At 38.5% G+C, this 125975-nt stretch overlaps 6 protein-coding genes across 7 annotated transcripts in view; 3 read left to right on the forward strand and 3 right to left on the reverse strand.

Moving 5' to 3' along the window:
* Positions 1–557: 557 nt before the first annotated feature.
* On the forward strand, positions 558–3021 carry LOC117295420. Its single transcript, XM_033778073.1, has 2 exons — positions 558–887; positions 2269–3021. Exons 1-2 carry the CDS (start codon positions 558–560, stop codon positions 2398–2400), a joined length of 462 nt encoding a protein of 153 aa, XP_033633964.1. The 3' UTR covers positions 2401–3021.
* Positions 3022–7972: 4951 nt separating this feature from the next.
* LOC117291549 (echinoderm microtubule-associated protein-like 6) lies at positions 7973–67262 on the reverse strand. The gene is made up of 35 exons (XM_033773346.1): positions 67043–67262; positions 58512–58671; positions 57696–57794; positions 55842–56096; positions 55344–55479; positions 53944–54145; positions 52851–52988; positions 51241–51497; positions 50168–50380; positions 49470–49643; positions 48712–48925; positions 48389–48575; positions 47838–47943; positions 46862–47056; positions 45646–45848; positions 44751–44990; positions 44193–44394; positions 43919–44011; positions 43235–43366; positions 42573–42838; positions 41851–42049; positions 41358–41478; positions 40683–40773; positions 39672–39801; positions 38919–39191; positions 37796–38016; positions 37042–37199; positions 35332–35452; positions 34677–34865; positions 33549–33721; positions 32628–32790; positions 30401–30504; positions 10750–10903; positions 10372–10472; positions 7973–9693 (listed from the first exon to the last, which is right to left on the reverse strand). Exons 1-35 carry the CDS (start codon positions 67237–67239, stop codon positions 9669–9671), a joined length of 5892 nt encoding a protein of 1963 aa, XP_033629237.1. The 5' UTR covers positions 67240–67262; the 3' UTR covers positions 7973–9668.
* Positions 67263–67285: 23 nt separating this feature from the next.
* LOC117291555 lies at positions 67286–76736 on the forward strand. Of its 2 annotated transcripts, XM_033773365.1 has the most exons (3): positions 67409–67430; positions 68671–68773; positions 69522–76736. In XM_033773365.1, exon 3 carries the CDS (start codon positions 69584–69586, stop codon positions 71126–71128), a length of 1545 nt encoding a protein of 514 aa, XP_033629256.1. In that variant the 5' UTR covers positions 67409–67430; positions 68671–68773; positions 69522–69583; the 3' UTR covers positions 71129–76736. The 2 variants fall into 2 exon arrangements, with proteins under 2 accessions (XP_033629249.1, XP_033629256.1); XM_033773358.1 differs by lacking the exon at positions 68671–68773 and having other exon boundaries at positions 67286–67430.
* A 587-nt stretch (positions 76737–77323) lies between these two features.
* Positions 77324–86518, reverse strand: LOC117301443 (ribosomal RNA processing protein 36 homolog). The gene is made up of 10 exons (XM_033785437.1): positions 86434–86518; positions 84452–84566; positions 83927–83942; positions 83272–83332; positions 82561–82659; positions 81573–81639; positions 80947–81051; positions 79623–79697; positions 79252–79369; positions 77324–78467 (listed from the first exon to the last, which is right to left on the reverse strand). The coding sequence occupies exons 2-10, from the start codon at positions 84539–84541 to the stop codon at positions 78322–78324; spliced, it is 777 nt and encodes a 258-aa protein (XP_033641328.1). The 5' UTR covers positions 84542–84566; positions 86434–86518; the 3' UTR covers positions 77324–78321.
* Positions 86519–94231: 7713 nt separating this feature from the next.
* Positions 94232–125649, forward strand: LOC117295453 (sushi, von Willebrand factor type A, EGF and pentraxin domain-containing protein 1-like). The gene is made up of 39 exons (XM_033778123.1): positions 94232–94262; positions 95033–95215; positions 96352–96600; positions 97130–97321; positions 97575–97775; positions 98217–98411; positions 99125–99325; positions 99883–100101; positions 100307–100407; positions 100879–101047; positions 101730–101960; positions 102376–102567; positions 102981–103175; positions 103492–103627; positions 104043–104161; positions 105370–105561; positions 106596–106790; positions 107934–108134; positions 108378–108620; positions 108991–109188; positions 109727–109942; positions 110303–110554; positions 111025–111110; positions 111528–111684; positions 112348–112533; positions 113552–114298; positions 114957–115118; positions 115806–115967; positions 116108–116269; positions 116904–117113; positions 117752–118444; positions 118813–119043; positions 119415–120283; positions 120799–120946; positions 121864–121984; positions 122668–122801; positions 123657–123897; positions 124368–124558; positions 125453–125649. Exons 1-39 carry the CDS (start codon positions 94232–94234, stop codon positions 125647–125649), a joined length of 8808 nt encoding a protein of 2935 aa, XP_033634014.1.
* Positions 125650–125857: 208 nt separating this feature from the next.
* LOC117295485 (fibropellin-1-like) overlaps positions 125858–125975 on the reverse strand; it is a 4573-nt gene continuing 4455 nt past the window's right edge. The window contains exon 7 of the mRNA XM_033778168.1: positions 125858–125877. Within this exon, the coding sequence (XP_033634059.1) occupies positions 125858–125877 (20 nt within the window). The remainder of the gene's footprint in view (positions 125878–125975) is intronic.

The raw sequence follows: 125975 nt of genomic DNA on the forward strand, positions 1-125975 counted from the left end.
TTGGTAAAAAAGAGTGAGGGACTAATAAGCGGCCAGTAATTATATATGCCGTGGTGCGCACATAGGCCGCATCTTAGTGGGGCCCCCTAAGCGCCCCCCCCCCCCCCCCCCCCAACCGTCGTTATGCTGCTGTAGTTCCAACAACGTCACCTATTGAGTAGTTTGCATTCCCAAAATCAACGCATACGCATTTTGAAGGCAGGTGCTCCTCTTCATTAATTACCGTGATTAAAGGCCTTTTATGTCTTCCCCCTCCCTTGCGCCCCACCCACCCCCTCACACACAGTTGCTATGCCAATTAATTTTAGCCCAAGTCGGCGTTTGAAAAAGAGCCCAACTAAAAATGGGGAACGTCGTTTCACAACCTCGTTCTATATGTAGCCCCAAACCATTGATCTCCATTATATTGTCCTATCCAGTCAGTATAATGGAGATCAATGCCCCAAACTTTCAAACACAAGCAAGGACTTTGGATACAAGGTTGATAATATACTGAAGAGAGGCGCCCTTTTGGGCTATATGTTTGAGATTGTAACAACGATTCTTCATCAATCAACATGGCATCCACCACGGACATCACACTCACAGAGCCGGAAACAAAATTATCAAATTCCGACGATTTACAGCCGTCGCAACCCGTTCTACTTACGGAAGGAAGTTTTGCGGTAGACGATGTTCCCACAGAACAGAAGAAAACTAGTGAAACAATACCAGTAGCGTCGGAGAATGACTTAAAAGATGAAACGTTGAGTCAGAAAATTGACAGATTGGAAGAGTTGAACGAGGAAGAACCGCAGGACGAACTGAAATACGTTCCACCGCTACAGGACCCGTACTCTCGCAGTGTCAAGTACATGGAGAAACACAATGTCATGCAGATTTTTCAGGTAATGCTTAAAAAATGTCTGTAATGTCATTCGATATTGATTAACAAAATGATCAGCCCTGGCGGATAACTTTCCGTATGGCGCCACCACTTTTTCACTAATTTTTTTATATTCATGTCAATGTCATTCCCCTGTGAGCCTTATAGGGGTCTAGTATTTTGGACCTCTTTAACGCTCGCTATACGTTTTTCAAATTAGCGTTGATTGGTGAAAGTTTTACGACCGTTAGCCAGCAATAACTGAAGTTTCTTTTAAGCTTGGGCGATGTAGATTTATTTTATTCACGATATATCGCCGACAATATATCGCGATATTCGATATAATCGCGATTAATTGAATTTGACATCATCAGTCTTCAAACTCCAAGTGAAAGTTGTAGAAGAGACAGTCATAGCATAAGAGAGGTGTTCTAATGACCTATTCTTCTGGTTTTACTCCAAACCTATGGGGTGCAAGATGTCTCAGCTAGAAAATACATCGCGATATTGCGATATCACGATATATCGATATTTCGATTAAAACCAAATCGATCCAATATCGGAATCATTCCAAATTAGTATCGCGATATTCGATAATATTGTGGTATCGCCCAAGCTTAGTTTCTTTTGTACTACACTACTACCAAAACTTTCCACACATACTCAATAAATACATCCATAATGCTTGTATTTCCTTTTAGTTGAGTGAAATTAAAAAACATCGTCAAAAAATGCAATTTTCTGCTCGGTACTCACTGTTGTTTTTTTGCCGCATCGCACGTTTTTTGACTTCTCAATATGCTCAACGCTTTATCTTTTGGTCACTCGACCACCAAGCGCTGTTCACCAGCCTACTCGCCGAACTGCCAAACCACAACCGAGTTGGAATAAACCATTCTGTGAAAGGGGTGTTACAAACCCGTGTAGCTGTGCGTGCGCTGTATGTTTACAATAATACCCGCCGTTCCGTTCACGCATAAAGCGCCCACGCACTGCCGCACGGGTTTGTAACACCCCTCTCACAGAATGGTTTAGTTTGACTCGGCCGACTCGGTGACTCAATTCCATCAGTCACCTTGGTCAGTGAGGCTGAAGAAGCCAAGAAGGCGCTGTCTGTGTCTGTCTGTACTCCTGCTTGAGCCTGAAGCACAAATTAAACATACTTCTGGGGGCGACTTTGCTAAAATGCTAGCTAGGGGCAACATTGTCTTGGGGTGACATTTTCAGGTTGTGACTTCGCTAGGGGCGACATTGTTTGGGGGGGGGGTAACATTGCCAGGGGGCGACTTTGTTGGAATGTTTAACACTTGTAAATTTGACCCTACCCCAAAGTTCTGTGAAGTTTTTATATTACTTTGTCAACTAAAAATAACTTTCCTCTCATTGTTACTTTATGTTCGCAGCATTTAACAGCAGAGATCGTTTACCACAAACCCACCGACCCTCTGCAGCATATGCTGGATGAACTGAATAGAATGGTTTCAGAGAGAGAACTTAAGCGAGAGGAAACACTCAAAAGTGCGGGTATAGTGTGATGACCTTTGACCCATCAATGACACTGATCACGAAGAGACTGTCTACATTTATTGACTCTCCATATTGGATACCGATACCCAGCATGCAGCAGTCATCTCCGTTCATTGACCTCATTGGATCAAAAGGATACTGTTTGAGCTCTGATCATACAAAGCAATATCTACAAAGCAATCAACGATATTGTAAGAGATATTGTTCTTCAGTATCATGTGATTCCAGTCATCTTCATGGCAGAATCTTGTTCTACGATTTTGTGGCGACTTCTTAAGCACAGGGGTGAACAGTTTGGATTGGGTCGATGAGCTATATTGACATGCATGAGAGTGGATAACAGTGGAGGATTGAGGACACCTGTGGGCATGTGGGCTTAGTTTGGAGTAAAAGACCCTTTCATCACATTGACAGACAGAGTCGGAAGTTGTGGAACTGGGTCTAATTTCATAAAGCCGTTAAGCAGAAAATACTGCTTAGCAAATTTCTACAATCAGCCAAAAATAGGTGGGGCACCAGTCACAACAATGTAAAAGTTTATGGACTTTTGGCTAGCAACCAGTTTCTGCACAGTATATTTTTGTCTTACTTTAAAGGAACACGTTGCCGTGGATCGGTCGAGTTGGTCTTTGAAAAGCGTTTGTAACCGTTTCTTTTAAAATGCATATGGTTAGAAAGATGTCTTAAAAGTAGAATACAATGATCCATACAAATTTGCCTCAAAATTGCGTGGTTTTCCTTTTACTAACACAGTCGGCCATTTATGGGAGTCAAAAATTTGACTCCCATAAATGTTAGTCGACGAGGTAAAAGGAAACCACGCAATTTCGAGTGATACTTGTGTTGATCATTATATTCTACTTTTAAAATATCTTTCTAATCATATGCATTTTATAACAAACGGTTACAAACGCTTTTCAAAGACCAACTCGTCCGATCCAAGGCAACGTGTTCCTTTAAGCAAGTTTTTGTGCTAACACGCTTTTATAAATTGGGTCCTAGTCATTTCTGTGCAGAGGATGGCTAGCAAGGATTCAGGAGGGTCAGTTCAAAGGTCAGTTCGAGCCTCCATGAGACTCAAACCCTGTATCGCGATGAGATTCTACGCTGCAATGCAGACGCAAACTTAACAATTGAATTAAAAATGTCAGTTTCTACTATAACTTTTGATGATCAAGAATATCTAAATGCTTGTAGAGTGGTGCACCATGCCTTGCATGATTTAATTGGAAAGATTTTATTTTTCTACACTGTACATAGAGAGCAGACAATGTTTTTATACAGTATTATACAGTCACATAGTGTGTTGCGCACTAAACAGTTAACTATGATAAAGCTCGTTTCATTCTGAATTTTTTTTTTTCAACATTCTTTTTTTTTTGCATTCAAACTGTAAGGAACAACACAGAATACCAAGGAGATTGAAAAGACCACTATTTTGCACAAAATCAATGTTTCAGTTCCAGATTTGTTTGTGTATGTTTTATTTGCGGTTTTTTCCCCATTTTTTTTCTACAATTCTGGTAAACCTGCTGCTGTCAGGGGTTAAACTTCCTAGGATGTGCCAAATAGTATTTTTTTGTCATCTGTTTATTTAAAGAAAAAAAGCATGAATTTGGTCAAATACTGGTAAGTGAAACAATTTTTAGCATCGAATTTTCCTGACCATCATAATTTCAGTGAAAGTTAAAGCAGAAACTTGTTATACTCTATTCTAAGAGGGTTGATATCGGCATTAAACAGGATTGTTCGAGCTGACAAAGTAGTTGCAGACAACATTTATGTTTTATGTGATCGACCATATACATGAAATAACAAACCTGTGTGTAAAGAGTTTGACAAGGTGTAAAACAAATTAGGAACGTAACTTGCATGATAATATGGTCATGGTGGAAAACATCCATTGAAATATTTTTGATTGAAAAATGAAATGTGGTTTCTGAGAAATTGTTAAAACATTTAGTGTTGATCTCACAATTTAAAAACATGAAGTATTAAAAATATATTCCCCCCCCCCACTATTTTCTTGTGATTCTGAATTAGCATTGAGCTTTAACTAATACACAGGTTTCTTATTTCATTACAAATTTATAAATGTTTCCACCCTTAAGTTTGATAAGAATCAAGCGACTAACTTCAAGCTTTTCTTTCATCATTAAAAAGCTGCATCAAAATAAACTTGTTTAATTGGTCTTTATGAAGAGTGTTATTAACTATTAATCACTTAACCTGAAAGGTATTAAGTCATTATTTCATTGTGTGGTTTGATGTGATGCAATGTATTGTTTTCATTTTATTTGCAAAAAAGTATGCGTAATCAGTGCTTTAGTTGCTTCTTAAAAAAAATGCTTTCATATAATCTACATATTTATGGCAATATTATTTTTGAATCGCCCAGTTTGGCTTGGATGCAAACCCGAGTCTTCAAATGGACAAATGGAGAAGTTTAACTTGACGACTGATCTTTAACTACCAACTTTTTGTTGTAACTTCCAATTTTCATTATGTACAGATATTTTAATAAAAAAGTAGAATACACTGCAATATGTAACTTCGTTTGTCATTGCTTATTTAAAGACACTGGACACCTTAGGTGATTGCCTTTTCACTGTGTGTATCTCAACTATGCACAGAATAACAAACCCTTGAAAATTTGAACTCAATTGGTCTTCGAAGATGAGAGAAAAAACACCCTTGTCACACGAAGTTGTGTGGTTTCAGATGCTTGATTTTGGGACCTCAAAACCTAATTCCGAGGTCTCAAAATCAAATTCAAATATTTTAGTGGAAAATTACTTCTTTCTTAAATACCGGTACTACTTTTATTCAGAGGGAGCCAGTTCTCACAATGTTTTTCACTATAAACAGCTCTCCATTGCTTGCGAGCAAGTAAGTTTATATGCTAACAAATATTTTGAGTAATTACCAATAGTGTCCAGTGCCAATCTATATTATATAACACCCAAGCAGATCCTTGCCATTTGATTGGAGGATTGTCCGTCACGTGATAGCAAATAAAAGTACCATTGCACGCTGAGTCACTCGCCGTGCTTTTTCGTTCCATCCGAAAAGTACCATTGCACGCTGGCACGCTGCCAGCGTGCAATGGTACTTTTCGGATGGAACGAAAAAGCTGAGTAAAAACATCACTGCGTGCGCGTGTCTTTGGTAACGCAGCAGGTGTTACTGCAAGAAGGCATAGTAAAATTACTAGCATTCGGCTTCTACAGTTGAAATTGTTTCTTTTGAAAGTTGTTTCTTTCAATCAAAATGACAAAGTTCTACTTGGATGTTATATAAAACAAATAATGAATGTTTTTCATTCGTGCAATGGTGCGAATATGTTCATTCGTTGAAAGCTGGAATGTTCCATTCAACTCGGCTCCGCCTCGTTGAATATAACATTCCATCTTTCAACTCATGAACATATTCGCACCATTGCACTCATAAACATTCATTATGTGTATACTATACTATACTATACTACAAAGGCATTTATAAAGCGCTCTTATACAAATGTATCACAGTGCTTTACACAGAAAGAAAAGCAAAAACAAGATAAACATACATCAAGAATAAGAGTCATATAAATAGGTTTTGAGAGCTTTTCTAAAGGTTGCTGATGAAGATGAATGGCGTATATTGTAGGGTAATCGGTTCTACATAGGCCCTGCAGCAAAGAAACCCCGGTCACCAGATGAAGTGCGAGTATGGGGGACGATCAAAACTCTGTTATCTTTGGCAGATCGCAGTCCTTTTCTAGTCTAAGGCTACTGTGTGGCCATGGTCTGCCAAATGTGGGATACAAATAACTTGTAAATATAGTTGTCAGGCAATCAAATAAATAACACTGTATGCATCAGGAACACTTTTGCAGTAAAAGGGACGGTCTTCTGGCTGTAACTCGCTATCCCAAAGAAAATGGGAACACTGAAATGTGAATAAATTTTCTTATTGGGGATTGCCTGTAAACTGCCTCGTGTGACATGGCTTTTCCATTTCCACACAACCTCTGACTAAAATACACACAACACTTGAAATTAAGCCTTATGACGGGTGACTGCCAGGTGAATTGGTCCAATAGATCTTCTAAACAGAAGTCCTGCCGCCATTTTACAAGGTAAAACAGCCAGATGAAACGATGGAACTGTACATGTATGTGCACCACAAATGATGAGCCAACGAGCACTTGCGTTTATCAACAATAGAACGGTTTATGCACAAGCGCCATCTTAAAACATACAACAATGCATCCTGGGAACCTATAACAAGAATGAGACCGAGATGTAGTTTACATAACTGTGCCAGAGTGTTGTGTACAGGCTGTCTTTAAAATCATGGCACCATGCTTGGATTCGGATTTCAGACATTTCCCTTTGAACACAGATCTTGCCCATTTGGACATGCATTGTGGGGTATTGTATGATTTGTGGGGTGGAAGGGGGGAGGGGGATTAAGAAAAATATAATTGCACGACAACATCTTGATCTTTACCACAACATTTATCAAGGAAGTTTGAAATTACATCAAATATGTACATCACATAGAAAAGATACAAAAAATCACAACTCAGTGAAATTGTTAAATGTGCCACATAGGCACAAAGTTATCAGATATGATTGTTTTCTTAACCATGAAACTAAAAGGAGATAATAAACACAATTACTGTAAGATAAACGTATAACAAAATACATTTGTTTGCAACATTATGTACAAGTACATACTGTGAAATGTTTCACTCACGTTACAATCTTTATAACAAAGCAGTGTGACTTATAAAGTTCACACTTCGCATCAAACTTTATTTCAATGTAAGAAAACAGAAAGACCAAAACAATTCTAATATGTCACTCAGTAAAACACAATTATTATAAGTCATCCTAGAACTACGATCACAAAAAACTGAACCGACAGCAAAGGTCCCACAGTTCTCTTTTAACTTGATAATATATGTCATACTCCAAGTCAAACTGGGTTTATTTGCTTGTCCATTAGATAACAGTATGGTTCAAAAAACACAAAAATAGGCCTATTAAAGGCAGTGGACACTACTGGTAATTACTCAAAATAATTATTAGCATAAAACCTTATTGGTAAACGAGTAATGGGGAGAGGTTGAGAGTATAAAACATTGTGAGATATGGCTCCCTCTGAAGTAATGTAGTTTCTGAGAAAGAAGTAATTTTCCACGAGTTTGATTTCAAGACCTCAGATTTAGATATTGATGTCTCAAAATCAAGCATCTGAAAGCACACAACTTCGTGTGACAAGGGTGTTTTTTTCTTTCATTATTATCTCGCAACTTTGACGACCGATTGAGCTAAAATTTTCATAGGTTTGTTATTTTATGCATATGTTGAGATACACCAACTGTGAAGACTGGTCTTTGACAATTACCAATAGTGTCCAGTGTCTTTTAATACCCATGTACAATTCTCAACATATGGAATGTTTTTGGCTGATGCAGTTACCAACATTTGCATCTTGCAATCAGGGAGATTTTGTACAACAATCAGGAAGATATTAAGAATTACATTCAACATTATAGGGAAAAATTTCCATTATCTGTGCGACTTCTGAATGTGTTCATCAGAACGATTTGTTTATTTTCAAGGAACTCTGCAGAATTAGCGAGAGTTGGAAGTCTTCACTCTTAATATCACTATCATACTATTTCCAAGAATTGCTTGATTTTGGCATGGGACGTCACATATGATGAGAGAAAAAGTGAGGAGATGGCAACCTGAACAACACATATAAAAAGGGATTTCAGAATGCTCAAAAAAATTCTGGGTCTATTTCACAAAGAGTAAGTACTGGACCTAAACTTAGGCCTAGTTCTAGGAGATATTAAAAACGTACATGTATGGCTAGTCCTAAGTTAGGACGAGTACATGTAACTCGTCCTGACTGGAGATAAGACTAGTCTAAAGAAATCCAGCCCAGTATTCTCAATGGAAGAAAATAAGCTTTTGTGATGATTGTATTTAGGTTATAAAAAAAAAGACATTCTTTCATCATGATGAGAATATGTTTCACCGACCAAAATGTGAAACCCCAACCTCGCTTCAAAAAGGCTAAACATTTACACACGCAGAACAATACTAGGCTAGTTGACAGGACTACAGGACTGATAAGATTGAAGACTGAGATCAAATTGGCTGATATTCTTGACTATAATGAGAGACTTTCAGACGCTAGGTAGAAGCAAATTTAACAGGTAATTCTTTATTTACAGAATCAACACCAGATACCACCTTAGTGTCCCAGAACGTCTACCATCAGAATGCAAGCCATGATTTGAATTGTAAACCATACACACGATATTATTATAGAGAACAATTGTATGGAACCAAGTGTCCACAATGCTAACCACCTTATTGAAAGTTCACTTCTAAAAGGGCCTTACTTCAATTTGTAGAAATTTCATCAAATTGATTTTGAATATCTATGGCGTGTCAAGGCCAAGCGTGATGTCGCATTTATGACAAACTGCTTAGGGTAGTTTTTTTTCTTCAAATGGATGAAATGAAGATCGATTTCATAGAAAAATATAGTCTGCCTTTGGATCGTTTTCCATATGCGGGAGAATTCTGATTGGATTTTGTTTATATTAGCTTCTTTGGACTATTATAACGTAGAAATATGTTGTTACAAACTGGTAGTGTTTGAACAAATTTGGAGGTGGTCAGTGCCAGTCACTTGTGGATTAGAAAAAATGTATGGTAGAATCTTAAACACATAGTTTCATAAAATTAAAGGAAAAAAATAAAAAATCTATACTTTCACAAACTGTATCCCTACCCAATAAAAAAACAAAAACCCAACCCCAGGCCTAACCCAGATATTTTTCATTTGAAAGACAATTGTGCCAAAGGAAACCCCCAAAACACTGACAGAGGCACATCTTTGAAAGTTTCAGCTTACAAAATGCTACAATTCTTTAGAAAATCTAGTCAAAACTTGTGATTTTACTTACTTTAAATATTCTGATTGAAAAACATGACGAAATGATCACAGATTGATTCAGTGGTACACAAGTTAAAAAGTAAAGATTGGTTGCAGGATCTCTTCAACGACCCAAAGAAGTCTTTTACATTTTACGTCTGTCGTCCCTTTCAATAAATATTGCCAAAATCTAAGTCTTTTGAGAATAGAAAATGAAATACAGACAGAATCAATTCAAATTCCTTAATTCTTCACCGTTCTGAAGCTGACGTTCATCACACATTAATAAAGTACTGAATGGTTCAATGTAGCTTTGGGAGAAACGTCATCATGAACTCTTCCACACAAATAAGCTGTGGAAAAAGAGAAGGGAAATAAAGTCAGGGGAGAGAAATGAATTCATCCTATACGACAGATAAGTAGGATTTGAAACTTTGCATGGTGGATTTATGAGCTAGTAAGGTTTGCTGTAACACCATGTAATGATAATCTGGGGTTAGGGGAGGTTCGGAAACCTACGGTTCTTTTCAGATTGTACAAGATCTTACTACATAATACACACATCAGCGCAATATTGTGTCTTGCGTATCAACCCAAGTATTTGTAACACTTTTACATGCCACTCAAGTACGCACCTCGCACTTTGATTCCCTTGATCTAAAATAAAAGGCTCGCTCGTCACAGAGAATTATTTAATTTCTCTTGCAATGGATTCCTGGTGCCAATTTCCTGGCTCTGCTAACCACTGCATTCTGCGCTTACAATCACCACTCTCCGCTTGCACGACAAGCGTCAAATTTCTGGGCTATCCTTGTAAGCCTAGTAGAATACCTAGTAACATGGAGTACGCACGCGCACAACCCAAAATTTCCCGCTTACCCATGAAATACCCTCAACATTAGCGCAGAATTCACTGCTTCCGTAAGCGCCAATTCTTTGCTGACAGTAAGCAGAGCCATGAAAGTTGACCCGGATTGATTCTGATCTGAGAAATCGACAGATCTTGAGATGAATGGGATTGGTTCACTTACCAGCAATCGTCTCCTCCTGCACTAATAAGATGTCTATCGTCATATGTGAATCTCACATTAGTGACGTGGGCAGAATGTCCTACATACTTCTTGTGTGGTGCCTGTTAAAAGAAAACAAAAACTGTTCAATATGAGCTGACTTTGTGACTTTTCTTAAAGCACTATTGATTTCTTACAGGGTTGATAGCACAAAGGTTGTACAAAATGTGGACCGTTTTAGTTCATAAAGAAAAGAGAAAACCACACAATTCAAGGGGATTTGTATGATCCAATATATTGCTTTTAAAACATCATTAAAAGCGGAAAAAAAACCTTAAACATCAGCCATGATGGTGCATGGAGCGCCATTCACAAGTAACGCTTGCTACATTGACTTACATATTTATCTGGACAGGGAAATTTGAACAGCTTCACAAAACCGAAATCATCACCGGTCGCAATTGAATTTGTCATTCCTGTTACCGCTGCACAGTTGACATCAGCTTTCTGTGAGCTCCTCGGCCAGATGCCAACTACTTCAGAACCTAAAACACTACACAGGAACACAAAAACAAAAAACTGTAATAATCATTTGGTATAATTCGATTAAATCTAATTTGCAAGGGTGGGAGCCACTGAGCACCGACACAAAATTCTAAAACTGGAATCCAGTTCTTAGGAGGTAAATTTAAATGATGTCATTTCTACCTTTTGTGGAGTGCTAAGGGCCAGTCACACTGCAGCGATAAAGAAAACGATAACAATCAGGTTTATTAATGCATGCCCTCGATTGGTTGAATAAGCGTGCGCGAACTCTGTGCGGAGCAATTCAACCAATAGAATGCGCTCTCTTTGCGTCGTGACCGCTATCGTTTTCGTTATTGCTGCAGTGTGACTGGCCCTTTACAGTTTTAGGGAACTTTTGAGAATAGTATCTTCAGTGCTAGAGAAGTAGATCAAGAGCATAACTTATTTAATTTGGAGAAACAAAATAGCATTGTAATTTTTTAGTACACACACTTTCACAAGTGTGAATTCAGATAAAAGTCTGAAATTTCTCCCCCCTGTATTTGAAATGTCAAACCCCTTGTGGATATATATGAGAGTTTTCCTTGCCTCGGTTTTGGCAGAATTATTATGCTTGGCCTCATCATCTGCATTGTCTAAAAATTAAGTGTAAATTATAATTCCCAAATGACCAAAACAGGAAACCACATCAAATTTTATTTCCCATTTATTGAAACTATACATTCACACATTGATTTCTTTTTTAGCCGGGTGGTTCCCTCAGAATCGTAGGTCCCAGCATTAAAACCAAAATATAATAGAACAAATGCTGCACTTTCTCTGATGGTAAAAAATGTACATACATTAACAGCTGAAAAGAAGGTTATGTCTTTATTCACAAAAAAATATATATAACAACAACAAAAATAAAGAAAGAGAAAATTAAAAGAACATTTCTATTCTCTCCCAGAAATCTCTCCCACAAGATGAAAAACAACCCACCTGAAAAACATCAGGAGGCAAACAAACCCCAAACCCAGGTATAAAGAAACATTGTTGACAACAAACGTAACAACAAGACTGTCTAGCCTGACTCAGAAATAGACAGTAGAAATTACCAATAAATACGTCAAAACACTAATCTGCCAAAAATGATTACTTTGGCACTTTAATACTTGACTCAATATCTAATGAAACCAAAGATGCCTAATATGATGCCTCCTCATGACAGAGCAAAGTGGCTTGATGGCCAATTTGTCAATTATTTTTTCCATTATCGCGACTCTTCTCAGTGCCATTGAGTCAACAAGAAAGCTTATTATAAAGCCAGAGTCCCCAGGACCTTATTACAATGAGCAGTGATGTTAAGAGCGGTGATTCGACGATTAAAAATGATGAACACACTCTCAAACAACACAGACGCTGAAACACCAACTGCAGATTGCGGACTGAATCTTTCTTGTGAATCCTGAGCTGAAAAGCCTCAAACAACACAGACGCTGAAACACCAACTGCAGATTGCGGACTGAATCTTTCTTGTGAATCCTGAGCTGAAAAGCCTCAAACAACACGGATGCTGAAACACCAACTGCAGATTGCGGACTGGATCTTTCTTGTGAATCCTGAGCTGAAAAGCCTCAAACAACACGGATGCTGAAACACCAACTGCAGATTGCGGACTGGATCTTTCTTGTGAATCCTGAGCTGAAAAGCCTCAAACAACACGGATGCTGAAACACCAACTGCAGATTGCGGACTGAATCTTTCTTGTGAATCCTGAGCTGAAAAGCCTCAAACAACACGGATGCTGAAACACCAACTGCAGATTGCAGACTGAATCTTTCTTGTGAATCCTGAGCTGAAAAGCCTCAAACAACACAGACGCTGAAACACCAACTGCAGATTGCGGACTGAATCTTTCTTGTGAATCCTGAGCTGAAAAGCCTCAAACAACACGGATGCTGAAACACCAACTGCAGATTGCGGACTGAATCTTTCTTGTGAATCCTGAGCTGAAAAGCCTCAAACAACACGGATGCTGAAACACCAACTGCAGTTTGCGGACTGAATCTTTCTTGTGAATCCTGAGCTGAAAAGCCTCAAACAACACGGATGCTGAAACACCAACTGCAGATTGCGGACTGAATCTTTCTTGTGAATCCTGAGCTTAAAAGCCTCAAACAACACAGACGCTGAAACACCAACTGCAGATTGCGGACTGAATCTTTCTTGTGAATCCTGAGCTGAAAAGCCTCAAACAACACAGACGCTGAAACACCAACTGCAGATTGCGGACTGAATCTTTCTTGTGAATCCTGAGCTGAAAAGCCTCAAACAACACAGACGCTGAAACACCAACTGCAGATTGCGGACTGAATCTTTCTTGTGAATCCTGAGCTGAAAAGCCTCAAACAACACAGACGCTGAAACACCAACTGCAGATTGTGGACTGAATCTTTCTTGTGAATCCTGAGCTGAAAAGCCTCAAACAACACAGACGCTGAAACACCAACTGCAGATTGCGGACTGAATCTTTCTTGTGAATCATTGAAGAGATTAAAAAGAGCTGAAAGGTCTCAGAGCTCCAGGAAGACCCTTGGACTAACTTTGTTTTTCCTCACGTCATTTGTTTATGACAAGTACAAGATTCGTGAGGTCTTGATAAATATTCTGCTTTAAGATTTCTCCTGCAAAGAAATCGGCCCTAACAGGATCTTTTAAATGATGGCAAACATTTCAGCAGCAAATGACAGTACTTATAATTTTTACGACATTGACGATTTCAAAGAAGATGGTGAAGTGAATGAAATCTTAAGCAAGTTTGGGATTACTGAAGGTATCATTGGAATGGTTAGCAACACGCTCGCTTGGCTGGTCATCCTTTGCACCAAAAACCTCCACAATATGACAAACTACTTGCTGGCTTATCTTGCGACCATCGATAGTTTATTCAGCTTTTTGGTGTTCTTTAGTTATGCCACATACGAGACTTTAGTGGCACCAACTTTCATGGCAAGGGAACTTTACTGTCGACTTATCTACGATAAGTTTTCACAATCAACGATTGCTTCTGTGTCAAGTTATACTCTGTGTGTGGTGACATATGAACGATATATAGGAATTGTGCATCCACTGCATTATCAACAGATGATATCTAAGAAGAAAGTCACAGTGATTGTTTTAATTACATGGTTGATATCACTTCTGACATCAAGTCCACACCTTTTTGCAGCATCAGCCAGTAAGAAAGCAAACACTAGACAATGCTATTGGAACCCTCATGGACTAAAATTCGATTACACAGGTAGAATCCTCTTTTTTCTCTTCAGCTACCTCTTACCTATCCTTTTTATGAGTTGGGCTTACTACAAAATCCAGGCCACTCTCAAGAGAAATGCTCATCAACTCAAACAACAAAATGTACAAGCAGCAGGAAATGAGCTTTTGAGGGCAAGACAGAAAGTGGTCAACATGCTGATGATTGTCATGTGTGCAATGATTGTTTTATGGTCACCATTAAGTATCGTTTCACTCTGCATTTTAAATCTGTGCAGTTCAAAAACTGCCTCCATATTAAACAGATCTTTCATCCTTCTGTACTACATGAACTCTGTGATAAATCCCATCATTTATGTCTTTAAGTACAAAAAGTTTCGCAAAGGACTTCAAGACATGATATGTTGCTGCATTTGTCGAGCTCCGAGGCCAAACCGGACTGGGGTTGAGATTGCTATGGATGAACATAATGCTTAGAGGAGTCTCACAAACCAACAACAAGAACTCAAACAAGGGATGGTAATTTTGTACCAGATTTGCTTGAATAAAATCCTGGACCAGAAGGTGGTATCCAGGAAAGCAGTGATAAGTCTGGAAGTTGAAAATGATAGAAGCCCGTTTGATAAACTATTAACTTTTAGAGGATATGAACAAAGATAGACAGTTAGTTTTAGAGCAATACAAAGTTCAGTGGCGATATTTTGAAGTTCTGAAAAGACCCGACCACCGAGACAAGAATGAATGAGGCTGCAGTTCTATCTGTAACATCTCGCAAGGGAGTAATCTACCCTCAGACATAAATAAACAATTTTAGGAACAACGTCAAAAGAGGAAGTAATAAGAAGGAAGCTAAACAGAGTTGACAGCACAATAAACAAACTGTCAAAAGAATTGGACTGCAGTACGGATGGGCGCTATGTAAATTTCCATTATTAGTATTATTATTATTAATAATAATAAATGGTTAAAATTCATCCCATCTAATGAAAAAGCTTGAAAGCATTAATTGACCGCTATTAGTTTATGAATGTTTTTTTACTGACATTACTCTCACTGCAATTCAGTTAACAAAGAGTCCTCTTGTATAGCGCTTTTCAAGCTATTATTCGTAGAATCTAATTTCAAGGCAGTGATGTGAAGAGCAGAGATGCAAAATATGAAGACTCTCAAACAACACCCTGCAGCAGATAACAGACTGTATCCTTTCGAGTAACATCCTCGGACTCTTAGTTTTTCTCCAAGTCATTTATTCCTGACTGATTATTATCCTGCTCTCAGATTCTAATGCTTAGCAACTGGACAGTAACAGCACTTTAGAATAAAGGCAAAAGAAGAATACTCTCAAACAACACTCTGCAGCAGATTACAGACTGTATCCTTCCAGCTCAAGAAACACCCTTGGACTCTTAGTCTTTCTACAAGTCATTTATTTCTGACCGATTATAATCCTGCTTTTAGATTCTGTTGCATAGCAACTGAGCAGCAAAGGCACTTTAGAATGATGGCAGACATTTTCTGCAGCAAACGGCAGTTCTGATGGTTCTTACGACAAGAGCGATTTCAAAGAATTGTTTGGCAAGTTTGGGATGGTTGAAGGTATCATCGGAATGGTTTGCAACACTCTCGCTTGGCTGGTCATCCTTTGCACCAAAAACCTCCACAATATGACAACCTACTTGCTGGCATATCTTGCTGTCATCGATAGTCTATCCTGCTTTTTGTTGTTCTTTTATAATGCCACACTCAAAATCTTCCACCAATCAACTTTAACTTGGCGGGAATTTTACTGTCGACTGATCTACAATGCATTTTCACAAACAGTGACTGCTTCTGTGTCAAGTTATACTCTGTGTGTGGTGACATATGAACGGTATATAGGAATTGTGCATCCACTGCATTATCAACAGATGATATCTAAGAGGAAAGTCACAGTGATTGTTTTAATTACATGGTTGATATCACTTCTCACATCAAGTCCTCGCCTTTTTGCATTTTCAGCCAGTGAGGAAACAAACAATAGTCCATGTTATTTGAACCCTCATGGACTAAAATTCGATTACACAGGTAGAATTCTCTTTTTTCTCTCCAGCTACCTCTTACCTATCCTTTTTATGAGTTGGGCTTACTACAAAATCCAGGCCACTCTCAAGAGAAATGCTCATCAACTCAAACAACAAAATGTACAAGCAGCAGGAAATGAGCTTTTGAGGGCAAGACAGAAAGTGGTCAACATGCTGATGATTGTCATGGGAGCAATTATTGTTCTATGGTCCCCAACCATGATCTGGCAAATACCCTGTAGATTTAGTTATTGCCATTCTCAAACTAAAGATATATTATCTGAATTTTTCATTCTTCTGTACTACATGAACTCTTTGATAAATCCCATCAATTATGTCTTTAGATACAAAAAGTTTCGCAAAGGGCTTCAAGACATGATGTGTTGCTGCATTGTTCGAGCTCCGAGGCCAAATCGGATTGGGGTTGAGATTGCTATGGATGAACATAATGCATAGAGGAGTATCACCAACCAACACCCACAAGAACAAACAAAAATGAACTCTTGTTTTGTATCCTGTGTGTATTTCTCACAGCTGATTGAAGCGAAATGTATCACTGTTCTACTAGCCAACAACCCAAATGGAGAAAGACAAGGAAGTAAGTTTCAGTTTTAAAAGAGGAAAGAAAACCCAAGAGACTGTAGTATGAGGAAAAACCCAAGCAGTCAGGTAAGAACTGAAAACCCAATACACATTGTGTCCCATGTGTGATTCGAACCGAGGTCCTAGAAGTGGAAGGTAAGGAAAGATACCACTACGTCAACACGACCACCTGTAACTGTAACATCCACTCTTTGAAATAAACTACCCTCAGACTAAAAAAAAGCAATATCTGAAAACAACGTCAAAAGAGGAAGCGGCAAAAGGAGGAAGATAAACAGAGTTGTCAACATGATTATCAAACTGTCAAAATAATTGGACTGCAGTAACAATAACATTTTACAATGGTAGGATTTGAAACTTTGCATGGTGGAAATACGATATAGAAAGGTTTGCGATAACACCATGTAATGACTCTCTCAAAGACGATCAGAGCACACTGATCGAAACGTCGAGTTGAAACCAACGGTTCTTTTCAGAACCACCCCAACTCATTAGAGATAGTCATTACATGGTGTTACCGCAAACCTTTCTATATTTTACAATTGGTTAAAATTTATCCCATATCTAATGAAAAAGCTTATTAAGATTGAGTGACAGCGAGTAGTTCATTAATCTTTCTTTACTGATGCCATACTGACGCTACTCTCACTGCCATTCAGTCAACAAAGAGTCCTCTTATATAGCTCTTTTCAAGCCATTATCGCCAGAGCTTAATTTCAGTGTAATGATGTAAAGAGCGGTGATGCAAAATATAAAGACCCTCAAACAACACTCTGCATCAGATTACAGACTGTCATTCTTGTGTTTTCATCTACATGTTTATACACCAAGCTCTAAGTAAATGGTAGTTATTAAAGGATTTTGGGTACTTTTTTGTAACACAAAATACAATGTCCACAGATTTAAATTAAACTGACACCGTTTGAAGATAATGATAGTAGAAAGCTTATCTTACAATTTTACTTGCTGAGGTGCTATAGGTTTTGAAAAACGAGTAAAACAATGTCACAAAAATACATTTTACATGCTAAAATAATTTTTGTCTCACTGAGACAAAATTATTTTGGTGACTTTTTTTACTCATTTCTCAAAAACTACAGCACCACAACAAGTATTATATTAAGGGAAGCTTTCTACCATCATTATCTTCAAACTGTAAGTTTAGTGTAAATCTGTGGACATTGTTTTTCTTGTCCTACAAAAAGTAACCCGACCCTTTAAGTCTTGATCCTTTTACTTCATGAGATATAATGCTTTTTTAAAATTTTAAATATAAACATTTAACTTACGGCTCGACCAGAAGTAATTGTCAAATGGGGTCGCAGCCTATTGACCCCTTGCACGCACGTCCCACGCAGCGACTGTGCCATGCTCACTATTTTGGTGGTCAATAGGCTTACGTGTAGACGCCGCATGGCCTAAAATGCGCACTTCACTGAATAATGTACAGAGACATTGACCACCAAATTGACGCATCCAAGATTATTCTGATGATGACGACAGGTGAATTGGGTCAATTAAGGGTAACCTCTAAATTCAATAGGAAGTGAAGGTCAAATGGGGTCGCAGCCTATGGAAGATTCGTAGGATGTTAGGGGGATTTTACATGATGTAAGAATAATTAATGTTCCATGATTTGTTAATAAGATAGATTGTTGTAACAAATTCAAATTCAATGCCATAACCTTCTCACATGGAGTCAAATGTTATGTAAGATTTGTAAAATGCATCAAGACCTTTCATAGAGTGAAACAATCTTTTATAAATCACTGATGGCTCTCTATGTATGAATTTGTAGTACATTTATTGTTGTTTTTCTTCATTATAATGTTATGACATCCATCATTCTGAAATAAACTGCAGTTTCATCAACTACTATGGAATCTAGGTTCAAGTAAAGTTTTAAGTCAGCATGAGCTTAAGTTTTTTGCAAAATCTAGAGAAGGCTCAGGGAGAAGAAGACGTGGGGAACCACTGACCACCCCCACCCCAACGGTACAAAAACAATAGTTTTCAATCTCCTAGAGAAGGCTCAGGGAGAAGAAGACGTGGGGAACCACTGACCACCCCCCACCCCCATCGGTACAAAAACAGTAGTTGTTAATCTTCTAGAGAAGGCTCAGGGAGAAGAAGCTGTGGGGAACCACTGACCACCCCCCACCCCAACAGTACAAAAACCATAGTTTTCAATCTCCTATAGAAGGCTCAGGGAGAAGAAGCTGTGGGGAACCACTGACCACCCCCCACCCCAACAGTACAAAAACAATAGTTTTCAATCTCCTAGAGAAGGCTCAGGGAGAAGAAGACGTGGGGAACCACTGACCACCCCCACCCCCAACGGTACAAAAACAATAGTTTTCAATCTCCTAGAGAAGGCTCAGGTAGAAGAAGACATGGGGGACCACTGACCACCCCCACCCCCAACGGTACAAAAACAATAGTTTTCAATCTCCTAGAGAAGGCTCAGGTAGAAGAAGACGTGGGGAACCACTAACCACCCCCCACGGTACAAAAACAATAGTTTTCAATCTCCTAGAGAAGGCTCAGGGAGAAGAAGACATGGGGGACCACTGACCACCCCCACCCCCAACGGTACAAAAACAATAGTTTTCAATCTCCTAGAGAAGGCTCAGGGAGAAGAAGACGTGGGGGAACCACTGACCACCCCCCACCCCCAACGGTACAAAAAAAATAGTTTTCAATCTCCTAGAGAAGGCTCAGGGAGAAGAAGCTGTGGGGAACCACTGACCACCCCCACCCCCAACAGTACAAAAACAATAGTTTTTCAGCTGTTGGCTGAACACCTAAAAACTAAATGTTAAAATTCGCTTCTTGAAATCAAAATTTCAAACTTCCAATATACCCATTGGCAACTTTATCTGGTAATATTTTCGTAAAGGTGGTGATCACATGGAGTTATGGAAAAGATAGTGTCGCCATAGTGATATAACTATGGAGCAATCAACAGGGCGACTGGTGACCAGAAAACATTCATTTCTCAATATTTGTATTAATTGTAACTAAGAAAAATCGTCACTGCTTTCTAAGTTCATGAATTTTACTACCTGAAAAATTAATAAATGAATTAATGAATAAATGAATGAAAGAATGAGTGTGCATTTTAACTGCATCAACCACCCCATTGAATTTCCAAACATCAAAAACGGCAAAATCTGGAAAGAGGTCTACAAAGAAAGCAAACAGAGGCTGAGTTTTACCAATACGACATGTCAACAGAAATGGACTGAATTAATTTACTCACGCAGCGACTGTGCCATGCTCACTATTTTGGTGGTCAATAGGCTAACGTGTAGACGCCGCGTGGCCTAAAATGCGCACTTCACTAAATAATGCAAAGAGACATTGACCACCAAATTGACGCATCCAAGATTATTCTGATGATGACGACAGGTGAATTGGGTCAATTAAGGGTAACCTCTAAATTCAATAGGAAGTGAAGGTCAAATGGGTTCGCAGCCTATGGAAGATTCGTAGGATGTTAGGGGGATTTTACATGATGTAAGAATAATTAATGTTCCATGATTTGTTAATAAGATAGATTGTTGTAACAAATTCAAATTCAATGCCATAACCTTCTCACATGGAGTCACATGTTATGTAAGATTTGTAAAATGCATTAAGACCTTTCATAGAGTGAAACAATCTTTTATAAATCACTGATGGCTCTCTATGTATGAATTTGTAGTACATTTATTGTTATTTTTCTTCATTATAATGTTATGACATCCATCATTCGGAAATAAACTGCAGTTTCATCAACTACTATGGAATCTAGGTTCAAGTAAAGTTTTAAGTCAGCATGAGCTTAATTTTTTTGCAAAATCTAGAGAAGGCTCAGGGAGAAGAAGACGTGGGGAACCACTGACCACCCCCACCCCCAACAGTACAAAAACAATAGTTTTCAATCTCCTAGAGAAGGCTCAGGGAGAAGAAGACGTGGGGAACCACTGACCACCCCCACCCCCATCGGTACAAAAACAGTAGTTGTTAATCTCCTAGAGAAGGCTCAGGGAGAAGAAGCTGTGGGGAACCACTGACCACCCCCACCCCAACAGTACAAAAACAATAGTTTTCAATCTCCTAGAGAAGGCTCAGGGAGAAGAAGCTGTGGGGAACCACTGACCACCCCCCACCCCAACAGTACAAAAACAATAGTTTTCAATCTCCTAGAGAAGGCTCAGGGAGAAGAAGACGTGGGGAACCAGTGACCACCCCCACCCCCAACAATACAAAAACAATAGTTTTCAATCTCCTAGAGAAGGCTCAGGGAGAAGAAGACGTGGGGAACCACTGACCACCCCCACCACCAACAGTACAAAAACAATAGTTTTCAATCTCCTAGAGAAGGCTCAGGGAGAAGAAGACATGGGGGACCACTGACCACCCCCACCCCCAACGGTACAAAAACAATAGTTTTCAATCTCCTAGAGAAGGCTCAGGGAGAAGAAGACGTGGGGGAACCACTGACCACCCCCCACCCCCAACGGTACAAAAACATAGTTTTCAATCTCCTAGAGAAGGCTCAGGGAGAAGAAGCTGTGGGGAACCACTGACCACCCCCACCCCCAACAGTACAAAAACAATAGTTTTTCAGCTGTTGGCTGAACACCTAAAAACTAAATGTTAAAATTCGCTTCTTGAAATCAAAATTTCAAACTTCCAATATACCCATTGGCAACTTTATCTGGTAATATTTTCGTAAAGGTGGTGATCACATGGAGTTATGGAAAAGATAGTGTCGCCATAGTGATATAACTATGGAGCAATCAACAGGGCGACTGGTGACCAGAAAACATTCATTTCTCAATATTTGTATTAATTGTAACTAAGAAAAATCATCACTGCTTTCTAAGCTCATGAATTTTACTACCCGAAAAATTAATAAATGAATTAATGAATAAATGAATGAAAGAATGAGTGTGCATTTTTAACTGCATCCACCACCCCAAACATCAAAACATCAAAAAAGTCAAAATCTGGAAAGAGGTCTACAAAGAAAGCAAACAGAGGCTGAGTTTTACCAATACGACATGTCAACAGAAATGGACTGAATTAATTTACTTAAAACATCACCATGGTTTCTAGGTAATTTTTATTGATTTTGACTCTTATCATTTAAAAAGCACAAAATGAAATGGATTGACATAGTGGCGTGACTTCCAATCCCATAAATAAATTGATGTTACTAATATACTCTCACTAATTTAACCTTTAGAAAAGAGTCCTCTGAAAAAACCCAATTCATTTGCTGAACAAACAATCACAGAGAACCAGTCAGAGACAATTGTATACAGTACATGGTATTTTGGCTGGTAACCTGTTCTTGCTTAGTGACCAGTAAAAAAAGAACTTGATGTCAACGGAAAAATTTGACTCAATCAAAATAATGATGTTAAGTGCAGAGATGCAAAGTGATGAACACTCTAAAACAACACAGACGCTGAAACACGAACTGCAGATTTCGAACTGAATCTTTCTTGTGAATCCTCAGCTGAAAGGCCTTACCCAACACAGACGCTGAAACACCAACTGTAGATGGCGGACTGAATCTTTCTTGTGAATCCTGAGCTAAAAGGCCTTACCCAACACAGACGCTGAAACACCAACTGCAGATTTCGAACTAAATCTTTCTTGTGAATCCTGAGCTGAAAGGCCTCAAACAACACAGACGCTGAAACACAAACTGTAGATTGCGGACTGAATTTTTCTTGTGAATCCTGAGCTAAAAGGCCTTACCCAACACAGACGCTGAAACACAAACTGTAGATTGCGGACTGAATCTTTCTTGTGAATCCTGAGCTAAGAGGCCTTACCCAACACAGACGCTGAAACACCAACTGCAGATGGCGGCTGAATCTTTCTTGTGAATCCTTAGCTAAAAGGCCTTACCCAACACAGACGTTGAAACACCAACTGCAGATTTCGAACTGAATCTTTCTTGTGAATCCTAAGCTGAAAGGCCTCAAACAACACAGACACTGAAACTCCAACTGTAGATTGCGGACTGAATCTTTCTTGTGATTCCTGAGCTGAAAAGCCTCAAACAACACAGACGCTGAAACACCAACTGCAGATTGCGGACTGAATCTTTCTTGTGAATCCTGAGCTAAAAGGCCTCAAACAACACGGATGCTGAAACACCAACTGCAGATTGTGGACTAAATCTTTCTTGTGAATCCTGAGCTGGAAGGCCTCAAACAACACGGATGCTGAAACACCAATTGCAGATTGCGGACTGAATCTTTCTTGTGAATCCTGAGCCGAAAGGCCTCTAACGAAACAGACGCTGAAACACCAACTGTAGATTGCGGATTGAATTTTTCTTGTGAATCACTGAAGAGAGTAAGGTGAGCTGAAAGGCATCTGAGCTACAGGAAGATCATTGAACTAACTTTGCATTTTTCCTCGAGTCATTTATTTATGACAAATAGCAACTCACAATCAAAGGCACTTTGAAATGATGGCAAACAATTCAGCAGCCAACAGTATTTATTATTATTACGGATTTGACGATTTCAAAAGAAGTGATGAAGTGACAGAACTATTTGAAAAGTTTTCCATGGTTGAAGGTATCGTTGGGATTGCATTCAACACTCTCGCCTGGCTGGTCATCCTTTGCACCAAAAACCTCCACAATATGACAAACTACTTGCTGGCATATCTTGCTGTCATCGATAGTTTATCCTGCTTTTCTTTATTCTTTAATATTGCTTCACGTGAAATCTTTATGGACTCAACTTTAACTTGGCGGGAGTTTTACTGTCGACTTATCTACAATTTATTTCCACAAACAGTGACTGCTTCTGTGTCAAGTTATACTGTGTGTGTGGTGACATATGAACGATATATAGGAATTGTGCATCCACTGCATTATCAACAGATGATAACAAGGAAGAAAGTCACAGTGATTGTTTTAATTACATGGTTGATATCACTTCTGACATCAAGTCCTCGCCTTTTTGCATTTTCAGCCAGTAAGGAAGCAAACACTAGTCTATGTTATTGGAACAATCATGAACAAATATTAGAGACCACAAGTAGTATTCTGTTTTTCCTCTTCAGTTACGTTATACCTATCATTTTTATGAGTTGGGCTTACTACAAAATCCAAGCCACTCTCAAGAGAAATGCTCATCAACTCAAACAACAAAATGTACAAGCAGCAGGAAATGAGCTTTTGAGGGCAAGACAGAAAGTGGTCAACATGCTGATGATTGTCATGTGTGCAATGATTGTTTTATGGTCTCCACTTGTTCTGTGGGAAATGCTGTGCTTTTCAGATTCTGAAACTGCCTACAAACTATCTGGATCTTTCGTTTTGCTTTACTACATGAACTCTGTGATAAATCCCATCATTTATGTCTTTAAGTACAAAAAGTTTCGCAAAGGACTTCAAGACATGATATGTTGCTGCATTGGACGAGCTCCGAGGCCAAACCGGATTGGGGTTGAGATTGCTATGGATGAACATAATGCATAGAGAAGTATATCACCAGCCAACCACCACACGAAAAAACCCAAAATGGACTCTGGTTATTTTGTACAAGATTTTCCTGCACCAGAAAATGGTATCCAGGAAAGCAGTGAAAAGTCTGGAAGTTGAAAATGATAGAAGCCAGTTTGATAAATTGTTAACTATTACAGGATATGAACAAAGATAAACAGTAAGTTTTAAAGCGACACAAAAATCTGAAAAGACCAGATCGTTTAAAATATTGACCTTTCCCTTATTAGGCTCCAATTGTTACCCTTCAGCTAACACAACTGATTTCCGATGCCACAGAGAAACTATTTAATGAGCGTAAACAAACTTTCTTTCTACATTCATTTTCCTCATGGAAATAATTATTTTGTGCCACTCTAGAAAGAAGGTACCACACTGGGTTTACTCCAATGCAAAAAGTCGGGTAAACGTTCAATCATCTCTGTATCAGTTTAAATTTGATTGAACTTTAAACCAAACAAATTAAAGCATTTTTCTCAAGGATGAACATGCTATACGACCTGGCAGAATGATATCTTCTTAAACAAATGGCACAAAATATTTCTGTGGGACAAATGAAAAGAGGTCACTGGTTAGTTTGAGCTTTTTGTTGTGTGTACAATTTTTCAAATGTGAACACACACTTGCTCTGCGTGACAAAGACAGATCACACACTCAGGTTTTCTGTTTATGAACAATTGGCGCATCTCAAAACTCCTTATTAGTCTGAACAAATACAAAGTGCATGTACAGATTCTTATTTCATGTCATTTATTCTGATTGTGAAGCCAATGATTCTCAGAGACGTTGACTAAGAACCCAATAAGCCTTTTTGAGGTATGGCGGACGTGATACGCGCGCGTCACATGTCGCGACTGATGCCACGCTCACCATGTTGGTGGTCATTAGGTTTACGTGTAAACGCTGCGTCGCCTTAAATGCGCACTTCACTGAATAACATACATTCTATTTCTATTGTCATACGCACAATTTTACCACAACTTCACAGTGTTGTAGCATTGTGTCCGCCATACCTCAAAAAGGCTTATGGAGAAAAGACAAGGAAGGAAATTTCAGTTTTAGATGTGGGAGGAAAACCCCCATAAAGTGTTTCCAGGGAAAGAACACTAGTCATGTAAGGACTATTAAAACCCCCCTACACGCAGTACCCCGGCATGATTCAAGCCGGGTTCCTCTAGAGGTGGAAGGCAAGGAAAGATACCAAGTGGCGTTCAGGTTGACATAGTACTATATCAACCCATCTGCCGAGATAAAAAGGATGAATGACGGTGCATAATGGAATAATCTACCCTCAGACAAAAAAAAAAGAAGCAATATCGGCAACATAGTCAAAAGTAAAAGTGGTAATAAGAAGGAAGATAAACAGAGTTGTCAGCATGATTAACAAACTGTTAAATTAATTGGACTGCAGTAACAATAAGATTTTACAATTGGTTAAAATTTATCCAATGTCTAAAACAAAGCTTATTAAAGATTGAGTGACAGCGAGTAGTTTATTAATTGTTCATTACTGACACTACTCTCACTGCCATTCAGTCAACAAAGAGTCCTCTTATATAGCTCTTTTTCAAGTCATTATCCAAAGAAACAAATTTTTGTGATTTATAGAGTGGTGATGAAAAATATGAACACTCTGAAACGACACTCTGCAGCAGATTACAGACTTTACTCTTCAAGCTCAAGAAACATCCTCCGACTCTCAGTCTTTCTTCAAGACATTTATTTCTGACCGATTATAATCCTGCTCTCAAATTCTGATACATAGCGACTGAGCAGCAAAGGCACTTCAGAATAATGGCAGACATTTTCTCAGCAAACGGCAGTTCTGATGGTTCTTACGACAAGAGCGATTTCAAAGAATTGTTTGGCAAGTTTGGGATGGTTGAAGGTATCATCGGAATGGTTTGCAACACTCTCGCTTGGCTGGTCATCCTTCGCACCAAAAACCTCCACAATACCACAAACTACTTGCTGGCATATCTTGCTGTCACCGATAGTCTATCCTGCTTTTTTATGTTCTTTTATAATGCCACACATAAAATCTTCCACCAATCAACTTTAACTTGGCGGGAATTTTACTGTCGACTGATCTACAATGCATTTTCACAAACAGTGACTACTTCTGTGTCAAGTTATACTCTGTGTGTGGTGACATATGAACGGTATATAGGAATCGTGCATCCACTGCATTATCAACAGATGATATCTAACAAGAAAGTCACAGTAATTGTTTTAATTACATGGTTGATATCACTTCTCATATCAATTCTTCGCCTTTTCGCATTATCAGCCAGTGACGAAACAAACAATACTCCATGTTATCAAAACCCTCACGGACAAGAGTTAGAGTACACAGCAACTGTTCTCTTTATTTTCTTCAGTAACATCTTACCTATCATTTTTATGAGTTGGGCTTACTACAAAATCCAGGCCACTCTCAAGAGAAATGCTCATCAGCTCAAACAACAAAATGTACAAGCAGCAGGAAATGAGCTTTTGAGGGCAAGACAGAAAGTGGTCAACATGCTGATGATTGTCATGGGTGCAATGATTGTTTTATGGTCACCATTTAGTATCCATCAAACACTCTGTAGTTTTAGTTTGTGTAGTTCCGAAACTGCCTTTATATTATCCAGATCTTTCATTCTTCTTTACTACATGAACTCTGTGATAAATCCCATCATTTATGTCTTTAAATACAAAAAGTTTCGCAAAGGACTTCAAGACATGATGTGTTGCTGCATTGGTCGAGCTCCGAGGCCAAACTGGATTGGGGTTGAGATTGCTATGGATGAACATAATGCGTAGAGGAGTATCACAAACCAACAACAAGAACAACAAAATAAAGGCTTGTTATTTTGTATCCTGTGTGTATTTCTCACAGCTGATAATCATCAAACCCTATCACTGTACAACAAGCCAATAGCTCAATAAAAGAAAGACAAAGAAGTAAGTTTTAGTTTTTGAAGAGGAAAGAAAACCCCAGAGACTGTAGTTTGAGGAAAAACCCAAGCAGTCAGATAAGAACTGAAAACCCAATACACGTTGTGTCCCATGCGTGATTCGGACAGGGGTAAAAGACACAACTACTTCAACATGACCACCGAGGGATGAATGAACAAATGAGTAAGAGTGAATTTATAACTGTAACATCCACTCTTTGCAAAAAACTACCCTTTGACTAAAAAAAACCAATATCTGACACAACGTCAAAAGAGGAAGCCGCGAAAGAAGGGAGATAAACAGAGTTGTCAACATTTTACAATTGGTTAAAATTGATCCAATGTCTAATGAAAAAGCTTATTAAAATTGAGTGACAGCGAGTATTTTATTAATTGTTCATTACTGACGCTACTCTTACTGCCATTCAGTCAACAAAGAGTCCTCTTATATAGCTCTTTTCGAGCCATTATCCCAAGAATCTAATTTCGCGATTTAAAGAGCGGTGATGAAAAAACACGAACACTCTCAACCAACACTCTGCAGCAGATTACAGACTTTACTCTTCAAGCAAAAGAAACATCCTCCGACTCACTCTTTCTTCAAGTTATTTATTGCTGACTGATAATAATCCTGCTCTCAGATTCTGATGTATAACAACTGAGCAGCAAAGTCACTTCAGAATAATGGCAGACATTTTCTCAGCAAACGGCAGTTCTGATGGTTCTTACGACAAGAGTGATTTCAAAGAATTGTTTCTCAAGTTTGGGATGGCTGAAGGTATCATCGGAATGGTTTGCAACACTCTCGCTTGGCTGGTCATCCTTCGCACCAAAAACCTCCACAATATGACAAACTACTTGCTGGCATATCTTGCTGTCATCGATAGTCTATCCTGCTTTTTTTTGTTCTTTTATTATGCCACGCATGAAATCTTCCACCAATCAACTTTAACTTGGCGGGAATTTTACTGTCGACTTATCTACAATGCATTTCAACAAACAGTGACTACTTCTGTGTCAAGTTATACTCTGTGTGTGGTGACATATGAACGATATATAGGAATTGTGCATCCACTGCATTATCAACAGATGATATCTAACAAGAAAGTCACAGTAATTGTTTTAATTTCATGGTTGATATCACTTCTCATGTCAAGTCCTCGTCTTTTCGCCTTATCAGCCAATGATGAAGCAAACAATAGTCCATGTTATCGGAACCCTCATGGACGTAAATTGGAGTACACAGCTAGTGTTATCTTTCTTCTCTTCAGTTACATCTTACCTGTCCTTTTTATGAGTTGGGCTTACTACAAAATCCAAGCCACTCTTAAAAGAAATGCTCATCAACTCAAACAACAAAATGTACAAGCAGCAGGAAATGAGCTTTTGAGGGCAAGACAGAAAGTGGTCAACATGCTGATGATTGTCATGGGTGCAATTATTGTTTGCTGGTTTCCATTTTTTCTCCAGAAAATACTCTGCGTTTGGAAATGGTGCGATTCTGAAACTGCTTACAAATTATCTAGATCCTTAACTCTTCTGTACTACATGAACTCTGTGATAAATCCCATCATTTATGTCTTTAAGTACAAAAAGTTTCGCAAAGGACTTCAAGACATGATATGTTGCTGCATTAGCCGAGCTCCGAGGCCAAACCGGATTGGGGTTGAGATTGCTATGGATAAACACAATACTTAGAGGAGTCTCACCAACCAACACCCACTAGAACAAAACAAACTAACGCTGGCCATTTTGTATCCTATGTTCATTTCTCACAGGTGATTCAAAACAAGTTTGCCAACTGCTTGAACAGATGTTCATGTTAAATCTTAAAAACAGCGGTGCCATTTATTTTTTGGCCACGCAATGACCACGAGACAAGGTTTACTTACAGCGAGACATTCTTAACTTACCACAAGGAATGTTCAGTTACTGCAGGACAAGTTTGGTTTACCACTAGACATTTTTCACTTACCATAAGACTTGTATTCAAATACCCCATCAGAACAATGAAACTTTAACTTACCACAAGACAAAGTTCACTTACTGCTTTGGTAAGTTATAAAAGTGTCACACGTAGATTAGTTGTAGGTTATTGTTAAAGCAAATTTGTGTCATCTTCACTAATCAAATTATATTTTGCTCATGAGATGTCACATGTAAATATTCTGATTTTAAGCCAATTTGACAAAGAACAAGAGAAAAGATTTATATTTTAAATAGCTATGTGTGTAGACTTGAGAAAGTAACAAGCATCAAGGGTAGTTTAGTTGTTTAAAACTTAAAATGAATAACATGTATTGTCAGAATACCAGCATTTGCATGCTGTGACGGGGTCCATGACGTTTTGTACACTCGAGGGGGTGAATGGAACTCGAGGCGAAGCCGAGGGTGCCATTTCCCCTCGAGGGTGTACAAAACCCATGGACCCCAGTCACAGCGTGCAACAATTGTTTTGTTATACCTTGGTAACATTGTTATTCCTCTTCTCGAAGTTCTGTTGTCATCTTCAAACATTATTACGACGGACTATTCATTGTTTAATAAGCAGACGAACAAGAAACAATTCCCTCGTACCCGTGGTTGTTTCGTACACAGCGCTGGTAATCGACCAACGCTGGGAACGATCAAGGTGGTGAACACCGGTGTGCATCACTTTTTATGTTACCCGGCCTGCGTCGAACCATGTAACATGCGTTTTTGTTGCGCGTCACATGATTGGTTCTCGACCAAACAAATTTGTATAACAAAAAAATTTGCATGTTGTATTTTGTGCATTGTTCATGGCATGTGTGGTAAATGTTTTGTATGTTTGTTGTTTTGAAACAGCATCACCTGTCAAAGTTAATTCAGAGGAAAAGTTCTAAAAGACAAAGAATTCAAAAACCTGTTTTGGGTGAAAACCGGGACTTGCAACTTTAAATTTTACCAGAAGCAATAAATCTCATTCGACAATTTCACCAAGGCAAGTCAGCACGCTCAGTGACATACCAATGTTCACATGTGACAAATCAATTTTATGTTTTGAGAGCAAACTTGGAGACAAACTTTGATGGTTTACACTCGTTGTTAGTACTCCTCATCCTGTAACATTGGAGACAAATTTCATAATTGTAGCTGTGTAAGTAATAACAAACCTTGTCCATGTAGCCCATGTGATTTTATCGGTCGTTGCAGTGTCTGTGACTGGCTTCCCTTTAGGTACTTCATAGAGTAGTCTCTTGTATGCTCCAGTACCGACCTTAAAAAAGAACCGACATCAACATCTAATGGTTATTCATAATTCTTTTATTTGTATACAAATTCTTTCGTAATCAGGCACCAGCAGCCGATTTCATGAATCGCTAGGATTACTACTATCTCGAGTTAGGATGAGTAACTCGTCCTAACCTAGGATTATACTTAGGGTTTGCATGTTACAGTGCAAGGCTGGGACTCGTCCTAAGTCCTAAGATACATCCTAAGTTTGAAGCGGTTTAGTGAAATTGATGGCCGAGTATTTTAATGAGCATCTTGAGTTGTATTTATCTATTTGAGTACAAATCTTCGCTCTAATGCAGATTCATCTCGCCTTACTTTTCCCATGACTCGTAGATAAGCAGGAGATTGTATATTTACTGTAACAGCAGCTAAGGAGTGGAATGAACTTCCCTCCTATATTAAATCTGTTCCATCAGTGGATGTGTTTCAGAAGATTCTCCAAACATACCTCTTTCCTAATTGATGCATTATTGCTGTTTTGTATGTTTAAAGGTCTGTTGACATACTGCTCATTACTATTGAAAATGCTGTGATATCGTTAAACTATACAGATAGTTGAACCTTAGTATCAAGACACACAGGCCTAATTACGTCATAATGACGTCATCATTGATGCAAAATAATAGTAATTAAATATCTAAGATGAGTGTTATGGTTCGATGTCAAGGAGCCAACCTCAATACAGGAGTATTCAGATGGTTTCCATTGGTCAAACACCAAGACTTCACAATATAACAGCAATATTATTAACAATGGGGGACTTTTGGGATGCTAGACGGCAGTAGACTTACCAGGTAAATCCATCCACTTTGGTAATAAGGGAATCAATGTGTGGTCAAGAGGTTTTCAACTAGTGGTTTAATCCCAACGAGGCCTGGTTCTTGATAATTTTACCGAAACGAAGTCCAGGTAAATTATAAAGAACCAGGCCTCGACGGGTTTAAACCACTAGTTGAAAACCGATTCAACACACTTTGATTCCCATTCATAAATACCTTGACGGTCAAAAACATCATCATTTTTTGGTCAAAAAGTAACATAAATGCAAAAATTATAATTGTTAAATGATTTCTTTCAACACAACACCCCTCCAGCTATGAAATGGTAAAGCCCTCCGCCGCCCCCGGGTAAACAACTCCTTATAAGGGAATGCTGTGCGCGTCGCACGTATCGCGTGATGTGGCACAACTGTTTCAGCCGTTGCTCTCGACCAATAGGAATGAAGAAACTGTCTTATAAGAACAGGTGCAAGGTCGCGTGTCATGCCCATGAATTAACACTTTTTACCAGTCATAAACAAAGGTTTATACATACCCACGTGACGCGCTCTCCACCAGTAGGAATAACGAAACTGTCTGAGGTATTTATGAATGTACATTTAGGTATGATCAAAACTACGTAAACAATGGAATTTACCTTGCAAGTCTCCTGCCAGCTAGTGTTCCTAAGTCATAGTTAAAGCGAATTATTTCTTAAAATATTATCATTAGAAGGTCAATCTCCCCTCTAAATTATTAAAGATTAAGATTAAAAATAATTATTGTCATGATAAAAAACATCAAATTTGTCTTCCCTGTGTAAAGGAGACTACATTACATACAAGAAAGGCATAGCAACAATGAACAATTTACAAATTATTTGATCTATACTATGACTAACAATAACAATCAAAATAATAATAATATGCAAGGGGTCCTTTGACCCCTTGCACGCACGTCACTATTTTGGAGGGCAATAGGTTTACATGTACACGCCGCATCGCCTAAATAATAATAATGCACAATGACATTGACCACCAAAATGGCGCATCCAAGATTATTCTGATGATGATGTCAGGGCCCAATTTCATAGAGCTGCTAAGCACAAAAGTTTGCTTAGCATAAAATTTCTGCCTCGATAAAAACAGGATTACCAACAAAATTTCCACATGATTTTCGGGGATGAGCAAACAACAGCTGAATACCAGTAACAAGCAATATGCAACAAATGGAAATTTTGTTGGTAATCCTGTTTTTATCAAGGAAGAAATTTCATGTTAAGCAAATTTTTATGCTTAGCAGCTCCATGAAATTGGGCCCAGGTGAATTGGGTCTATTCCTTTACCTGTATGTATCTACAGTCGGCAGAGAAGTCCAATTGGAACACAAAGCTTGGTATGCCTCGGCACATTCCTACTCTGTTGAGTGAAGGACCTTGGGTCAGATCATAGAAATCTACACAGCTATCCTCCGAACCGACGGCCAGGTACTTAGCATCAGGGCTAAACCTGGAATAAAATTGAAATGTTTCATACTTGTTATGTATGATTTCAACTTGTGATAAATGATTTCACTAGTTATGTGATTTCAATTAGTTACCAATGATTTCAACTAGCTACAATTAGTTGAAGATGCTAGGTAAATTAGACCTACACATTTTTAATAGAATTTTCAACTTTAACTAATTATAAAACCAACATTATTTAAGCGAAGGAGAGATAATAATAATTATATTATAATAACAATTGCATTTCTATATCACCTAACACCTCCAGAGGAACAAAATAAAATTTATGTATATGATGAGTTAAATAGATAATAAGAGAGTCTCTAGCCAAAGATTCTAGGGAGTCAATCTATTATCTGCATATATGAACTTCTATGATCTAATAAAACCAAGGTTTAAAAGCTATTTTCAAAATTGCAATGTTTAGAACAAACCCTTTACATAAACAGTCAGGTCAATAAGTGCAAGACCTCATTGCAATGTAAAAATAGTGATCAACATTTGACAATGCCAGTTTCCTAACACGTCAGTGCAAAAATGTTGCATCTCGTACGAAAATGCTCCATGCAAAAACAAAGTATCTCTGCACCACTTGTTTTGTTGGTGCATCCGGGCAATTTTAAGTGAAATACAACAACTTTTTTATCAGGAGATACGTTTTGAGAATTTCAAACTCATGTGTAACGTAAGTGCCTTTTAAGGAGATGCAATGTTTTTGCATCGACACGACAAGATATTCTCCTTTTTTTTTTACGCTACCTCAGATCTGTAATAGCCTTATTACGCTCTCTCTTCTTGGCCCACGTGTTCATGGTTGCTACAGTGAGTAGGCGGAATTCTCCATTCTTCAAGCCAACACCCAGGGTTTCCCCATCGGGACTGTAGGTGATAGACCGAGCGGAGGATCCCATGCTTACTTTGGTTATCATCGCCTTTAAACAAAAAATTTGAAAAAAATTTAGAATTAGTAATGTTTTCCATTTTATCTGAGTGCTCAGTGGCAATAGCGTTCATACCTGCACCAATCTTCAAGATAACTCTCACTGCCTGAAAGAAACAGTATTTGTTCTTATTCCCCAAACCACTGCTGTTATTTTGAGTGCTGCAATTACAAATAAGCCTGAAGCTGAAAGCGAGAAAAAAAAAATACATAATTTTTAAAGTTTTCACTGAAAACTTTACCACTGAAATGTTCACATGTTGGTTGTGAGGGATGTTCCTTGAAACTACAATGAGTTGGAATTAGTTAACTCTTCCAATAAAACCATTATTTACTATTTTTCCAGCAGCAGGCGTGTTCCTCACAGAAACAGGTACATAAATGAAATGGTTTCTTTCTAGGTTTAGTAATAACAATAACAATATTGGCTTCTTATTTTATGGTGCTCAAATCCATCACTTAATGACACTCTGTGCTCCAAACTGGTGAATCGGCCAATTATTTCATCCCTTAACCATCTCAGTGAGTATACAGCCTGTGCAACAAATATGCGCAACTTCTAAATCACTCACATTACCATCTATGCCCTCAAAGGTACCCATTTATCCCCGGGTGAAGAGAAGCAATTACAGTGAAGTGTCTTTCTCAACGACACCAAGCATCAAGACCAGGATTCAAACCCAAAGTCAGATGACTGAAGCCCGGTTCGTACTTCCTGCGAATGCGACACAAATTTTGACATCACAAATTAATTTGAAAAAAAAAAAATTCACAACAGTTGAACTCCTGTGAAACATTCGCTGCAAAAACAGCCATGTGACGTCAAAATTTGCTTCGCATTCGCATTCGCAGTAAGTATGAACCAGGCTTCAGCAACCAGAACTTGAAACTGATTACTCGGCCAAAACACGCCACAAAGCCCCTTACTACCATCCATAATCACCTACCATCTTCTGTACATCCCATATCCTTATTGTGCCATCATCACTAGCCGATGCAAACACCTCCTTGGAGGGGTGGGTAGCCAGTCCCCAGATCTCTCCCTCACCATGACCCTGTACCAGCATCGTAACCTGCCCGTTCTTCTCTCCAATCTCAATGATCTCGCTGTCTTTGGTACCCACTAAGATCTTTCCCTGAGGGGGGGGGGGGGGACACCAAACAAAATAATAGAGTTACATCTTCATCAAGAAATGGGGCTATCTGAACGACCAGGATGATCCTTACCTAGAATAATTAGTAAGCTAATAACAACAGGTGGGAATTATACATGTTAGAACTAAGCAATCAGCAAACAAGCAAAGAAACAACAACAAAGTTTGTTGTTTTGAAGCAGAAGAAAGTTGTCTAGAAAGCCGAGTCTTGAAAGCAATCTTGATATGTTTAGACCCAATGGAATGTCACATGTGAAAGTCACCAACACTCAAACCTCTACCAGTGTTTATAATTGCAAAAAATAGTTAATGGCCTGACGTTTCGACCCTAGCAGAACGTCAGGCCAGTAACTATTGTTTGCATTTATACCATAGGTCATTTTGGTTGGTAAGCAGTTTGCAACAGCTAATTCTATTTTCGTAATCTTTATAATCATAACCCACTGACCTTGCACCTGCAGACCGATTTGACTACATCGATGGAACTGCCGGTACCCAGCTGAAAGGCTCGACATCGCTTCATCTCTTGGTCCCAGAGCTTCACCGGTCCACTGTCTTTATTCTTGGACCTGTAAATCAAGGAGTGTCCAATAAATAGCATCGGAGGAAAACTTTCAGACTCTAAAATATCTTATTTGTGTCTCGGAGGTGAGCCAGTCTTTTAGCCCTTTAGAGACCAGTTATTTCTGTAAAATTATCACCATGAGGCCAGATATGACTAATATTGTGGGGGTATTAAAGAGAAGGTACATGTTTGGTAATTACTCAAAACAAATATTAACTTAAAAACTGACTTGGTAACTAGCATTGGAGAGCTGTTGATAGTAAAACATTGTCGGAAACGACTCCCTCTGAAGTAACATAGTTTTTGAGAAAGAGGTAATTTTTCACTAAAAATAATAAAAGACTTCTAGCTAGAAGTCTTTTATTCCTATCTGAAAGCACACATTCGTCCAGCAAGGGTGTTTTTTCTATCATCAATTTCTCCCAACTTCGATGACCAATTTGAGTTCAAATTTTCACAGGCTTGTTATGTTATGCTTATGATGAGATACACCAAATGAGAACACTGGCCTTTGACAATTACCAATAGTGTACCTTCCCTTTAACACAATTTTCTTTGAGAAAACTATTGCGAATTTGGTTTCAGGACTACAATTTGAATAGTAAGACAGAAAAGTTAGTTTTTATAAATATATATTTTAATTAATACAATGTTAAAATTTTGATGTGTTTGCAGTTGCTGGGCACCTCTGAAAAACAGTGTTTCACTGAGAGGTTTCCCCAAGGGTAAATAAGAAATAAACAAAATAAAATATTGGAATACGACAATTCATGACATCAGCTTTAGGTCAAATATTGTGGCTGTAGGCCACTATAGGCATTTTGCTGCAAGGGCCGTGGCGTAATTTCCTGCCAAACCATACTCCAAACACAGTGAAAACCACTCCCCAGTGTTCTGGGTTCTTTCACGTGTGTTACACAACACACAAGTGCTATAGCTTTACGTCCAATCGACGGAGCAATATTGGTTAAAAGGCCTTACTGAAGGACACAGGTGCCACCACTGAGATTCAAACCCACACTCTGCTGATCAGAACTTCAGGGCGGATTTCACAAAGAGTTAAGACTAGTCTTTTCTCGAGTTAGGACAAGTAAACTTAGGACTTGTCTTAAGTTTTAAATATCTACCTAACTCTTTGTGAAATCGACCCAAGAGTTTGTATCCGGTGAACTTGACCGCTTTATTTTTCTTAATCACCCTGTTGGTTGTAGTAAGGCTGCTCTTGGGGACTGGACCTTTAAAAATAGTGCACCGCACCTCTGGAACAAACTTCCCCTTCATATTAGGAGCGCTGATGTTTTTAAATCTGTCGTTAAGACTTATCTTTTTAAAGAAGCTTTTTGCTGATTGTGCATATATTGTATTTTCATTTGTTTGGATTGCTGTGTATTTTCCTGTTGTAAAATTTTTAATATTTTTTATAATTATTTTGTCATGTGCTTGTGTACATTTTATGGAATGGGCGCAATGTAAATGAATAAGTTATTTATTATTGGCCACAACAAGCTTGTCCCTCTCATGGTCTGCAAAGGGTGAAAAGAAACTTGGACTCATTTGTGAAAAATCAAAATCTGCTTAAATTTTGCTACTCACGCTCTTTCCTTTCCACCGGACACAATCAAGCCATCCTTCAAGGTTGTGTAGAGTGTGAAGACAGCGTCATTGTGCGCTCTGGAGACAACTCGAGCTAGAGTATTCTTTTTCCAGACGTAAATGTCACCGCTCATTGCTCCAGTGAAGGTTGTTTCATTCTGGAGGTACGGATAAAGCAATAAATAAGATTTTTTTCAAATTCTGATGCTACAGGTTTTTATTAACATGCATAGGTTACACCGACTGCTGATAACAAACCCTTACAATTTCATTCACTGATTTTTTTATTCAATCACTGATTTGCCTTTTCAGAACAAGAATTTGCAACATGTAGACATCCATTAAGGAGCCAGTGATGGGCAATGCAATGTTTGTTTGTTTGTTTGTTAGATGATCTTCTGAACAAGGGAATTCTGCAATATTGGCCGATAACCAATTAGAGCTAAGCATGATTGTTCTGTGCTTAGCAAATTTGATTGCTTTAAGAAATTGATCCCAGCCTTCATTTTGCAAAAAATGAAACTAAGCCAGGCCCGAATTGGCGGCTAAGGCTACGGCTTCGGCAGGATTGCTGTATCAACGTAAGTTGAAGTATAGGACATCCTTAACACCAACATTAGAAAAAGGCCGTAGCTATTACCGAAGGCACAAGATGCAGCAGGAGCTTCATGCCAATAATAGACTGGTTATAAACCATAATCTTTACCAATAATATGATGCTACACTGGTGCGAGAAACCAGACTCAATACTCACAGCTCCAAAGGCAATTGAGAGCATCGTCTGCATCTTCACATCCTGCGTGTTCTGTCCGGAGGAGTTCATCAAACCCCGCCTGCCCATCAGCTGACCACCAGCGACTGTCCAGAAGGTGACATGCTTGACCCCAACGGTCACAAACTCTTGGTCCGAGTCCGGTCTGAACTCCCCAAGGAAGATGCGCTTGGTATGACCGATGCTTCCTGCTACCTTGGTACCTGCCAAAGAACAAAACAAACTCCAATGAAACTCTGATCTGGGGAAGAAAGGCTGAGATGCGCTTTAAGGCTTTGATTAACCTTTGTTCAAGGAAATTGTCTGTTCTTACCCCCTCTCCTTTTGGGAAAGAACATAATTATTATAAGAAACAGCACAGACAATTTCAATCAGGCATGATTTATGGAAAACAGTAAGAAAATGTGATACATCCCTGTAAAAACAAATCATCTTAACAAAACATATAGTAACAATAAAAGCAAACATTTTTTTATTCATTTATTTGATAATTTTTGTTGTGAAGCCAAGGGTTTCAGGCAAAAAATTGAATCACTACAATAGCAAAGAACCCCATGAACAGAAGACAAGGAAGGAAGTTTCAGTTTTAGAGGTTGGGAGGAAACCCACGCAATCATGTAGGGACTGAAAACCCAACCCACCTAGTGCCAGCGGCAGTATTCAAACTGGGGGTCCTAGAGGTGGAAGGCGAAGAAAGATACCACTATGCCAACGTAACAGCAGCTGGCCCCAAGGTTGTGAGAAAACAAATCCAGTTGTTTCTCATATTGACCCACTTCACCTGACGTCATCATCAGAATAATCTTGGATGCGCCATTTTGGTGGCCAATGTCAACGTGTGTTATTCAATGAAGTGCTCATTTTCAGGTGACGCTGCGTTTACACGTAAGCCTATTGACCACCAACATGGTGAGCGTGGCATCAGCCGCCGCGTGTGACGCGCGTGCAAGGGGTCAATAGGCTAATCTTTCAAACATTGTGCAAAAGGTTGGAATCCCACCCCAGTGATTTGCCTGGGGTTTTTTTCTCCATAGAACTCTAGAAAGAGTGTACAGTGCTAATAAATACACATAATCGTAAGGATAAAAACAAATTATAGGCTTACCTTGTTGCCACCTCCACACAGCCACAGAATGATTATCGTCGATCCCAACCGTCAATAGCAACTTTCCTGACCCGCTGAAGTTCACTGAGCACACCCCCTTGGTGTGGAACCCTTTGATGATAGACAGGGTTTGCTTGGTGGTCGCATCCCAGACATTGACGGCGGGTGTCGCACCGATCTGTCCACTGGCCACAACGCTTTTATGCTTCGGGTGTTGGTTGACCGTCAAACAGATGATGTCATCGGTGTGCTCAAGATAAAAACCTTGCGTACCTGTCAACGATATTATAGCAAGTGAGTTTGAAAAACAAATTATGGAATTAGCTCTTGCAAACTGCATACTAACAAAAAGGACCTATGGTATAAATGCCAAAATACTTATAGGGCGCTTTCAACCTTAGCAGAGTCTGTAGAAATTGTCACCCTTTGAGACAGACTCTGATCAAAAGAGAAAGACTCATTTTGCAAATGTGTTCTTTATTTTGATCAGTTAAACTCTAAATACATTTTATTTTGGTTTGACCTTTACTGCTGTGTACTTAAAAAGGAATGGAAAACTATTTGAACTGCAACATTTCTTCTCGGACAGTGAAATACAATGTATACTTACTTAGGGCAAATTTTCTGCCACTTTTTATTTTATTTTACAGCAAGCAGCACCCTGAATCAGTTCCAAACGACAAATTGAAGCTAGAGACTTAACAAATTAACATCTATTATAATTAACGATTTTGATTTGAGACCAATTAATACCTGTTGCTAGATTCTGGACGATACATGCTCCTGCGGCATGGTAGATGATATCTGCTCCTTCATTCAGGTACAAGAGGTTGTTCCGACAATCAAAGCCTCGATAACCATGGATGTGCTTCAGCGTCAGATCCTGATTATTACAGAAGAAAGCACAGATCAGATGGACATTTTGGTGTAATGGTTAATACCAAAATGCAAATTTAACATGTCTTATATCGTTGCATTTCCTGCTCCTTAAACATAGGATTCCAACTGCCTTGAGCTACCTGGCAGTCTCGTGGTCTAGTTGGTAAGACACTGCTCTAGAATTGAAAAGGTCATAGGTTCACATCCCACCCAAGTAATATTATGTCCATGATTTTTTTTAAAGGACTCGAGAAAGTACGGAGTATACAGTGCTTACACACATCGGTGTAAGGTCAAAACCAAAATTAATAGAACATCTATTTATTTGGTTTGCGTTAACACCATGTGTGTCTTGCCAGGTAGAGTTTGTTTTTTAGAGAAATGTCTGGTTATATTTTCTACTACCGCAGAGTAGTTTTTCAGATTGTTCGGGAGACTTCTCAGTCCTGAAAAGAACTGTCCTGCTTTTCGACTTCTACCTGGGCAGAAGGTAGAAAACTAGCCGGGACTGATATTTAGCTTATAGAATTGTTATTAACTGCACTACCTCAGAGTCAGTTCTTGAATTGGTCTCAACATTTCGACTAGCTTGCTCTAGTTATGTCAGGAGACTGTAAGACTGCACGACAGTTCTCTTAAGAACAAACTCTAACCGGCAAGTTGATACACACACGCAGTTACCGCGAACCAAGTATATCTTGATACCTCACCATGCTATGTCTCAAAACAAATAAACATCTATTTAATTGTTGCAGTACCCTTAAAAAGTTAAATCTTCCAGATGGTTGGTTATAAAAGTAAAGGGGTTCCACATTGCAATGGCGTTGGGTTGAACAGTAATACTTTCTATGATAAAACATAACAAACGAAGCAGTCTAAACTCACCTCTACTTTTGAGGGTCTCGTCTTCTTGCCATTGGTAACGGTAGACTTCTTGATCTTTGGAGGCTTAAGACCACCCCTGCTTACACTTGGCCTGCAGAAGGGGGGAAGAAGCATAAGAAAGATTTGAAGCTTTGTATCGTTTAAAAATCATAATTAGGTTGGGTTCTTTTATAGCATTTTATCCCACACAAAGCACCCATGATTTGTTTTTGTTAAGAAGATAAAGCTATGTTTTGATTTATGAGTCCCATTAATGTATCACCTTCTAAATGGCTTACAAGGTGCTGTGCTGCATTCAGCAACCACTGCCATAAACAGCAGTGCAAACCCCTTTGCGATAAGTGTAACTGGGTTCTTTTACATGCATGACACAACATACAGAACCTTATGAACAAAGCAAAAATGGTTTAAAGTGATTTGCTTAAGGACACAAGTCTCAAGAAAGGCACCCAAGCCCACACTCTGCTTATCAAAAACAGTCCACTGAGCTTTACTGCCCAGCCACGACACACCACAAAGTACGGTAAGCGGAGTCTACTTTTGAAGCTGGCAAAATCTTTGTTAATTTCGGATTGTGTTAGGAAAACCAGACAAATTAATAACAAACAATTTTCTTTAGCTCAAAGCGCCCAATCCGAAAGCAACATGCCCCTTTAATAGTAGAGGTGAACTTACGTGTCATCGTCCTCCACTTCTTGTTGATCTGGTTTGACACCTGTGGTTTCTCGGAGGGGGTTTGTGTAAGTCTTAGAAGCGTAGTCCATTGTGGTCTCTCTCTGTACATCACTGTCGTATCCTGAGAAAACAAGACTGATATTATCAAACAGGGAGTGGAGAGTCACAGTAACATTTCTGAAGTCTTAAATTTAATTCAATAAGCCTTTTTGAGATATGGCGGACACAATGCAACAACACTTTAAGGTTTGGGTTAATTGGTGTGTAAACACCCAAACCAAACAGTACACTCCTATCACGCTTGCCATACCTCAAACAAGCTTATTAATTTGTTATTGTCCATTTAAAAGGTAAAAATTTAAAGTTTACATGTCTAAACATTGATGAAAGCTCCAAAACAGAACACTAACAAATCACACTTTCCTTAGCAATTGAGATCGAATGATGAAATCACCCACTGTATAAGACAAATATTATTTTTTTGTTGACTTACCATCCTCCTCAGAATCTGTGTCCGAGTCGTCACTTTCTCCATGGCAATTTTCCCTGGTGCCCGTCACGGCGTGTGACCAAACCATCAGCGCAGTGTCAGCCCCACCTACTGATATTAACACCCTGTCATCGTACGTCCATCTCACATTGGTGACGTGGGCGCTGTGACCGACATACTTCTTGAACTTTGCATTCTTGCCCTGTAAAAGTTGCACAAATTCAAAAATGCAGGTTTGTGAGTGGTCATGACCACAGGATTTGAGCTCAGCTGTAAATGTTGTCAATCATTGAAATTATAAGACAAAATTGCATAGTCAATTTTCGGAAGAGTGTATTCATTCCAATTAGAATCAAAATAAACTTTCAATCTAATCCAATCATTGAAATTCAGTCGTCATATCAAAGTGAAATGATAAGAAACAGTTTTATTGGGGTTATTTTTTAAAAGAGGTAACAATGATTTGCCTTTTTTGACTTTGTCAAGATTTCAGAGAAGGCTACCGCAGTGAGTTATATCGAGCATTTCAATAATAGTTGGAGCTGAATAAATTTGAGGTTTACTTGAAATGGGAAATTTGTGTAAATCACCTGGTACAGCGTGCTGGCGACTGATTATTTTGTTAGACTATTTGACTACTCGACCCAATGTAACCTTATATTGTGACCTCATGTTTACAATCACAAAAAAATAAACACAATGAAACGGTGTAAACGAGAACTTACTGATGCAGGCCACTGGAACAGTTTCACAAAACCAAAATCGTCTCCCGTCGCAAGTGTGGTTTTATCGTGGGACAAAGACGAAGCATTGACATCGGTGACATCGCTCTTAGACGGCCATATCCCCGTACAGGTGTGACCGAGCACGCAGGTCCACGTAGCCCAACCCTGTGTCTCTATCTGGGCGTTGCGTAGGGCCTGACGCTTCCCTCTAGGAGCCTCGAAAAACAGCTGCTCCTTGGCGCCGGAATTCATCATTAGAAGTTTTCCTATTAAGCATTTAAAATGGAAGGCTCATTTAACATGATTTTTAAAACTCCAAGGTTACTTAATAATGTTCTTGTTTTATAGTACACCCAAATTATCCAAAGGAATATTACTCGGGTGGGATTCGAACCCACAACCCTTGCACTCTAGAGCAGATCGTGCAAGGTTACTTCTTGCTAGTTCTGCTAGGCCTATTTAGAGTTGCTAGAGCTGTTAAGTGTTATGACTGACGAGTCTGGTTAATCACACTCAAGTTCTGGTGTTGTTGGCAGCAGAGTGTGGGTTCGAATCCGGGTCCTGGAATGTGGGTCCTTGAGCATGACACTGTTTGAGAGTGTGACATGACTTGCTGAGGATTTTATGGACTGTCAAGGATTAAGTAGGATTAGAGTTCTTACCGTTGGTGTCCCAATCTGCATGTGTGACATAACTGGAGGAGCCTTTACATGTTCCAACTCGCTTGGTGTTCAGTACACTGTAGATATCAATAAAGTTATCATGGGACGCAACGGCCAGATACTTGCCTGAATCTACAAGGAAATAATTGTAAGAGAAATTTATTTGAAATAAAAAATCTCATTCACATCCACTTCATCACACCCCTCTGCTTCTGCTTCTACGGTTGTATTGCAACTCGGGTGTGATCCATGGCTGCATGGAAGTTATAGATTGAATGGCTTCAAAACTGGCACCCCGAACAAAGATATGGACAAAATAGGGAGGCTGCCAACATTAGGGCTAGTGCTGGCATGTTATTCCGGATGTCGTAGGTTCAAGTCCCGCTCTAGTCAATCTTTCTTTGTTAAACCTAAAGTTAAAATATAATCCTACTGGTAGCCAGTCCATACTCTTCAGGATCCATAACAAAAGATCCCATTTCTTTGCACCGACTATCAGGGGATAACTGTTTGGGTCGTTGGCCTTTGATTAACATATGGCCAAGCAAGATAGCATTTCCAATGTTGAGTCTGCTAGTGACAAAAACATTGGGGGAGGTGGGGTGGGGTGGAGTTGGGGTGGGGTGGAGGTGGAGTGGGGTGTGGGTTGGGTTGAGCAGTGAGTGTAAGAAAGTATGTACTTACTTGGTGAGAATTTAATATCCGAGATCTCTTCTTTCCTATGATGGAAGCTGGCAACATCATTTAAATTGTCGCTGCTCACAACAGAGAAACTACCTGGAAGATAAAAAATCATAATTTTGTTAATCTATTGCACAAAAAAACAACAACATAAAAAACCTTCAGGAAGTACATCACAGTAGGACAAAAAAGTTAAAGCTGGAATCTGGAAACTATGGATATTACAAGCAAACTATCGAAGGCATCCTTCTTAAAAAAGTTACACTGGCTTCTTTACCATCTTTGAATCCGATAGCAATAGCTTTCCCGTCCGGTGAGAAGTCACAGCATCTCGCTCCTCCTTTGAGTCTCCGTACACTGACCATCTTATGTTCTGCTCCGAGGTCCCACACCCTGATAGTCTGATCGTCACTGACTGTCGCACACATTGACTTGTTGGGATGGGTGGCCAGACCCCAAATCTCTGTCTCCATGTGTCCCTTTTGGAAAACAAGAAGAGAAACAACATGAATTTCAAAATAAACAAGCCTCTTTGTTTCCTTTTTTGAAACCACTGAGATCATGTCACTGTGATTCCTTATAGCTTATGCTGTGATTTAGTCACAGCCATTTCTTTAAGGAACATGCCTCTACATAAAGAAGTGCCTTGAGTAAGGCGTCTGTTGAAATCAATAGTCCTCCTTACATATACAGAACAAAACAAACAAAAGCTATCTCAAATTATCTGCCTCCTTTTGGCCTCAGAGATGGCACTTTCTAAAAGTGTGACATCATAAGCAATGGGTCTATAGATTTAAATTGATGCAAGCTTCCCTGTCATCATCATGAACTCTACCTGTACAAGAATCCGGACTGGACCACTCTTCTCCAGCTCAATCACTTCGCCGTTCTTCGTCCCTGCCAGGATATGTCCATGTCCGAGAATCACTGAGCGAATAGACGGGTTGTCATCAAGGAGTATTCCATGGCTGCCCTGTGCCAGGTCCATCTTCCTGATGGGATACGTCTTGAGGCAACGCTCGATGGCTTCATCCCAGAGAGACACGACACCATCTTTACCTCCAGTTACAAAACCCTGCAGGGGGGATATTAAACATCGTGGGTAAAAAATTAACTCAATATTTTGGTTAATTATTCATGGGGGTGGAAGGTGTGAGTAGGCGCCATGTCTTGAGCCATGCATTTGGCAGCTCAACTCAGTATGACAGGCCAAGGGAGAAAGAGACAATTTATTCTTAATTTGACATTCAAATAATATTTGGGGTGAGAGTCAAAGTTGACAAAAAAGCTCTGAAAATAGGATCGAAATTGAAGATGGTATTTTAATTTTGTTTACATTTCTTAAAAATGTCATTTGATCAGACAACAGCACAATTATCGCCAAATTATTCAGTTTAGATTTGGGAGAATAAAACCAAAGAGGGAAAAACCCTTGTAATCAAACTCCAATCGACATACAGGGGTTCACCAAAGCTGAAAGGCAGGGAAATAAATCCAATGTTGAAATGATGACATATCCCCCTTTTAGTAACCCTTGCAGTTATAGATTTTTAGGTGCTTTTGGGAAACGTTTCCTCAGCGCTAGATAACTGAATCAAAGGAAACGATCTCTTTACATCTGATAAAAATATGTACATTTTCATGGTACAGACCCCCCCCCCCCAAAAAAAAAGAAGAAGTATGAATCCAGATAAAAGTAAACAATTTCTCATCCTTTGAATACTACTCACCTTATCCAATGAGTGCATTGCAAAGCAAGGTCCTTTGTGTGCACTGACTGTCCTCGTCAGTGTGACGTCTTGCCAGACGTAGATATTCCCTGAAGCGCCCCCAGAGTAAGTCATTTCTGGTGAGCGTCCGTACGTCACGCACATCATTGTATCTGGCTTACCAACGTTGCCAAATGTACCTCGTTTTGAGGTAAATCCACCACCTATTTATAAAGCAACCACAAAGCAGCATGAGTGAAAAGCACATCAGGATATATAATAATCCACAAATTATGCATTAAGAGGAAACTCTCTGTAGTGTCCTCCTGAATCCTCCATTATTCTCACATATATTGCAACTTACTTCCCAAAATATTTGGACTCTGATAGGATTTATATGAATGGCCCTGGGAAAAAAATGTCTGGACTAAAAAAAAAAAGACGAACCTCTAAGAAGAGACGCACTGACAAAATCACAAAACAAACAAAAACACATTAAAGGATTCGGGTACTTTTTCAAAATGTCCACAGATTTACATTTAACCTACAGGGTTTGAAGATAATGATAGTGGAAAGCTTCCCTTCAAATATGACTAACTGAGGTTGTGTAGTTTTTGCGAAATATGTTAAACAAGTCACACAATAATTTTCGCATCAGGAAGACGAAAATTATTTTAGCATGAAAAATCCCATTAACCAGTTATGATATTATACTAAAACCATAGCATACTTGGTTAATACGTTTTTACATGCTTACACTGAGACGAAAATTATTTGTTTTACTTATTTCTCAAAAACTACGCTACAGCACCTCACTAAGTAAAATTTCAAGGGAAGCTTTCTACTATCGTAATCTTCAAACTGTGTAAGTTTAATGTAAATCTGTGTACACTGTGTTTTGTTTTAGGAAAAAGTACTAAAAATCACAAAACAAAACAACATATGAAAGGCACTGGACACCTTTGGTAATTCCAGTAGTCTTACTTGGTGTATCCAACATATGCATAAAATAAAAAATCTGTGAAACATTTACTCAATGGTCATCAAAGTTGCAAAAACCAAGTAAGTTTTTTATGCTAACAACTATTTTGAGTAATTACAAATAGTGTGGACAACAAACAAAATCAAGAAGCTTTGTCCAAATAAACTATTTGGAATATAGGAAAAGTACTTGCACCTAAGTACTAAGTATAAATTTCTTAAGAAAACCTTTTTTGTTTGGCTGAGCTTCACTTACCAGTTTGATTCCAGAATTTGATATGCTTCATTCCGACCGTCACCAATTTATCCACGTTATGCGGGTTCCACTTAATGACGAAAATCTTATCTTTGTGTCCTCTGGTCGTTGCGAGTTTCTCACCTTTCCTCCAGTCCCAAACAACGATCATGTGATTGTCGTCAAGACCCACACTGGCTAACTTCTTACCATCACCTAAAAATAAACCATTGTGAATAAGACCAACACTGGCTAACTTCTTACCATCTCCTACAAATTAAACCATGTATGGATTAAAACATAGTGTCATTGACCGACATATTTGATGATAAACAATGAAAAAGTGCACAACTCTCAGCCAATGATAGCCTTGCACACAAGCACATTTCATCAAAGATGCTGATCATGGATGTCATGTGCAATCCATCTTTTGTCAACAGAGCTTGTGACCTGTGACATTACACGTTTAAAATAGAGCCCCAGAGCCTGGACTTCATGCAAGCACGAGTTATACGGAGCTTAATGAAAGAGAACAATTAAATCTTATGGAGATTGCACTGTTTGATTTGTATCAACTATGATATGTATAAAGGGGCCCAAACTTGTTCAGCTAAATTGTGTTATTTTTTCATATTTAAACGTAATATTGAAAAAGACCAAGTAATAATTCTTCAAATTCAGGCACACAGAAATGCAATGTCTCGACAGGTTGTGCTTCAATAGAGGTCTTTTTGGACGTTAGACTGCAGCAAACTTACAAGGTAAATCCATGCTCAGAACAGAGTAAACAATGAAAATTTACCTGGCAACTGCTGCCGCCTAGCGTTAAAAAGTCTCCCATTCATACATGTATATTACCAAACCAAGGTTAGAAGGGTAAAATAGACTGGTGCCGTTTGTTTGAATAAGAGACTCAGTACTCATGCTCACTATTGTATCCTAAGGAACATTACAAAGAGAGTGGCAGTCTTTATAGATTGAAAGGTTTATTAGTTACCTGAGAAGTCCACGGCACAGACTCCCCTCATGTGCTGGCCTTTGAGAATAGCTTGTGATTTCGTGGTTGCTGCATCCCAGATGTGGATTGTTGGATCTCGACCAACCTGAGACAATAAGACCAATAAAAAGTATTAAATTGAGCTTTTACATGAACATCTTATCGCACAAATCCCAAAACAAACTTCAGGTGGCAATCCCCAAAACGCATTTCCAGCACCAATACCCAAAACACATTTCAAGCACCAATCCCCCCCCCCCAATTTTTTTTTACCCATACACCGATGTGTATAAAGCACTGTATAATCAGTACTTTCCTGAATTCTGAGAAAAACCCACAGATAAATAACTTGGGTGGGATTCGAACCAATGACCTTTGCAAGCCTGGCGGCTAGAGGCAGTTCCAATCCAAATCTTTAGCAGTGGGTACTGCAATGGTTTTAATACACGATACTTCATTAACATTGGTGTATGGGTTAAAAACAAAATATATTTTTTTTATTCCGATGCATCTATTAAAATAAACTAAATTGTATTTTCAGCTATATTTACCTGTCCCGTTGCAATAATATCTTTAAGTGGGTGAATGCATAGACATAATATATCATCGGTATGCTCCAAGTAGAATCGCTGTGAGTGTGTATCCCGATTATAAACGATACCAGTTGCAGCTACGTGAAATACCACCTCTCCAGCTTGCGTATAGAACAGGTTGTTCCTGCAGTCATAACCTCGATACCTGAGACATAGAAATAATAACATTAACTAATAACAATAAGGTCATATAGCACACATATCCTAGTCGCTACATCAACTTTATCATCCCTGTTGATCAAGCGTACTTTCTTTCATTTCTTAAAATACCCTGCTCTTACCCGTGAATAAATTCTAGTTTGATTCCTTCACTCGGTGCTTGCTGCCGCTTCTGTCCTGAGTTATCCGTCTTCTTCAGCCTCTTGATACGAGACAGATCCTCCTTGTAGACTGGCCGGTCGTAATCTATCTCCTTCTCCTTCTCAATGTCAGAGTCCAGCTCGGCAACGTCCGATAAGTCGGAATCACTCTCTTCACTGTTTGAATCCACATACCCTACAAACCGATATAAATTTATTTATAAATAATAATCAGAACAAGTTCATATAGAGCATTTTTCAAAATAACCGTCTAAATGCGCTTTACATTATGCCCTGGTTATTAGGCAATAAACATTCCTGTAATCTGAGCTCCCTGGAGAGTGTACAACCTGGGCAACCGTAGGGCTCCTGTACTCTTGCAGGTTCTCCTTTATACCCCTAGGTGAAGAGAAGCAATTTTAGTAAAGTATCTTGCTCAAGGACACAAGGCTTTAAAAAACATACAATACAATACACAGAAGACTGAGAATAAACAAAATCTGACCAAGAATTATGAAAAACAGAAGAATATGTACAAAAACAAAAAACAGCCTAGGGATTGCCAAAAATCTAAAAGAGTAATCCCAATAAAATAAAAAAGACATTAGAACAGATAGACAAAATACACGCACAGAGTAAATACACTCTGGGGGGAGGGTAGTCGGTTGGGTGAGCAGGGAGTAGGGTAGGGATAGGATTTGGGGAAGAAGGGTAACAAAAAAAGTCATAGTTTTTTATACCTGTGTTATGTCCAGTTTCATCATTCTCCAGTGCATTCACACCCTCAGGTACAAAGCGCCATTGGAATACTGCATGGTCACCACCACCAGTTGAGATAACATGCATCTTATCGTGAGAGAATCTGACATTAGTGACATGAGCAGAGTGGCCGACGTACTTCCGAAATTTAGCCCCTAGGAACAATAAGGCCATCAAGTGTTAATAAACAAATCTGGAGATTTATTAAGTATACTGAAATTCACTTTTATACTTAAATCTCACTTTTGTAAATTATTTGAAGTTCAGAGTTGTGCCAGAGGGATGGGAACAGGGTCCAATTTCATGGCTCTGCTTACCGCAATATTCTGTACTTACGATCACCATTCTCCGCTTATGTGCACGCACCGTATTTATGCGCTAGCTGTGTAAGTGTAGAATGCCTAGTAACATGGAGTACACACACACACAAGCCAAAACTGCCCGCTAACCCTTTAAATACGCTTGACGAAAGCACAGAATTCCCTGCTTCGTCAAGCACCGCTTATTTGCTTACAGTAAGCAGAGCCATTCAGTTGGGCCCCGATCAACGCTGTCTTTTTAGCAAAATAATACAACATAAATTAACACTGAACAATGCCAAATCAAAGTAAAATTTACCCGAACTATCTGACGTTGAGAATAAACTGTTTGACTTCAATGTACCACACAATAAAAGTACCTTTCTTGAGAGAAGGGAATCGAAACATCTTCACCATTCCGAAGTCATCCCCGGTCACCATAACCTCACCACCAAAGAAAGCATCCACGCCATTGACGTCATTGGTGTCTGAGTACTTGGGCCATATTCCACTCACTTCAGGACCGAGGACCCCAGTCCACGTGGCCCATCTGATGGCACGCACCTCGTCACGTTGTGTGGCCTGCTTTCCAGCTGAGGAGTACACACAAGGAAGTTTAACAAAAGAATCTTAGACAGCAGTACGAAAAAGAACAAATATAGTCATATTTTGTTTATTTAATGTGTTTTTAAGTAGAATCAACTGACGAACTGGCCAACCCCATGCAAGACCTACTTACTTGGAAAAGCCGTGCTCAAGCCCCCCTGTGGGCGACCGAGTGAATGAGTGAGTGAGTTTTTAAAGCCTCTTATTGCCATAATCATCGATTGTAGTTCTGAAAAAGAGTTAAACTATGCCAGCCTGTAGTATGGTATCATGGTGTGATTCAACCCTTCTACTGTGAGACCACGCAATATCACGTAACTGATCATTACACAGTTGAGCAAACATACAAAACCTGCGCAGTTTAATGGTTTCAAAATGGTTGGTCTTTTCGCTGATAAATGTTACTGGGAGTAGCAGTGACAACTTTTATAAGGATTCTGTATGTACAACAGCTTCAGTAAGAGCGTTTGTATCCAGACAGACAATCAAACTTTGAAGTAGCTTGAAGAGTTTAATTGCCCAAAAGATCGTGATATCCCAAACATACAATTTTTCTGTCTTTATATGAATCAATCCACATGAGTTTAAAACCCTTCTTGAGAGTGTTTCACAAAAACGCAGTCTTCATATTTTTGAGGAGTTGGTTCACATTTGTGAAATACGATCAGCCCCTTCATAAAAATTTTCCAAAAATCGTTCCATACTGGTGTAGTACTTAGTCTTGATTTTAAGATGCTCAACCTCTTTTCCTTTACAAGGACAAGATGTCACAAACATCCATATTTAAAGGCAGTAAAACCAAGTTCCTGAACCATGACATTTCCAAACCAAAATATTTCTGCCTTACCTGGCATTCTGAAGAAGAGTCTCTCCGCAGCTCCGCTGTTTGTCTGTAAGTATTTGCTGTCCTCGGACCAGTCTAGATGAGTGATGAAACTACTGCTGCCTGAACACTGTCCAACCTTCTTGTAGCGCTGCGTAACTGCGTAGATGTCCACGTAGTTATCATTTGAGCCCACGGCGAGATAGTTACCGTCGGGCGAGTACTTCATCTCGTGAATGACCTCTTTACGATCTTTGATGTGGATTACTGTGGAAAGATCTCTGTGGTTGGAGTAAAAATACAGAGCACTTAATAAAAGTAATTGTTTGGACTGTAAGTGGCAGCAAACTGAGAAACTTCCTATAGACCCTATTCACAAAGCACAGCGTACATATATGCACGTCTCCTGCCCGCCACTAAGTGTCAAAACGTGCACAAAATGAAGGTACACGTGTTTACCCACCTCTGAACAATGCGCAACTACAATTTCTGCCTTTTTGTCGAGTTCGTTCCTATTGTACAAGTTTTGACCCACAAAATGGCCGACAGAAGATGCGCGGGTATGTGCGCTGGACATTGAAATATATAGGGTCTATCATATCATCGTCAGGCCATCTTGTCAGATGATGCCTGCAGAGGTCGTCCTACAGCACGGGCGTGCCTTCGTGCACGTCGGTCCTCCTGGCTCTGGGCCCATGAATCTTGTATATGCCCAGCGCCCTGTTGGACAAGCTGTCGCCAAGTAGGCCGGTCTTTTGCCAGGCATTCCCAGAGGGTCTATTGTATTGATTATTATTAATTTATGTCTGAATTGAATGACTTTGACTATGGCTATGAGTGTTGGCAGCAACTGCAACATTCAACAACAGGACTATTCAGCTACTGCGTAACGCCCGTTTCAGACAGGCGCGCCAACGTCTCGCCGAACCAAATAGATTAGGAGCGACTCTAGGACGACCCAAATAACTTTTTGTTTCAGACAGGCGAACTGCACATAACATTTACATTGGCTCGGCTCATGACAAGATCGACGTTTGAAACCAAGGTGCTCCAGAGTCGCTCCGAACAACTGCAACAGTCGATCTTTCAACTTCTAGCGCAGCCAGTCGCTCCTAACTGTTTCAGACGTCAAACTTTTTATGTACTTAATTCAGAATTTGGTTCGGCGCAACTCTGGAGCGCCTGTCTGAAACGGGTATTAGCCATCAATAAGCTATTTACAAGTTAGATTTTAATAACGTCTGGTACTATGACTTGCTTAGTGACAAGTAATCGCTTAAATTTAAATTCCTCAGGCTAAAGAGACAGTTGCTATGTCAAATGGTTCTGGGGAAAGCTTTTGGACAGCAACCTCGAGATGAGAAAACCCTGGTACTATTGTGCCATACACATTATTTCAGAATTGTGTATGGGTGTTTGTTGTCTATTACATCAGTGTCAGCATGCAAAAGCTTGCCCTGAATCAAGTAACAATAATTAATTAATTAATAGTTTATTTATTCAACAATTTCTGAGGACAAAAAAGTCTGAGGATAAAGTCTGAGGAACTCAAATTTAATCATGAACTTGTGAATAATAAATCAGTTACACATTACAATTACGCAAGGAGAGATGTAGAGATTGTTGGGACTTACTTTGTTTTGAGTACAGTGAATGAACCGTCTGACATTCCCGCTGCTAGTGCTGATCCATCACTATTAAAGGTCACTGATCGTACATTGTTATCCATGGTTTCACGGACAAGCAGCGTTTTTTCCTCCGTGTTCCAAATTCTAGGAAGAAACGATGAGTGAAATGGAGCTTTTAGCTTCATTTCTTTTTACAAAACAAACTGAAGAAATATTTCAAGAATAGAACAATTATACTTGCTTGTTGTAATCCCTGTATAAATAAGTCACAACACAACATGTCAACTAAAACTCTCTCAAAGGGGAACAGTAAGTAATCACCGTTGTTTTTTACTTCTGATCATGTACAAACCAAACGAGCAAAGAATGTCATTTTCTTTTTTTTAATTTTAAGATGCTCATAGTTCGCAATTGGAATTGGTACAAATGGTTAAGGGCACTGGACACTATTGGTAATTACTCAAAATAGTTGTTAGCATAAAAACTTACATGGTAACGAGCAATGGAGAGCTGTTGATAGTATAAAACGTTGCCTTTTATTATCTGAAAGCACACAAATTTGTGCAACAAGGGTGTTTTTTCTTTCATTATTCTCAAGCAACTTCAAAGACCAATTGAGGTCAAATTTACACAGAATAAGAATACTAATCTTTGACATTTACCAAAGGTGTCCAATGCCTTTAAACAGTAAGCCAGAGTTCATAAACACGTAGGAAAATAAACACAGGGATACAACCAAACTAAAGGCAGTGGACACTATTGGTAATTACTCTAAATAATTATTAGCATAAAACCTTACTTGGTATTGAGTAATGGGGAGAGGTTGATAGTATAAAACATTGTGAGAAACGGCTCCCTCTGAAGTGACAAGGGTGTTTTTTCTTTCATTATTATCTTGCAACTTCGACGACCAATTGAGCTCAAATATTCATAGGTTTGTTATTTTATGCATATGTTGAGATTCACCAAGTGAGAAGACTGGTCTTTGACAATCACCAATAGTGTCCAGAGTAATTAAGCATTCATTAAAAAATCTTCATATGGGGATAGACCTTTCGGTTTTCAAGAAAACTAACAAACATTATGTGTGTAAACCGACCTGACACTGCAATCATCACTACCGGTAGCTATGAATGGTCGCTTTGGATGCACAGCCAAGGCCCACAGCTCCCCCTCAGCATGGCCCTGGACAAGGATCCTAGGCTTATCGGGCTCCCGTAGAAACACCTCCATAATTTCACTGTCTTGAGTACCAACTAGAACACGATCACCACGCCAGTGGACACTACGTATGGTAAGACCTGCATGGGAGAAGTAAATATTAGGCTATGTCTGTATCAAGGCACTTTGGCAATGGCTATGGTGGCACTGACAACATAGTAGGTTAAGCCTTTGCAGCTATCTAGGCCAAATTTCACAGAGCTGCTTAAAGGATTTGGGTACTTTTTGTAACACAAAACACAATGTCCATAGATTCACATTAAATATACACCGTTTGAAGATAATAATAGTAGAATTGAGAAAATTAGTCAAACAATGTAATAAAAATACGTTTTTACACGCTAAAATAGTTTTTGACTCATGATCACTGAGACGAAAATTATTTTCATGACATTGTTTTACTCATTTCTAAAAAAATACAGTACAAAAAGTACATAAGCAAAAAATACCCTTTAAGCAAAAAATATTGCATAAAAATTTGCTGCGAAGCAGAAATGAGCATGATGCCAGTCACAAATTGTACATGTGACATTGTAGTTTGGCTGGTAACGTTGTTCTGGTAAGCATAATTTGATCTAGCTTAGCTACTTTTTGTGCTTGAGCAGCTCTGGGAAATTGGGCCCTGGCTATAGCCACTGCAAGTACAGTTAATTGGATTGGTTAATGGAGGACATATAGGATTTGAGGCATTGCATGGTGAGGTATCAATATATATTTGGTTTGCGGTAACACCATGTGTGTATCTACTTGCCAGGTAGAGTTTGTTCTTAGAGAACTGTCTTACTTTATTCTACTACCGCGGAGTAGATTATCGGATGTTCGGGAGACTTCTCACTTCTGAAAAGAACTGTCCTGCTTTTTAACTACTACCAGGGCTGATGGTATAGAAAATAGGCTGGGACTACTACTTTAGCTTATAGGATCAAAACTGTCCAGCAATTCTTACGGGCACATTGTCTTTGAAATGGGTGCTTTGAGTGCTTTTTAGGCTGAGATAGCTCAGTTGGTAGAGCGCCAGGACATTAAACCGGGGGTCATTAGTTCAAATCCTACTCTTGTCAATTTGTCTTTTTTCAACCCCAAATTATTAAAAGTGTATCTAGTCATGGTTGGTTAAAAAGGTGATCCCCTGGCTGTTGCTTCCCAGGTTGTATCACGCACTTGGGTGTGTTTCCTAGCTACACAGCAGTTAAGGAATATATGTCTTCTCACTTGCCCCCCTGAACAAAGATAGGGAGACCCCTAACATATAGCGCCGAATAGAAATAAGTTACAAACCTTGATAACCATGTGAGGATTCTGCCAGATTCACCTTTGTGACAGGCTTGAAGTCTGTGGTCCACAATTTGATGTAACCATCACGACTACCTGTTGCGAAACCCTCATCGCATCCATCAATGGTATAGATCCCGGACTAAAAGATAACAGCAAAACATTCATCAATGGAGTACATACCAGACTAAAAGAATTTTTTTTACAAAATTCATTGGTTTAAACTAAAAGCGGAACTTTTCTATGGACTCTGATTTAGTGTCGAGTGTTGAGGCAGTATACATACATGTACATGGCTAAATAAAGACATAAGATGTGGCGTGTTCCACCTTTCAAATGATCTATGTTTGTGGCATATAAAGATAAAATTATTATTTAAATTGTAAATTTAACTTTCAATTTTCAGTTCTTGTGCCCCATTTCGAAAAAAAGAGAAAAAAAACCCCCAAAAAACATTGCTTTTACTCTAATTGACCTCAAAGAGTAACATTGGTAAACACTCACCGCATGCGCACTTTGAATAACCTTGTGTAGGTTGTTTCCACCCCACATGTAAATGTCCCCATTCAGGGTGCCAGCATAGGTTGTATCATTGGGAGCGAACGCCAGACACAACATCGTCTGGATCTCACCAACCTTCCCAAAGACCCCTTTCTTTGCAGTGAGAGAGTTGCCGCAGAGGGACCAGAATTTGATGTGCTTGACTCCGCAGCTGACGAGGCTGTTCTCTTTGTAGGGGTTGAATTGACAGTCAAAGATCTATGATAAAAGAAAATTGCCAGTCAAGTAAAAAGGACATCTATGGACAAATTTGAACAATATAAAGTTGCTCGGTACTTCTCAAAAGCAAATGTAAATTTCTTTCAAAACTTTATAAAGGGCACCATGGCAGAAGAGCAAAGCAAGGTTAAGGGCAAAGGGGCAATGGCAAAGCAAGGGGCACTCAAAGCATTCCCTTTGGTAGCCATGGGCTAATTCAAGGCATGAGGACTGGAGTGAAAAAATATACATTTTGTACATTTAACTAAGGCTAGAAATCTGCTACAAAATATGTGTATAATTAGTTAGACACTACTTAGTTCCCAAACTTGATAATTTGAGAACTAAAGGAACGACAGTCAAAAAATACTGTTTAATTGTTGGCCATATTTGTTGTTGCAGTAAAATGTTCTCTATTTGTTTTGCTGATTGTCATGTTTATCAAGGTATATCCACCACAGGCCCCACTTTTGGGGTTCTGCCTCGACTGTATTCTCACCAGAAGACGATCAGAGCATACTGATCGAAACATTGAGTTGAAACCAATGGTTCTTTTCAGAACCACCCCAACTCAAAAGAGATAGTTATAACATGGTGTTACCGCAAACCTTTTCATATTGTATTCTTTTCAGTAAGATATTATTGGCCCTACTATTTCTGTAAAGTGGAAATAAATGTTACATTGAAAATTGAAATTGAAATATCAATTAACCGTCACATTAGCTAGGGCAGCCATTCTGATGAAACTTTTACAGTTTATGAGATATTCATTGAAACACAAGAAAGCTCATTTTCTCGAAACAAACGAACGTCACTTTAAATAAACCCCCTGTCTCTCACACACACAGGAGGTTAAGCTTATCGCTTTAAATGCATCAAAATGGTTTATGTCATACAATGTTGTATATGGTGTTCTCGGATTTGGTTCCTAAATCTTCAAGACATGAGTTTGAACCTTGACTTTTAAGGACTCTTGAGTCCTTGTAGACAGGGAGTGAAGTAATTTCCAGCATTTGCCTGAAGCAGGCTCGGTATTTTGCTAGACAGGGTTGATCACACCCAAGAGAGCTGTAAAGGTGGTCGGAGGGAGGAACCCAAATCAAACTGCACCTGATGTGTGTATGAAAAATCCCAGACTACACCCATCCCTCCCAATATAGCATTATAATTCAAACACATTTCTAAAATCAGAGCTTTTAAAACCACAAAAAAGTAGGCTTTATTTTGATTCAACTCAAACTGTATGTTATTTTTGCATGGAGAAAAACAAAAATGTTTCGAATTTTGCCCCTCAGCCGATGTGTACTATTTAAGCAATGCTCAGTACTTTCCACATGAGTTCAAATTATGCATTGCAGTCACTCACAACAGTTTTTCTAAATAAGTTAATATAACTAATAAATAAAAAAAGTTGGTAGGTTGAGGTTTCGACCCAAGCAGTTATCATTCTTGAAGGCTTTCTTCTTATTAAGCCTTCAAGAAAGACTGTGGGTCGAAACGACAGCCCACTGACTAGTTTACAACGTTTATACCATAGGTCCTTTTGGTTGGTAAGCAGTTTGTAACAGCTAATACTTTTTTATACACAGAAGTACCCACCCGATCAGAGTGGCCCTTAACCGTGGATAGTATCCTGCCTTTTTTCCAATCCCACACATTGATGATATTACTGGTATCCATGCCGACTGAAACCAATTGCTGTAAAGACAAGCAAAAAGTAAGGTAAAGAAAATATTGTTGAAAACAAAATTTAAAACCACCTCAAGAATAATAATAATAAACAAGAATAAGATATTTCTTTCTTTTTATGACAATACTATTTTACAAGTAATATTGACCATTGTTTCAAAAATTAGGTGAGAGAAAGATGTTTTGATAGAGAAAATGACATCATCAGACTTTATCACCCAAAGTATGAAAGTTCACAGACAATAATCAATCACAAGGGGAACACAAACCAATCTTTACGTTTCATCTGGCCAGTTTACTCATCCAAAATGATTTTTACATAACCAATGAAAACATTAAAGCAATAACAAGTCCAGGTCTCAAATAAGGATGAAAAAACCACGAGACCACAATACCGCAAGACCGCAGGGCTTGTAGCTCAAAACATTAACTGAAACAGAAAACTAGATACAATAAAATAAATCAAATTAGATTTTTTTTTCTTTTTTTTCATATGTAGTTTCATAATAAACTGTTTTGATTTCAACAAGCACTAAGAAAAGATTGCTTTCATTTAAATAAGTTTAAATACTTCCAAGTTCCACATAATTCAACGATATCTAATAAGTATCTGAAAAGTTTAAACTAAAATTAAAGAATGTACAGCCAATGATTTCCCACACTCTCCAACTCAAGAGGGAGTATCAAAGTCAATTAAACGAGATCTGCCGAGCAAACCAAACGTACCGCTCCATCCTTGCTGAAGGCAAGTACCCCAATGCCATGTGTGTGTCCGTCCTTGAGTATAGAGACCGTCTGTACATTGTAGGAATCCCAGACGCAGATGTAGGGGTCTTTACCCACTTGGCCAGTAGCTACCAGCGTCTTCTCTGGATGAAGTGCAAGGCTATAACACAGAAAAACAAAACTATGTTAGAAGCACAAAACATACACTGAAAGCTGGTACATGTTTGTCATTTAACCTCAGAAATGTTATCCAATATTTTGCCCATGTTAAAATATGCAAAACACAAACTGAAAGCTAGTATGTCATTCTACCAGAGTAATAACATCATTTAGTACAAATTTTTGCTCAGCCCCCTTTTCCTAAAATGCTGCTTTTTTTTGTCAGTTTACAATTAAGCCGTTTCAAGAGGGCAAGGCTTTTTTATAATTTTGAAGAAGCACGTCATTGTAAAATTTTAAAGAGATTCTTTTGAAGGGGCACCAAGGCCACCATCAGGGCAACTAAAGACACTGCCCCTGTGTAATTAAAAGCTTGCAACATTAACAAATTATAGGTAGTTTTGAAGATTTACTCAATCAAAACAAACCACAGTTCGATAGTCACTCATTGTAAAAAAAAATATATAAAAAATTGTTAATTGCCTCACGTTTTGACCCTAGTAGTAGAGTCATTCTGGAGTCATAGCACAGTTTTTACCCTTTGAGAAAGACTCTGCTAGTGTCCAACTGTCCCACATGAGACCATTAGCACTTTTTTGCATACTAAATGGTGTCTTTTTGGTTGTTAGTTAGCAGTTTACAACAGGCTAGTAACCCATACCACACTATTCAGTATAAACCAGACGATTGAACCTTATGAATAGATAGGCCTACATGTGTGTAGTGAACAGGAAACGATTTGTAATGTAAAGTGGTCCAAGTGTTTACTGATGCTCCTAATTAAATCACATCAAATCAAGTGCAAACATAGCCAATGTACAATTGGTTTCTGTTGTTCACAGTGCCTAAAGTAAGGAGTTACAGCACGATGTTTTGCTTTGATATAAAAAGTACTCATTGCAGACCAATGAATTTGTAGCTGGAAGACTTGTGGAACAACAACCAAGCTAACCAATGTAGTCATGTGGGCTGACTAGTACTGAGGGCTAAATCAGGTGGGCTAACTACATGCAGTCATTTGGGCTAACTAGTCCTGCAGGCTTACTAGTCCAGCAAACCAACTAGTCCTGTGGGCTAACTAGTCCTGCAGGCTTACTAGTCCAGCATACCAACTAGTCCTGTGGGCTAACTAGTCCTGCAGGCTAACTAGTCCTGCAGGCTTACTAGTCCAGCAAACCAACTAGTCCTGTGGGCTAACTAGTCCTGCAGGCTTACTAGTCCAGCAACCCAACTAGTCCTGTGGGCTAACTAATCCTGCAGGCTTACTAGTCCAGCAACCCAACTAGTCATGTGGGCTAACTAGTCATGCGACCTACAACTAGTCCTGCACACTAACAGGTCCTGCATGCTAACTTGTCATGCAAGATGCAGGCTAACCAGTCCTATAGGCTAACTATAACCTTAACTAGTCTTGAATGCTAAGTAAATACATGTAGCCCTGCAGGCTAACTAGTTTAAAAGCTGTTACTAGTGTTGTATTTAACAATTAAACTCAAACAAAGGCTAAACTAAGCTGGCCTTAAGATGGAAACTGTTGAAGAGTAACTTTAATATCCCGATGTAACTGGAGTATATCTACACTCCCAGCTTGTGTGCGAGATTCAGCATCAGGATCAATTCTCACTGAGTGTGAGCCTAAGATCAGGAAGTCAGACAGGAATACCAAAGGTCGTTGTGCAAAGAAAAAAGATGACAGAAAAATTGGAAATGGCTTCCAGGAAGAGCCGAAATCATTAACTTCCTTTCATTTCTACTGGCAAGTGGGGAGGACGGGTGGGACAGCTATAAAGAGTAACCAGTGTCGTGACCTTTAGATTAATCTTCCAAAGCAGAAAACCAGATTGTTTACACAAATGCACACGTAGAACATGTGCTTGCTAGACATTGCTGCTTGAGAACTTCTGACAGATTCCAAAGTAGAGTTTCACTGGAATTGAAATCATGACATTTCTCAATTCAAACAAAGGCTTGCTCAGAATGAAAAATTTGTGTAGTCAGTCGACTAATGGAGAAAATATCAAACAAATTGGTACATGTACAGCTCTTAGAAAAAAATAGCTGTACAAACTACATGAACCGTGGAACTGAAAGGGGATCATAGGACTGCTGATTAAAGGGATTGTAAGGGATTGTAGGCTGGTTTCTTGCAGACAAATTTATACAATATGGATATGTAGTTCTGTGTATTGAAGTATTACGCATAATTTATTCATACATTTAGCAGTAGAACGCACATGCCAGTGCTATAGCATCAGATTTGGTATTTTGCATTTTGAATGATTAAATCAGGTCACCAAACCTGAACCGTTTTACAAAAATGTGAATGATTGTCACAAATTTGACTGCATTTTCCCAACGCCAGAATGATCTATGAGGCAATCAGTGGCTTTGCACACACATATGAAACTCCTGTCATTGCATAATTTGCCTCTTTGTTTTTTTAAGGAATTGAAATTTCAAAGGAGCAATTGAATTGCATCGCTAGAGGACTTCCTCAAATGTTCTAAAAATTCTGCTCACTCAAACAAAGATAATAATTAAAGGCAAACTCACTGTACTTCAAGCAAAAATCATGCAACACGATTTTTTTCTGAAATTCAAATGTTTTAAAAAATCGCAAATTCAATGAGACAGCTAGGCAACACTGTATTTTTCTGATGTAAATTTCAAATGGAAATGTGTACGATTCCAGTAGTTTGAAAAAAGCACATAAATTGAAAAACCACAGCTTAACTGTTTTGATTTAGTCTTAGATAAATGTAATTACTGCATCAGGGATCTCGGTTTTGGATTGTATCTTACACCACAAGTAATTTTATAAGCATTGTAGTTATCAGTGTTTTCCTGCGTCCTGCGTGAAAAATATACACCATCAGGCCTGATAATTCACTGAGGCCGGTCATTGCCTTGATGACCCTTGAAATGTTCCAATACAATTTTACAATTTCCTTATACTCCATAGAGGTGGGTCCTTTACCAAGGAGAAAATGCCTTGGAGCACCAGGCCTGCACAGGCATTCTACTACTAGGTTGGGATCTAATTTGGATTCCAAACATACAGTGTAACAAAAACTGAACAGTAGGGGCCTACAGTATTTAGCATGTAGACCAACTGAATATTGTAGCACTTCTCAATGAATTGTGCAGTGTCTGTACAGTGCTTTATAATATGTAGCACATCCGGATGCAATACATGTTTCAATACCTGTCATTTTAAATTTGTACAGTTTGCCATTGACTGCTTTCAATAAAAAAAAAGGTCAGTTTACACCATGTATGAACTGTTTATAACTACCCCCATGCTATTTACAGTGCATTATTTATAGTACTTCTTGCCTCATAAACTCAGTGTATTTTGAATTAGGAAGTGGCACTGTGTAATGTGGAAAGGAAGGCTTTACAACCATTTGGCAGAAAGATCACAATTAAATGTACATAGTACATGTATTGCAATGCTCAGTCACATCATGTATGATTAGATCAGACTGTCAGTGTCATGGTCCAATTCCAGGGCACTTGCTACACCACTGAGTTATTTTTTAAAGCACCCAAAGGCAGTGGACACTAAATTGGTAATTACTCAAAATAATTATTAGCATAAAACCTTACTTGGTGATGAGTGATGGGGAGAGGTTGATGGTATGAAACATTGTGAGAAACGGCTCCCTCTGAAGTGACATAGTTTTCGAGAAAGAAGTATAATAGATGTTAAATTTGCATCAGGATAAAGAATATTAATTTTTGGTTTTTACCCATACACCGATGTGTGTTAGCACTGTATACTCAGTACTTTCCCGAGTCCTGTGAAAAAATATCACAGGCATGTTACTCGGGTGGGATTCGAACCCACGACCCTTGCAATTCTAGAGCAGTGTCTTACCAACTAGACTACCGAGGTTGCCCGGTAGCTAGAGAAAGAAGTAATTTTCCACGAACTTGATTTCGAGACTTCAGATTTAGAATTTGAGGTTTAAAAATCAACCATCTAATTGCACACAACTTCGTGTGACAAGGGTTGTTTCTTTCATTATTTTCTCGCAACTTCAACGACCGATTGAGCTCAAACTTTCACATGTTTGTTATTTTATGCATATATATGTTGAGATACACTGGTATCAGGGGGAAGACTGGTCTTTGACAATTACCAATAGTGTCCATGTCCAGTGTCTTTAAGAGCATACATTTATGTGGTAAAATTAATTCTGTGGTATTATAAGCAACGCCATAAAAGTGTGCCCCAAAATCTGGTAATTGTTCTCCGAGAGATGCGTGTCATAAACATACAGCCATTAAGAAAAGTGTAATTTACCACTTTACGAGAGTGGTCGTCTGGAAAAGCCATCATCTAATTGACATTAGATATTGTGTATTGTGTATTATATCATGAAGCATGCATGGAGGGATGGTTTTGGATGCTTTCATACGCGTACGTGGGCGTAATTAGTTGAATAGTGTATGATTTTTTACAAGGCATTAATACATGTAAACGTATTGATCCATTACAAAAGTGAAGGTTAATCAGAGGGAATGAAAGGTGCAGCAATCCAACATGTCAGTTACAAATTGGCTCCCTGTAATTATATGTTGGAGCGGGTAGAAGCACAATTTACAAGTTGCCACCATTCATCACAAAGCAAAAATTTAGCCTTCCAGCCAAAAATATGTTCTTGAAGCTGTACTAATTTTTTTTAAACTCCACATTGATGTACATGTAGGCCTACTAAATGTTTGCCCTTCTGACGGTCTAAAACTGTTCCTGGTAATATTATGAAACACCAATGATGTATTTTATCATGCGAGGGCAATACAGAAATAAAAGTGTATTGAATTGAATTGAATATATAATAAATCACGGTGTGTGTTTTTTTGTTTTTTTTTATATCAAAATAAAGCTTAATTCTTTAGTCCTACAGAACAGTATTATTTTAAATCTTGCAACTGTTCTACACAATCTGTCATTTTGTTAAAACCAAGAACACAACCTGCAGAGTGCTGTATACAAATCAATGTTGAAAACATAGTGTTTAGTACAGAGTGCTAAAATATGTTCGGGGAGAAGCACAGCTTTTGTTCCCCAGCCTATGAATGGACAGACAATACATTAAAATACAGGTGTAAGACAGAAATAAGACCATCATATTTCCAAAGATACAAAAAATACTTAAAGTATTAGCCTAGTTTGGCACAGTGCCTGTACTCTGACCATAGAGAAAGTAAGTATGTCAAAGTACGGTGTATTTTAACAGAGCCTACAAATGGAAAATAATTTTAAATGACACTACTTCAAGTGCTTTACACAAACAACTGATCTGCACGTTTGCAATCCAGCATCCCTTAAAATGTGTCAATGTAAGGCTTGCAGATGATGACTCAACAAACCATTTTGGTCAAACTAGTGAACTGAAAATGACATGTGTACACTGTAAAGTGCATCCTTGTCAATTATGACCATTACGAACATGTACCCATGGTTGTGTAGTAATAGATGATTGATCACCATGTTATTTGGTTTGGCATGATTGCAGTAGGTGATCACAGTGGTCTAAGCAAGAGGGGTGTCATGAACTTTAGGGCAAAATGTTTTTAAAAGTAATTCTACACATTAATATCCATCTGGCCTTGTTAACGACACCTGCTTGAGAACTTTGAACTGTCCTGTTTTTATATTGACAACAAATTTTGATATTATTCCCACTTTCAAGAGCATGGTTGCCATCTTGAGCGTGATAACATCTGCAATGTGATAATGCACAAAGGAAATGAAGAAAACACAGTTTTTTAAATTTACTACCTTGTAACTGGTTTTGTGTGCTTTCACCATTATTCCTGGGATGACAGTAAATGATTGAATGATTGAATTTGAGTTTTCTTATGACTGAGAACTACTAATTTTAAATAATAATAATAATAATAAACGAGACTTATAAAGCGCACTTTACAAAATTCAAAGCGCTGGAAGAGTGCTACGGAAAAGACGATTATGAGAATAGATGTGTTTTTAATTTACTCTTGAATGTCTGGAGTGTGTTGGTGTTCCGAATATGACTTGGTAGGGCGTTCCGGGACCGGGGACCAGCGACTGAAAAGGACCGGTCCCCTGCCATTTTGTGTGTGCGAGGGATTGTTAGATTCTGGCCGGAGCGGAGCCCACTCCGGCCAGGTTTGTTGAAATTTAGCGACTCTGTAAGGTATTGTGGAAGTACGTTAGAGAGTGCTTTGTGCATGTTCACTGATGTTTTGAAGGTGATGCGTTGTTTAACTGGTAACGAGTGTAATTGTTTGAGAAGAGTGGATGCGTGTGTGTATTTGGGTTGCAAGAAAATGATACGTGCAGCATTGTTTTGGAGCCTTTGTAGACGGTCAATGTCAGCTTGCTTAATACCATTGAGGAGAGAGTTACAATAATCCAGTCTAGACAACACAAGGGCTCTGGCAGCAGCGTGGCATGTGTTTGTGTCAATATATTTGCGTATTTTGGAGATGTTTCTGATGTGATAGTTGATAGTTGAATTTTTTAGTAGTGGTGCCAACAATTTGAGAAATTTAAGGAAATTGTATCGCCTAGTATTGGTACAAAGTCAGGAGTATGAAAATCCACTGTAGTGAAAGAAAACAAAAAGTATACAAGTAGCACAGACTTATTAGCAGTTCTTAGGTATGTCCCATGGTTCCTTAGGTCTAAGAGCCAAGATAGACCAAACTTTTGAACAAAATAAACAATTATGAAGAAAAAAAAATTCACAAAAAAGTGATAACAATAAATAATAATTCAAAAACTAAAAATATTAAATTGAGTGTGCAGTGAGTTGGTTTAGTTTGGAATGAGTACTCTTCATCAATGTAATTTTGGCTTAATAGGCCCCTACTGATAACATCAATCAAATCTATTTTCCAACCAAATTATCAATAGATTCTATTGAGTTGTTTGGGAACTTTTTTAATGAGCAGATTGTGAGATCTAAAGCGACACAAAATAGTTCAATTAACAATTAGGCCTACCCATCCAATCCCACTTTATATAAATCATTCAAGTGCACATTTTGAAGCAAATGTATTTGTTTTAGACTTCAGTCATGTAGTTTCAAGGCAATACCTTAAATTTTGAACTGGTTGATTGTTTTAGTCAATATACTATTAGGCCTATAAATACAATTAAACTACTGGATGTGAAAAAGATGGTCGCTATCGCCAAAATATCCGGAGCGAATATGTCCATGCCGGAAGATACACAATCTGAGTAAATGGTACTTATCACTTTAAAACGCTTCTCAGATTAAAATTTTGTGAGATAAAATCTTATATCTTTTACATTTAACCACATTACTTTGAAATGTGAAATGATTCTCAAAGAGCTTTTTTATTATTGAAAGCTGGCTGTTGTCCTGTAGGCGTCTGACCAATAAGTTTTGATTGCCATTAATTTTAAGATTGATTTCCAAAATTGCTGCCAGTCCTCGCCACCTGAAATTTATCAGCTCGCCCCCAACAAAGTCGCCCCCTGCAAAGTCGCCACCTACCCGGCTCGCCCCGAGTTGAAACAAAGTCGACCCCTGGCAATGTCGCTTGGAGCGCGACATTGTTTGGAGCGCGACATTGTTTGGGACGGCATTGTCAGGGGCGACTTTGTACAACTCGGGGTGAGTCGGTTCGGGGCCACCTTGCAGGGGGCGACTTTGTTGGTGGCAAGCTTGCTAATGCTAGGTGGTGAGATGACCAGCCTCCGATTTCCAAACATGAACCTTCCCTTTAAGATGTTTAATAATGCATTCTTCATAAAATAAATCAAAGTAGTAAATATTATCAATTCCGTAAAATATTGTATTGATATTGTCAACAATTCATTAAACAGATGGGAGCAACATTAAAAACAAAAGAGTGAAGGAATACAAGAAGTATGTATGTTTTTTAATTAATCAACCATGAACAAGAATGCAAACAAGGAAACAGTTTACACAATCACAGCACAACAAGATGAGACACTGGTAAATGTTTGGTAAAGAAATCAAGTCAAGTCAATGAGGAAATATTGCCATTGCCTGGTTTCAAGGCAGCACACTCACACAGCAGGTGCCAGCACTCCACTACTGACACAAGTCACAACTACTCTATTTAGGCCGTTGAAAAAAAAATTAACATAAACTCCAATCTACCTTTTGGAACTCGGTCATGTTGGTCTTCCTTATTTCACTCAGTCAGTGTCTTTGGACAAACAAAATGACATTTTCTGGGGATACTGAACTGAGAATCCAAAGCGAAACTAAACCAAATTGCTTTATTTATACATCCTAACATGTGGTAGAATTCGGCTACTACAATAGTTGTACTTTTAGGGAACATAACCTATGGATGATATTGATGTTTGTTGCACCTACCTGACAATATCATCATCGTGGCCAAGGAAGAACTTCTGTGTGTGGTCACGGACATTGTAAACCACTCCAACACCCGCTACGAAATACACCACCTCTTTGGCCGCCGTATAGAAGAGATTATTCCGACATTGATGACCTCTGTAGCCATACACCCATTCCAGACGAAGTGCTGAACCAGGGGCCGTTTTGTCTGCCATAGTTACCGGCAAAAAGCGGCTCAAAAATGGTTAAATCATATAGGAAATTGATGTAGGTCCGATGTTCTGGAAAGTCCCCGCGCCCAGGAACGTGACCTGGGTGACCCGAGCAACAAGCCAATGGGATCACTCGTTGTATGTCACCCCTTCCCATCATTCATTCATGATGGCGACCGAAAATGAGCTCCCCGGTGAGTGGAAAAATTCACGGCAAATGTCGGAAAAATAGCCTTATGTAGACATTTTTGTAGACAAGTTAAATAGTTTATGTGTAGAGGACTTAATTCTCTTCATAGTGGCTTCTTTTGAGCCTTTTTGTGTGCTTTAGTTGATTTTTATAAGGTGATAAAACTATTTCTGTCGTGTGTGGTGACGTTATCGCACAGCAGGGGTTGCCCATTATTCGGACAAAGCGTACTGGGAATGCATTGCAATGGCTGTTTGCGTTCAACTTTTGGTGATTTTTGTGTCGGAAAAGTTGTGAAATATGACTATAAGCATGGCATGGTTTTATGTAATTTCACCTCATCTAACACTTTGGCCTTTCAAGCAACTAATACTATCAATTTTATAATAAATAAATCAAAATAAACACAAGTAAAAAGAAAACTCAATCAAACTTCAAAGGGAAGGTGAACAAAAATTGAGAATGATTGTTATCAATTAGGACCCTTAAATGGACGTATGTATTGCAAATGCCCTTGTCTCTAGGCCATGTTATTGTTAGAATAAATTGGGCTGTTTAATGAACATTAAAATATAGCCAATGATACTTGAATTGAATGATTGTACTGTATGTGTTATGTCTTTTTGAGAAGATGTTTCAACTTTCAGACTTTGATTATTTTCCTTTTATATAGGACATGATTTTGTTTAAATTTCAAGTAATGCCACAGCGTCTATGATGGTGTTGGTGAGAAACTACCAACCAATTTTCATAATCTGGACGTTCTCATGCGCAAGAAACAAAGTTTTGTTTAAGATAAACAAAATTGATAAGCAAAATTATTGTTGAAATTAAATCGAACAGTGTGAGTGTGTGATTGACAGGAGTAAGCTTTCTCTTTGATTGAGTAATATAGTTGCGATAACGTAACCCTCCTCCCGACGGTGAAGAGGAAGGAGGAGGGTTACATTATCGGAACTATGAATTTTAATGCTCTTCCTTTTGAAATGTTCACATCGTAAATTCATAAATGCTCATTGTCTTATAAATGCAGAGTATTAAAAATTATAACCAAACCTCAATCACTCAGCACTGTCCATTAATTGTAATGATTTCATTTGTGAATTGTTTTTGTTATTTGTTTATATGTTGCTTGTTATTTGTTTATATGTTGCTTCAGCTTCCAACTAATTCCATTTTCAGTAAATGTACTAACCCTAACAAGATCTTTGTACACTATCCATTCTTGTTTATGTCTCATACAGGGTCTGCATTGTAAGCCACATAAACAATCTCTGGACTTCCTTCAGTTTCCTTAGCCCTGCTTGTCACCTAATGCACGAAAACTTGTGTATTTATTTTGAAATTGTAAGTTTTGAAATATACGCAAACATATCCAATCCTGTAGGTCTAAATATTGTATGCACCAGCTTCATTAATGGGTAGTGATAGTTTGCATTTGTCAGCTTAGTTTATTTGTTATATTTATTCTGTCATATTTTGAATAAGGTGAACTCTGACTTGGCATGCGAACACATAAAAAGTAAAGTTTATTTTGAGGTTTTACTGTAGGTACATCCAGTGATTTAGTATTTGGCTTCTTTGCTGTGGGCCTGTCACTTGTTGTCAGATGTATTATTGAGACTGTATTTCCAAAATCCTCCTACACCAGGCCTGGAATTCCATCTTTGATCTTTAAATGGGAAATGTTGGAAGGACCATCTAATCAAGATCAGGGGTAACAGAGCCATGGCCACCAGGCATGCTTCTTCCAGGCCTGCTACACCAGCACCTATCAAAATTGTACAGTTACTTCTGCTTAACTCTGAAGTGTAAAACTGAATACTTTACAGCTCATTACTTTCTGGTACCAAAGTCCAAAACTTAGGGGTTTTAAGTTTCCATATTGTCATGACTATGTCTGTTGTTTCCATATTGTTATTGAGAAGATACTAACACACATTAGGGAGTTAAGGGTGAGATGGATTGATGGAGGGAATAGGAACATTTTACTGGAAAGATTGTCATAGGCTATTTTCCCCATGCAAGCAGTAATATATCATCAAAATAAAACTAATAATACTCGATATGTATTTGTTTTTTACTTTATTTGCAGGTCAAGGCATTCCAAGAATAGTATTTCCAATCAGGGGATTCTCATCTTCAGGATCAACTACTATGGCTAATATGGCTACTACGGCAAACATGTCAGGTGGCCAGCTACACCAGTCAAATGCGTCCATCGCACAACCAGTTCCGTCTTACTCTGGCCCGGTTAGCTCTCCTGGGCCATACGGTGACCACCATGCTGTACCCGTCATGTCATCCCCGCACCCCAGAACAGCACCACTGGGACCATTTACAGCCACTGTTATGTCTCAGACACATCCTTATACATGTATATCTGGGATGTATGGCAATCCTCTTCAGCCCAACGTATCTCCATTTCAACATCCTGATATACCATCACCGTCTATGAAGCCTGCAACGAGTTCGTCTCAGCAAATTGTAACTCTGTCCCAGGCAAACACAACTCCCACTCAGCAACTGCCAGTGACCAGTTCGATGCTGCCTATAAACACATCCTTGCCAGTTAACAATTCCCATCAGTGCTCCAACACCAATACTGTTAGCAGTACCCGTGGAGGTTCTAGCAGTCATGAAGGTACAGGTGGCAACCACGCCATTACTACGTGTAGTACACTACCTGCTGGTGATGCTAGCCCAAGTACCAGCACCCCTTCTGTGACCAACAGCTTACCATTTTCTATTGCTCAGGCTGTTTCAAGCGCCTCATCAGTTCCCAGTTCACCATCCGGGAAATCAAAATCAAAATCTACTCTGCCTTCTTCCTCATTGCCATCCTTAGATGAGTTCACTGTGTCGAAACCCATTAATGAAAGACAAAATTTCACAAACGATGTTGCCAGACGGCTCTTTGAAGACGAGTTTAAAAAGTTCAGTGGTATTACTGAGTTCAAGGCTTATGTCACAGAACAGCAGAGGTGGCGCTGGGAAACTCACAACAACGTGACAACACTCGAAACACGCGTAAAGAATTTGATGTTCAATCCCAACAGTGGTGTGGCCCAAAACGTCACCAGGTACAAGACAATTCCATCGAATGCAAAGAGTGAAGATGTAAAAAGGTGTGAGGCGACAGTAAAAGCCATGGATGCAATGGCCAACCGAGTTGGAGCATCAAGAACAGAGCTCTTGCACAGAAAGGGAAATCTTCTGTCCAGGAACATGAATGTGGAACCAATTCACAATGAGTTCAAATTTCTTGAGCAGTGCTTTTCTCGAGTTGACTATATGTACACAGATCTTGTCACTGCAAGGGCCTGCATGAACCAGACTCTAGCTCATCTGAGACAGAACTTTACTCAAGAGTCGGCTGCGGCGGCCGAAGTTCGGAGGCTGAAGCGTCGCCGAAAGGAAAACCTACGCAAGAAACGGAAAAGAAAGGAACAGACTCTGGAGAAGAGAGCCTGTGAGATACTCCTGAAGATCACTCAGACAGGGGTCCTGGAGAGGGTATGGAGTAATCCTGAAGGTCAAAGGGTATCTGCCAATGAACTCTTACACAACCAACTGGATGCACTTAAATCGGTCAACGATGTAGAGGCTCTCAAGTTGATTATTTCTAGGGGTTACCTGGACCCTACGGCTGTGGAAGTTGTGTCTCGGAAAATGATCCTCCTCCAGAATGGTGTCAAATAACCACTGACCCATTGGGTGAGAGTGATCAACAAATTTCTTAACTAGAAACAAAAATGAATCTCTGCCTCTGTGTGGCACTAAAAAAACTCTTGTGTATTTTGTAAATTGAAAGTCTGTATACTCCACTCAGTTGAATGCATAGCTGTATACACTTTAGATGAGTTTGGTAAATGAGTTAGTTGCTTTATATTTAACTTTAAATGTTTGTATTACTTAAATAAATAGTATCCAGTCAGATTGTTATTCTGTAGTTTTTTTTTTTTAAAGTATTAAATTAATGAAAAGGAGGCCTGGAAATATGGCTTCTTTGTTTCAAGGGGCGAGGTAAACAAAATTGAATTTCCATTAGACAATTTTAATGTCTATGGAGAGATTTCAAAGATTCACCAAGGTCAATACATTGAAGACAATTGTCTCAATAAAAGTGGCGTTTATTTTAAAGTGTTATACGGTTACAATTATTGTTAACATTATTTGAAGCTACACTGTTGGGTTTAAAGAACGTAACCGATTCCACTCTCATAAGCTACACAGTTAGTTTGGTTGTCTAAAGCCAGTTGATAGGATCAGTGTCAATGATAGTTGATCAAGTCTGCATAGCTTTGTGGGTATGGACGATCTTATGTGAGGTAGTGAGTTTGAGGAGCACAGCTCTTGGCATTGATCTAACGGCTAGTAATCTTTAGGAATAGGAAGTTTCGTCCAAGCCAGAGCGTAGACTGTTACGACTCTGCCAGGCTTTTCAATACATGTAAATCGAAGCATGATAGGCCTTGAATTCACAGTAGTTTCCCTCTTGAAAGGGACACTTTTATCAGGAAAATGTCATTTTTATTGGAATTTGGCAAAGGAAGCTACAGCTAAAGCCCAGGGCACTACGGCAATTGCTGTGGGTGCCATGGGCTACTTTGAGGTCTACATGTACCATGGTAAGTTTATCATGTAATGTGAAAGCTTGTGGCAAAACATCCACTCTTGATGACGAATTTTGAGCGTGATCAAAATTTATTTCTGCCACTTTCAATGAAAAGGAAAGCTTGGGTTTCGCCATGGCGAGTTTGTAATTTGTAAGGCCTATCGCATCAAGATGAAAAAAATAGGAGGAAAAGATTGTGTTATGAATTCTTCGTTTTACTCTTGCCATGTCTGAGATTTTAATTAAGGTCAGTTTACATTTTTTTTACAACTTTTGTGAAGGAAAGTATCCAAACTGTGGTAGTATTGAGAGATATGTACTGATGGGAATTGACTGTTAATAACACATTAAAAGATGATGTAAGTTTGTTTGTATTCATTATGAAGTGGAAAAGACCACTCAAGTGGTAGGTTGTCAAGTTTTACAAAGTTTTCCAAAAGTTTGAAGGTTCTAAGCCAAAGTTGACCATGGATTGAAGCAAATCTTTCATCAAAGAAAAATTGAGGACAAGTGTGTCATCAATGGTCTGTTATTTGGCTTGCACCTAGAATTCCACCACTATTTACATTTATGATAAAATAAAAATTAACTTAAATTTTATTGCAAACTTTGAATTTTATTTTGTGTGCAGAAGGAATTGTAAAATTAAAAAAAAATTGGGAGAAAGATTTCCTTATACATGTATAATCAAGCATCGATGAATTGAAAAAGGACCAAGTGCCCGAGAGGTCAAAATTATTGTTTCTCCAGGACTGGGCATCAACTATAATTTTAAAAAGTGATGCATTCCTTTACTTCATTCAACAAATTAGTTAGTCAAAATGTGCCTCCTTATACTGGATGCACATTGTAAACAATTATTATTTTAAGATAATTATTTATCAAGCTACATGTAGCTCTAGAGAGGGTCAAAGGTCAGATTTTAGTTGACGAATTGTGTAGGGAAAGTGTGACGTGATAATGCCTTTAACCCAAACTCCTAAGCTAGAGACCCTCCCCAACTGTACCCCCCAAAAAACAGCAAAACTTTAGGGGGAAATGTGAACCCTACTGATGCAGTGTTTGTGTCACACTTGGATAACATCAACACTAGGTACATGTACGCTTAGCCTACTCCCAAGCAAGGGTTACTTCCCAAGCAAGGGTTACTTCCCAAGCAAGGGTTACTTCCCAAGCAAGGGTTACTTCCCAAGCAAGGGTTACTTCCCAAGCAAGGGACAATTCCCAAGCAAGAGTCGCTTTGTCCTGGAAAATGGTCATTTGCCAGGGTAAGCAATTCAAGTGTGAACAGGTAAACCATATTTACCTCCAACTTTCCTTGGGAAATTTGTCTAGTTTAAGAAACCACCAAATTGTTTTGACTTGAATAAGATTAGTACACTGGTGGTTACAATTATAATGGACTGTATTGTGGGTACTGCAGTGCACTATCTTACAAAGTCGCATGACTTTTCAGATAGGATTTTGGAGTTTATGGGACCATTAGGGTTAAGGTGATGTAATGTAAGTATGTATGAAAAGTGTTATAATTTTTTTAGTTAGACGTTTGTAGCTTGAAATGAAGTGTAAAACACAGTAATGTAAATAATTTAAATATTGAGCACTATGTCAGTTTTAGGGTATTTGATTTGGCTTTATATAAACACCATTTCCTAAGGATTTTAACATGTTGAAATATTAGATGATAATGTTATAAGTGTTGTCATTAATGCCGTATTTTGTATTTTATTTCTTGACAAAATAGACAACTTAAGGTTGTGCTTTGAATAAGCTATATTGTATTCCGTCTTTTGAATTTTCTCTATCACTGCTGTCCTTATCCACAAATTGGGAAATTTACATGATAAAAAATGCATCATAAATTGAAAACCTATCAAGTAATAAACTTCGAGGGAAATTGACAGGGTAAATTAAAAATATTTTTGGGGGTTGATCAAATGTGGATACAAGTTTACTAGAGCGGGATTTGAGCCATCGACCTCGGGGTAACATGCCAGCGCTCTATCAACTGAGCTATCAATCTAGCCCCATGTTGGTAGTCTCCCTATCTTTTTGGGGGGGGTGCCAGTGAGAAAGTACACAACTGTTAAAGGGGTCACACCCAAGTTTCTGGGAAGCAGCAGCCAGGTGATCACCTTATGGGGATGCAACTCCGAAAACTTGATAGAAGATAGTAATCTGCTCAAGACTGTATCAAATTTGAAGTAGTGATGGCAGATGCACCATATACGATTAATATTAAAGAACGTCCAATAATAAATTCTCACAGAGTGTTTGATAGAGTCGTGCTCCTAAACATACAATTATATTAATAGTATTAATAATTAAAATAATAATCTGAAACAAGGACCCATTTCACGGATTTTTGTAACAGTTTTCCCAATTTAGTTTGTCCACTTGTTTTTTTAAATATATTTATTTTGTCACAAACTAGTTACTAATCAGGAGACAAGCTCTGGCAAAACATTTGATTGAAACTGCTACATAAAGATTGTATAACTTTTTTTTTAATTGTTTGGCCGTTTTATATTCCCTTTGATACATTTTTCCCACCTGAAGGTTGCTGTGCAGTGCACAGGTTTTAATTTTGAGTTGATTATGATAAAAACTAATGGTGCTACAGATGGCCTCAATTTCAAGAGCTTGTTTTAATTCTAGCCCCCCTGTAGTGGTATTTCGTTCAATGTAGTTTTATTCTATTGTCCGTAGCATGCGTGTTGTATTGTACAATCATGAACAAATTTTGTACAGATTTTCACAAGATAATATTGGTGTTTCAGGAATACGTCTCTTTTTTTTCTGCAGTCGAGTCGAGTTTTATCGGATAGAAAATTATATTTCGAAGTTTTTATCTTTGTGGCCATTCTAACTTTGTGGGGAAAAAAAAATATAGCTTTTGCAAACTCCTTACCAACCAAAATGACACGTGCATATACATGCAACATGGAACATTTTTGAATGGCCTGAGGTAATGACCATAGAGGCGTCTTTCTCAGAGGCTGTGTTGGAAAGACTCTGTTAGGGTGGAAACAGCAGCCCAATTTTGCACTCGCCTATTTTGATAAAAATTCTGTCGTATGTGGACTTGCATGGGCAAACCATTGAAACTCAAATTATGGAAACACAATGAGTGTATTGTCACAGAAAAATTATCACGAGGTGAAATTTGGACTGAGGTGAATCTTGAAGCACAATGAGCATCTCTGAGTAACAAATACATGTATTACCAAGTGATTATATTGTGCAACAATGCCATCAAAATGCATTCCATACTTTGTTTTATATACCTCACACAGATCCTTGTCATTTAAATTTGTTCACAATAAACACAAAATGGGCACAGAAACTTTTCCACCCCACACTCAGAAAATTCTTTTGAAAAATCCCCTATACAAACAATGTGGACAACTCTTTAAAATAAAAAATTTTAAAAAACATTGCCTACCGTGAAGCAACTTTTCCTTTTGGACAAATGGATGGGAGTGATTTTATTTCTTGGAATGACACTGAATCAATCAATCAATAATTATACATATTGGATGGCGCCTGTCCATTATTAATTGTTTGAGTCTCGAGGCAGTAAAAGTCCTTGGGCAATAATGGTCGAGACGTGTTCCACCACTAAATGGCAGGGATCTCTGTATGTGGTTTTAAAACAGTTAATTTAAAAACAAAAGTTTCAATCAACTGGATGTCAATATAATCTCTACCAGTACGAGCTTGAAAAGTAGGGACGAACTGGTACAAACTTTTCCCCGAGGCTAATTGTAAACAATGAAGATATCATTTGCAACTAAGTTGTACATATTTTATGATTTAGATCTGTTTATGTGATTTGCCTGTCAACTGGGTTGACACTGATTGAAATCCTTGAGTTGTGAGGAAATTTTCTTAAAAAGCTCGAGTTTTAATGCGGCAAATTGAACATTTGTTCCCCACCAGTGTCTTATTTTCAGAGTTTGTGTCAAAGATGAATGTAATTACCACATTTAATAGGGGTTCTTAGGTGCGGTGAAACACTTGCGCATATTTGAATAATAAAGTGCACGAATTTGTTTCCTTCAGATGTAAAAGTATCTTAAAGCGGATACCTAAAGTTCCCTAAACTATTTGAAGAAGTGAGAGACTTGCATAATGCATTACCAACTAACCAAGTCTTAAAAAGACACTTCAAATTCTCTGAATTTCTACATTAAAAATAGGGGAAAAGGAGAAGGAAAAAACCTGGTGGATACCTCTTTGGGTAAGAAAATAATTTTTTTTTTTTTTAACATAATTCCCAAAGAATTTGCCACTGTTCCCTTAAAAGAGCCTTGCCTTTAATCCAACACACGTTAGTGTTTTTGTCTCGGCAAAAAAACCCAGAAGTACACCAAACTTAGTGCTCGCTCGATTTGGTTAAAAATAAATCTCACAAGTTTAGTTGATGGATATCTGGAATGTCTTGTGCAAGCCTTTGTTGTGAATAATATATTATTTTTTACAAACACATTGTACAGTGTATTCGTCTATTTGAAGTCTAATCATGTTCTTATAGATTTCTTCTGTACAAGCCTTAGTTGAAGAGTATGTAATTATTTTCTCTCCTTTTTCTTCTTCTTTGTTTTCCAAATGCAAGAGGTTCAATAGAATGTGTTTAAACGATTAAATGTGGTTCCTACGCAGCCTTGGAACAACTCAATGAGAACCAAATATCGATTCCCTTTTCATTTCTAATCTATAACCCGAAGCGGCCAATTCAATGCAACGCGTCTTAAAGGGTCTGGACACTATTGGTTATTGTCAAAGACCAGTCTTCCCACTTAAAATATCAAACCTATGAAAATTTGAGCTCAATTGGTCATCAAAGTTGGGAGATAATAAATAAAGAAAAATTCAGATACTTGATTTCGAGACCTCAAATTCTAAATCTGAGGTCTTGAAATCAAATTCGTGGAAAATTACTTCTTTCTGGAAAACTACTCCACTTCAGCCGTTTCTCACATTGTTTTATACTACCTACCTCTCCCCATTACTCTATACAAAGTAAGGTTTTGTGCTAATAATTATTTTGAGTAATTACCAATAGTGTCCACTGCCTTTAAGCATCCAATTACCTGGCAACTGACCATGTTAATCATGCATTCATGTGTTCATTCACTACCATGATGACTTGACAAGTTGTGCCAATCTGTTTCTATCGAGCATAGGGTTAGAGAGAGATGGGCCACTTAGATAAATGTCAGACTTGATTATACTTCAAGGTTATGTTGTACAAATTAAAAATCACAATCAAAATATTGAGTTTCAGGTACATAGTAGGCAACGGTGTTATTTGTACAGCATTATTGGTAAACATAAATTAGAAATGCCTTTAAAAAGAACCTTTAGGATTACAGAGTTTGGCACTGCTTAGCTTTGTTGACCATGACAGACCACGCAAAAACATGTTTGTTTAATATTTCAAACACTACAATTAATCTGGCCACTAAAAAGATGCCCCTTAAAATTACAGTCCGTCATTCAATCCAGTCACTTAAAGACATCTATCCTGCTGGCAACCATCTTTGTCTTGTTTCCTATTATTCCCATTATGGTGAAAGAGCACCTAACTATTTTTACCCTCCAGCCTCAGTTTGGTTACATTGGTTTGAATGGAAGAAAACACAAGATGGCCGCCCATGATATTGACTAATCCATATCGCTTATGGGTTATTCTCATCATTGGTGTTGAGGATGAGTAATGAGTGTAGCCTCTCTCAATGGATTTGTTTACTAGGAGTAAACCCTTTGTGGAACTGACAATGCATGAGTCTAGTTCACCAACCTCAAACTTGGAGATAAAATTCCTGACGAAGATGATCACAGAGCTAAACTTCATTCACTTTAAAAGTTGTGGCCGAGTGGTCAAGCACTCTCGACAAATTTCTTACATTAACTACGCAGTGCATAAACTTTTCCAAAGGATGTCTGTGAAACATGAGGGGTCTTCTTAAAAAAATCCTTGGGCCTTTTTGCCTACAGGAGACCTCAACCGTCTTATATTTTCCTCTCCCATGTCACTCCACACTGACTTTTTTGGAGTTCGATAAGACTGGAATGAATGCCTGTTGACCCAGTGATAGGCAATCGTTACTTGAGCCTACACCCCTCAGTCCTTCCAAATCCTTAATTTCGGCAAAGAGAACGCATTTAGGAGGGTCATGGTCATGATATGTGATTTAAAACTTTCATCAAAATGTTCTTTCAGTAGCGACTACTTTTCTCCTATATATAATGTTGCTTAAACTCCACTATGTCATGTTTGCTGTGAGTGAAGATTTGGAAGATGTTTCCTGTCTTTGGTCGCATTCTTCTTTCGTTTTCTGGCGAGATGTTTGTCCAGCTTTCCACTCTGCTTCAGCTTCATGTATTGGTTCGCCAGCTCAACCTTCTTCTGTTCAGCTGTTGAAAGATAGCAGAAGAGAGAGAAAAGATTGTTTAGAGCTCGGCAAACATCAGAAAATTGAAAAAAGTGTCACAAGCTTTGTAATTTTGTTTGATTGGTGGAGGCAAGATGTTATATAAATTAGGCTACGGCTACTGCTAAAACTATTGCTTAAGGTTTTACTAAGTATTACTATACTTCATCACATGATATAATTGTAATATAACATTTTAATATGAAGAAAGTCCGGTTGAGATCGAAAGCCAAGGCCATCTACCCTCCTCATTTTAATAATATACAACATTTACATAGGCTTGATACATGGTGTTTTTAAGTACTTTACAAAAAGAAATATAATAGGAACAAACAACAAAGAGCAATCATGAATTAAATAGGTAAGTTTTCAATCTAGTTTTGAACATGTTCACAGTTGGGGAATCGGGGATGATGTGGAGATTGTTTCAAAGTTTGGGGGCACATGATGGCGCAACGATCCAGTCGTAGTCCTAGCCGCTGCGGCCAATTCGGGCAAGGCCTATTCAACTGAACTCAATACATGACTAGTCTCATCTGGACGACCAAAAAAATGTGGAACTTTTTATTTTTCATTGTAATCCAAAATGCAAACCTTCAATGTTAATATTTGAGTATGGTCTACATCGCTGGATTAGTAAACGTGCAGTTCATGTCATTCAGTTCTCTACTTCAACCGTCAGTTTACGTATTGCGTTTTTGGGAGCCAAATGAATATCAAGCACGATGATTGGTACTATTTTTCTTTAGTCTCAAGGCCCTACTTACATTTCTTAAGGAAGAATGGTTTCTTGCCCTGCTTCACCAGTTCCTTCTCTTTTTTCTTGTGCTCTGTGGACGCCTCTTTCTCTGTTTGTTTCTGTTTTCGTTCAATCTCTTGCTGTTTCTGTAAATCAAAGTATTAATATGAACTAATGAATTATAGTTCTTAATACCAACTAGTTCTTATATAGCATATTTACAATTATGTACCAAACAAAAATTCCAAGGTACATCTCTAAGAAACTCAGTTGCCACAGGTCAAAATCTGGAGTACTCCACAAGCAACGTGGTGTTACGCCAGATGGTCTAGCTACATAGCTACATAGCTACACAGACAATGAAATACTAAACTTATTTGACCAATAAGACATACTGACCATTCTCTGCATGAGTCTCAATAACTCCTCCTTCTTCTCCTCAGTTGTAGCTTCTTTCAATTCATTTTTCACTTCCTACAAAACAACAGCACCATAACATTTCAGATAAGTACCAAAATATATTCCAGTACTCAATTTTTACGGACCACTATTTAATTGTATTGACTTGAATTTATTTTGACAGGCACAAATAATCTGAATAAGTAATACTTGTAAAACACATGTTGAGACATATGTTTTTTGTTTGTTTATTATTGTTTACTTATTTGTATTTATTTATTTATTTGTTTTTTGGGGGAGGGGAGTGGGGAGGGAGGTTGGTTAAAAAACTCTTATAGCACATTATTTTAGACAATAAATTGTTTTTTTTGGGGGGGGGATTGGGGAGGGAGGTTGGTTAAAAAACTGTTACAGCACATTATTTTAGACAATAAATTATACATTATAGTAGACTTTAAATGAATCAACCCCTAACTTATGACTTTCGATTGTCATGTAAAGCAGAGAAAAACAACATCAACGTAATCTGTGAGCTACAATCAGTCTTAAAAAATAACTACTTTTGACCCTCTACACCAACAGCATAAGCGCCTATACTGCTGCTACGCTTGCCATTGAGGGAGTCAATCCTTATAGACAAAAACATTGTCATTGAAAAAACACACTACACTGTATAGCGCATGGGGACATGGACTCCCAAAATGATGCAATCAAGATTATTTTGATGATAACGTCAGGTGAACTGGGTCAATTGATAGCCTCAGGTATCACAAATACTTCAAATGGTTCTTGAATGGTTCAGTTTATCAAACAATGTCAAACAAGCTGAAACTACTGATTAATTTAAAACCTGGGTTAAAACACAAGTTGTTCAATCACTATTGTCACAGTTAAAGGCAGTGGACACTATTGGTATTTACTCAAAATAATTATTAGCATAAAACCTTAATTGGTGACGAGTAATGAGGAGAGGTTGATAGTATAAAACATTGTGAGAAACGGCTCCCTTTGAATTGACATAGTTTTCGAGAAAGAAGTAATTTTCCACGAATTTTATTTCAAGACCTCAGGTTTAGAATTTGAGGTCTAAAAATCAACCATCTAAATGCACACAACTTCGTGTGATAAGGGTGTTTTTTCTTTCATTATTATCTCGCAACTTCGACGACCGATTGAGCTCAAATTTTCACAGGATTGTTATTTTATGCATATGTTGAGATACACCAAATTTCATTCTTTTCTGCCCTTTTTTCAACACATTTCTTTCTCTTGTGTTATGCGCTTTATAAGAACTGACTATTATTATTACTATTATTATTGTTACCGTTAATTCTCTCCTGCGGACACCTTCCATGAATGAATAGTTTGAATTGAAGGCTGCCTCGTTGTATTGTCCAGACAGATCATCAAAACGAGGATCCCTCCGTACCTGCCAGGACAACAAACACAAAACAAGAAATGTAACCCAAAGTAAGATTTCAGTCATGATTTTAGTAATTAGGCCTATATTAAGAATAAAAAAAGTACAACCTTGGTAACCCCTAAAAATTATTGACTTTTAAGAGCAACTGGAAACAGTATTCTCAGTGACAGATAAATGGCAAAGGAGCTATACCTTGAACAAAATACTGAGTTGTATTTAATGGGCAGATATAAAAAGGTTTGGAATCAGATAAAAGTCTGAAACGATATATGAATAAAATACAGATGGGGTTGCTTACAGGGTTTTGACACCCTTTGTAGATCAATGTCCTGAGACAAAAATTCTTTTTGTGACATTGTTTTACTAATTTCTCAAAAACTACAGCACTTCAGCAAGCACCATTTTAAGGGAAAACTTCTACCATCATTATCTTCAAACAAGGTAAGTTTAAAGTAAATCTGTGGACATTGTTTTTTTGTGTCGTAAAAAAAAGTGCCTAAACCCTTTAAAGGCTAGCCTCTACATACCGACTCCTTGACTGCGATGACATTTCTGAACCGGGAAACTGGGACTTTGGAGGTTACCTCTTGCGGTCTGCAAAGAACAGGGACAGAAAAAGAAAAAAAAAGATTCATAAACAAACAATCATTCCACGTCAGAGGAATGACACCAACGGAAGATCTTTGTGGTTGTATTTCGGAGCTAAATCTAGCTAATAATTATATTCTTTTGACATTCTGCCCATGTTTATGCAATAATTGATTGAAGATTTAAATTAATATCCTCTGCCCAAGAAAAAAAGAAAATTACAATTTCTGAGAAAAAAATTCAGCAATTAATTTTAAGCCTTTTAAAAATAAACTAAACTTAAGTGAAAATTGTAAAACCAGCACGCATAGTGCACAAGAAGTGTTTGCAATGTTTATGAAAATTTGCAAACAATCTAGAAGAAGTGCTAGCGTGTTATACGGAAGTATTATCAGGACAGTGGTCAGTGGTGCACAAATTTGACCATATATGTCCTAAATACACCTCTGTATGTTTCAGACAATAACAAAAAAACCTAGGTAAACTACGATATGTCAATGAATATTACACTATATTCTGGCTTTAATTCAATCAGACCTGAAACAAATGTGTTGATCTTAATAAGTAATTTCAATAATAAAAAATTTCATTCTTAAGAGTAGACGACATCATTCAAGAGATCAATAAAGGAAAAATAGCAAACTGATGGCACAACAAATTTAATCCAGCCCCAACTGCTAGCCGGACCTCACATTGATAATCATTCTTAGAGAATCCCTAAGAAGTCCACAAAACATGAAAAATTACAGACAGAGTAAAATTGGGTTAATCATTTAAAAAAATATATATATAATGCACACAAGCAGACAACTTAGTGGTGAATGAGTGAATGAAAGGAAAAAAAATACATTGAAAATATAAAAAAATTAAACACTCAATCAATTATAATACATTTTTAAACACACTACTGGGTAATGAGTACTTTACCTGTTCTTATTAGCTCGTTTGAATTTCTTTCGTCTTGAGTCATGCTGTGTAGTTGAACTAGACGCTTTTTCTTTACTGCCAAACAGAGCTTTGTCATACCTGAAGAAGCACAAAAAGGAACATAACAAATTAACTATTACGTTAAAAGGAAAAGTATTTCATTGTTTTATGGGAAGAGCAAATTATTATTTGTCTTTTACCAATACACCGATGTGTTTGTCAAGAACTGTACATGTATTCTCAGTACTTTCCCAAGTCCTGTGAAAACAAATCCACAGGTATATTACTTGGGTGGGATTTGAACTCACGACCTTTGCCTTACTACAGCAGACATATTCCCTCTAGACCATCAAGCTTGCCCAGTAGCTAGAAGCAGTTTCAAAAACTTATGTCTTAGCATATTAACGACTTAATAAAGACCATTAATTAATTCACGTTCTCTAGTTTTCAATTCACACACAGCACAACCAACATATATATACATTTAAAACCAAAAATGGATTTATGTTCCTGCTGGCTTATTACGATTATTCAAAACAATAAAAAAAAGCATCAATGATTTGGGAGATTAGTATCTAAGTTGGAAATAATTCTCTAAAGAATAGATTGGTATTGGGAAAAAAAAAGATCATGATGTATATCAATAAGAACTCTTTGAAAGGTCTAAATGTTTAAGAATTAATTATGTAAACAAGAAACAGATAAACTTACACTTTGGACCCGACTCTTTCTTGTAATTTATGAAGATCTTCAAAGGGCACCTCAGATAGTTCTGTTGGTTTTGATGAATAAAAAAAAAAAAAAAAATCTGTTCAGCGAAAATGTGCAGTGAACCATTCAGAAAACAGCATATGATACAATGTGTTTAAACTGGTAACTGTTTCCTGCTAAGTGGCATTTTGTGTATGCTTAGCAGATGTGAGGGTTTAGGCAGCTTTATGGCTTTTAAGTTCAGCGTAAACCCAAGTGATAAATGTAGGCCTATATGATGGTGAACAGTTGTGAAGTAGTTGTTGGGGGGGGGGGTCAAAGGCCCTGATGCACTATGAACCCTAAATGATAGCAAATCAACACTTTACAAAACAAATCAGTATAAGAGTAAAAGAATTCATATGAAAAGAATTCTTCAATGGAACACATGTTTCAAATGTTACAGTTTTGGTTTGTATGTTCGTGGTTTGTTGTGAGTGCATATTATGTATGAAATTTTTAAAAAAGTGCTTGCACTTAAAAAAAATATATAAAAAAATGTTACAATTTTCAAATGCTAGGAGTCATGAGACCTATCTGGTAAAAAAAAACACTGTTCATCTGATTTGTCTACTGCTTCCGACTGTTAGTTCTTTTGTATTCAAAATGATCTTACCTTTTCTTATGAGATCCTAGTCACAGCAAGAGAATGGTTGTGAAACAGTTGAAGGATCATCGGTGGGTTTAATGCAAGAAGAACATATTTTAATTATAATCTTTACAAGTGAAAGCTCCACAGTAAATTGGAAATGTAAAGACACCATTGACATAAAAAATGACAATATACAAAATAATGCAAGAATGTGAAGAGAAAAATATGGAATATAATGATTCACATAAATATCCCCTGAAATTGTAGAAAAGTTTATTGAATTCAAGGGTCACATTTGTAAAGTAACAACAATGAAGCGGCAATCAAAATAAGCAGTGATGGCTTGTAGGGTATTCAATTGCTTTTCTCAAAATTATCTCAGATGGAAATATATTATTTCTTAGGAGGATTGCCTCTACATGTAGAACTACACAAAGGGGTTCAGAAGATTCTTGAACTCAACGAAAACAAGAATGATTGTAAATTTAAATTTCATTCAATTCCAGAATCTTCTAAACCCCTTTTGTTTGATTCAATCTTTTAACTTACGAGGGCGCTGTCTTCTTTCTCCACTTCTTCTTCTTGAAAGTCCTCGTCTTCACTCGATCCCGATGACGATGACTCTTCCATTGGGTCCATTTCGAAGAAGGTTTCTAGTATAAGTCTGAAAAATGGTCACAAACAAATTTTGGAAATATGCTCTATTCAACTACTTCAGTAATTACGACCAAACTAATAATATTTTGTATGTGAATTGAGGATCCCCCTGGTTGGACGACGTCAGGGGTAAATGGGTATCTGTGAGGGCAGAGGTGGTTCTTGTGATTGATTTAGCCGAGTAGCGCATGTTAATGTTGCAGAGGCTGCATACTCCCCACCAGGGAGCTGAGATCGTTTAAGGAGTGAATTAAGGCCCAGTGACCAGGGGTAATAATGTGAAACGCTTTGGGACGCCCTCGGGTTTGAAAAGCGCTATACAAAAACGGGTTATTATTATTATTATCTTGGTTATTAACATGGCCAACGCATTTGGGCCGGGATTGTAGTGCTAGCAGTAAAGTAAGGATACGAAGTAGATACTAGGCGGTCGCACTAAATACCGACCCCTCACGACACCTCACGACAACAACTTTTAAATGCACTTTAACAGAACATTTGAACATAAGTCAACCGTTAAAAATGTTCACAAGAATCATATGCATCTGAATCATCTTCAAACTGTTGAAAAAATTGTATATTTGCGATAACATAACCCTACTCTTCGCCGACGGGAGGTCGCAACTACCAACGAAATAGCTTGAAAAACCGCCCACTGGCGTCTCCATGGCATAATATAAGGAAAAAAATACTCCTAGAACTATGAGGTTTTATTCCGCTATCATAGTTCTAGAGGAGTAAGGAAACACCAGGAATGCAATTGTACTTCGTCAAAATTTATTATTTTTAAGACAGTCATCAGGCGCTGTCCTGATTCAACCATAGAGCACTACCTAATTTTTATTACCTTAACTATATTCATCATAATTATAAATGAATATAAACATGATATTTATATAAATTATAAATAAGCAATAGGCCAAGGCTACCCATCCAGCTAACCGCTGATTTCACAATGACAAGAATATAAATACTGTTGTCTAGTTTATTTTTTAATAATCACAATTTCTTGATTTGTGTAATTCATAATCATATGTTATACCAATGTTTGTGAAGAGATTGGCTGTTGCCAGCTTGGTGTTTGTATCCCTTGTGGGAGTTTGCCAAATTCTCTTGATGGGAGGATCATTCAAACAAACAAACAAACAAACAAACAAACAAATAAACAAACAAACATGAAGAAACATGCATTAAGCATCGAAGTGGATTAAAATGTATTATATAACACCCAAGCAGATCCTTGCCATTTGATTGGAGGATTGTCCGTCACGTGATAGCAAATAAAAGTACCATTGCACGCTGAGTCACTCGCCGTGCTTTTTCGTTCCATCCGAAAAGTACCATTGCACGCTGGCACGCTGCCAGCGTGCAATGGTACTTTTCGGATGGAACGAAAAAGCTGAGTAAAAACATCACTGCGTGCGCGTGTCTTTGGTAACGCAGCGCAGGTGTTACTGCAAGACGAAGGCATAGTAAAATTAATAGCATTCGGCTTCTACAGTTGAAATTGTTTGTTTTGAAAGTTGTTTCTTTCAATCAAAATGACAAAGTTCTACTTGGATGTTATATAAAACAAATAATGAATGTTTTTCATTCGTGCAATGGTGCGAATATGTTCATTCGTTGAAAGCTGGAATGTTCCATTCAACTCGGCTCCGCCTCGTTGAATAGAACATTCCATCTTTCAACTCATGAACATATTCGCACCATTGCACTCATAAACATTCATTATGTGTATACTATGTAGCAGTTGAATTCGACTTTTTAATCTAAACAGTTATTATGACTGAAGCTGAAATTACGTCGTATGTGTAAAGCATGTTCATCTGTTTATTCAAACTCTTTACTCATAATATAAAAACAGGCCTACTTACTGTTTTTAAACACCTCCTTCGTCCTCACTCAGCAGAGAGACATGTGGGCGCAGCCATTTTGCTGTATTTTGCAACACAAGTCAACAGAGGGCGCCTTCTCTAGTGTTTTCCTTGGCGCGTGGTGGTAGTTGCAGTGAACTCTTGAAAGAGTCCCGAGAATTTCGGTTCACGATGTGGCACGGTTTATGGAGGAGTGTATGGAGGATCTATTATTGCACTTTCACTTTCAGTGTGTACAGACAAAATTATCCAAGCTTAAAGTTAAAGAAGTATCAGCCTGATGTCCACCAGTCAAAATGGCTTAGGCCTTATGTATAGCGTTTGTTGAGTGCGCCACAACAACACCGTCCCTCTGATTGGTGGAAAGTTCCCTGCATAAATCTAGGTCAGAAGTATGTGCGCCGAATTCGCTTGTTAGCTTCACCTTTACTCTAAAAATGTTACATCAGTTTGTTAAGTTTTCAGTTTGACAATTATGAGTTTAAAGGGTCTATGTACTTTTTGTAGGAAAAAACAAACAAACAATGTCCACAGATTTACACTAAACTTACACAGGTTGAAGATGTGGTTTGATAGTAGAAAGCTTCCCTGAAAGTATTACTTGCTTAGGTGCTGTACTTTTTGAGAAATTAGTAAAACAATGTCATGAAAATAATTTTCGTCTCAGTGATCATGAGACGAAAATTATTTTAGCATTGTAAAAACGTATTTTCATGACATTGTTTTACTCTCAGAAACTACAGCACCTCAGCAACTAATACTATAAGATACGCTTTCTATTATCACTATCTTCAAACGGTGTAAGTTTAATGCAAATCTGTGGACATTGTGCTTTGTGCTAGAAAAAGTACCTTAATGGGGTTGAAAGATAACCGCCACAACCAACTTAGAACAACAAAACAAAAAAAACACCGCCTTTTCGTTATTCAAATAGTTGAAAAAGTTTCGTTTAATCATCCTGAGTGTTCCTCATGTGTGTTGGTCCAATCATGGAGGTAGAAATACCTCCATGGTCCAATGTACAGCTCGACACTATAGGAATCAAATATATAGGGAGCCACGTTGAGAAAGGCCTGAGCATACCCATAACACCACTGACTCCACCTCTGAATCTCAGCAGACCGTCTTTATATAGACACCCTCTCTATATAGCTTTAAAACTAAACTTGAAAACTATAAACTTGTTCCGTCTTGGCTTTATAAATACCGTCAACAGTTCACTGTGCAAGGACCGCACTCTGACAGATGGCGCACTGCGAATGACCATTAGGCCCAATTTTTAGGTGGTTGACCATGGAGATAAAATCTCCATGGTTTGACAGACCGCGAGGTTTGTTTCGGTTAAAGGAACACGTTGCATGCCTTGGATCGGTCGAGTTGGTCTTTGAAAAGCGTTTGTGACCGTTTGTTATAAAATGCATACGGGTAGAAAGATGTTGTAAAAGTAGAATACAATCATCCACATAAACATGCCTCGAAATTGCACGGTTTTCCTTTTACCTCGTCGACTAACACGGTCGGCCATTTATAATGGGAGTCAAAGTTTTGACTCCCATAAATGGCCGACCATGTTAGTTCGCAAAGTAAAAGGAAAACCACGCAATTTCGAGGGAAATTTGTGTGGATCATTGTATTCTACTTTTAAAACATCTTTCCAACCATATGCATTTTATAACAAACGGTTACAAACTCTTTTTATGTACCAACTCGTCCGATCCAAGGCCTACGTTTGAATTGATTTTCTGTAAAAGAGAATAGCAAAACCTGGATACGAGGGTTGGCCTTCCTTTATTCTGGATAAGTTCAAGGACGGTTTTTCCAAGAGAGAACAAATACTCTGCCCAAGCACGTGATCACAGTTCCCTGTTGCCCGCCTGATACTGAAGTCAATGTCACATTACTCTTGTTGAACAAAATAGACCTCAGAAACAAACGATTCTCTCTAGTGCTTAACATAACACTGATAACAATAGACGAAACTCATTATACCTTCTACTAAGCGCTCCTTCCTCATCATGCACGCAAACAACAAGCAGTATCAGAAACTCCAAAGAAGATAAAAAATCCTCAAAACATGGATGGCTCTTCAATTTTGTTTCCATATAGCCGACTTTTGTCCTCCAACAGTCAACCACATGACTACATTTGTATGTCTGATTGCAATGATAGCATTGTTTGTAGCACTTAATGTTTAATGTTTTTTTCGATACCTGCGATTCCGAGACGAAACCAAGATCAAAACTGAGACCGAAACCAAATGAGCCATTCGGAAAGCTTGGGAGATCACCAAGACTTTACAAAAATATGGTGGCCCTGAAAGAACACCGAACATATTGACGACAATATTCATGAAACAAAAATTCTCTATTTGGGCCTCAAGTCGTGAATATTGGAGATGATTATTGTATTCATAACCAAAATCAATATAATAAACATACCTCCACCTTCCCCGCTCTCACGCCAATTTTTGTTTTCATTGATATGTATTTGTTCGGGATTCTTTTCCCATTTTATAGCTTTCTATAGTTACACTGGTTTCGTAATCATCAAATTCATCAACAATCAAAATTCAAGGGCCCAAATGGCCAGGATTGTACCATTAGGTTGTTAAAGAAAAACAAATCACTAAGTCTCAGCGGCCTCTTGGGTTTGCGTCTTTTGCCCAACGTTACCAACACGATTTTATCACAAGTGAGTCGTGAATTTTGCATTTATATTATTGGCGTCAATATTTACGACTGTGGAGGCACATCACGCTTAATTGTCGTGAAAGCAGTGCCATTTTGACATCAATATTAGTTGTTCGGTGTCTCTCTAGGACCACCATACAACACGGACAACCATGACTTCATCGTTATTGGCGGGGCATCTAACAAATTTACAGTAAACACGTTGAGTTCTAGATCATTATTCATTTACAAGTATATATTTTGACATGGTCGCACATTGAAGACTGTCACTATATAAGCCATGTCACTCGACTATTATCCATTATACATTTTTAGTTTTTGGGAGTATCTTTTGCCGGATGCTATGCACCAAATCGACTGTACACTTTCGACTGAAAATGAAGCCAGTTGTAACTATTTTATTAATAATAGTTATTGTGAACATTCCATGTGTTTCATCGTGCCGTAAGTAATTCTTTAAATTCTCCAGACATTATTGTGTTTTCTTTTTCATGAGTAAACAATGCGCTATTTTTTTGCAAAGATTCCAGCAGGAGATTTCACGAAACTTTACGCAACTGCTGCGTAAGTCCACTTGCGCAACGTTTATGGCGCAACTTACCCCATAAACGTTGCCTACGTGGACGGGCCTACACAGTTGCGTACAGTTTCGTGAAATCAAATGAGAACTGGGCTATATTATTTAAACTTAAAATTTATGTTGTAACTATTTTAAAGTTTTCTTTTTGCTTTAATACTTTAGGCCCCTACAGCCTATTCAGTTCACTGTTGTCGGAACTTAGGCCTATGTCTTTGGGAACATCGTTTTTTTTCTTCACAATGAAACTATGACTAAACAAAGTAAAGAAAACAAACGTTCTCGTGAAATGACCGGGGTACTTGGTTTTCTTTTAAGTAATATGCAATACGTTCACCCACAAAAATTAATGTCACCCAAAACTTACCGAGATTTTAACCATGCCAAAAACATTAATTTTAATGAAAAGGTGGATTATGTTCCGTAAATGTTTTCATCTTACAAAGTACACCATTTTTTTTACCGTGGCATGGTATTCTTATCCGAAATGCCTCTTATTGACAATAACTTTTACAAATAATATTGTGCTGATCATTAAAATTGTGCACAAACACAAACACAATCTATCATAGATATTCATTGTGTCAGTGGTTTTTTTTTTTTACACTTGAGAACTCATCATCACAACGAGTAAAGCATGATACTACACAACATGGTTAGGCCTATTATACAATCATTATTGTTTTATTTAGGCCGTTGTCGTAATGGCGACCCTCCTCCGAAGCTGGGTCATCCCTGCCCTCATGATATCCACGTCCACGCTGATGACGCTTGCTCAGATACCACTGCTGTCTATTGGACTGATCCAACGGCTTCCGTCGCCAAAGAAGACTGTGAAACTGCTCAGTAAGTTAAAGACATCTTTGGAAGAAAACGGCAACAATTACTGATCTTGATGTTCATTTAATTTGTTTCACTCAACAGGCCTATTAGTATTATCTCAATTGTAAGACCTATAAGAGGAAATTGAGTTCATAGGTTAATCAGATTTCGATGTAACAAAAATCCAATCAATTTGAATAGAATGCTTTCAGGTGTTTTTCAAAAAGATTTGCGAAACCCCTGTATCGTCATGTACCAACACCCGAAACTTATTTTTTTTTTTTTGCGTCGCGACGGTGAGAAAATAGAACGCGCCGCAGGGTTGTGGGCTCCGTTTGGCGAATTGTTTTTTTGACGTTCTAATCATGAAACAGCTCCCATTTTGTTGTATGGTGCATGAACAATCAAATTTGCTTCGATATCATGGTTTACCTGAGAAACCATGAAGGCGTCATAAAGGATGGTTTATAGACAACTGAAGTGCCTAAAAAACATTTGGTTTATGAAAGCCTTGAAACCACGAAATCAAAGCATCTTCGAGTTCGAACCAAGGTTTACTATTGAACACTCATAACACGTGGTTTAGGCCAAAGCAGGGTTTGGGTGCCCTAAGGAGTCCGTATGATGTTTGCGGGTACTTTTTGTAGGACACAAAGCATTTACATTCAACGTACACGGTTTGTGAGATATTGATGGTAGAAAGCACTTAAAATTTCCTGAGGTGCTATATAGTTTTTGAAAAATTAGTAACTTAACAATGTCAAGAAAAAACTTAGGCCCTAATTTTTTCAACGTGGGCTTATAGTTGTTTATGTTCACATTTCCATGAATTTTCAATGGTTTTTGACAGGTAGAGATACTAAAACTTTACTTTTAATTTTGTGTCCCTTCCCCCCATCATTTGGGGCAAGATGGGACGCATGCATTGTGCCATCATGGGTCAAAGAATAATCAAAGAGGCATACACTATGTGTTAAACACAAATAGGGGCAAGATGGGACAAACAATGTATGACCAGTGAACCGTCAATCATTATTGACGTTAGCCCCATAAATCAGTCCAATCCACTCCTCAAGGATACGGAGTGGATTGGACCGATTTATGGGGTTATATTGACGTGTAAGTGAAACCATTGATGTTTAAACCAACAGTTTACATTGAGTATTTTTGAAATAACAACTATTACAATTGTATTTGTAACATATAAAAGTGTCCCAAATTACCCCAAACCATCCATAGTTCGTGACGACCTGATCATAGTGAAAAATTGTCCCGTATTATCTCACTATAACCCGTCTGGGAGATCACAAAAGGCACCTAGATCTATAATTTCGGTAACGAGTCTCGAAGTAGTACGTATAGAGATAGTTGACATAGAACTGACACATGAGGGCGCATGATTTTGACTTTGCTGTTGAAAAGTATCGTCTGCTGGGCTCACATTTATTACTTTCCTCCTCGCTTTCGTCGTTCAGTGTAAAAAGGGAGGACCGTCATCCTTGTTCTGGTCGTAAGTTCAGTGCCCATGAGTCTCCATACAACATCAAATATAGTGCTACCGATCGCCTTGGGCACAGAAACGAACATTTGTGCTCGTTCTTTATCAATGTAAAAGGTAAGTAATTTCGAACGTAATTTTGTTTTTGTCATGATCACATATTTTCAGCAACAAACTGGGTCAATAAGCCATTTTGAGATATGTTGTTGGACACGGGAAATAGGTTTGGGTTAATTTGTCTGTATACACCCAAATCAAAGACTTTGTGTCCACCATAATTCAAATATACCCTGGTGTCATGTGTTTTCAGTAGGATAACAGAAAAATTGTTCTCAATCAAAAACTAAATATTTTTTTTCAAATCATCTGTCCAATTTTTTAAACAATAACACTTACAGTTTACACTTCATCGTGTGTTGAAATTTGTAAAGTTTTGGTTTTACGTTGCGAGAGACAGTCCGCCATTAACAGTGCTTGTGCTTGCACGATGTTGGAGCAGCGTCATATGTTTTCACACCTTTCATTGGTTAATGGTGGTATTTTATTGAATATTCAGAAGCTAGTATGGCGTGCAAAATAAATCAAAAATATTATTCAGTTACTACTAAACAAATTTAATTACATTTTTGTCCTAAGGCATTATGGCTACTATATTAGAATCCAGAGCTATCATCAGGCATGAAAGTAAAACACCCCACCCCCTTAAAGCACACACACTTCATAACAATCCGTTTTCCCCCATTTCAGACCAGTAATGTTTGGTTTCAGGAGATAAGAAACCAATCTATGATAATTTCTCTTTAATGTAGACATAATATTTATGACGCTTATCGGAATTTATTACAGTATGCAGTTAATCAAAAAAAAAATTGTTGTGTCATTTTCACTTAAAATATTTTAATATTTTCCCCATATTGGCACACCATAGAATCCCAAATAGTAACCACCTCACGTGATCTATCTAGTGACTAAAGCAGAATGAAACTCAATCTAGCAGATCATAATTTTGTTTTGAACTTTCGAGGTTGGATGATGTTTCTTCGACTCATTTGAATGTTGGCATAATAATGCACTAGTGATTTGTACCAAAAAACAATAATTTTATAAATGTTTGGGCATAACCAACGACAGGAAACTTTATTCTCAGCATGATTAAGCCTGATGAAAATACAGACCGTGAGTATTCAGTAAACTGCATAGCTTCTGTCACCGGTGCAGTTTGCACAATTTCGCGGTAAACGGGAATCAAAGTTGGGGACCGAAAACATATGAGGGTTGATAACGTATGACGCTACGATACTAATGTTTTTTGTTCTTTGAATAGAAAAAATAACCCTAACAAACAAAATTTGATCAACATCATGATCAACTGAAGTCCTACCTAAACCTAGTAATATCTCATTTGAGTATTAATAGGTAAAGTACCATTTTATTTCATTCATCATATTATATTATAATAACAAATGTATTTATTATGAATGAAAATAGTATCTTATTTAATAAATATGTCCAATTCAAAATGAGAAAAAACTACATTGAATTAAATGTAACAAAAACATTAAACAAACATTAGGCCTATATTTTTTAATATGGAAATAAAGGTGAGAAAGAGATGAGAAGTTTATCTGGGCCATTGGAGGATTGATGGCCGCATTGTTGATGAAAAGAGATGTTCATTAAACTTCCCTAAATTCCATCAGGAATAATTTTGATGGGAGCATTTGAGGAATAGATTATTTGCTGGGAGCAGTCAATATAGTAGTACTAGTAAGTAGTACTTCAGATACAGATAAAGGTTTTGATAAAATATTGATACAGATTGATAAAAACTTGATACAGGTTTTGATACAGATAAAATATTTTGTGCCAATGTCATTCAGATGGTATTCGCTACTTTGTAGATTCTTATAGGATTTGAGGCATTGTAGATTCTTGCTAGATGCTGTTTTTACTCTTTTTATTATTTTTTTTAAAGAAAACAAATGTCCGACCCATCCATCAGTCTCCAGGGGACAAGTTTCCTGTTCCTGTGGAAACTCGTATGGATCAGCGTGTACTATTAGCTGCATTGATGGATACTACCTCAGAGGAAATGATAAACGCATCTGTCAAAGCAATGTAGATTTTCTGTCCTTCTTCCATGGCCATCAATATCATTATGGTCATAGTCATCACCATAGCCATTTACATCACCATAGTTATGATGTTGGGATGTGGTCAGGGACCAAACCATCATGCACACGTAAGTAAAGACTACTTTTGGATGACGCCCCACGCTGAAACAGCGCCCTCTCCCTCACTGAGGTCATTCTCAACGAAATAATGACATTGCTTTGTGGGATTGGTAAAGCCTGTTGCAATTGCATGCAGATCTAGCCATCTCTTTGTGATATCTCCTGCTGTTAGCTCTCTCTGCAAGAGAAATTACTCATTAACACATGCTCAGATGTTTAAAGTATTGCGATAATTGATTTGATAGCTGAACCTGTTTCATACTGTTATCATTACTCAACACCGTCATGGTTTATACTGGAAGAGGCTAATGGAGGTCTCACAGTATAGGAATGTTATAAGGGAAAAAATCAAATGTGATTTTGCTTTTGGAGTCACTCATTATATAGCCAGAGGCCAGGTTGCCAGAAGGATACAAACATATTATGTGCTGTAGTTGCAACTTTCTAAACATTGCTTATACAGCAAATGGTAGCAGTTCTTAATTTGAACTGATTGTGCATCTTTCAAGTTACAAATAAAATGAAATAGTAAACTTAAAAAAAGACTTTAAAAAAGTGCAACTTTCATTGAAATTCTCTCCAAACACGTTTTGTTTTGCTGTGGAGAAAAAAGTTGACTTTGAGGTACACATGTGATGATATTTTGTAATTTTTTGAAAAAGGAAAAACAAAAAACAAAAAAAACAAGAAACAAAGACTAAAATCATTGCCTGACATTTTAATTTATGGCATTAACAGAAAGTCAATGTAACTACTCTTCCCATGTTGATCCTAACAGCAATCCAGTGCCCGGACCCATACCCGAACCTGCCATACAACTCAACAAACTGCACAGACGGCTACAATTATAACAGTGTCTGTTCCTACATCTGTCCACCTGGTTACAGCCTACTGTCCAGTAGCAAGAGAGTGTGTAAAGCATGTAAGCTGTGGAGCGGGTCAGAAAATCCAGTGTGCAATGGTGAGAAAAACATACTTTTTAAGTATTATACTGTACAAGAGAACTTTATAAGCCCCCAAAGGGGTACTGCTGTCACGTTTGGGCTGGAGCCTCTGCGTGTCATTTGTCTTTATAGATTGAGTGCAGAAGTGGGATAATCTTTGGAAAACTTACATGTGCCGATCTCTTTATCAACATAGGTTTGTACTACAGACATAGGTTTGTAGCCATCCTGTGGGTTTTTATCTGCAGACATTTTCACGGCAACTATGCCACCAGTGTGTCCGACCTGGCTCCTCCTGTCAGGATGTTTGAGCATGACACCATACTTTCTGCTCAAACAAACGCTCTAGCTTTGCTGAAATGTTGAACAAAGAGCTATTCCAAAAGTGTTCTTTCCACATACTGCATCTGCATGGAACTCCTTGCCTGGTGCATATGTTTCCCTTTTTATTCTATAATCAGGTCGGTTTTAAGAAGAACATCAATAGGAGACTTTCCAACGCTAGGTGGCAGCAGACATACCGGGTAAATTTCCATTGTTACGTAGTTCTGAACATGCGCATAATTCTGAGAACAATGGATTTACCCGGTAAGTCTGCTGCCCTCTATCGTCCCAGAAAGTCTCCCATTCCTACCTTCAGCTTCCCTGAGTCATTTTAACTTTTATCTTCTTGAAGCCCCTTACCAAAAGTGGCTTTTAGCAAATTTGCATTCATTTTGTTTTTAAATTTAAAGACACTGGACACCTTTGGTAATTTGTCAAAGACCAGTCTTCTCACTTGGTGTATCTAAACATATGCACAAAATAACAAACCTGTGAAAATTTGAACTCAATTGGTTGTTGAAGTTGCGAGATAATAATCAAAGAAAAAACACCCATTGTCACATGAAGTTGTGTGCTTTCAGATGCTTGATTTTGAGACCTCAAAATCTAATTTTGAGGTCTCAAATTCAAATATTTTAGTGGAAAAATTACTTCTTTTTTTACTTTGTTTTAAGGCCAAATAAATTTGCTCAAGAATAAAAGGAGGGTGTCAATGTCTTGCTTAAAACACAACTTGGCCACCTTTGTTCTCGGCAGTGCCTTGTTCGGTGATAATGTATGTTCTACAACTGACCATAACTTTTGTTAAAAGTAACTTTTCTCTTTACAGACACGCAGCCTCCAGTTATGAACTGCCCAGGTACCATCTTGGCTTATGCAGAGTCTGGTCAAACTACTGCTGCAGTCACTTGGGACCTTCCGACTGTGACAGACAACTCAAACGAGGTACTCACCGCAGAGCAGAAAGAGGGTTTTCCTCCGGGAGCCGACTTCAGCAGCGGTTCACTCCTCATCAAATATGAAGTCAGTGATTCGAGTGGCAATAACGCTATTTGTTCATTTAGTGTTATTGTGCAAGGTTAGTGTGTATTTTGATAGTGCCAATGTAACCCAAACATGAGATATAGCAGGCCCTCTTTTGTTATATTATCAAATTGCATACTCAGTATAATTACGGAGTAAAGGTATTGCATGGACAAGTTTAAATCATATTCTGTACCAATGGAGTCAGTTTGTTTTTGCCCAGTAAAAGTTAATGTAACCAACATAGAATGGACGAAAAGTAATCAGTTATTTCTTTTGTGACATAAAGATCAATATTCTCTGCTGATGTTTGATAAGGGATATATGACCAAGATGGGATGGTCTCTATATGGGACCTACACTAGGCCTGAAAAGCCTTGTGTTTGATTCTTTGCAGATGCGGAAATCACCTCCGCAAATTGTGCATCTGTAACCATTATTTGGTGTCAATTTCTTTGTGAATGTTTTGATGCCTGAAATGGAATACAGGATAGGCGCAGGTATAAGTAAGCTGCGCATTGTGCAGTGGTCATTTCTTTGTTTGAACAGCTAGATGTTAGTAATACACATTTTTCCTTTGCTAGTTATTCAGTGTCCAGCCAGATCCTTCCTCCCTGGCCAGCGGATGATGTGCTCATCCCAATTCAACTTTGGCTCTGTTTGTCAGTTTGAATGCTCATCAGGCTTTGTGTTGAATGGAACTGAAACTAATGAATGCTTACGACAAGGGGAAACCACTAATGGTAATTGGAGTGCACCACAACCAACTTGTGAAGGTAAAAACCGAGTATGGCTTGTTTATTTTGACTGTACTTGTGGTGGTTATGTAGTGGGTAATGAATTTTTTTTCTAGGACGAATCATGCTCCTTTCTATTGAGTTTTATTATATGTATGTCATCCTTGATGCTACATGTCTAAAACATAAGTACCTTTCTTGGGTCAATGTTAGCAATCAACAACAAAAAAATGTTTTCGTTCATCCGTAAACAACAGTTTTAAAAATGTTTGCATTCCATTTACCTTTTCAGACATTTACTGCCCGGCACTCACCCCACCAATGAGTGGCAGTTTTGTTGGTAACTCATCACATTGTCCTACTGAATATGGATCATTGTGCGAGATTGAATGTGATGATGGGTATGAACTCACAGGAAGTGGATTGTTTCGGTGTCTTGCGTTGTCTGGAGCGTCTGAAGGATACTGGGACGGTGATGATATTCGATGTGAAGGTAAGAACAAACATTTCATGCAGACAAACTAACTGCCATAATTGTTTGTCTACAAGAAACTACCTGGAAACTTTTTACAAAAAATAATGCGATCAGGCGTATATCTTTGTACCTTTTAATATACAAAACTTGTGTTTTTTAAAAAAACAAGTTGGAAATGATTCCAGTCCTTCAAAAGTTATAAGTCGTGTAAAGTAGAAGTTTGTAAGAGCCGATAATAGAGTATGAAACAACAAATTGAATGGGAAGAAGACCTGTTAAACATCTTGGAACTGTGCTCACCTCTTCCAAAACATTTGCAGTGAAAACAGATCTGTGAGGTCAAAATTTGCATTACGTTCAATTTTACAGGAAGTATAAACCAGGCCTAAGTTTGCAAGAAACAGCCTGACAGTCTGGGATTTAAAAAAATAAGAAGTAAATTTGTTATTTTTAACCCAGTGCAAACTTGCCCACATGCCATCATCTCATCCTATGGTATGGTCACCAACCGAGACGAGTGTCCAGCCACCAATCAGGTCCCTGCTGGTTCTACCTGTCGTTATGCTTGTCAGCAGGGTTATGTACTGGTAGGGTCGACAGAGGTCACATGTGGACTGGATGGCAAGTGGGATTTAGCGTTCCCCTATTGTGAAGGTAAGCAGTGAAGTTGAGATCTACGGTCTTTAGGTACAATGCTAGCTAGAGGGTCATCTTGGTTGTTCTACACAGAGAAGTTTAAAACTGAGGCCTACTGAGGTCTAAAGGCCTTTGAGTATGGTGTTAGCGAGAGGGTTATCTTGGTTGTTAACACACAGTGAAGTTTAAAACTGAGCTCTAAAGGCCTATGGGTATGGTGTTAGCTAGAGGGTCATCTTGGTTGTTCCACACAGATAAGTTTAAAACTAATGCAGCTTTGGGTATGGTGGTTATGCCAGAGGTTCATCTTTGGTAGTTACATTACTTATGTATGAAAGGACACGTTAACACCACATTTCTCCAGAAGACAATCAGAGTTGTTTTCCTTTTACTATAATCTTATTTCAATTAAATGTACATGTATTGTTGTTGTTATTGATGAAATGGCCGAATAAATAATAATAATAATAATAATAGCATACTGATCAAAAGGTGAGTTGAAGCCAAAGGTTCTTTTCAGAACCATCCCAACTCATTAAGAGATTATCATTACATGTTGTTACCGCAAACCTTGCTATAACACCATCCTTGTTACCACACTGTTGAATAGACACATATCTTATAGATGAAATCACAAACTCATAAATAGAGTATGCTGACATGATTGGATGCCCCCTTTTTATTCCACTGATCAAGAACATTACAACAAATCTCTCTCCATTTTTCCCCAGCTGTAACTTGTGACAACAGCGCGTTACCTCCGCCAGAAAATGGCATTAAAAATGGCTGCTCCAACTCCGAGGAGACGTACGGCACTACGTGTACACTGATTTGTAATGTTGGCTTCATGCCGACACAACCCACCTATGTAACATGCACTGATGATGGAAATGGTGTGGGTGAATGGAATGGCAACACCATCACATGTGAAGGTTGGTTTCTGACAATAATACCATGTAAATGATTGGACATTATTTATAAGCCTCTCAGGCTAATGTATAAATTATACTTTTTATTGTAGAGCCTTCCTTTTTTTTTTAAACCACTAATAATATTGATAAAACCGATAATATTATTGCCGATATTATCAATACATTTTGTCACGGATGGCACCTTTGAAAATCAGTGTTCTCACTGAAAGGTCCCAGGTCAAAATTCCAGTTGAACCTAGTTAACCTGGGTCAACTGGTTCAACTGGTTAGTGACCAAACTCGTCCATTTTCCATATTAACCAACTGGTTTGGACTAGGTTTAACTGTGTTCAACAGAGTTTAAATTATAAACCAGTTGGTGTCTGTCCATTTTCCATATTAAACCAACTGGTTTTAACTGTGTTTAACTAGTTTATCAACTGGTTTCAAGTAGTTCCAGTTGAACCCAGTTTAACGAGGTTCAACTGGAATTTTGACCTGGGGTTTCCCCAGGGTAAAAAAGAAGAAAAAAAGAAAAAGAAAGTCACTATAGTTTTATTCTCCTCCCCCAACTGTAGAGGTAAAGTGTGATCCATTACCTGTACCAGACATCACAGCGGGATATATGGCCGTCACCTGCACACTTCATGGGGTAGAGGTTACAGAGATAGACCAACCACTGAGTTATGGCACTGTGTGTGTTACACCATGTGATCTGGGATACATGGGCAGTGGCTCAGGGAGTCGTACCTGTCTGTTGTCTGGTCAATGGGATGGAACGCCGACACAGTGTAATGGTAAGAAGTTATCTGATTTGAATTTCATCTGGCTTTTTCTTTGCAGGCCTATATTAAATATTTAGGACAATTCACTTTGGGAAACAGAGAAAGACAGATCAAATACATTTGTTCTTGTGGTGGGTTGGTTTTGTTGGCATACGTGAATAATTACTTTTAATTTGTTTAAAACATGAATATTACTGGTTTGATTTTTGATTGACAGATATAACTCCACCCACTTTGATATGCCCACCTCACATCTATGTATTTGCTGAACGGGGAACCAACTTTGCTGTGGTTATCTACGACTGGGAGCCCATACAGGTATGATAACCAGTTTTATTTTGGCTTTCATGTATGACGGAAAACTTATAGAGAAAAGGTTTAAATTGGCACTCATGTTTACTCTTTGAAACTTGTACTTTTAATTCAACATTTGACACTCCTTAATAGATCTGCTGTACTGGCCAGTTTTCCTAGTAATTTCTGAACTTTGTCTTTAAAACACAACGTTACTTTATTTGCTGTTTTGAACCACGCAAAAGTACTGTGTCCGTGAAAGAAATATGGCCAAGTTAAAAAAATGCACTCATGATCGCCTTGGATTTTTAAAAAAAGACCAGGATGAGGGTCTATAAGAAATCATTTCTGTTTGTTGAGTTATTGCTAAAAAAGCAGCACCTTAGAATCACACTTGGAATGCAAAGTTCTCTGCTTGAGGGTTCACATGATGAGTAATTTCTCTTTGTCTACTTGTGTGTTCTAATTAATTGTTATGTCTTCACATGTGTACAGGTTGTGGAAGCTAGTGGTGACACTGTAGCAACGCTTGAGAGTATAAATGGAGCATCTGTACCAGCCAATAAGAGCACAGTATTTGCAGAAGGGACATATCACCTGATCTATAGAGCCACAGACAACAGCGGAAATTCAGCAACATGCGACATTTATCTTAATGTGAAAGGTGAGGAAACATTTTATTGTTTCAAAAAGAGAGTATTAAAACATTCTTTTGTCAAACTTCAGTCGATCGAGTAGCAGTCTCTTTCCTTGCCTTTCACCTCATCCACCTCTTCTGATCTTGCCGGGGGCACTATGTTGGGTGCGTTCGATAAGCTTCCCTGGTTCTAACCCGCGGTACTCACTCGTGTGAGCCCCCGGCGAGAGCTAAACGAACAATCACTCACTGCTCTTGTGGTGACGCCCCCAAGTGACCCACTGCACAAGCAGGGCACTGGGGGCTGCCCCGGGTGAGCCCCTGGATTGACGTCAAAGCTATTCAAACGCACCGGGGAAAGACCGGGGTCGACCCAGGGAAGCTAAACGACCCACCCATTGTGTGAGTTTTCCTCCCACATATAAAACTGCAACTCATTCTTCCTTGTCTTCTTTCCATTTGGATCTTGGCTAGTATAGCGGTCTAGTTCACTGGACCCAAGCTCTCTTGTTAGCAGCAGAGTGTGGGCTCGATACCCGGTCTTGACATTTGTGCCCTTGATGAGAAAGCAATTGACCATAGTTGTTTCATAAATAATTGGGAAAGGAAGTGCATACTGCTCTACTGACCTTAAATTCTACACCAGTAGCATATTGTGATAGCAAAAGAACATTTTACTCTTTCTTCCTCTTCTTCTTCAAATGATTAGTCACAAGATGTCCGCCGTTACCTGCCCCCCAGCACAGTGTAACTAGCCTTGCTTCAGGCCAGGGTAATTGTGACAGCTCTGTAGTATATGGCTCAGTGTGTAACATTAGTTGTGAAGAAGGCTACACAGTGACCTCAGTCAGTCAGAACCAAGTAGTATCCAGTGTTTGCAGTAAGATCGTATCATCATCGACCATTGGCTACTGGGACGGTCCATCTGTAGACTGCATACGTAAGTTGCCATTTCAACGACATTGCATGTGTACCCCAAAACATTTCATTTTGTTTAGGAGAATTCTCAAAGACATATGCAAAACAGACAATTTTGATAAGAAAACAGGGTCCAGTTTCATAAAGCTATAATCACAACAAAAAGTTCTTATTACTGAATCTTGCTTAGCAGAAACAGGTTACCAGCACCAAGTTAACTATTCAAAAGAATGTTGTGTTCCCCCTTAAAGCAACATTCTTGAAAAATATATTTTTTTTTATAATGTTATGAAACTTTGTGGGTTTAATTTCAAGGGAGAATAGCTGTTGTCCTTCTGCAGGTATAAACTGATATTCCCATGGTAATGTAACAAATAAACAATCTCAATCTCAGTGTCTTATTCTATTCTGAACTCATGTCGTTATTTCATCAACAGCAAACACATGCAGAGTACCAGTCATTCCAAATGGCTATGTTTCAGGATGTATCGGACAGGAGGTGGATTACCAGTCTACTTGTACATTTGTTTGTAATCCTGGTTTTCATAGCAACCAGACATATTTGAGCCAGCGAAGAAGAAGTTGCCTGGCTGATGGATCATGGACTGATTCTGACCTACTCTGTGAAGGTGAGAACAATTATATCATCAATTTTGTTCTTTTATGTGTTTTTTACGCTTCAAACCTACTCTCTGACTTCACCAGAACTTAAACCAGATCACTTATTAGTCACCACACTCCTGTAAATTTGCTCTCAACTGCCAGGACCCGTTGTATACTGCAGGTGCTTGGTCGACCTTATTGCTCAACGTTTTGGTTATCGGGGAAGTTTTGCTTGTGCGTGTTATGGGCATTCTTCACTTACAGCTAGTGGAGAAATTTTGCGCTTGTGCTGCAAGCAGAGAATGGTGATCATAAGCACAAAATCCAGCAGTCAGTGATGAGTGGTCTCTACAAGTTTGATTATTTTTTGGAAAATATTTGATTGTTCGAGAAAAAAGTAAAACAAAATCTCAAAAACATTGGTTACTTTCATTGACAGCTGTGGTTTGCACCGGGCTCTTGAGCCTTGATCAGGGCACAGTTCAACCGAGTAGTTGCTCCACGGAGTCTGACCTTCCTTACAACACAAGATGTACATTCACATGTGATGAGGGCTACTCTTTGAATGGTCCTTACAGTAAGACGTGTACTGCTCAGGGTGTTTGGAGTGATTCACGGGTCGTCTCATGCACAGGTAAACTTTGGCTTTATTAGGAAGTAAGAGTGCAGCGAAGACTAGCAGTCGATTCATTGGGAATTGTTGGGACACACATGTGTATGGTGCCAGCTCGTTGTGTAAAAAGAAGAGTCACGAAGCTATGTTTTTTGAAAAAAATCTTCAGAGCGAAAAGGAATACAAAGGTAAATAAAGAAAGTTTTAGAAATAGTCCCAAAACAAAGATTGAGGGCGCACTTGTATTCCCTACAGTATCAAGAAGTGGTTCTTAAATGCAGATAGAGAACTATCCTTTTGGATGTGTTAATATTACCCCTAACTTTTATGTGAACAGATCATCAATCACCAGTGTTTACTGAGAGTTGCCCAGTGTATATTGAGAAGACTGCTCCACCAGGAATGCGGTCTGCTGTTGTCATCTTTCAAACACCGTTAGCAACTGATAACTCTGGGAACGTAACTGTTTTCTGGTATGTGTTTGAACAAAGTTATTGTCATTTGGATTGGCCAGACTTCATAATACCCCCCCCCCTCCCCCCCCCCCCCCCCCTCACCGCCAGTTGTCAAAAAATGCATCTTTAAATGCAAATTTACAGAAAACATTTGACAAAATGTATGTTTTTAAAAAATTGTTTGACTGTGAGACTTAAGGACACAAAGGGGCATTAAACACACCAGGTAATTTGTTTATGGTTTGTGAAATTCTGAGTGTGCACAAACTTTCATGAACAACAATGTGGGTTCGAACTTGGGTAAGTACTGTGGTCACAGTGCTAGCACACATCAATGTATTTGTGTAAAATCCTAAAATGAATATTCTTCATCCCTGATGCAAACTTATCATCTATTAGACAATGAACTTACCAATGTTAATTTTCCCCCAAGCTTGGATAATTCCCTCGGATCTGGCTCATCATTTACTGAAGGCACAACACATTTGACTTACATTGCCAAAGACCAAGCTTCAAATAGAAGACAATGTGAATACTACATCACTGTGCGGGGTAAGAATCAAATAAAATATAAGCTATGCAGAAAGCCATTACCTCAAATCTCTAAATTGTATTTTGAAAAATGTTGATCATCAAGCAAAAAAGGGTCAGTTAGATGGGGGTGGTTTCATACACTGCACAAATTTTCCAAGAGTTATTAGGACATATAACTGCCTCGCGGACTGGTGTGCTTTGGGTTATAAAAAGTATTATAACACACCTCTTGCTTTTTCTGTATTCTGGGTGGCTGAAACACGGTCGCAGGGGATGAACTATTATATAGTCTAGTGATCGCGCGCACGTGTTTGCGGGGACTAGTTCCCAAGCGGGCACTAGTCTTTGAAAATAGTGCCTGGTTAGAGCGCCCTCTCCTGACTTAAATTGTGAACAGCAACTACAAAGCTTCCAGATTTCTGTTCTTATTTCACATTTAAGACAGAGCTGTGTTATAAAACACATATTGACTGGCATAATAGGTTGCTCTTCTGGTCACTCAAAGTCCCTCGGGGGGGAATAGACGTACACTAGTTACCTCATTGCCAGTCAATATGTGTATATTAGTTATGAACTATGGTTGGAAAGATGTTTTAAAAGTAGAATTTAGTGATTCACACAAAAATCCTTTGAAATTGTCTGGTTTTCCTTTTATTTTGTGAACCATCATGGCCTGCCATGATTTTGGGGAGTCAAAAATTAGGTTTGTTGAGTAGTGTCAAAATTCTAAATGGTTGCTCCGTGCTCGATGTCAGGTCACTGTACACATGTACAATGTAAGTGATACTATGCTTTAAACCTTTTTCCCGCGCACTGCCCTTAAGTTGCGGCATATGGTTTTTGTATCAACAATGTGTTGCTAGCTGCAGAAAAAAAGGAACCATCTGTAAGATGTTTATTTTTAAATTGAGATGGGGCGAAATTCTTGCCAAGTCTTTAAGTGGTGTAAATGCCTTTCATTGTGCACAAAAATGAATCAAATTTTTCCTATGTATACTCACTTTTTTTTAGTCATACAAAGGCCCCTCCCCCTCTTTCTATGACCTAGATAAGACCTTGGAATTATTTAATATTTAGGATGGCTCCTAAATGGATTACTTTTAATGGTTTTCCTTACCTAAAACACATCAGCATATTAAACAAAAATGTTGTACACATTTTTGGGGGGATATATTTTGGGTACATTTTGATACATTTTTCTGGTAACTCTTAATGTACTTTGTCAGTTCTACGCTGCCAGCCCCTACAAACACCAGCCAGTGGTTCCCTAGTCCAGTGCCCAAGTAACATCTATGGATCTACCTGTAGCTTCACCTGCAATGCGGGGTACCAACTGATAGGCCCTGAAAGTAGGAAATGTGAAAAGAACGGTGAAGCTCCTCTGGTGGCATGGACAGAGCAAAACCCTACATGCTCACGTAAGTAAAGAAGCTGTGTTTTTCAGGATTCATCTGTCTTCAGGATTTTTTCTAAGGGAAAAAAATTACCCTGAATTTTCTTGACAAAGTTATGTTTTCCACTTTTGTTGATGTAGATGAGGCTTGGAATGCTTTCACTGTTCACACATTAAGCTTGGGGTGGGGATGGGGGAATCATTCTTTGAACCATGGTGGAGATAAATATTACTCATTGGATGGATTTGACGATCTGCATGCATGGTAGAGGTTTTCAATACATTTATCTCACTAGCATCCAAAGTTTGATTCGTCAGATTTTTAAAACTCTGCTAAGAAGATTCCTGTGCATCTGGTTATATGGCCACTGATGTTACTGCGAAAATTTACAGTTATTTCCTCCATCAAGCCAACTATTTATTTAGTCCTTACAATTATAACAGCACCAACTTCAACTTCAGTTAACATGTTTCCAAACATCATACAAGGAAAGCCAACAGTTGACTCCTACATGCTCCATGTAATTGCATTTAGATGACAAAAGTGAGGATTTATATCCAGGATTTCATCCATACAGCGAGGTATTATTATTATTATTAAGTATTATTTATACAGGGTAGCCCCATCAGTGTAAAAACACTGTTCTCCCCGGGGGCCCTGTAAAAAAAGCAAAATAACAGAACAAGAGATAAACAAATACACATGTATATAGAACAACTCCCACAAAAGCAACAATAGCACTCTATTCCACCAGGCACAAAAGCAGAAAAAAACAAGACAACAAATTGCCAGATGCAAAAAAGAAAAAATCAATGACTCTGTAAATGCCAGTACCTAGAAGTGAATGAAGGAACTTTTTTCTAGGAACTTTTGACTGAAAATCCCTTGTGGCATAGGAGAGAACCACCAACACACAACTTTACTCACATATGGCCTTTGCCGGCTATCAAACCAGGGGTACATTAGGGAGAGGCGACAGCTCTGCGCTCTGTGCCACCCATGCCACTTAAATGTTACCATGGTATTAAAAGGGAATTTTCTTTGTTTAATTTTCACAGCAATCTCGTGTCCTGCTTTGGCTGACCAGCCTGGTCTAGTGCTTCGTTCAGGCTGCCTTCATTACCCACCTGCAACTGAACTGCTGGGTACCACCTGCCATTGGTACTGTCCTTATGGCTATGGAGGTAGTGGTAACCAGCAATCTACCTGCCTTGCCAATAGTACATGGGATGTGGTGGACTTTACTTGTGAAGGTTAGTATGTGACATGATTTTCACACTAAATTTAAGTTGCTACTAGAAGCATAAAACCATCCACATAATGTGTTTTAAATCCGTCTTGCAAATAAAGATTTGAGAATTGTTATTACATCCAAATTATCATGTTAGATTGAGAACACATCGCAGGTGTATGAAAAACTCAGCTTTTGAGCTGAATTTTTCCTTTGTATTAAGAAACACAGGTGTTTTTTTTCTTCTTTTCAATTTTTCAAGAAACTGTACATTGTTGGCGACGTTTGTGTTTGGATTGCATAAAAAAATTACATATTAAACTCATTGGAATTCACTTGATGTGATTTGATTTATTTCCACAAGTTCAATTGTGGCATACATTTTTTAATGTTTAAAAGTTTTATATTTTACATTTTGTTTGTTGCCGTTATTCATACATTCATTCATTCATCCTGCTACCGTCATGCTGGTCCTAGGGGTGCCATGCTTGAGGCAACTACTGAACATGATCACCACAGCTCTCTTTCCTCTGTCATGCATACAAGGGTAGCAATGTTTTGTTCTGTACAATCTCGGACGTTGTTAGACCAGGACTTTCTTCATCGCTTGACCTCGACTCTTCCTTGGAGGATGGTTTTGGCCACCACTAGCTGGCACTCAATGTATCTACCCTCTCATTATTCTAACCCGAACCTAATTCTCTAATTCAGCAGCCAGACTCATCACTAGAACCCGATCACTTGAACCCATCACTCCGATCCTTCGCAATCTCCACTGGCTACCAGTTAAATCACGGATAGTTTTCAAACTCCTAACACTCACCTACAAATGCAAAAACGGATCAGCACCAGACTTTCTCCAGGATTTAATTCAACACTATCACCCTCCGCGAAAACTTTGTTCCAGTTCAAAAGGTCTTCTCATAGCAGCTCCAGTTCACACGAAGTTCTACGGTCAACGTTCCTTCCAATATGCTTCACCTAAACTATGGAACTCTCTTCCCAACAATCTCAAAGACTGTGCCACACTAGAACAATTTAAATCACGACTTAAAAACCCATCTCTTCAATCACAGAAGCGCTTAGAGACTTTATTTTGTATTATGCGCTATATAAGAACTGTTTATTATTATTATTATTAACAACTAACAATACTGTTTTACAGAGAGAAGTTGTCCAGCTTTAGTTGTTACTGAGGGCTTGGAGATATCTCCAGCTGAATGCCTCATCTCTCCAGATTACAATGACATCTGTTACCTTCGCTGTTCTCAATCTGGGTATAGAGTAGACCCTCCTTCCTATACCTTCATCCGATGCCTTGGTAGTGGAGATTGGTCTCATGATAGCACTGCATTCAGCTGTCTTGGTAAGATTCTGTTTAATCTCCTAGAAATCTACACATGGAACTGTTTGTCTAAACTGTAGCAGATCATATTCTTAATATTAGTAATGCTCCAAAATGTTATTTGGCCATGTGTGGTTCTCCTAGGGTCCCTGGGAAGTGCTGTGTGTGATAGATGTTCTGATTGAAAATATGATAACGAAGCTGCCATTGTTTGGTGATTAGCTGATTTCAATTTGACCAACTATATGTTTTTTTAATGTGTAGACTATGAAAGCCCACATTTCACAACTTGTCCACTTGACTTTGTGGCATACCCAACGGACACCTCACTACAAGTAAATGTTACATGGACAGTAGCAGCCAGAGATAATTCTGGTGAGTCGCCAACTATAACCTGCAATCCAGCTCAACCAGCACTGCTACCTGTTGGGGATAATATTGTCAACTGTATTGCTACAGATACAGCAGGGAATCAAGCGTCATGTAGTTTTGAAGTCAGTGTCAGAGGTATGTACATTGTACCATAATATCCAAACTTCATGGTGCTGGTTACCGCAATAGTGCTTTTCAGTCAACGATTCCTAGCTAATTATAGTGAGACAAAGATGTTAGTGTATACGAACTCTATTTGCAATGAGACTGGATTGAATTATTCACTAGACACATTTCTGAATCTTACACAAACACACCACTAAACAGTATAGAGTGACTAATCGTATGACTGAAAATCTTGTAAAAAAATTATGGCTACTAAAGTTTTTTTTTTTTTAAACCTTTGCTTACCAAACAAACCTCTGCTAGCAATTGCATCAAAGAATCGTCTGACAAAACGACCTTTATTTGTTACTCTTTGTTTTAATATTTTTTTTTAAATTAGTTGCCAGATGTAGACCACTAAACCCACCATTCTTCGGTCATTTTATTGGAACATGTGAGGATCAACTTGGAACTACCTGCCAGGTGGGCTGTCTAAATGGCTACACCCTGCGGGGCTCGGAAACAGCAAAATGCTCCAGGAATGCTACCACTAGTCTTTTGTCTTGGACCAGGGACGGTCAGAGCCCATCATGTCAACGTAAGTTTTTAGCCACTCTGTAGGAGTATAGTGTTACTGTTGACTCAAATATATTTTTCATACTGTTAATCGTTATTTTTTGCTGTGTGTTCTTCTTCTGCTGACATACACTGTGAAACTTGAAAACATTGGGGCTCAAAGTTGCATGATATGTTCTCCTTGCCTTTTGGCCATCTTGACCAATAGTGGAAAAAGATGGAGGCAAATAACTTATGAGAATGTTTTCAATATACACATACTACTGCCCAGACACTGTCGCGTAAATAGCCACTGCAAGGAGGCGAAAGAGTGGTGCCAATGCGTATCTCATTCTTGGATAACATTGTAGAAACCTTGTAGCCTAAACTAGGCTGGGCATGTCAGCACGTGTGCATCGGATTGCATGGATTTTGGAAAGAAAACATTGTGGGGGCTAAGCAGAGTTTTCCTCCCACGTCTAAAACCAATTATTTCGTTATCAACTCCTACTCATTCTGTTATTGGGGCTTTCACAGTTGGAAGTGTAGTGAAATAACAATTGTTTACATTTTATTTGCAGTGGCTAGATGTGCCCCCTTACCAGCAAATCTCATCCCAAGCAATGGAGGTGTTTATCCTTCAATTTGCCGAGGTCCAGGACAACCTGATTATGGTACTACCTGCAGTTTCTTCTGTCGTAATGGATTTGAGCTGACAGCCTCACATGGAAAGGTGACGTGCCTCGCTGATGGTACATGGGATCAGAATCTGGACATGCTCTCTGTGACATGCCAAGGTCAGTTAAATAAATTAACAAGTTCTCTCAAAGGGGGGCATGTGAGAATATTTCTTATTAATTTACTTTTCAACTGCTTTGAATGTTGACTGTTTCAATTACGGTTGTATTTTTATTTGTACAATTTTTGTACAATTTTTTTTTATTGTCTGTATTTTTGTGGCTTGTAATGAGTGTTTTTTTTATGGGAAAACACTTTTCATGTTTACATGATGAATTAATAAATCAATCTACTTTAATTTAATCTAATCTAATCTAATCTAATCTAGTCTCTTACTTGTTTAACCTCAGAGGCAAAAATGTCATCCTAAATTTATACAAAATGTTTTTTTTTTATTTTGTATTTATTTAATATTTTAGATATTGTGCCACCGGTACTCAAAGTATGCCCTGAGTCATTAGCAGGATCAATGTCTGGACAGACCCTTGGGGTTTTCCTCTCCTTTGATGTTCCCATGGCAACTGACAACTCTGGTGATGAACCCACAGTTGTCAAGACACCCAATGACATCGACTCACCGTACAATTTCACCCGGGACACAGTGGTGTCATACAATTTCAGCGATGGCGCCGGGAACAGCATTGTGTGTTCTTTCAATATTAATATCGAGGGTATGTTTTCAAAAATAATTCAACCAGGGCGATTTGGTATGGCGGGCCATATCAAAATTTTGCCATGGACAAATTATTGCTCAAACAAAGTTTTCTTTCGAAGAAAGTAAATGAATTAGGGGTTGAACAAATAAAAAATTAACCAGAGTGAGATCTGAACCAATGATCTCCAGATTTATTTGCTATTGCTACACCAACATCCAGCCCTATGTTGGCTGTCTCCCTATTTTGTTTATACCTTTGTTTGGGGGTAAAATAAGTATATAAATGAGTAACAATCCCTATCCTGGCCTGGCTCACTAACGAACATGTGCTGAGTTGATAAGAGATCAAGAGATGTTTACAAAGTCTTTGATGTAGTCAATGCTGATGTTAACATTTTCACCAAGTTTCGGGATCTAAAACATAATAGTTTAGTAATATAATACTAAAAAGCACAAATGATGAATCTTAAACTTCTCTCCATTCAGACAACCTGTCGCCATTCATCGTATCATGTCCGGATGATCAAAACATCACCACTAAAACAAGAGAAACTATTGTCTACTGGCCAGAGGTAAAGATTTTATACGAGTCTTAAAATACTTTGATAGTGTTAGAGTTTATTCCACCATTAAAGGGAAAGTATATAGTTGATTTTGTGAACCCTTTAAATGATTTAATCCTGTATATACATAACTATTATACAATAAAATCCACAGAGATTATTATGTCCACGCAAGAAGAAAACAAAATCTGAGAAGCGTTACTGCAGTAATGCTACTTTCTAATGTTTATTTTTTTTCCTAATTATTGATGTATACTCTTGTATGGATTATTTAATTCTAATCACGTTGCAGCAAAATACCATTAAGCAAATACCATTCAGCGCTGAAAAATTAATTCAAGAGTGCGAGAGTGAAAACGGATTTTATTTAACAGTAGAATGTGCTTTTAATTGAATGATTTTGGGGTTTTCTTTTGTTCTTTGCAGCCGAAATTTAAAGAGCTGACTGGGGATGAATTGGATATATTCTGCACTCACACAAGTGGAGATCCATTGCCATGGGGTAGTACTAACATTCAATGCATTGCAACCAATCTGGATAGTGGAAAGACCAGCGTATGCCAGTTTACAGTGACAATCACACGTAAGAATGGTTGTTTTTGTTACTGTACAGTTTGAACTTTTATAGTACCTCAGTGATTTCCCCCCTTTTGGTCTTAACCCATTGCTTGTTTATTTCTTTTTGTTTTCTTGCTGTTTTGTATACCTTTCCTTTGTTATAATATCTGCTTCTGTTATGTTTTTGTAATTTGTATTTTTTTGTTTTTTGCTGTTGCCCTGGTTTTCCTTCATAGTCTGCAAGGACAACAGCGCCAGAAGCGTAACACTAAGTGTGATAAACATGTATATTGTTATTACTTGGAGTAACTTTTCTTTGTTGGCAACTAGCATCGATCCTGCTGACCCGACTCATCATATTTTTGAGCATAAAGCCTGGCATAAAATATCACTAGAATCAATGAGTCAAACAGTTTCTGTTGGATCAGTTGGTAAGTATTTCTACACACCAAGGACCTCGGTGTGGATCTCTGTCGTTCGACAAAGTCAAGATGCCCTCAGTTTAAGATTTGTGTACAAATGGAGGCTTTGTTTGAACAGAAAAAGTTTAAGAAGAGAGCAAAGAGAGGTCAACAGCTTACGCAGCCAACATATTTGTGTGTTTTGGGCTAGAGAGCTTAGCATAAAAATGAAGTAAATGGAGTAAAATTTAATCACATTATTCTTTTTCTCAATCCTTATAATTTAGCCCATCCATGCCCAGAGCTTAATGCACCAACCAACGGAGCTGCAGTTTGTGATGAGTGGGCGTATGGCCGCTACTGTTCAATGTTGTGTTACACGTTGTACGATGTAAGCAGGGATTTTGGGACAACTTTCTTTGTCTGTGGCACAAATGGGTGGGCACCTCAGCAGACATTTCCTGATTGCACCAGTGAGTATTATCAAAGAGTGCCAGTCAAATGTTAGTGTTTCCAACGGCAGTGTTCTTCAGAAAATGATTTGACGAACCATTTCAAAGTTGCTGTGTAGATTAAGAGGCTTGGCAGGACTTTGTACTACTTTTTTTCTTTTTTTTCTTTTTTCTTCTTAGTATGAACATATTTATTCTTTTCTTCATATTTTTTATTTTCCAAAGTTTATCTTTATTGTTTCATAAATGTTTGTTAAAGATCCTATTCTCATTTTAAGATTGGATTGATAAGCTTTCGAGTCATAGTGGTTAGGTTCACTTTTATTAATCCTTGCCATCTTAGAATGGGCTTGTCCTTTCTGATATTATAAATTGTCTTGCTTGATTTGCCAGTGTTCTTTTTTAATGCCATCACTGGTTTACAATTGTTCTAGGTGTCACATGTTTTTTTCAGTTTACATTCGTTGTTTCTTATACTGTTATATTTTTTCCCGTAATATTGTATCTTGTACTGGGTCTGTCGTTTAGCTCCCCTGGGTCGACCCCGGTGTGTGGCGTTTTTTTTTTCCAGGGCGAACATGGGTAATTATCTGCACACGTTCATTCTGGAAAAAAAAACCGCCACACACTGGGGTCGACCCAGGGAAGCTAAACGAACGCACACATTGTTTGTTGAAATCTTGGCTGAATAAATAATAATAACAATTATAACCCTGACCAACACTTATGTTTGCGTATGCGCACTGATTAATACCAACACTGCTAACAGGAAACACTGAAGACTTTGATTGAATGGCACATTTTTTTTTTTTTTTCAGTTTGCTTTTTTTTTAATATTATTATTTCAACGATTCATGACAGTACAAAAATACTTCCATATGGCCTAGGAGAAACAAAAGCAAAGTGATTACTGTGGTCCATAGACCTGCCTCCCCACATCTGGTTGTAAAACAAGTAATAAAATTCATATATAAAAATTTATGTGTGTTTATAAGATTCGTTTTTTGACAGGCCTTCCTTTCTCAAATGCATTAAACAGGAAAAAAACGATCAGACAAAATAATGCTTCCATCTGAGCTACACTACTTCAGTGGAGACTGCTCTGATCCAGCAACACAAGAACAGATCAAAGAACAATTCATCCATCTTCTTAACCAGTCCGCATTCAGCCCCATATGCGCAGACAATGCTGAGGAATGCAATGTGGACAATGTCCAGGTGACCTGTGGACCAAGTTCAAGAAAACGTCGTGATGTCAGTAGGTTGGGTGGTTTGACCAACCGTTTCCAAAACGATGACCATGAGATGTTTCAACCTAAGAATGACAGCGATCTCGGGATTGACTCCGACGTGGAGCTTCATGAACACGCACAGAAGTGGCTCGGTGAAATGAAAAAAGCGGGTAGACTTCCATCAGATCCAAGAGATAATCCCAAGAGGTATCGTCGTAGACATCCAACTATACTCCAGAATCGCAAAAGAAGTCAAACTCGCCATCAAAGGGATGTCTCATCAATGGGCTTTGAGCTGACGATATCATTTGATATGATATATCTCTTACCCACTGATCCAATAGTGGAAAGTGATGTGTTTGAGGATGAGAAATGGAATGGGTACGATACTCTCTTCATGCTATCAGACAACGTAGTGGATGAAAGTGATAAAGGGAATCTTGTTCCGAATGTTCAAGGCCTGAATGTTAATCCCCATCCTGATTTTTATGTTGATGTTGAACCCAGCCCATCCTGCCCCTTAGGATTTGTGTCAACATTTGGTTTGGATTGTGGTGAGTCCATGTATTTATTCCTTTGTTTAATACAATTTGTCCCTTACTTCTGCAATGTCAATGTTAAGCTTTTTTGATGCTGTAAGATGTAAAACTCAATCTTAAAATACTAAAAAATACTACAGAAATGTACAACGATTTTCAAAATTCTGGTTATTTGCTATTGTCGGAGGGAAATGAATGAAGGTGTATTACAGGTGGAAAAAACTTTGTTTTTGTTTCTGAGATAATTGTGTTGTTTTTATTAAAGGCACGGGAGTCGACACAATTGGTAATTACTTAAAATAATTGTTAGCATAAAAACTTACTCGGTAACGAGCAGTGGAGAGCTGTTGGTGGTATAAAACACAGTCAAGTGACGTAGTTTTTGAGAAAGAAGTAATTTCTCAATAAAATATTTGAATTGATTTCGATACCTCAGCTGAGGTCTCAAAATTAAGCATCTGAAACCACAAAACTTGTGTGAGCAAGGGTGTTTTTTCTTCCATGTTTCTCTCGCAACTTCAACAACCAATTAGAGCTAAAATTTACACAGGTTGGTTATTTTATGCATATGTTTAGATACACCAAGTTAGAATACTGGTTCTTGGCAATTACCAAACAGGTCATGTGCCTTTAAAGACTTAAAATTGAAACTTTTTTTCCCTCTGTACTGTAGTGGAATGTGGGTTGGGATTGTACTTCGACAATACAAGCATTACATGTAGGAGTTGCCCAGTAGGATCCTACCAGGATGAAGAGGCACAGTTAACCTGCAAGACGTGTCCCCCAGGAACATCAACACTCGTGAATACAACCAAGAGCGCTGACGAATGTCTAGGTGGGTGTTCTTGAGCTTGTTGTGTCATGTGGGGGAAGGAAATAGTCAGGGTCCCGCTGGTTTATGTGTGAAGTATGATCAAACCTTTAGCGGAAATAATCAAAGCCTGAGAGAAATGACCAGTCAACCACCACTTGACAGATCCATAAAGCTCCGAGTCTTGTAGTCAGCTGGCAGATTTACAAGCCCTGGGGCCAATTTCACAAAGAGCTAAGACTGGTCTTAACTGTGTATCAACCTTAATTGCTGAGCAATGTGTGATGTCATGATCCAAATGACTTTAGAAATGTTGACAGCTCATCTTAAGATGAATCTTATCAGTGAAATCGAGCACTGGATCTTTCCGATGAAGGCTTTGCCACCTCTGCCTGTTTTGTACAGTTAACTGTTTCATGTTGAGACCAGTCTCATCCTGTAGGCCATCTTTCTAGCTCACCTCTCTCTGTCTCCATTGTTTTGTTGCTCCCTCTGAACTCCCTTGAATGAGGTCTATTTTTGTATACAGTTGTCTCCTTCCCCTCTACCAAAGTGTTTGGCTGTGACCAAACCAAGCAACTCCAGCTTAGTTAGCCGCTGCTAAGGCTGTCAATTTGCAGTATTTTTGACCGTATGAGGGAGTGAATTGTACGAACCAAATTATACTTTTCATTACTGCTTTGGGTTTTTTGCTCCTGTAATAAACTTCAGGTATTTGCCCAAGTGGTCACTTCTCGAGCACTGGACTTCAGCCGTGCTTGAAATGTGAGAAAGGATCGTACCAGGGCGTGGTAGGGTCTAATTACTGTCAGCAATGTCCTGTCGGTCAGTCTACAGCCAGAATGGGTTCTTCTACTGTTGATAATTGTACAGGTATGAATTAATCCTTGACTTGCATTTTTACAACTAAATTAACTTAACTGAGACTAAAACATTTCCTGAAACAAACTGGCTAAATGAATTGGCACAACTCATGGCACAACTCTTATTTAATGGCGCAACTCTTATTTCAGATGTGTGCGGTTTAGGAACGTTTTCCTCTACAGGGGTGCAGCCATGTACCTATTGTCCTCTTCATAGCTACCAGTCAGAGGAAGGTCAGAGTTCATGTGACTCATGCCCTGAATGGGAAATAACCCAAAGCACTGGTGCAACAACATCGGCCATGTGTCAAAGTAAGTAAACATTTAAATTTATTATTAGTCTTTATTCCATGTTTTCTTGATGATTGCTTTCTCCATGTTTGGTCGAACAAGCACATAACTTTTGCAATAAGAGTTTGGTCTTATACTGTTTTTTTTCCTTCAACAATTTGAAGGCCAGCAACACTACTAGTTTGATGTGTGATAAACACTATTAATCAGTGATGACAAATTCAAAACTGTTATCTGAACTCAGACTTTTTATGTCAGCCTGGTGAGGAAATCAGCCGCAGTTTCCCCCACATTTTTAATAAATTCTGTTCTTTACTCTACTTCTCTAGTTGTTAGGATACTGTTCCTAAAAACTCATTGAAATCTACAACTCAAGGTAATCGGTGGCAATGTCATGATTTAATAAACCTCCTAAAATTTGGATTCTGGTTTCAGAATTTTTTGTCAGCAATGACTCTCACCTTTGATATATACCCCAGGCTTTCTAGTAGAATAATAAGAATTCCTTAGGTATCTTGAACATAAATGTAGTAATAGTCACTGTATTTTTAAAGCGCCAAATTGCCACAGTTACAAGGCAGTGAAGAGAAAAGGAAAACAAGACAGTACAAAGACAACAGTACGAATGACAAAACTTGAAATTTCATTTCCACAGTGCAAACTTTCTGCTTGGCCAATTCCTGTCTGAATGGTGGAACTTGTGTAGAGCAGATAGGGACGTACCGTTGTGAGTGCCCAGTGGGCTTAACAGGCCAGCACTGTCAGACCAACGTGGATGATTGCCAACAAGATTCCTGTCTCAATGGTGGGACCTGTCTAGATGAACTTGATGCTTTCAGTTGCTTATGTCCGACAGGATTTGAAGGTAACCAGACTTTTTTCTTACGTCGTTATTCAAATTGTTGTAACCAAACTGAGGCAAGGACAAATACTCTGACCCCTTTTTGAAACAATATAAATTGGTATTTGTTTATTGCAATTGGAATCTGGAACTTTGCATCAATGCCGGATCCCTGATAACGCCTGTTGTATGCTGGACTTTTGCATCAAGCCAGCCATGAGTTGGGTAAAGCATCTTACTCTTAGTTAGTCATATCAATTGTTTTAGCCTTCGAAAAAGACTCTGCTAGGTTTGAAATGTCAGGCCATTAACTATTTTTTGTGTGATTGTTTTATCGGTACAAAAATGAAACAGTAAATATTCAAATGAAAGAAAACAATATTAAAGATTCAAATCATACTAATATCTCACTATTGAAATTAGTTGGTTTGAAGTTTTGCCAAAGCCAGTCACATTTGAGATGGACTTTTTGCTATTAAATGCAACCAGTCTTTCAGTTTCCCCTTTTGTTTTTCTAGATGAGCATTTCTGTAGGGGCAGGGAGGGTGACATTCAAGCTTGCTAGGTGGGGTTGATTTTTTTGTTGTGAGTGACTTTGCTAGTTAAAAAGATGACCAGCGTTTTGATTGTTTTCCTGATGAATTTTATTTTAATACATACAGGTGTTGATTGCTCTATTGACATAGACTATTGCACTGATGCACCTTGTGAGAACAGTGGAACCTGCAATGACCAGACCAATGGGTTCACATGTACATGTGATTTGGGTTTTACTGGTGCCACCTGTGCAATAAACATCAATGAATGCCTAAGCCAACCCTGTCTGAACGGTGGTTCATGCACTGACGGTGAGGGAGAGTACCTATGCTGTTGTGCTGCTGGCTTCACTGGTGATAATTGTGAGACTTCCATCAACGAGTGTGTATCTAACCCATGCCAGCATAGTGGCACCTGCATTGAAGGAAACGCCTCCTATCTCTGCTCCTGCATTACAGGCTATGAGGGAGACAACTGTGAGATAGATATGGACCTATGTGCTGTCAACCCCTGTGCAAACGGGGCTACGTGTCAAGATTTAGATGACCACTATCAGTGTGCCTGCCCTCGTGGTCATGGAGGGGTTCACTGCGATTTGGATCTAAATCTATGCGATCCCAATCCCTGTAACAATGATGGTGTGTGCTCTGAGGTAGCCACTAAAAGTGCCAACTACAGTTGTGAGTGCCAGCCTGGGTTCACAGGTCTTCACTGCGAGACAAACCTGAATGAATGTACGAATGAGCCTTGTTCTAATAATGGTACATGCATCGATGGCATCAATAGCTATCAGTGTATCTGTGCGGATGGTTATGAGGGTGAGTGTAAATCTGGCTGTTCATTCCATCTTCAAGCATGACAGATATTTGGCTTTGCATAGTGGAGGATTTTAGTCTTAGGTAATCTCACAATATGTTAGTTTAACTTTGATGATAAGAAGTGACTCATTACAACAGCTTTTGTTGAGAAAAGGTCGAATGATACCTAACAGAGGCAACTTCCTCCACCAACTTCGTTTACCTTGGTACCACTTGAAATGTTCTGTATACATTTCCCTCATATAGATGTTGCAGTTACCCGATAACAACTGTCTTGCCTCTACAAATACAAGGTATAAGGCATGCCCATCTATCAGTGTTACTAGACTTCAAAACTAACCATGTCAAATCAAATTGTTTTTTTTCAGGACCAAATTGTGAGGAAAGGAGTGATCTATGCAGCCCCAATCCTTGCCACCATGATGCACCGTGTGAAGACGAAGGGGATGACTACTTCTGCACATGCCCAGCTGGTCTGTCAGGCCAAGACTGTGAGATTGAATTGGACCTTTGCCTTGTTGGAGTTACCTGTCTGAATGGTGGCTCATGTTCATCGCCCTCTAGTGACGAACTCTGTCTCTGTATGGATGGATTCATTGGTGAGTGGAAATCAGAAGATGCTTCTAATGACAGTCTTTACATATATCAGAGGGAAACAGGAACTTAATTCATCACTGCAATAACCTATCTTTCTGAAAGTTTGTATACACTCAGCGCCTAGAGTACCGTGTTTGGTAGATACGTGCGCTATACAAGACTTCGATATTATTATTATTATTATTAACTTGATGTTTTGATCAGTATGCCCCGATTGTCTTTAGAACACAAGATTGTATTAACACTTTACACAGATTAAACAGTTTAAAACCCTACTTATCATTTACGCCATTCAATTCAATTCAATTCATTTGTTTTTTGTTATTATTTGGAATAAAAACAATTTGTATTGGTTTTTCTTTATCCATTATAGGAGAATATTGTGAAATCAACTTTGACGACTGTGCCAAGAAGCCATGTGCCAATAATGCAATCTGTATTGATGGAGATAATACATTTATCTGTGAATGCCAATATGGCTTCACTGGTACCCTTTGCAATATTCAAATAGATGAATGTGCGTCGTCCCCTTGCCAGAACGGAGGCACCTGTGTGGACAGGATCAATGGTTACTTGTGCGAGTGTGTTTCTGGTTTCAATGGGATCTACTGTGAGAACAACAAGAATGATTGCTTCCCCAGTGCTTGCGATCACAGTGAGTGCATTGACGGAATTGAATCGTACCTTTGTAGATGTGATTCAGGCTACACTGGTCGTGAGTGTAGCATTGACATCAATGAGTGCCAATCCAACCCCTGTGCCAATGGTGGCACATGCTATGACATGGTTGATATGTTCTCCTGTAACTGCGCAGAAGGATGGATCGGTGAACAGTGTGAGATCAACGTAGATGACTGTCTGAGCTCCCCTTGCAAAAACTCTGGGATCTGCATCGATGGCCTGCAATCCTACACCTGTAAATGCTGGCCTGGATTTACTGGCCAGGACTGTCAAGTCAACATCAATGAATGCTTCAGCAATCCCTGTCAAAATCATGGCCTCTGCATTGATGGAATCAACTCCTACACCTGTAGCTGTGTGAATAAGATGAGAGGCGTTCACTGTCAGATCAACCCAGGCTTCTGCCAGCCAAACCCCTGCAGGCATGGTGGCTCCTGTAACGCGACTGGTGCTGGGTTCACTTGCCAATGTGAGACTGGTTTTAAAGGGGATTTTTGTCAGACTAATGTCGATGATTGTGTCGGTCACCAATGCCAAAATGGAGCCAGCTGTATAGATCAGGTAAGAATTCAAGCTCTGATTTCAAAATGTATTAACTTTAATACTATGATAATCATGTCATTAGAAAAGTACATTTGTATTTGATCTTCAGAGCCCCTCTATAAAGCCATTGGACACTTTCGGTAAACAGTGTTTTCCAAGGCCCACACTTTGTGTACCACAGGTTAAATATAAAATAACAAACCTGTGAAAATTTAGGCTCAATCGGTCATCGGAGTCGGGAGAAAATAACGGGAAAACCCACCCTTGTTTCCGCACGTTTCGCCGTGTCATGACATGTGTTTACTATAAATCCGTAATTCTTGATGTCGAGAATTGATAATTGTTTTAATGTTTTCTCAAAAAGTAAAGCATTTCATGGAATAATATTTCAAGAGAAGTCTTTTATCATTACCTTCTGTAAACCCTGTAAGTTATTTGTAAATCTGTGAACTTTTATTTTTTTTTCTGTTCCGAAAGTGTATAAAAAGTTTCTGATGAAAACCTGTTTATTTGTTTGTTTCTGTTGATGCTAGGCCAACCGTTATACATGTCGGTGCAGTGCTGGGTATACTGGAACTCACTGTGAGACATCTTTAGATATCTGTGCTGCTGAGCCATGTCAGAATAATGCTCAATGTGTCCCATCTTCCCTCGGCACTCGACACTGTGTGTGCCCACAAGGTAAATCAAGTTGTTTTACCTCAAACTAACTATTGCTTGATAATAAAGACTTGTTAAGTGCACATATCCACCCTGCTGGGTGTTCAAGGCACAGTAAAACCAAAAACACAACGAAAGAAAACAAACACAACAAAATTAGTCCTTGAAAACCTGTGACATAAGATAAGTTTTGAGAAGAGACTTGAATTTTGTGGTACAACGACAATAACCAAGATTGAGTGGTAGAGAGTTCCAGATGCGTGGCGCAGCTGAAGAAAAAGACCTGTCACACCAGGAGTGTCGAAACTTGGGTTTAATGAGGGAACTGAATCGAAGACTCCTTGACGGAGTGTAAACTTGTGGACAATGAGTATTAGCTTGAAGATGATTTGTTGAGTGATAGGGATCCAGTGAAGTTTTTTTCAGAACGAGGGTGATGATAAAACAGGATTTTCTAGACAGTGTCACAATGCGGGCTGTTGTGTTTTAGAGGCGTTGAAGATGGGAAATCTGGTTGTTAGGAAGTCTGTAGAGAAGAGCATTGCCGTTGTCAAGACGAGAAGTAACAAATGCATGAATGACCTTTTCAGTCTGTTAGTGGCACTTGTCCAAGTACTTGCGTATCACATATTCCTGATGTGAAATGATAATAGACGATTAATGTTGTTGATGTGTGGTTGAAGTGTCATTGATGAATCAAAAATAATCCCTAAGTTTTGCGCTTTAAATGAGGGAGCTACATGTATCCGAGCATCACCGATGGAAATGTATTGCACTGAAACTTTTGGAATGTGTATGTACGGCATGCAATGTGCACACAGGTCCAGAACTACAATCTTTGCAACCACCCACCATTCAAACGCTTTTAGCTATGATGCTAATCATGAGTCAGCCACCTTAATTATTAATCTTGAATACCTGTATCTTTCCGTTTAAAGGTTTCACAGGTGTGAGGTGTGAGGTTGAAATCAACAACTGTAAGCCTGACCCGTGTCTTCATGGAAGTACATGCATCAATGGTTTGAACGCTCACTCCTGCCTTTGTCCACCTGGCTACACGTAAGTCAACACCATCAACAGATGCTGTAGTTTGATAACAAGTTTTTGCTACAGTAACGATTTTTGAACACGACAAACTAGAATTAGAATGTTTTATTGTCCGCATCACAAAGAACATTCACAAAGAACTACCACGCCTTTTGATTTGCCGAAATGTTTCATTGTCTGCAAATGTTTTATTGTCATTTATTGTCCACATCAAACTCAAAAGTGATTGATTTGAAACTCGATCAAAGATTTATTTTGATGTGTGTATGTGTGTACACATCACAATAAATCAAATGACATCTCTGCTATGTAGCATGCAGAGACCTACATTTGCCAGACTTACAAACTCAAAAATACTTTAGCTTAAAGGCACTGGACACTATTGGTAATTACTCATAATAATTGTTAGCATAAAAACTTACTTGGTAACGAGCAAAGGAGAGCTGTTGATAGTACAAAACATTGTGAGAAACCTTCTGAAGTAACACAGTTTTTGAGAAAGGCAGTATATTGGAGATTACATGACAAGACAAAACCGGTGGAAAAGAATGAAAGTACTCATTAAAAAAACAATTCTGCAGTTTTTTAGTCAAAGTTGTAGTCATACATTCTCTGTGGTAACTTTTATACCGCTGCTGAAATAACCCAAATAGTGCCTCCATTCAGCCGCTTCTTTTGCTTTGATTTCACTGCAGTGGGGACCAGTGTGAGGAAGACATTGATGATTGTGTAGGACATCTCTGTCAAAATGGGGCTCAGTGCATTGACGGCTTGAATGAATACCGGTGCAAGTGTCAACGAGGATTCGTCGGCACATACTGCCATGATTGTAAGAGTTTGAGTTTCCTGGCGTTATTTTGTTTACAGTTAAAAGAAACATAATTCTTGGAACTTTTGGAATCAGATATGCAAATTCTAATATAGATTTCAGGGACCTGTATATGCACAACAAAATTAATTCTGTTTGAAAAATGTAGTTGTTGAACTGTTATTAATGGTTTATTTATTCAACAATCTTTAAGAAAGACACTGGCAGTAAAAAAACCCTGAATTGCCTTTCCTCCATGCTTTAACTATGAATGTCCTTTAAAGCCATTGGACACTTCCAGTAAACAGTATTGTCCAAGGCCCACACTTCGTGTATCACAACTTATATATCAAATAACAAACCTGTGAAAATTTAGGCTCAATTGGTCATCGGAGTGGGGAGAAAACAACGGGAAAACCCACCCTTGTTTCCACACGTTTTACCGTGTCATGACATGTGTTTAAAATAAATCCGTAACTCTCGATATCGAGAATTGATATTGTTTTAATGTTTTCTCAAAAAATAAAGCACTTCATTGAATAATATTTCAAGAGAAGTCTTTCACCATTACCTTCTGTAAACCCTGTAAGTTACTTTTAAATCTTTGAGCTTTTAATTTTTGTTCTGTTCCGAAAGTGTCCAATGGCTTTAATGACCATTGCCTTTGTAATCTATTTTTCACATTAGGGGCTTTTGCATTAGGTGCTTTACAAATGTGCTTTACACATGCCTTCATATGGGTTGTGATTTCACCTTGCACCAATGTGTGTGTGGTAAATGCGCCCTAATGTGGTTTTATTTACTTGAATATGAGAGAAGAAAGCAAAGATGTGAACATCGTGATCTACAAGTCTATCACCATTTTTATGTCAACAGCTGCCCCATGTGATTATGATATGGTGTTTCAGAGCAATACATCCAGCCAGTCTGTCACCATAGAGCAAGCCGTGGAGGAGAGCCTGCAAGCTTTCACCCTGTCCCTGTGGATTCGAAGCACCCTCTCGCCGACAACCGATGCAGTAATACTGTCCTACATGGCACCAGGTAGTAGCCCAACACTTCAAGCAGCTGAGTTTGCCATCAGTGATCCTCGGGCTCTGACTATCTTTATCAAGGGGTAAGTGTCAGCTGGTGGTAACCCACCAGAGTTGATCACTCTACGCATCTACACGATCCAACTTTCCTGGTTTGGCCGCATAGTGAGAAAGAAAAACAACAGACTCCCAAAATGCATCCTACATGAAACAGTAACCGGAAAAAAATAGATGGGGTAGGCCCCGGGAGATGGGAAACAGACATCAGCGCTAACAGCACCTTCTACCTGGAACACAAAGAGCGCAAGATAGGCAAGATAGGAAGAGTGAAAATTCAAGGAGCCAATGTCCTGTGATATATGTTGCAAGATTGCTTGATTGATTGAAGGGTAATTTACCTGTTGTTAATGAGGTTTTTTCTGTTTATTGATCAATGGCCTCACAGTGGACTTGAATGAAACATACACTAATGCACATTGTTTTCTCAACACTGTATTTCTTTGTAAGTGTCTCATATAAAAACTATGCCCTTGTATTTATGTTTGTACCCTAGATACCAGTATTCCACGTTGGTCAGTGTAAACGACGATCATTGGCATCATCTTGCCGTCTCTTGGAATGAACACGGAGGGAATCTGATAATCTATACAGATGGTCATGTAGTCCAGAACCAACATCTTATAAGACCTGGTCGCCGTATCGATAGAGGAGGGAAATTCACACTTGGAGAGATACATGGCTCAGGTGAGTTGCAAATTGATTATATATGAGCCCTTTTCACACTACTCTATCCCTGGGGTTAAATAACAACTGGCCCTTTTCACACTATGATCGTTTTATACCCCTGGTCTGACCCTGGTTTACCCCGGCAAATGGGTATACCCCTGGTCTGACCCTGGTTTACCCCGGCAAATGGGTATACCCCAGGGATTAGCCACCCCTGCTCCGGAATAAGGGTAAGCGGTAAAACCCTGTGTATTCTTGAAACCTGCAACCGGACCCAGTGGAATAGGGACACATTGTGAAAAGTGCACAGGGATAACCATGGGGTAAATTAATTTGGGAGGCTAATCCTCCTTACTCGCAGCTAAGAGCTGAATTGCGAAGGTTGGGCTACAACGTGTTCGAGAAGCAGGTATGTAAGGGCGCCTTTGGGCAGCCAGCCACATCAACCCAATATGACCATGGAGCACGGCCAGAGAGATCAAAAGCGTCTGATTTTGCCCGAGGGAGGAAAACCTGGATGGTCTGGAAAACCCTTGTGACACAGCAGAGAACCAACGCACAACTCAACTCACATATGGCCCTGGCCTTGTATCGAACCAGGGTCACCTTGATGCTGAGAGGCAAGCACTTTACGCAAAAGCCAACCATGCCCCCAAACAAGTCCTGAGGCCTCTCCAGGGCTTTATTCAACGGGGATAAGGGATACAGTATGTTAGTGGACTATGATCTTTTTGACTGGTTGTGATGCCGCAAATACAAGCACCTCTTGCAAAAAATTGTAGTCTTTCCTGAACAATATTGGTTCACAGACAAGTTAATACACCACGACATGACCTAATACAGCTGATTGTTTGTAAAGTAAGAGGGGATAGTTATCAAATGTTTGAGCAGTTCTGTATTGTTTTAAAACAGCATCCACTAGTAAGCTACATAGTGCAGTAAGTGGTGTAAACATGTGGGATACAGCATTAGATGGGTCAGTGATTAGCAACCTTGCTAGTGCCTGTGGCTCTGTAAACCCTGGTAATGTCATCACAGCAGCTGACTTCCTCCAGACAGCCTCCCTTGGAAGAGTCCAGATTCAGAACCCCTCACAGTGTGACGGTTAAAGATACTTGGTTTTGTGTTGTTTATTTTATTTATTTATTTATTTTTATTTTAAATCTTCGGACATAATGGGAGACTTTCTGGGACGATAGAGGGCAGCAGACTTACCGGGTAAATCCATTGTTCTCAGAATTATGCGCATGTTCAGAACTACGTAAACAATGGAAATTTACCCGGTATGTCTGCTGCCACCTAGCGTTGGAAAGTCTCCTATTCTTTGTTGGCAGGGGCTGTCCAGGGTGAGGCAAAAGTTAAACAAACTGTCATCAAAGCGATGAGCCCTCCACACTATGTGTTACAACTCTCTAGTGATCTCGGTCTGGTACCA

The sequence above is a fragment of the Asterias rubens genome, chromosome 1, assembly GCF_902459465.1.
Source record: "Asterias rubens chromosome 1, eAstRub1.3, whole genome shotgun sequence".
NCBI lineage: Eukaryota > Metazoa > Echinodermata > Asteroidea > Forcipulatida > Asteriidae > Asterias > Asterias rubens.

Coding starts and splice junctions, on each gene's coding strand:
- LOC117291549 (XM_033773346.1), bottom strand. CDS start 67,239: ATGGCAGACAAAACGGCCCCTGGTTCAGCACTTCGTCTGGAATGGGTG. Junction 52,989..53,943: donor AGTGATGATTGCAGTGTCAG/GTCGGTTTACAC, acceptor GTTTCTTCCTAG/AATTTGGAACACGGAGGAAA. Junction 44,991..45,645: donor CAATGCACTCATTGGATAAG/GTGAGTAGTATT, acceptor TCCCCCCTGCAG/GGTTTTGTAACTGGAGGTAA.
- LOC117295420 (XM_033778073.1), top strand. CDS start 558: ATGGCATCCACCACGGACATCACACTCACAGAGCCGGAAACAAAATTA. Junction 888..2,268: donor ATGTCATGCAGATTTTTCAG/GTAATGCTTAAA, acceptor TTATGTTCGCAG/CATTTAACAGCAGAGATCGT.
- LOC117295453 (XM_033778123.1), top strand. CDS start 94,232: ATGTGGTCAGGGACCAAACCATCATGCACAC. Junction 98,412..99,124: donor AGCGTTCCCCTATTGTGAAG/GTAAGCAGTGAA, acceptor ATTTTTCCCCAG/CTGTAACTTGTGACAACAGC. Junction 103,628..104,042: donor GGGAACGTAACTGTTTTCTG/GTATGTGTTTGA, acceptor TTTTCCCCCAAG/CTTGGATAATTCCCTCGGAT.
- LOC117301443 (XM_033785437.1), bottom strand. CDS start 84,541: ATGGACCCAATGGAAGAGTCATCGTCATCGGGATCGAGTGAAGACGAG. Junction 79,370..79,622: donor TGAGACTCATGCAGAGAATG/GTCAGTATGTCT, acceptor TTTGATTTACAG/AAACAGCAAGAGATTGAACG. Junction 78,468..79,251: donor ACCATTCTTCCTTAAGAAAT/GTAAGTAGGGCC, acceptor ATCTTTCAACAG/CTGAACAGAAGAAGGTTGAG.
- LOC117291555 (XM_033773358.1), top strand. CDS start 67,301: ATGTTCTGGAAAGTCCCCGCGCCCAGGAACGTGACCTGGGTGACCCGA. Junction 67,431..69,521: donor GACCGAAAATGAGCTCCCCG/GTGAGTGGAAAA, acceptor CTTTATTTGCAG/GTCAAGGCATTCCAAGAATA.